Source organism: Mobula birostris, chromosome 11, assembly GCF_030028105.1.
Source record: "Mobula birostris isolate sMobBir1 chromosome 11, sMobBir1.hap1, whole genome shotgun sequence".
In the NCBI taxonomy this organism is placed as follows: Eukaryota; Metazoa; Chordata; class Chondrichthyes; order Myliobatiformes; family Myliobatidae; genus Mobula; species Mobula birostris.
The window spans coordinates 18,331,705-18,451,103 of NC_092380.1; the positions used below are offsets into that span (position 1 = coordinate 18,331,705).

Sequence of the window (119,399 nt, forward strand, 5' to 3'; positions counted from 1 at the left end):
ACCCAAACAGATACACCTCCTGTGCTCCTTGATGAGGGTTTCCACAGTACATCCTACTTGGCCGATAAATGCTGCTCCACATTCACAGGGATCGTGTAAACACCAGCTGACATGAGTCCCAGGTCATCTTTGACTCACATAAGCTGTGATTTGAGCTGACTTACAGATTTGTGGTTGGTATTAATCCAATATTTCCTCAGGATCCTGGTGACCCTTCCAGAAACCGTGGAAATACAGGGAAGACAGATGATAGCGACAGGTTCCTCCTCCTCCTTAGGTTTCCTGGTTTTTCCATCGACCCTTTTAGGGGCCCGATTGATTTCTTTCACCTTTTGTAGCCATTCTGTAGGAATGTCGTGCGTAATCATCTTCTTACTAACTCACACAGACTTGTACTTCAACAATAACAGCCACCATCATGCCTCTTAACGTTCTTTCTGATTTGATTAACTGTCGAAAACTATTTTGTACCCGGACAGGAAATAAGATGATGATGGGGAGAGATTTGCCTGTGATGGACTGAGCCATATCCACTTGCTTTTCCATTCAAGGGTATTGGTGTTTCCATACCAGGCTGTGATGCAAACAGTCAGTATACTCTCCACTACACATCTACAGAAACTTGTCAAAGTTTTAGGTGCCATGCCAAATCTTTATAAACTTCTAAGGAAGTAGAAGTGCTGTTCTGCTTTCTTCATAATTGCACTTCTATACTGGGTTTGGGACAGATCCTCTGATATGATGACACCAAGGAAATTAAGTGTTGCTGATCCTCACCACCTCTGATCCCCTGGATGAGGACTGGCTCATGGTCCTCCGGTTTTCTCCTCCTGAAGTTAACAGTCTGCTCTTCGGTCCTACTGACATTGAGAGAGAGGTTGTCGTGGCCCCACTCAACCAGCCTCGTGGTGCACCTGTGCTGATGGAGATTGCGGAGATGTCATTGCCAATCCAAACTCACTGGGATCTGCAAGTGAGGAAATCAAGGATCCAGTTGTACAAGGGGGTATTGAGGACAAGGTCTTGGAGCTTATTGATTAGTTTTGAGGGGTGGATGGTAGTGAACGTGGAGGTGTAGTCAATAAAGAGCATCCTGATGAATGCAGCTTCACTGTCTCGGTGTTCCAGGGTTGAGTGAAGAGCCAATGAGAGGAGCTGTCGCTCCAGTTGGCAAATTAAGCAGATCTAAATACTGTAGCTTATCAGGCAGGTGTTGACATGTTTCATCACTGACCGCTTATCACAGTATAAGCTCTGGCATTCCTTCTTCATGACTGCATCTGTGTACTGGGCCCAGAACAGGTTATCCGAGGTATTAAATCAGGTGAGGTGCTGATCCTCAAGTTTGTTTATAAGCATTGCGGGAACAAGATAGGCTGAAGGCAGAGAGGTGAGAATGGGAGTGAGATGGAGAATTAAGCTTTGGAGCTTTGTAAAGCAGTCGCCAATCTATGCTTGGTTCCTCCATTGAAGAGGAGATCATGAGGATGGATGGCAATGTACTAAGTGTGAAAGAAGTGTAGGTGAATTACTACGTCACTTGGAAGGATGGTTTGGGTCCCTGGATTGTGGAAAGCATAGAGGCACAAGGACAGTGTGAGCTTAAGGAGCAGAATTACAAACAATCTGCAGGAAGAACTCGGCCAGTCAAGCAGCAAATGTAGGAAGGAAAGGAACTGTTGATATTTCAGGTTGAGACCCTGCTTTGGGACTGAGAGTGGAAAAGCAAAGATAGCCAGTATAGAGAGGAGAAGGGGAGTGGAGAGACAGGAATATGAGACGATTGGTGGGCTGAGAAAGGTTCCAAGATGGAAGGAAGGTAACGGCAGGTAGAAGAGGTGGGCGGTGGTGGCGTTGGGAGACTGTGAGGTGAGTGATAGATGGAGGCAGGCGGAGAGGAAGATGGGGAAATAAAAGATGAACGCTGCTGGAGGGTTTGGGGGGAGGATTTTGCATTTGTCAGTGTGCCCCTCAGAGTGTACTCCTGCAGCTTCGCCTGTGCCACAACAACTCACTGGGAACTTGGCACCATCCAAGACAAAGCCTTCCACTTAAACGCTGACTCATCAACCATCATAACGCCGATTGTTTATTCCTGTCCATAGACGCTGCCTGACCTGCTGAGTTCCTCCAGCACTTTGTGTTTGTTGCTTTGGATTTCTAGCATCTGGAGAATCTATTGTGTTTACTCATTAACCATAAAAAAATTCATTCCACCACCACTGGACAAAATGACTGCAATGTGCACTGCTTAGAAATTGTATCCAGTTACTTGTCTGGGCTGCTCAGAAAGCTCCTCCAAGAAAACGAGCTTTGACCAGCGGCCAATCCAGACATCAGAAGATTTGCGAGGAGGGGACTTCAATCAGCTCCATCGCCTGAGTACGAAAGGCAGCAGCGGGTTGCTACAGCAAAAAAGAGTTTTGATCACTGATCGTTCGGCATTTGGGATTGATCGGCAGAGCAAAGTAAAGGAAGGCAGGGGCAAGCGGCTGTCATCTGAGTGGACAGACTCAGAGTGGTGATCTTGAGGCTTTAGCTTTTCCAGGCTTCATCAAAGAGAGGCTTCAGTCAGAGAAAGCAAAAAAAAAGCTCTAGATTAAGTTTTTGTTGTTTCCTTCACTTCTTTATTTCTGCTCAGCTAGGGTAACAGAGATACCGTGCAGGATAGTGGAATGCTCCTCTTGCAGAATGTGGGAAGGCAGGGAGACTCCAGTGACCCCGACAACTACAACTGTGAGAAGTGCATCCAGCTGCAGCTTCTAACAAACCACGTTAAGTATTTGGAGCTGGAACTGGATGAACTCTGGATCATTTGGGAGGCTGAGGGGGTGATAGGACATAGGGAGAGGTAGTTACACACAAGGTGCAGGACACAGGAAACTGGGTGACAGTCGTGAGGGGGAAAGGGGTTAAAGAGCCAGTGCAGAGTACCCCTGTGGCCATCCCCCTCGACAACAGGTATATCATTTTGGATACTGTTGGGGGGAATGACCTAACAGAGGAAAATCACGGTGGTTGGATCTCTGAGAAGGTAAGGGGGGAGAAGTGTTGATAGGGGATTCACAGGCAAGAATGAGATTCCCGGAGAGTGTGTTGTCACCCAGGTGCCAGGGTCCGGGATATTTCCACCTTCCCTACGATACTTCTTGCATTGAGATATATGCTCAGACCACTTGTCACATCATGCTCAACCTTTTGATTCCTAACTTTTTACTCCAGTCCTGTAGAAGGGTCTGGTTTGCAATGTGAAGTGACTTCAAATGCAAGACAATGGGGGTTATGTCACCTTGCACATCGAACATGGTTGCAGGTTGGGATGTTTGTGTACTCTGAGGGTCAGCCCTCACAGCATTAATTGTGGGTGCTTGGGATCTCTGTCACCAAATGCTTTTAAGACCATCTGTGTGAGTAACTTTGTCCTAGCAAAAGTAACCAGAAAATATCACATGCAATGATGTTATCTATTAGAAAATAGCAAAACTATCAGAAACATTGGAGGTTGTTAGAAAAGCCAAAGAAAATGACAGATGGGGTAACAGAAAAAAAAACTAGAATTCATTTCTCAACCTTCGGTTTCTGAGATGGATGACTCATTTGTCTGCTACTTGTTGGTACTGTACATTCTTCTAGTTAGTAAGCTTTGTACCTGTGTTTGGAAATCCCATGTAGTTTATAAATCTTATGTAATTCAAAAATCTAATCCTCTGTGAGTGTTACATATGTGTTAAGAGCTGGTTGTCAAAATTTAAACATGTATCATTAAAAATAAAATAAACTGTGTTTAAACTACTTTATTAGCTGAAGTATCTCCTTGGTAAGGACAGGGTCCATCTACACAAGCAGTGAGTATTGGCAGCTAGACCTCTGCATAGAGACGAGACAGGGATGTAAGCTAGTTCTTTAAGTGTATGTGGATACAGTATAACCTCCCTATGGTGAGGGTATCCATAGATGCGATAAATCTGAGAGGGCTTTTGAGTTTAGGGCTTTGCAGACTGGGAACCCAATACCATCACAGAAATACTCACACAGTCAGTTATTGCCAAGACAGGGCTGGAAACAGCAGGTCATCACTAAATTGTTTAATTATGAATCACCAAAGGTACACAGTGGGCAACAGCGGGCCGCAGGAAGCTTCTTCAACTTTCATGTCCGTCATCATCCATGCCTGGTGCCATTTCTGCACCTGTGTGGCTCCTGGTTCCAACGAGGTTCAGAGGGAACAGTGTGAAGGAAAGGTATCACTTAGATTTCAACGACTTTGAAAAATAAAGACAAATAGGATGAAGTCTTCGTCTCACCTCCCACAAAACAAATGTTACATAGCCCCACACTCACCAAGCCCTGCTGATCAAACCCAAATATTCTTCGGGTGCCCTCTAAACCTCCTATACTTCAACTTCAATGTTTCTTGCTTTCTACCCTCTCTGTGCCTGTCATGATTTTGTATACCTCTATCAGCCTCCACCATTTGAAGGAAGGAAAACAAATCCAACATATCTGGTCAGCGCCCATCCCTGGCACTGTTCTGGTGAATCGCCTTTGCACCTAGTTGGATGAGATGGACTCTTAACCTCACAATCTACCTCACTGTGGCCTTGCAACCTACCGTCTGCCCCCACTTCCTCTGCAACTCTTTATTCTGCACCCTGGTACTGCTTTCCTTTTGTACTACCTCAATACGCTGATGCAATGAACTGACCTGTATGGATGGCATGCAAAGGGAGTGTTTCACTGTACCTCAGTGTGTAACAATATAAATCCATTTACCATTGACATCACATTTTCCCTACGGCGCGGAAACCGGAACTGTTCACAAAACTCCAGTTGCAGCAGAAGTGGTTGAGGCAGGTTCGATGTTGTCATTTAAAGTTAAACTGGACAGCTATACGGACAGGAAAGGAATGGAGAGTCATGGGCTGAGTGCAGGTTGGTGGGTCTAGATGAGAGTAAGAGTTTGGCATGGACTAGAAGGGCCGAGATGGCCTGTTTCTGTGCTGTAATTGTTACATGGTTATAAGTTGTGACACTGAACTCACAACGCCATGCTGATAGGTTCCACGATCCGGCTAATTAAGGTAAGTATCCAGAATGAAGAGAAGTATCTGTCTGGACTTCTCACTGCCTCAGCAAAACAGTCAGCATAATCAAAGACCATCAGGCAGAAGATACAAAACCCTGTAAACACATACCACCAGGCTCAAGGACAGCTTCTACCCGACTATTATAGAACAATTGAATGGTTCCCTCGTGCAATAAGATAGCCTCTTGACCACACAATCTACCTCATGAGCTTGCACCTTATTGTTTACCTACACCATGCTTTCTCTGCAGCTGTTACACATTATTCTGCATTGTTTTTGTTTCACTTTGTTCTTCCTGAGTGACTGAGTAATGAACAGATCTGTGTGCAAGAATCAGACACAAAATGCTGGTGGAACTCTGCAGGTCAGGCAGCATCCATGGAAATGAACAGTCGAAGTTTTCGGCCGAGACCCTTCTTCAGGACTGGAAAGGAAAGGGGAAGATGCCAGAATAAAAAGGTGGGGCGGGGGGTGGAACAAGGGTAAGGTGATAGGTGAAGCCAGGTGGGAAGGAAAGTGCTGGAGAGGAAGGAATCTAATAGGAGAGGAGAGTAGACTTAGGAGAAAGGGAAGGAGGAGGGATACCAGGGAGAGGTGATGGACAGGCAGAGAGCAGGTAAGAAGCCACAGTGGGGAATAGAAAAAGAAGGAAGCGGGGGAGGGAAAGTTTCTTTTACTGGAAGGAGAAATCAATATTGATGCAATCAGGTTGGAGGCTACCCGGATGGAATATAAGGTGTTGCTTCTCCACCCTGAGGGTGGCCTCATTATGGCAGAAGAAGAGGCCATGGACTGACATGTTGGAATGGTAATAAGAATAAATAAGAATGGGCCACTGCGATGTTCCACTTTTGGCAGATGGAGTGGAGGGGGTATAAAAGTATGCAAGACAAGCTTCTCGCTGTATCTCGGTACAGGTGACAATAATAAACGAATAGGAATACCTTCAGCCCGTAAAGTCCATTCTGATTACCGGCCACCTACTTACATGAATCCTATATTAATCCCGTTTTCCTCTTCTCTCAACATAGTCATAAACTCCTCCCCAATTCTACCACTCAGCCACACACTTGGAGTCAACTCACAATGGCCGCAGCTAACCCGCAGCTTTTTGGCATGTGGGAGGAGGCCTGTGCCGTCCAACTCCACACAGACAGCGTCAGAAGTCAGGATTGAACCCAGGTCCCTGCCGCTGTGATGCGGCGGCTTGACCCGCCTGTGGCACTGTGCCACCCTCAGGCCATCACGGTGAGCTTGTGCTGCCGGGGTTTCGGCTGATAACCCGTGATAATTTGAATGCTGGTCCTTCTTCCGATGGTTTCAGCTGAGAACCAGCTGAACTGCCATGGGTGATTCTGGGGACGGCAGACAAACACAGGCTCCATGGGGAGCGAGAACGAGAGCAGAGTTTTGGAAGAATGCGTCTATAGACACCATTAGCTGCTCCTGCATCTACGCAGGCCTCAGAACAACAACCTGGACTAATCCCATTTGGCCTGCAGACTTGTAAGTTCCTGCACTTCAGTTATTTCTCTGTGTATTTGAAATGTGTTGAAGGCCACAATACCATCCTTTCAGGCAGTGTGTTCAATGTCACCAGAATTTGTGTAGTAAAGCCATTTCTCAACCCAGCCATAATTCTTCCATCTGTTACCCAAGCCCTGGGAAACCCTGTACATCAGCCATTCAATGACTGACACTGTTTGACAATTATCTTATGCTTCTTTCCATTAAAACAGCTGTGGACCTGCCTTACCATTTTCCCTTACGTTAACCTTAGTTATTAACCTTACAGATGAGTCTGCATGTGGGACAGGGCTGGGTGTGTCTGCACCCGCACCAACCCAACCCCCCACCACCCCATCCCAGCACACCTTCTCTGCCACCTGTCCCACACCCCTCCTGGGGCGCTCCTCCCTCGGCAGTCCCAACATCCTTTGCTACCGGCAGGTTGACAAACCCGTTCTCCGCTTCATTTCATCAGGTGTAACATTCTGTAATCCAGTGCAGGCTGTGTGACCTTGATAGACGCGTGCCTTTCTCAATGTTGATTTGTAACTCCAGTCTATATTTTTCCAACAATTTTCTCATTAGCAGTGGTGAGGCAACCAGCAATTACTTGCCCTGTCGCCCAGCCTCCCTTTTAAGAAGTACAAACATTCAAACATATGAATTATGAGCAGGGTTTGGCACCTCAGGCCTGGTCTGACATTTAATAAGGTCATGAGTGGTAGCATCTGCATTCCAGTTTTACTGTGGTAATTCTCTCTCCATTCATCAGGAACTTATCTACTTCTGCCATAAAAATACTCAAAGACTCTTTCCGCCGTCTTGTGAGGTAGAGAGTTCCAAAGACTCATGACTCTCAGTACAAAAATGTTGCCTCAGTAAGAGTTTAGTAAGGCCACACCTTGTCACATTCAATTCTGATAGCCACCATTACAGGAAAGATGTGCAGTCTTTAGAGAGAGTGCAGAAGGGATCTACCCAGGAATACGGTGCTTGTGCTACAAGGTGAGGTTGGACAAAATTGGGTTGTTTTCTCTGGAGTGGCAGAGTCTGAAGGGAGATCTGATGAGGTTTATAAGATTATGAGAGGAATAGATAGACAGCCAGAATCTTTCCCCAGGGTCGAAATGTTCAATACCAGAGGGTATGCATTTAAGGTGAGAGGGGATAAATTTAAAGGAGATGTGAGAGACAAGTTTTTTTTTACCCAGAAAGTGGTGAGTACCTGGAATGTGCCAGCAGGTAGAGTGATGGGTACCCAGAATGTGCCAGCAGGGGAGTGACGGGTGACTGGAATGTGCCAACAGGGAGGTGGTGTGTTACTGGAATGTGCCAGCAGGAGAGTGACAGGTACCTGGAATATGCCAGCAGGGAGAGTCATGGGTACCTGGATTGTGCCAGCAGGGAGAGTCATGGGTACCTGGAATGTGCCAGTAGGGAGAGTGACAGGTACCTGGAATGTGCCAGCAGGGAGAGTAGAGGAGGGGAATACAGTTAAAACATTCATGAGGCTCGAGGATGGCCAGGATCAAAATCAGAATCAAATTTATTATCACTGACATAGTGTACGAAGTGAAATTTGTTGTCTTGTAGCAGGAGTACAGTGCACAGACCTAAAAAAGCTATAAACTACAAAATAGATAGTGCACTGTAAAGGAGTAGAGGTAGCCTTCACGGGTTCACATCAAAACCCTGCGTTGGGATTGGTACCTCTGCAGAGAACGTCTGACCTGCTGAATTCCTCTGGCAGTTTTTACACCTCTGTAACTCACAGCTCTGCAGCCGCTCAATGTTTAGATAATACAGTATGTTTCCTTGTTCCCTGCCCATACCATACTCCATTTGCTATATAAGACCATAAGACATAGGAGCAGAATTAGGCCATTCAGCCCATTGAGCCTGATCCCAGATCCCACTCAACCCCATACACCTGCCTTCTCGCTATATCTTTGCCTACTCTCCCTTAACCACTCTCCCACTCAGCCAACACACTTTTTGTCCCTCTTCCCTCTGGGGAAAGGCTCAGGAGCTTGAAGACTCGTATGGCCAGATTTGGGAACAGCTTCTTTCCAACTGTGATAAGACTGCTGAACGGATCCTGACCCGGATCTGCGCCAGACCTGCCTCAGCCATTTCTGAGATGTTGGTAAATTGGTTTATTATTGTCACATGTACTGAGGTAGTAAGGTTTTTGCACTACCTTACTTTCCCTTTTCTATTTTCTATTTATGATTTATAATTTAAATTTTTAATATTTGCTATCGATTTGTACTCCAGGGAGCGCAAAGTGCAGAATCAAATATCGCTGTGATGATTGTATGTTCTAGTATCAATTGTTTGGCGACAATAAAATATAAAGTATTAACTTAACTATATCTCCCTGGAACCTCATGTCCTCTTCACAACTTGTTTTCTGACATCAATTTAGTGTGAGAGAGGAAAGATTTAAAAAGGACCTTCTGTCCAACTTCTTCACTCAGAGGGGAGTGCGTAAATGCAACAAGCTGTCAGAGAAAGTGGTTGAGGCAGATACAATAGCAGCATTTAAAAATGTCTGGACAGGTAAATGGATATGAAGGGTTCAGAGGCATATGGAGAAATGCCATTCGCTTAAGTGGGCATCTTGGCCAGAATGGACGAGTTGGGCTGAAGGGTCTGTTTTCACGCTGTATGTCTCTATCCTTGCATCATGAACACATTTAGCAACCATAATTGAATTATAAATAAAATACATATCTATTTATAAAATTTAAAGCACTAATCCCATTACACAACACTCATTACATTTTGCCAAGCAATAAAATAGGATGCCACGGTAGCGTAGCGGTTGGCTCGGGGTGCCGGAATTCGGGAGGTCAATCCTAGTGTCCTCTCTAAAGGATCTGTACTTCCTTCCTGCGGAATGCGTGGCTCTTCTCCAGGTGCAATTAATCAGGTGGGTTACTTGCCCTGCGATTAGTTTAGGGTTGAACCAAGGCTGTTGGGGGTTGCTGGGTGCTGTGACTCGGAACAGTCTGCTCAGCACTGTATCTCTAGGTAAATTTTAAAAATCTGTTTTGTCTACTGTTTCTAGAAAGCCAGACAATCTTCCATCACATCATGAACTTCGTTTTCCACAATGAACTTCATTCAATGAACCTTTTACCCACAGAATGCGTTTCTTTTTCAAGGAACTCTAATAACCTGAACAAACGTGTAACCAATGTCAGGATGCAACCAATCTAATGAAATGGATTAAAACCAACACATCAACCATCTCACTGGCTACTTTTAAGACCTTCAGAAGATACTTCAGCCTGAATTTGTCCTATTGATTGTAATGTTCCTGAAATCAGAATCAGGTTTATTGTCACCAGCATGTGATGTGAAATTTGTTAACTTAGCAGCAGCAGTTCAATGCAATACATAATCTATCAGAGAGAGAAAAAAATAAATAAAACATAATTATAAATAAACAAGTAAATCAATTACGTATATTGAATAGATTATTTAAAAATGTGCAAAAACAGAAATACTGCACAGTATATTAAAAAAAGTGAGGTAGTGTCCAAAGCTTCAAAGTCCTTTTAGGAGTCGGATGGCAGAGGGGAAGAAGCTGTTCCTGAATTGCTGAGTGTGTGCCTTCAGGCCCCTGTACCTCCTTCCTGATGGTAACAGTGAGAAAAGGGCATGCCCTGGGTGCTGGAGGTCCTTAATAATGGACGCTGCCTTTCTGAGACACCGCTCCCTAAAGATGTCCTGGGTACTTTGTAGGCGAGTGTCTAAGATCGAGCTGACTAGATTTGTAATCTCTCTCCCAAATTTAGATTTGCAGCCATTTCTGAGATGTTGGTAAATTGGTTTATTATTGTCACATGTCCTGAGGTAGAATAAAAAATCATTCTATTGCATGCCATTCATATGGATTGTTTCATTACAACTGTACTGAGGCGGTCCGGGTTAAAGCAATAGCGGAATGCAGAATAGTGTGTTACAGGTTCAGAGGAGAGCACAGGAGCAGAATTAGGCCATTCGGACCATTGAATCCCCTCTGCTATTTGATCATGGATGATTTATTTTCCCTCTCATCTTCATTTTCCTGCCTTCTCCCCATAAACTTTTATGCCCTTCCTAATCAAGAACCTATCACGCTTTGCTTTAAATATGCACAATGAGTTGACCTCAGCAGCTGTCTGTGGCAAAATTTCCACAGATTCACCAGCCTCTGGCTACAGAAATTCCTCCTCAGCTCCACTGTAAAAGGAACGTCCTTCTATTCTGAGGCTATTGCTTCTGGTCCTAAATGCTCCCACTGTTGGAAACATGCCCTCTACATCCACTCTATCTAGGCCTTTCAATATTCGTAGTTTCAATGAGATCCCCTCCTCCATTTTTTCTAAACTCCAGTGAGAGCAGGCCCAGAGCCATCAAATGCTCCTCAGCATTAACCCTTTCATTCTCAGGACTCCCAGGAAAGTGCAGTGGAACCAGACATAAGGTGTAAGGCCATAACAAGGTAGACTGTGATGTCAATAGTCAATCTTATCGTAGTATGGAACCATTCAATGGTCTTAAAACAGTGGAATAGAAGCTGTCCTTGAGCCTAGTAGTATGTGATTTGTGTCTTCTGCCTGATGGGAGGGAAGAGGAGGGAGAATGTCCGGGATGGGTGAGGTCTATGTTTATGCTGGTTGCTTTACTGAGGCAGTGAGGGGTCCTTGGAGGGGAGGCTGGTTTCCGTGATTTGCTGTGCTGTGTTCACAACTCTGCAGTTTCTATTCCCTGCAGTGAAGCCTGGTGCAAAATACTTTGAATTCATCTGCTATCTCCTAGTCTTCCATGATGAATTCCCTCGGCTCATTTTCTAAAGGCTCACTCTGTTAATTTCTCTTTATAAAAATATTTATAGGAATGTTTCCCAAATGTACTCATACTTCCAGGCAGCTTTCTCTCAGACCCCCATTTTTCCTTGCATAATAATCACTTAGCCGTTCTTCGCTCTTTAAAAATTCCATCTAGTCTTCTGATCCACTGCCACATTTGTTCAAAATATGCTTTTTTAATTTAAGATCATCTGTTTAAGTTAATCACAGATAATTTATAATGGAACTTTATTTCTCACTGTAGTTTTACTATTACGTCTGTATGCTCTGTTCCTTCCTGACACCATTTTACTATCTCACTTTTTCCTTTTCTTCAGCCCTCACCAGAAACCTTGAACCCCATCCCAGCCCTAAACTACTTGGTTTGACGAATATTATCTTTGTGGTTTTCTTTTAAACTTGGACTCCTTCAGTAAAACATCCCTCTTTGTCCTATTTACATTGAGCCCCACCCCAAAGCCCTCTTTGGCTCTAAGTAGTCCTTAACCCAAGCACTGGGTGGGCAAGGAGGCCTTTAGGATAACAATTACCTTCAGTCCTCAATGCTTATTGTAATATTTATCCAATGCCCTGCACTCTGTCCATAACATTTTCCCAGAATGCTGGTTATTCCAGAGCAAAGCCTTACTCACCCTGGTGGAACAGGAGCCTGCCCTGGTGTTTATTTTGTCCATCCCAGATGTTGTTTCCTGGAAGAAAAAGTAGAAATTACTTTCAAGGTAGGTGAGACATTTTGGCATTGGGGACACACACTGCAAGAGTTGTAGACACAGCTCGTTAATCATGGAACTCAAGGACTCTGTCTACACTTTTCACTGCCTCAGTAATGCAGCTGGCATAATCATACACCCCCACCCGCCCCAGATATTCTCCCTTCTCCCATCAGGCAGAAGACACCGCTGCTCCTCCACTCAGGGGAAGGCCTTAGAAAGGAGAAAAGTCAACAGGAGATCAGAAAGCAACTGAAAATGAATGAGCAACGTGGGGGTTCTGTGACCGGAACTGAGTTACAACACAGCTCACATCACTTTGAGGCCATTTGGCCAGCCATGCCAATCCTAGCTCTCCAAAAGAAGAGATCAATATCGTCCCTCTGCACAGCTCTCCCCCTATCATCTGGAAAATTTGAGTTTTCAAATACGTCCAAATGCTTTCTGAGACCTCCTATGGAATATATCCCACATGCTTCCCGACCATGACCACACATCTGTGTGAATTAATCTATTGAGTCTGGGGTGTTAGTACCAGTGACCTGGGCTCAATTCACGCTGTTGTAAGAATCTCCCCATCACTGCGTGGGTTTCCTCGGGGCACTCCAGTTTACTCCCACAGTCCAAGGACGTGCTGGTTGGTAGGTTAATTGGTCGTTGTAAATTGTCCTGTGATTAGGCTAGGATTAAATCAGGGGTTGCTGTGCAGTGCAACTTGAAGGACTGGAAGAGTCTATTCTGAGTGTATCTCAATAAATAAATAAATTTCCCACCTGATTTATTGCTACTGATTTTAGATTTGGTGGCCAAACTACTTCGGGTGACACCATTTTTGCCCTACTTGCTGCAACCTCTCTTGCATGATGCTTCTCCCTTTAGCCACCCAGGCTCTGTGAATCAGAGTCGAGGTGCCGGGGCTCGTGCCTGAGAGCGAGGAACGAGCCGATTTTTGACTGATTTAAGCACCAGGCTGTATTGGGAAGGTCGGGTATGAGCTGAATCCAGGCGGCAGGGCCCAGGCCCGAGAGCATATTGAAGTGGCAGGGCCTGGGTCTGAGATTGAGGAACAAGCTGATTTTTGACCGATTTAAGCACCGGGCCATATTGGGAAGGTTGGGTATGGACTGAATCCAGGCGGCAGGGCCCAGGCCCGAGAGCATATTGAAGTGGCAGGGCCAGTGTGTGAGATTGAGGAACAAGCTGAGGTTTGTCTGATTTAGGCGCAGGACAAGATTGAAGAGGTCATGGTTTTGGGGCCGGTGGAGAGGGATGGGTTGGAGTTCAGCTCACTGCTTGGCGAGGTTTACTCATTTTGGCTCTGAACTGAGGCTGTGGCCTGCAACTAACAGGCTCCTGGATCAGCTGTAACTGGCTTCATGGTTGTGAATTTACTTCTGTGAAATTTAGTTCTTAACATTATTTGCTTACTTTTTATTGTTTGCACGACTTTTTTCTTGCACACTTGGTGTTTGGCGGTCTCCTTTTTAATGGGTTCTATTGGGATTCTTTGTTTTGTGGCCGTGTATCCAGAGAGCCGTGCCTGTCACGGCTCAGCACTGCCCTCTACCTGGTCGGAAGGCACACTACATCCCAGTCAACATTTCACCCCTCCCAACTAATCAATGCACACATAACCATTGGCCACCTTAACTGAATTAACCCATCTAACACCAAGCCGTTTGCCCCACGGTAAATCACGTGGGCTGAACCCTCCAGCCCCCTGACCTATAAATGATGCTACATGTGCTTGGCTCACTCTCTTTTTTGCTATCTCCGAGGGACCACCCTGCTGTTGGTGAGTTGTGCATTGAATAGGGTTTTGGGAGCGTTTATTGTTGTCCCTGTAGCAGAGAGCCGTGCCTGCCCACAGTCAAGGGAGGCAGGTATCGTAGTTACTCTTCCCTTGCTTGTATATGTCCCTGTACTCTGTCCCCACACCGTTTTCCGTGTATTGTACCGCCGACCCGACTTTTCCCATGCTCATCTATTCTAAGCACATTTGTGTGAATATCGTAGCCGCTTGTGTTGTCCCCAAGCTCTTCTCCCCTTGTAAATAAACTCCTTATTGTTAAAACTGTGTGTCCAGAATCCGTGCCTTGAGACCCAAAGAATCTGTTTCATTTCCATCACAACAGGCTGCCTGTAAGGAGATGAATCACAAGGTTGTATAATGTATACATACTTCAATAATAAATGCACTTTGAACTTTGGTGCCACCAATATCTCATCACTGGCCGTGATTGAGAATCTCCTTCTATCCACCCACTCCACATCCTTGACATCCATCGTCAGGGTGGGCTGAGGAATGGTTGCGTGCAGCACCGTTTGTAAAAACAGTTATAACCGGAGTGGAGCGTAATTGTAACAATTTCTGGAATGAATTCTGCCTTTGATACCACAGGGCTTGTTGTGAAATGCAACTGCGACAATGAAAAGAGATTCCTGTGTCAGATCACAAGGGGCAATGCCCTGTCCGTGCTCCCCTCCTTGGAGTGTTGTCCAGCAAAATGACTCTGCTCACCCAGGCCCGTATCTGGGTGTGCGCTTCTCCCTGCACGAATGGATGTCCAGTTTGTGGCATCCAGAAACGGAGACAACGTTCCAGCCCAGACCCAGCAGAATGCGCGAAACTTTGTACTTTCAGTGACCTTCAAGTATTTGTGTACGTTTTCTCAAGTTTGCTTCTGTATCTCTCAGATTAGAATCGTGAAGGTGGAACTCTCTGTCACATTGCTCGGCTTGAAGTACATCACATGGGCACTTTAACACTTTAAATTAGATCCCCCACGTGGCTGCACAGCTCACACTTAGAGACACAGGAGGTTCTGCAGATGCAACAAACACACGCTGGAGGAACTCAGCAAGTCAGGCACCATCGATGCAAGGAAATAAGCAGTTGACATGGTGGGCCAAAACACTTCAATTGGACTGGAAAAGAAGGTGGCAGAAGGCAGAATGAGAAGGTGAAGGGGAAGGGAAGGCAGGCAAGCTGGCAGGTTATAGGTAACACAACACACACACACACACACACACAAATTGCTGGAGGAACTCAGCAGGCCAGGCAGCACCTATGGAAGAGAGTACAGTTGTCGTTTCGGGCCAAGACCCTTCGGCAGGACTGGAGAAAAAAAGATGAGGAGTCAGAGTGAGAAGGTGGGGGGAGGGGAGGAAGAAACACAAGGAGACAGGTGAAACCTGGAAGGAGAGGGGTGAAGTAAAGAGCTGGGAAGCTGATTGGTGAGAGAGATACAGGGCTGGAGAAGGGGGAAATCTAATAGGAGAGGACTGAGGGCCATGGAGGAAAGAAAAAGAGGGAGGAGCACCAGAGGGAGGTGATGGGTAAGATAGGTGAAAGAGGGAAAGGGGATGGGGAATAGAGAAGGAGGGTGGGGCCATTACCGGATGTTCGAGAAGTCAATGTTCATGCCATCAGGTTGGAGGCTACCCAGACGGAGTATAAGGCGTTGCTTCTCCAACTTGAGTGCGGCCTCATCACGACAGTAGAGGAGGCCATGGATGGACATGTTGAATGGAAACGGGAAGTGGAATTAAGATGGATGTGCACTGGGAGATCCCGTTTTTTCTGATAGGTAAGGCTGGGTGAGGGGAAAATTGTGTGGGTGGGGGAGGGGGTAAGAAAGAAGCTGGGAGGTGATAGGTGGAAGAGGTACAGGGCTGCAGGGGGAGGAAAGGGAAGAGAGGAGTAATTTCACACTCAGTCTGCTCGCTGTTGCCTGTAGGACTCAGTCTCAAAATTAGTTGGATCAGTTATTGCCTCAAATCTCCGGTGAATCAGATTCAGTCTTGCCCTCCAATGCCTTGTGGAGTTTGCATGTCTTCCTTGTGACCAGGTGGTGCCCCATTCTCCTCCCAAACCCAAGTGGGTTAGCCGCTATACATTGCCCTGGTTGCGTACATGAGTGCTGGAATCACGAGAGTTGACAGGAATGTGGGGGAGACCAATAACAAACTGGGATTAGTGATTTCTCAGAGTGGTCTCAGTGCACCAGTTAAATCAGTCATCAATTGTCTAACTAATCTTTTCTGCCTAGGAATGTCCATATGCTTCAATTTTCCCTCACATTCATCTGCCTATCTAAACACCCCTTAAAAGTCTCTACTACGTCTGCCTCTGCCACCACACCAGGCAGCACAGTCCAGGAACCTACCACTCTGTGTAAAAAAAAAACTGCCCCTTGCGTCTCCTTTGAACTTACGCCCTCTCACCTGGCTAAATAAATTTCTCTCCATCTCTGTTTTAAATGGACACCCCTCTATCCTGAGGCTGTGCCCTCTTGTCCTAGACTCCCCCACCATGGGAAACATCCTTTCCACATCTGCTCTGTCTAGGCCCTTTCAACATTCAAAAGGTTTCAATAAGATCTCCCCCATCATTCTAAATGCCAGCAGGTGCAGGCCCAGAGCCATCATATGTTCCTCCTATGATCGCCCAGAATCATCTTTGTGAACCTCCTCTGAACCCTCTCCAATGCCAGCACATCTTTTCTTAGACGAGGAGCCCGAAACTGTTCACAATTACTCTGTTAGCAACAAGCCTAGCCGAAAGTGCCAAGGCTGTCCTCGGATTAGCCCCTGGGCTGAGTGTGTTACTTCACTAACTTCTTGTGTTGCCGCAGCAGTTTCTTCTTCTTCTCCCTCAGCTTCAACAAGTTCTGATATCCCGCGTCAATCGCGTCACGATACGTGGGAGCATCATCTGTAAATCCAGCGTTAAGAGAAAAAGCAGGGAGGATGGCATTTCAAATGATTGATTTTGACATAGCAAGGCTGTCTCTCCAGCCAGGAGAATAGTGCAGAGATAATAAGCTTGTTTTTAGTAAATGGCCTGATTCTTTACTGTCCCTAATGGGCTGGATTTCAAAATCAATTGTCAAGTCAATAGGTCAAGAGTGGCTCAAACCAGCCCAGGGGAAAAGGATTGTGGAAGGGAGAGAGACACTGTGTAGGGTTACTGATCAAAGTAGCTCCGGAAAAGAGGTCAGCTCATGGGCAAGACACATTTATTATCAGCACAGTATGTGGAGAAGTCGTAATATCAGTTATTGGAGAGTACATCTTGTTCTAGCACAAATCCTCTCTCAACAGCAGGGCTCAATAACAGATGATGGTGGGGGGGGTGGTAAATTGGTTTTAGCCTGAAGTTACCTCCAAATATATCAGCTTCTGCAAGGGTATGAAAGGATAGTACAATATTTATTCAGAGTGAGAATATAGAACAAAGGACATAGTCTCTGACTAAGGGGCCAGCAAAGGAGAACTGAGATGAGAAGAATTACCGTGGGGCGCCACAGCAACATAGCGGTTGGCGTGAAGCGATTACAGCTCGGGGCGTTCTTGAGTTCAATTCCGACGCCGTCTGTAAGGAGCTTGTTCTCTGCATGATCATGTGGGTTTCCTCCGGGTGCTCCGGTCCCACCCCCCCACAGTCCAAAGACATACCGGTTAGTAGGTGAATTAGTCATTGTAAGTTGTCCCGTGATTAGGCTTGGGTTAAATAGACGGGCTGCTGGATGGCATGGACCGTTGGGACGAAAGGGCCCATTCAGCACTGTATCTCTAAATAAGTAATTTTCTATTGTCACAGTTGTTGAGTGTATCCTAGGCTGAGACTGACAGGTCAGTGGGCGCTGAAGGAATGGGGATTACACAGCAAAGAAAAGGCACAGGACCAGCCAGTGTCTCACTGGATGCCTGCTCTGGTGTGTGAGGTCCGAAGCGCAATTCCTCTTTGTTACATGCTTATGATCATAAGTCCCATTTTCAATGGTCAAAAACTCAAGACTGGATGGTGCGTTAATGGCAGTGTGGGTTGTTCTCCCTCTCTCTCTCTCTCAATGTAAGAAAGGATGAGGCCACCCTCAGGGTGGAGGAGCAACACTTTGTATTCCATCTGGGCCCCCTTCAACATGGTAGCATGAGTATTGATTTCTGCTTCCGGTGAACAGATCCTCCCCCCTCCTCTATTCCCCTTTTCCCTTTTTCTCACTTGCCTATTACACTATTACTACCCCTGGTCCCCTCCTCCTTCCCTTTCTCCTGTTGTCCGCTTTCCTCCCCATCATATTCTTTCTCCTGCCCTTGACCTTTCCCACCCACCTGACTTCACCTCTCACCTTTCAGCTAGCCTCCTTCCCCACCTCCCACCTTCTTATTCAGGCACCTTCCCCCTTCCTTTCCAGTCCTGAAGAAGAGACTCGGCCCGAACTGCCGTCTGTTTGTTCATTTCCATGGATGCTGCCTGACCTGCTGAGTTCCTCCAGCATTTTGTGTGTGTCACACAAGAAAGAAGCTCACTTGGCTCAAACCTTGGGATTGTAGAACCCCAAATACCCACCCTGTTCACCAACAGCTCCAGAGGTTGCCAGAACACATTCACGTCAGTGGTTAAGATAGCAGCACAGGCAGTGCAGGAACACCCACCACCCTCAGACATCATCAGGCATGGCAGCGGTCCTCCCCTCTTCGCTTCATTGTAAGGGAATTGGCCTTTTCTGGGAAAGGACACCATCAGGCAGCAGTGCCACTGTTCTGTGTTTCAATGAGATGGATACCTGATGGTATGTCCTCAACAGTATAGCTCATTCCATCCTACTTCACAATTTAATCCAAAAGAGAGTACTTGAGCTGCTTTCTAAATATATAGATAAGTACCCCAAGCCAGGATATTATGATGAATTAATCTTACAGCAGCATTTTACAGTGCTCTCCCTACGTCTTCTGGAATTATGTATTGAAATGAACCCAGTTTGTTTCTCTCCTTTCAGCTCAATGTACAGCTTGGATTCCCCTGTGTATGGACTGCTGTGTGAAGGCTTGATCTCATCTACACATGGTGACTCTGAGCCTGCCTCAGAACACAGGGGAGGGAAACCACAGCTACACAAGTCCCCTGTAGTGACGCACGTCAACCACAGCCAGAGTAAGAGCAAAATGATCAGGTACCAACGTGATTGTTGAGGAAAGAAAACAGTAAAAGGATATGGCGGAAGACGCTGGATCTCAGTTCTTGTCACAAAGATGTTTTCTCCAGCTCTTGGTTCCAGATTCAGACATTGAAGGAAGTTCAGAACGAGAGGACTGAGGCCATACAAATTGAATAAATTCCTAACGAAGTTTGGCCCTTGTCTGGCTACCGGAGGCTGTGGGACAGAAGAGAAGAAAACACCATGGATCTGGCAATGTTCTCAATCCCATTTTCTGGCCCATTCAGTGTTCCCGGTCCCATCTCTGGAACAGTACACATAAATGACTTGAGAAGAGGCTGTAAAGTTGATGAGTTGAATGAGAATGTAGGATTGATAAGATTACAGACACCATGAAGTGTTGGCAGTTGGTAGATAGAGTCCAAAGTTTGAGAATTTGGATAAATATTAAAAAAATTTATTGATTCGAATTGAATTTTTTTGTAAAGATAACTACATGTATCAAAGAGGGCAGCAGAATCGATGTAGTTTACATGGACCTCAGTAAGGGTCCACGTAGGCTGATGCTTTTGCTGCTGGAAGCGGGGTGGGCTTTGGGTTCTGATATTTCTATCATTCATTCTTTGGGGTTTTTTTCTGTCTCGTGGATGTCCGTGAAGAATAAAAATTTCAGGTTGCATACTGTGTACATTCTCTCGTATTAACTTGAATGATCAAACATAGGTAACTGATCCAAAGGTTCGAGGACATGGGACTCAAAGTAGGAGTCAGAAGGTGGAGATAGAGGGTTGCTTTGGCAATTGGAAGACCGCGGTAAGAGGTGTACCACATGGATCATTACTGAAACCCCACGGTTTGTCATGTATATGAGCAATTTGAATATGAATGTAGGAGGTAGTTTGCAGTCAATACAAAAATGGTGTTGACGTTGTTAGTCATAATTTACAAGATTATTTTGATTCGTTGGTGGGGTGAGCTGAGAAGTGGAGAATGGAAATTAATCCTGATAAGTGCAAGGTGGTGCACTTTGAGAGAGTTAATCAGAATAGAATATACAGGATGAATGTTCGGTCTATAGAGAGTACTGAGGAACAGAGGGATCTCAGTGTACAATTCTAAGGATCCCTGAAGATGGCTAAGCAGGTAGATAAGGTGGTGAATAAGTCATACGAGATACTTGCCTTCAATAGCCAGAGCACAGAATACAAATGCAGGGAGGGCATCATATAACTCTATAAAGTTTTGTTTTGGCCACAGATGGAGTACTGTGCACAATTCTGGTCACCACACAAGAGGAAGGATAGGATTATGCTGGAGACGGTACAGTGGACGTTCATGGGATGTTTCATAGAATAGAGGGTTTAGTTATGGGGAGAGATTGGATTGTTTTCCTTGGAGCAAAGGAGAAGGAGAGAGAAGAACCGAAAGAGGTTCGCAAACTTGAACGGCATAGATTTCCCCTTAACAGAGCTATCTGAAACAAGAGGGCAGGGGTTAAGCTGAGGTGTAAAAGGTTTTGACAGGATCCATAGAACAATCTTTTCACCCAGGTAGCTGAATAGCTGAGTTCCGGAACGGAATGCCTAATGTGTAGTGGAGGCAGAGATTCTCACAACAGCTAAGAAGTAGAAGATGAGTACGTGATTTGCCATGGCAGAGACGGCTATGGATCAAGTGCTGTCAAATGGATTTAGATCAGATTGGTACTTGGTGTTCAACATGTCATGGTGGGCTGAAGAGCTTGTTTTTGTGCTGTATGGCTCTTTGACTCTAATAGAATTGAGGGATGAGCTGAAAAAGCACGATTGTGGTACATGATAGGAAGATTGAAAAATGGTATCACAGATGGGAGAAGATAGGATGGAAGGAAACTGTAAGAAAGTATGTTATGTGGTGTTGGAATCGGCTGTTTTTTATGCCTTTAGTAAGCTTTTAGCAAGAGTAAAATTGTTGTTTTACTAACATATAACATGCAGTTTTCATTTTCATTTTAAAATCTTTTTTATCAGTTATTATTGAAGACCAACAAAAAATACATGAAAGTAATCAAGTCAACGTGTCAATATGTACAATGAGAAATTAAATTATCAAATAACTGATTAACAAAGCTAAACAAGATATCAATAATAATAAAAAAAAATAAAATGTTAAAACTATTTATTTTGAAAAAAAAAGGAAAAAGAACCCATACTAACTAAAACAAAAAAACCCTATTAACAAAAAAAAAGAAAAAAAAGCCCATTGGGAGCGCAACCCCGGAGCGCAACCCCGGAGCGCAACCCCGGAGCGCAACCCCGGAGCGCAACCCCGGAGCGCAACCCCGGAGCGCAACCCCGGAGCCGCGCAACAACCCCGGAGCCGCGCAACAACCCCGGAGCGCAACCCCGGAGCGCAACCCCGGAGCGCAACCCCGGAGCCGCGCAACAACCCCGGAGCGCAACCCCGGAGCGCAACCCCGGAGCGCAACCCCGGAGCCGCGCAACAACCCCGGAGCCGCGCAACAACCCCGGAGCGCAACCCCGGAGCGCAACCCCGGAGCGCAACCCCGGAGCCGCGCAACAACCCCGGAGCGCAACCCCGGAGCGCAACCCCGGAGCGCAACCCCGGAGCGCAACCCCGGAGCCGCACAACAACCCCGGAGCGCAACCCCGGAGCGCAACCCCGGAGCGCAACCCCGGAGCCGCGCAACAACCCCGGAGCGCAACCCCGGAGCGCAACCCCGGAGCCGCACAACAACCCCGGAGCGCAACCCCGGAGCCGCGCAACAACCCCGGAGCCGCGCAACAACCCCGGAGCCGCGCAACCCCGGAGCCGCACAACAACCCCGGAGCGCAACCCCGGAGCCGCGCAACAACCCCGGAGCCGCACAACAACCCCGGAGCCGCGCAACCCCGGAGCCGCACAACAACCCCGGAGCGCAACCCCGGAGCCGCGCAACAACCCCGGAGCCGCACAACAACCCCGGAGCCGCGCAACCCCGGAGCCGCACAACAACCCCGGAGCGCAACCCCGGAGCCGCGCAACAACCCCGGAGCCGCGCAACAACCCCGGAGCCGCGCAACAACCCCGGAGCCGCGCAACAACCCCGGAGCCGCACAACCCCGGAGCCGCACAACAACCCCGGAGCGCAACCCCGGAGCCGCGCAACAACCCCGGAGCCGCGCAACCCCGGAGCCGCACAACAACCCCGGAGCGCAACCCCGGAGCCGCGCAACAACCCCGGAGCCGCACAACAACCCCGGAGCCGCGCAACCCCGGAGCCGCACAACAACCCCGGAGCGCAACCCCGGAGCCGCGCAACAACCCCGGAGCCGCGCAACAACCCCGGAGCCGCGCAACAACCCCGGAGCCGCGCAACAACCCCGGAGCCGCGCAACAACCCCGGAGCACAACCCCGGAGCCGCACAACAACCCCGGAGCCGCACAACCCCGGAGCCGCACAACAACCCCGGAGCCGCACAACAACCCCGGAGCCGCACAACAACCCCGGAGCCGCACAACAACCCCGGAGCCGCACAACAACCCCGGAGCCGCACAACCCCGGAGCCGCAAAACAACCCCGGAGCACAACCCCGGAGCCGCACAACAACCCCGGAGCCGCACAACAACCCCGGAGCCGCACAACAACCCCGGAGCCGCACAACAACCCCGGAGCCGCACAACAACCCCGGAGCCGCACAACAACCCCGGAGCACAACCCCGGAGCCGCACAACAACCCCGGAGCACAACCCCGGAGCCGCACAACAACCCCGGAGCCGCACAACAACCCCGGAGCCGCACAACAACCCCGGAGCCGCACAACCCCGGAGCCGCACAACAACCCCGGAGCCGCACAACAACCCCGGAGCCGCACAACAACCCCGGAGCACAACCCCGGAGCCGCACAACAACCCCGGAGCACAACCCCGGAGCCGCACAACCCCGGAGCCGCACAACAACCCCGGAGCCGCACAACCCCGGAGCACAACCCCGGAGCCGCACAACAACCCCGGAGCCGCACAACAACCCCGGAGCCGCACAACAACCCCGGAGCCGCACAACAACCCCGGAGCCGCACAACCACCCCGGAGCCGCACAACAACCCCGGAGCCGCACAACAACCCCGGAGCCGCACAACAACCCCGGAGCCGCACAACAACCCCGGAGCACAACCCCGGAGCCGCACAACAACCCCGGAGCCGCACAACAACCCCGGAGCCGCACAACCACCCCGGAGCCGCACAACCACCCCGGAGCCGCACAACAACCCCGGAGCCGCACAACCCCGGAGCGCAACCCCGGAGCCGCACAACCCCGGAGCGCAACCCCGGAGCCGCACAACCCCGGAGCACAACCCCGGAGCGCAACCCCGGAGCCGTACGCCATACAAACTTCCATAAAAGAAAAATATCAATCCACCAACTCAAATCCATTTAAACAAGAATCAGAGGGAACCATCTTAATTAACTCAGATCAAATGATAGTGCAGGCAAAATGACCCCACCTTTTCTCAAAAATCAAATCGAGGACCAAAAATTCAACTTCTGATTTTCTCCAAACTAAGACATAACATCACCTGAGAGAACCATTGCATCAAAGTGGGAGCAGAGGCATCTGTCCATTTCAATAAAATAGCCCTTCTGGCCAATAATGTAACAAATGCTGTTGGTCTGATGTAGAAATACCATGAATATATTGAGGAATTATACTGAACAAAACTGTCAAGTTACTAGGTTGTAAATTAGTTTTTAAAGCTTTAGAAATTGTAGAGAAAATAGGTTTCCAAAACTGTTTCAATACAGAACACAACCAAAACATATGTGTCAATGTAGCTGTCTCAGTTTTACATCTATCACACTGACTATCAACATTAGGAAATATTTTAGACAGTCTCTCCTTTGTCAAATAGTAACGATGTACAATTTTAAATTGAATTAAAGAGTGACTGGCACAAATCGAAGAAGAGTTAACCAATTTCAAAATTCGCAACCAATCCTCTGTTATCAAGGTCATGTTAAGCTCTCTTTCCCAATTTAGCTTAATCTTAAGTAAAGGATAATTGTACTGTTGTAATAGTAAATTATAAATTTTCCCAATAAAACCTTCACTTAAGGATTCATTTTTAAAATAATGTCTAACAGGTCAGAATCTTGTATATATGGAAAATTACTTAAATATTCTTGTAAGAAACGTCTGACCTGAAGATATTGCAAGAAATGTGAGTACGAGAGAGAGTATTTAGTTACTAATTTCTCAAAGGACATCAATCAGCCTTCTTGAAACAGATCCATGAAGGAAGAGACTCCTTTATTCCTCCAAAGAAAAAGGTAGGATCACTTGGTGAAGGTTTAAATAAATAATTTCGATAAATTAAATTAAGAAGGTTAAATTTTTTGAGATTAAAAAAATTATGAAACTGGTACCAAATTCATAATGACTGCTTAATCATAGGATATAAATTTAGATTAGAAATTTTGGCCAGTTGTACAGGTAAAGAAGCTCCTAATAACGAAGTTAAGTAAAACTGTTTCACAGCTTTCAATTCCAATCAACCCAAGGTGGTCGTTCATTTTTATCAGTCCAATATAACCAAGAACATACATAACGTATATTAACAGCCCAATAATACATTCTTAAATTAGGCAGAGCAAGACCTCCATCCTTTTTTAATTTTTGTAAATGATATTTTCCATTTCTTGGTCTTTCATTATTCCAAACAAAAGGTGAAATAATAGAATCAACCTGATCAAAAACTTCATAGTTTAAAAAATAGGAATATTTTGAAATACATATAAAATTTTTGGTAAAATTATCATTTTAACTGCATGAATTCGGCCAGCTAACGAAAGTGTAAGTGGATTCCATCTATAAAATAATTGCTTCATAAAATCCACTAAAGGAACCAGATTAGCTCTATAAAGGTCTCTGTAATTTTTAGTGATGATAATACCTAAATATTTAAAAGAGTCCGTAACTTTAAAAGGAATGTCATCATATATAGAAGCAGAATCATTTAGAGGAAATAATTCACTTTTATAAAGGTTTAGTTTATATCCCGAAAACTTTCCAAATTCATTTAATAATTTCAATAAACTAGGAATGGATTCTCCAGGATTTGAAACATAAGCTAAGAGATCATCAGCATAAAGGGAGATCTTATGAATAGTCCCATTTATGAAAATTCCACGGATATCTTTAGCTTCACTAAGTGCAATGGCCAAGGGTTCCAACACCAAATTAAATAACAGGGGACTTAATGGACATCCTTGTCTCGTACCTCGCGAAAGTTGAAAAAAAGATCTGCAATTATTAGTAATAACAGTAGCAACAGGGCTTTTATATATCATTCTAATCCACTTATTAAAATTAGTACCAAAGTTGAATTTCTCTAAAACGTTAAATAAGTATTTCCATTCAACTCTATCAAACGCCTTTTCAGCATCAAGAGAAACAACACATTGGGGAGTCTTAGAAAGGGATGAGTATACAACATTTAACAGTCTCCAAGTATTAGGGAAGGAATAACGGCCTTTTATAAAACCTGTTGGGTCTTGAGAAATAATTTTAGCTAGAATATTCTCCAGTCAATTAGCCATTATTTTTGAAAGAATTTTAGCATCCACATTTAATAATGAAATAGATCTATATGAAACACAATCTGTAGGGTCTTTATCTTTCTTAAGAATTAAAGAAACAGAAGCTTCATAAAATGTGGGAGGTAACTCTCCTAACAAAAAAAGAATCTTTAAGTGTTTCTAACATACATGGAGAAAGCAATTTTTCAAATTTTTTATAAAATCCTACAGAAAAACCATCCAATCCAGGAGCTTTACCAGATTGCATTGGAAGAATAGCTTTCTGAATTTCTTTTTCAGTAATAGGAGTATCAAGAGTTTGTTGATCTAGGAGAATCAATCTTTTGTAAAAAGGCATTCATTTTAGAAGGATCAGCTGGAAACTGAGATTTATAAAGTTCACTGTAAAAGTCTTGAAAAATTTTATTAATGTCTTCATAATTACAAGCTAAACTACCGTCTGCCTTATGAATTTTTAAAATTTGTCTTTTAGCTCTAGCTGCCTTTAATTGGGATAATAATAGCTTATTGCTTTTATCTCCAAACACATAAAATTGACTTTTCAATTTAAGCAAATTTGTTTCAATAGGATAAGTTAATAGTAAATTATATTGTGATTGAAGTTCAACCCTTTGTTTAAATAAATCAATGTTAGGAGAGATTGCATAAATATTATCCAAGTCTTTAATTTGTTTTGAAATCTTATCTAACTCTATTTTCTGTCTGTTTCTTAAGCTTAGCTAAATAGATTATCTGATCTCACAAATATGCTTTAAATGCAGACATCCCACCCTACAAAAACTCATTTCAGGGAAGTAGCAGCCCCGCCTCCCGCAACCCCATATCCCCCCCACCCCACCCCGTCGACCTCCAAGGGCGTATGTAATACTTTGTTTAGTGATTTTGTCTAATCTGTAAACCAAGTTCGGTATATGCAGAAAATGTGACATTAAAATATGTACATATATTATTTTGTTTATTCTGTTACAACTTTAAGCAAGTCTACAGGGAGTTTGGCGTCATCACATAGGACATCAATAGAGTAGCTCCTTAGCAGCTAGACAGCTAGTTTAAATAACGTTTGCTATGCTAATGAATGAATGACACCTGTTAAACTCACCTCAACATGTCTTTTACATTTTAACCCACCATGGGCAATAGAAAAGTCACTGCTGCAAACAGTGCAGCGAGCAACACTGTCATTATTTTTGAGGTCGACTGTAAAGCCCGCTCACAGAGAAAACTGATAGGTCTACCTAGCACGGAGAGAGACCAATCAGGATGCTCGCTCTCCCTCTCTCTCAAAAAAATCGATTTGTGAGATATTGTATATAATTTCCGGGCATCGGGAGCCACTATCAATATGCAGGAGACTCCCGGAACTTCTGGGAGAGGTGGGATGTCTGTAAATGTATCTCATATAATCAATTTCAACGCATCTCCCGTATTGTTAAAAAGAAAAAAAATCTTTTATCTGAGTCTCAATAAATTTGACAAAGTCCGAACTTTGTAATAAATTTTCTGGAAAACGCCAAGGCAATTCAAAAGCTAAGCTTAAAGGAGCATGATCCGAAACAACGATAGCGTCATGTTCACATTTCTGGACTTTGGATGAAAATCGGAAATCAGCTATAAAATAATCGGTTCTCGAATATCTTTTGTGAACATGAGAATAAAAGGAATAATCTTTGTCATTAGGATGTAGATGTCTCCAGATTTTGATCAAACCATAATCAATTATGGAGCTTTTAACTTGGACACACGAGGAAATCTGCAGATGCTGGAAATCCAAGCAACACACACAAAATACTGGTGGAACGCAGCAGGCCAGACAGCATCCATAGGAAGAAGCACAGTCAATGTTTCGGGCCGAGACCCTTCGTCAGGCCTAACTGATAGAAGAGATAGTAAGAGATTTGAAAGTGGGAGGGGGAGGGGGAGGGGGAGATCCGAAATGATAGGAGAAGACAGGAGGGGGAGGGATGGAGCTAAGAGCTGGAAAGTTGATTGGTAAAAGGAATACGAGGCTGAAGAAGGGAGAGGATCATGCGATGGGAGGCCCAGGGAGAAAGAAAGGGGGATGGGAGTGCCAGAGGAAGATGGAGGGCAGGCAAGGAGTAATTGTGAGAGGGACACAGAGAGAAAAAAGAGAGAGAGAGAAAAAGGAAAAAATAAAAAATAATAAAAAAAAGGGATGGGGAAAGAACAGGAGGAGGGGCATTAACGGAAGTTAGAGAAGTCAATGTTCATGCCATCAGGTTTGAGGCTACTCAGACAGAATATAAGGTGTTGTTCCTCCAACCTGAGTGTGGCTTCATCTTGACAGTACAGGAGGCCATGGATAGACATATCAGAATGGGAATGGGACGTGGAATTAAAATGTGTGGCCACTGGGAGATCCTGCTTTCTCTGGTGGACAGAGCGTAGGTGTTCAGCAAAGCGGTCTCCCAGTCTGCGTCGGGTCTCGCCAATGTATAGAAGGCTACATCGGGAGCACCGGACACAGTATATCACCCCAGCTGACTCACAGGTGAAGTGTTGCCTCACCTGGAAGGACTGTCTGGGGCCCTGAATGGTGGTGAGGGAGGAAGTGTAAGGGCATGTGTGGCACTTGTTCCGCTTACAAGGATAAGTGCCAGGAGGGAGATCGGTGGGAAGGGATGGTGGGGGGAACGAATGGACAAGGGAGTCGCGTAGGGAGCGATCCCTGCGGAAAGAAGGGGGGGGGGTGTTGTAAGGTGTGCTTCTTCCTATGGATGCTGTCTGGCCTGCTGTGTTCCATCAGTATTTTGTGTGTGTAGTTTTAACTTGTATTTTTCACAATAACTGGTGTTAGACTCCACCTATTGGTGGCAATGCAATATAACAGTTACATAACAGTTTATCATCTTTTATTTTTCATTGGCTAAAGTGTTTTAATTAGCCCTTCACTGTCTTAATAATTAGCCCTTCACTGTCTTAAAAATGTGGCTTCAGCTCAGTATAGAAGTGCCAGTTTCTGCAAAATTTGCCATCTTGTCTTTGTTCTTGTTTTAGTATCTTGTTTTTGTCTTTTTATCAGGTTCTTTCCTTAGTTTCATAATGATTTATCATCTTTCATTCTCCTCATTGGCTCTTCACTTATCTCAGGAATGTGGCTTTATCTCAGTATGAAAATGTCAGATACTGCAAATATCATCTTGTCTTTGTCTTTTCATTATGTTCTTTCCTTTAGCTTCAAACTTCAAATAAACAATCGTAAAGCAACAGGTTTTCGACTCATCCTTGGACTCCTAAAAGAGCCCGCGGATTGAAAAATCCCCAGACCTGATAGTGGAGATATTTGGGGGTGGAGGGAAGATTGAGAGGAATGGGAGAGGGAGAAGTCAGAGCTATGGTGAGGCAGGGGTGGGTGGGAGATTAGCCTGATGGATAGGTAAGGAGTAGGATAAAGATCATGATAAAAGGATACTGTGGAGAGATGGAAAAACAGATTGAAGGTATGAAAAGAATTGAGAGATAAAGGGCTAGGTTTGGTGGAATGTTATTTAGTAGCTGGTTTGGTAGTGTTACTAGATATAATGAGATGAACTTGTGTGGCTGAGGGCTTTGATGGTCACTGTTCAGGGTTAACTCACACAATGACAGGATACAGAACTGAGCGATTTGGGGAGTAGGTAGATAGATAAACTTGAGGCATGTCATCAGCTGCAGGATTAGCAGGTTTCATTGTTGGGGTGAATTTAACAGATTAGTTATTGTGGTGGATTGGTTTGGGCAACATGGTGAAGGGTGACGGAGACACAAGAAAATCTGAAGATGCTGGAAATCTGAAGCAATACACACAGATGCTGGAGTCTGTCAGCGAGCCAGGCAGCATCTATGGAAAAGAGTAAACAGTCGACGTCTTGGGCCGAGACCCTTCATCAGGCGAAAGGTGATTAGCTTGATTTAAGGAATGATCTGAGAAGGTGGACTGGTGGCATTGAGTGATATGGTGAATAGTGGGGTTGTGTGTTTGAGATCTATGGGAGGAATGGAAATGTGTAGGTAAGCTTGATTGGTGAGATGGTAGGTTTGAGGGATATGGAGAGACGATGGGAGACCGGGATTGAGAGCTGGATTTGAGTCATAGCAAGAGAGCATGAAGAGTGGGACTGGAAGACCATAAGGTTGGAAGAGTAGATGGTTGAAAAACTCTGGGATGTGGTAAGAGGATAAGTAAATGGTGAAGGAATGGCTTGTTGGATGTTCAGATGTTCATAACATCTTCTCAGTTTTGCACTTCCAGTCTGGCTGGGACAGGAACATGAAAATGCTTCTGGTGTGGTGTGGTGGGCTGGTAGTGGGAACGTATGCACGTGGCTCACCTCTTTCTGAAGGGGGATGTGGCTGATTCCGGAGTTTCTCACAATCACTCTGCTTACCGATGGCTCAGAGTCTACAAGGATTGAATCACAGAATTGTAGAGCGGTCACAGCACAGCAGGAAGCCATTCAGCCCACGCTAACCTTCTACTATCACAAGCCCCTCTTCCACAGCATTGTAAACATTTCTGCACCATATACGCTCAGTAGCCACTTTATTAGGTACACCTGTGCACCTGCTCGTTAATGCAAATATCTAATCGTCCAATCATGTGGCAGCAACTTAATGCAAAAAAAGCATGCAGACATGGTCAAGAGGTTCAGTTGTTCAGACCAAAGAAGAGAATGGGGAAGAAATGTGATCTAAGTGATTTTGACTGTGGAATGATTGTTGGTGCTAGATGAGATGGTTTGTGTATTGCACAAATAGCTGATCTCCTGGCATATTTTATGCTCAACTGTCTCTAGAGTTTAAAGAATAGTATGAACAACAAAAAAAGCATGGCAGATCTGTGGATGAAAACACCTTGATAATGAGAGAGGTCAGAGGAGAATGGCCAGACTGATTCAAGTTGATAGGGAGGTGATAATAACTCAAATAAGCACGCGTTACAACAGTGTGTGCAATAGAGCGTCTCTGAACACATAGCACATTGACCCTGGAAGCAGATGGGCCACAACAGCAGATACGTACATACACACACTCAGGAGGTACCTAATAAAGTGGCCAAAGTTAGATATACAACAGTATAATGCTAATGGCATTTCCATTAATAATGCGTACTAGGTGTTAGAAGGGTGCTCAGAAGTTTCACAGTCTGGGGAAAATCGCTGTTACCCAGTGTAGTAGTCCTTGTTCTTCTACTGTGATACCTTCTGCCAGATGGTTGGGGATCGAAGAGACTGTGGGGCTGATGGAAGGGGTCCTTGACAATGCTGAGGGCTCTGCAAACACTGGTATATTGGGGTGGGGTGAGGTGGGGTGGGGAAGAGAGACCCCAGTCAGTGGGATGTCACAATCTGTTTCAGGCCCTTGCAGTCAGATGCCTTGCAATTTCATTAGCAGATGGTGACATAGCTGGTCAGGACACTCTCAATGGTACTTTGGTAGAATGGAGGCAGGAAGCCTTGTTTGCCTCAATCTCCTCAAGAAATGGAGGCGCTGCTGTGCTTTCTTGACTAAAGAGGTGGTGTTGAAGGACCAAGTGAGATCAACCGTGATGAGCATGCCAAGAAACTTGATGCTCCTGGCTCTCTCCATAGAGGAGCAGTTGATGTGCGATAGGGAGTGATTCGCTTGCGACTTCCTGAGGTCCACAATGATCTGTTTGGTCTTGTCCATGTTGAGACTCAAGTTGTTGTGTTCGCATCAGTCCACAAGTTGTTCTACCTCCTCTCTGGATATCGACTCACCATTGTTGCTTATGAGGCCATCCACTGTTGTGTCATCGGTGAACTTAATGATGTGGTTAGAGATGGATCTAGCAGTACAGTCATTTGCGAGGTTCAAGCTGATCTAATTGTTGTGAGATCACCTATCTCTGTCAATTATTGTCCTGATTTCAGCTTCACTTTCAGAGCTCATTTTCACAGACTCAGTACTGCTCCTGGTCTTCTGTGCTTCCCATAGGCTCTGGTTTGATATGATGGTTGAACAAGGATATGCCAGGCACAAGGTTATAAAATGTTGTGGTGTACATTTCTGCTGCTGCGGATGGTGCACAGATTCTAATGAGCGCCTAGTTCTGAGCTGTCTTTTATGTTGGTGATCAATCCCATTGAAAATATCAGTGGAAAATGTCTCCAGCTGAGCCACTTTTAAGCACTGGTTTTGCGGAGTTTGCAAGGGTTAAATTACAAGGATAGCATATTTTTGGAAGTGGTCATCTGGCATTTTAAGGAAAGACATTCAGAGAAGAAGTAGGTGACATCCAGGTAGAGGATGGGAGGCAGGCAGGGACTGCATCTCACTCTAAAACTGTTACACCAAGCTGGAAAAAGGTTGAGTGAGTTGTATCGCTGAGGATTTGATAGTGAGGGTAATAGATGGGTACTTTGGTGCTATGGCACAAATCCAGAATGATGAGTTACTTCCCTTGTATTAAGGTCAATGATAGCACAAAATAGATACAGTTCACTCTGAAGGGGAAAATGAAGATGTTATGGTCTACAATGGTACAGTGGCAAAGCTAAAAAGTGGTTGAGGTCCCTGCAACACAAATTTAGGGAGATTATATAGGCATCCATTAGTCTTGCGATACCATGGATTTGCGCCTTGGAAGGTTTCCAGGGCGCAGGCCTGGGCAAGGTTGTATGGAAGACCGGCAGTTGCCCATGCTGCAAGTCTCCCCTCTCTACGCCACCGATGTTGTCCAAGGGAAGGGCATTAGGACCTAAACAGCTTGGCACCGGTGTTGTCGCAGAGCAATGTGTGGTTATGTGCCTTGCCTAAGGACACAACACACTGCCTCAACCAAGGCTCAAACTAGCGACCTTCAGATCACTAGACGAACACCTTAACCACTTGGCCACTTGGGAGATAGGTAGTAGGTTGAAGAATGGGATATTAAAGTCGTAATCTCTGGATTAGTTCCAATATCAATGCTTCTGAAAGAATTATAGGTCAGATATATAGCTAGAGGGAAGGGTTTAGATATCTAGATCCCTGGGGTTGTCTTTGGGGAAGGTGGAACCTGTACAAGTTGGAAAGGTTGCATCAGACCTGGAATGATCCAATTTCCTTGCACAGAGGTTCACTTTCACTGTTAGGGACGGTTTAAACTTGGAGTATTGTGAGCAGTTTTGGGCTCCTTATCTAAGAACACACTACATGTGCTAGCAGTGGAGAAGATCCAGAGGAAGTTCACGAGAATGATCCTGGAAGTGGAAGGGTTAATGTATGAGAAGCGTTTGATGGCTCTGGGCATCTACTCACTGGAGTTTCAAAGAATGGGGGTGGGGGGGAGGGGAAACTTATTGAAACCTATCAAATATTGAACGGCCTAGACAGAGTGTTCGTGGAGAGGATGTTCGTGGAGTGAGGACAAATTTCTTTAGCCAGATGGTGAATCTGTGGAATTCATTGCCATAGATGGCTGTGGAGGACAAATCGCTGGATATATTTAAAGTGGGGGTTGATAAGTTCTTGATTAGTAAGGGCATCAAAGGTTAGAGGGAGAAGGCATGAGAATGGGGGTTGAGAGGGATAGTAAATCAGCCAAGATGGAATAGAAGAGCAGACTCAATGGGCCGAGTGGCCTCATTCTGCTCCAATATCTGGTGGTCTAGTCTAACAACAGGGGATGGGGCACAAAATATGTGTCCCTTTGTGGGATGGATACATTGAAATAAAGAAAGGAGGCAGTTCAATGTACAAAGCAGATGGAGGTGTAATAAATCACACGGGAGCAACGGAAGGTGAAATTGCATCTATTTTAATGCAAGGGTCTGACTGGTAAAAATGTTAAACTGAGAGCCCTGATCAGCACATGGAATATGATACTTTTCCTGCCACAGAGGTATGATTGAAAGAAACGCAGGACTGGTAACCCAATATTCTAAGATTTAGAATGTCCAAGTAAACGAGGACCAGGGAATTGTGAGTGAGGAGCTGGTATCACAATACAAGTCGGTGATGAGTAGATGCACAAACAAATTACTGGGAGGTATATGAGTATTTGAATTAAAATATCAAGGACTTCTAACTGCCTCAATATTAACTGACATGGCCAAACTCTAAAAGGTTTAAAGGGAATATTCACTGGAGCCTTTTGGAGATAGTCCGATGGAGAAGGGGCAATAGTAGAGGGAAAGTAACCAGGCAAGTGATTGAAGTGTGAGAGCGAGAGCATTTTGAAATAGTGACCATAACTCTGTAAGTTTCAAGGACTGTGTAACCTGGCATCTGTGCTGGAACCCTCTCTGCTTACTATACGCATATATAATAACAATTTGGATATGAATGTCGAAAGTAAGATTAATATTCTTGCTGATGACACAGAAGGTGGTGGTGTTGTTAATGGTGAGGAAGATTGCAGGCTACAGATCAATCGAATGAAGATTGTTGTTGAGTGCCGTTGACTCATTGCGACCCTATGGTTACTGAAGTTGTCTGTGGGGTTTTTCATGACACAGAGTAAATTGCCAGGATTTTCTTCTGACCTGGCTGGATTTGAACTCAGGACCAGCCACCTCAAAGTCCAGTGCTGATGTCACTCCACCAGCGGCCAGTCAATGAAGATTAGTCTTCTACAATTATCACACTGCTCTTTTATACCTGATACCATGAGACTGCATTTACTCTCTTTCACACGCAGAGGACGTTTGTGCTTTTGTGCATGGGGTTTTTCCACACATGCACACAGAGCACCAATGCAACCCAATCTCACCCCGATGGAAAGCACACTCGATGCATTCCTTTTTGCAACATGAACCACCCTCAGAACGAAATGCAAATACAGTGGATTCCGGTTAATTGGACCATTGGTTAGTCGGGGAAGCTGCCTATTTGGGACAACTCTTAAAAGACAAAAACAAATCGAAAAAATAGCTGGGGGGGGGGATTCCCTTCATTTATTTGGGACACAATGCCACTTAATTGGGGCAGGAGACTTGCCGAACAGTTTCTAACTAGTGTCAATCATGTGCACTTGTGTGACCATTAGACACTACATCATGCTTGGACTGAAATGTCTTTAAATATCATCAGCTGCATGTGTTTGTGTTTTAAAAACAGTAATTTTTGTTATAGAGTCATGGAATCATAGAAAAGCACAGTGCAGAAACACTTTGGCACGTCTAGTCCGTGCCAAACCATTTAAACTGCCTACTCCCATTGATTTGCACCCAGATCATAGCCCTCCATACCCCTACCATCACTGATAGTTGGTGAGAAATAAGCAGTAAGGAAATTCAGACAACACACACAAAATGCTGGAGGAACTCAACAGGCCAGGCAGCATCTAGCGAAAAGAGTAAATTGTCGATGTTTTGGGCCAGGCTTTTGGCCTGAAACGTCAACTGTACTTTTTTCCATAGATGCTTCCTGGCCTGCCGAGTTCCTCCAGCACTTAGTGTGTGTTTCTTAGATTTCCAGCATCTGCAGATTTTCTCTTGTTTGCAAAAGGAAATTCTAAACCGTTTTGTTCACTGCAGTTTCAAGCATTCATGCTTGGAGGTGCTAGAGACAGCCGGGGGTGAAAGTGAATCAACTTCACTACTTCAACAAGTGGAACTATGAAGAATTTGAAGGTATCAACAATCATCCTGAATGTTACAATGAAAATGAGGATTTGGAGGATGCAGTTGTCTAAAACATTGTATGAAGGCAGTCCATTATCTGCACTAGGTGTTTGTGCTGATTGTGTTCATTTGCAGACAATCAAAATAACACAGCACCATATACTAGATGAATTCCTCCATCAATAACTATTAGGAACTAATACACAGTTTTATAGTACTGTAGTAGCAAAGGTAGTGTTCTAACTTGTCCTGTATTTCATTTAAAGACACAACATGTTACTCAGTTAAATGATAATTCGTCTTTTTCGATAAAAAAAGGGTAGCCTCCAACCTGATGGCATGAACATTGACTTTTCTAACTTCCGTTGATGCCCCACCTCCCCCTCGTACCCCATCCATTATTTATTATATATCTCTTTTTCTCTCTCTCCTTTTTCTCCCTCTGTCCCTCTCACTATACTCCTTGCCCATCCTCTGGGCTTCTCTCCTCCCCCTTTCTTTCTCCCTGGGCCTCCTGTCCCATGATCCTCTCATATCCCTTTTGCCAATCACCTGTCCAGCTCTTGGCTCCATCCCTCCCCCTCCTGTCTTCTCCTATCATTTTGGATCTCCCCTTGCCCCTCCCACTTTCAAAGCTTTTACTAGCTCTTCTTTCAGTTAGTCCTGACGAAGGGTCTCAGCCCCAAATGTCGACTGTACCTCTTCCTAGAGATGCTGCCTGGCCTGCTGCGTTCACCAGCAACTTTTATGTGTGTTGTTCATCTTTTTTATACCTTTTTGACTATTTCCATGAATATTCAGCTATTTAGGGCAACTGCTTAATTGGCCCAAAACGTACTGGTCCCATTGGTGTTCTAATTCACAGGAATCCACTGAATTTCATTCACAGCATTTGATAATGTTTTGCTCATCATTCATACACATGGCTCCATTCTCACCAGGGGACCTGGCTGGCTCTTCGTCCTTTTGGCAGGTCTCGGTTTCCAGCAGATCTGTAATGGATTCCTGTTGGCTTTCTAAACTCTTCAGTTTGGATGGTGAATCTGGTGGCAGTCTTGATAAGGTGTTTTCTTTCCTTTCTGTAGAAAGCTGAAAGCAGAAAATCAGCATTAGTTGTTAAGTGGAATTGAAAGCAATATTCAAAACGTAACTAGTTTTGCCCTGATCCCTTCACCCTCAAACATCCTCTTTAAATGAAATGTTTCTACCTTGAGCATCCAGTCCAAAGGATCCCAAAGCACCCCACTCTTCTGTCTCTTGTAATATATTCAAACTTAATGTGGAGGTGAGATACCAGGAAAGCTTGTAGTTGCAGAGAACCACAAGGGTGTCAGTAGAGAGAGACCATTCCCTTCGCAAAGCCGTCAACCTCCAAAGCTCTTTCACTTCCAGCAAACACAACCCTTCTCATGGCACTTTTCATGCAATTGCAGAAGATACAATAACTGCCCTTTTACATCCCCACCTTTCAGGGACCCTGTTCAAAGTAAATTTATTACCAAAGTACATACTGTGTATGTCACCATGTACAACCCTGAGATTCATTTTCTTGTGAGCAATCACAGTAAATACAAGAAATATAATAGAATCGAGGAAAGACCGCACTCAGTAGGATGGAGTACGGCCAATATGCAAGAACAAAAGATCAAACTGTGCAAATACATAAAGAAAGAGGGAAAAAAGAAATAATAATAATAAATTGAAAGACTATAGAACATGAACAGGGTTTACAGTGTCCCAATCGTAATATCTACAGCTGTTATCATCTCAAAAACACTACACAATAGTATTAAACAATTAGGGCTACACGGCAATATCTATGTAAATCTTCAGAAGCTGCAATACTAAACACCATTAGAATAGTCCAAAAGTTCCTAGCAGTTGAGAAATGCGTGTGTGCTTGGCTATGCCCGTACTTCAGGTTTTACCAGCTTGAACTGAGAAAAAAAAAATTGAGAACATGAGACGAAGAGTCCTTGAAGGTGAGTTAATAGGTTATGGGAACAGTTCAGCAATGGGGCAAGTGAAGATATCACCTCTGGTTGAAGAGCCTGATAGTTGAGGAGTAATAACTATTTGTGAACCTGATGGCAGACACGAGGAAATGTGCAAGATGCTGGAAATTCAAGCAACGCACACAAAAAAGGCATAGATAGGGTAGATAATGAGAAAATTTCCCTCATGCACTGTCTAAAACCAGAGGGCACAGGTCCAAGATGACTAGTTAGAGCATTTGGGGCGGGGGGGGGGCGGGTGCAGAATCTGCAGAAAATATTTTTCATGCAGACCGTGTTTAGAATCTGCGACACTCTATCTGAGAAGATGCAGCAAACAACCTGCTGGAGGAACCCAGTGTGTTGAGCAGCATCTGTCGGGGGAGGAGGAATGCTTAATATTTTGGGTCGAAACCCCGTGAGTGGATTGGGTGTAGAGAGGGAAGATAGCCAGTTTAAAGAGGAGAGGGACCAAGGAAGGGTGAAGGATTGAATCAGGAAGGGGGGAGGATATTGCTGGGAGACAGGTGGGGAGGGGAGAAGGTGGGAGTGGAGACAGCAAAGAGGGTGATATTAAAACTTCAGTGTACCAAGCTCCTCATTACTTACATTTTTACACATAGCTAGGTTTCAACTTAGAACATAAATCATAAACAGGGATAGGAATAAACCACTTGACCCCTTCAGCATTTAATGTAATTTTCCTGTGTCCTTAGATTCCCTGAATACCCAAATATTTATCGATCTGCGACCCAAATATACTCCGACAACTGGTCCTCCACAGCTCTCTAGTGTAGAGAATTCCAAAGAGTCATCATCTTCTAGGAGATGAAATTACTTCTACCTTTTCCCGAAACGTTCGACCTCTTGTGTTGAGACAGTGGCTCTTATTTTCCCAAGCCAGGAGAGACATCATCCAATATACACTCAATGGTCATTTTATTGGGTATAGTAGGTACCCGGTAAAGTGGACACTGAGTGTATGTTCGTGGTGTTCTGCTGCTGCAGCTCACCCACTTCAAGACTGAATACGTGCATCCAGAGATGCTATTCTGCACACCACTGTTGTAACGTGTGGATATTTGAGTTATTGTCGCCTTCCTGTCAGCTGGCCATTCTCCTTTGATCCACTAACAAGACATTTTCACCCACAGGTGTTTTTTTTTGTTGTTTTCTGCACCAGTCTCTGTAAACTCTAGAGACCGTTGTGCATGGAAACCTCAGGAGATCAGCAGTTTCTGAGATCCACAAGCCATAGCGGTTTATGTATCTCAGAAACTGCTGATCTGGAACCAACAATTATTCCACGGTCAAAGTCACTTCGCCCACAATTTTTACCCGTTCTGATATTTGATCTGAACAACAACTGAACCTCTTGACCATGGCTGCATGGTTGTATGTATTGAGTTGCTGCCACATGATTGGCTGATTAGATATTTGCATTCACGAGGTGTACAGGTGTATCTAATAAAGTGGCCACTGAGTGCATGTCCTATAGTGTATGTTTCAATGAGATCATCTGCCATTCTTCTAAATTCTGAAACATCTAGGCTCAGTGTGCACCCAGCACCTGCTCTCTTCACATTGCTACCATCAGGAAGGAAGTACAGGAGCCTGAAGGCACACACTCAGCGATTCAGGAACAGCTTCTTCCCGTCTGACATCCGATTTTTGAATGGATATTGAACCCATGAACGCTATCTCACTACTTTTTTATTTCCTATTTTTGCATTACTTAGTTAATTTAATTATTGAAATATATAAACATATACTGTAACTCACAGTCTTCTTTTTCTCTGTTATCATGCATAGCATTGCAGTGATGTCACAAAGTTAACAAATTTCACGACATATGCCGGTGATATTAAACCTGATTCTGATTTCTCCTTGTGTGACAAACCCACCATCTTTCGAACTGACATGGTAAATTCCCCCTGCTGTCTTGTTATCAGACACAAATCCTCCCTGGGGTAGGGTGGCCAGACCCGCACACAATATCTGCCCTGATATGTCGACTGTTTATTCGCTTCCATTGATGCTGCCCGGCCTGCTGAGTTCCTCCAGTGTTTTGTGTGTGGTGCCTACACTATTGCAGATGCAGTCACACCAAGGACCTGTGCACTTTCAGCAAGGCCCCTTTACTCTAGCACTCAAATCCTCTTGCAATAAAGACCAAATATACCATTTGCATTACTAATTATTTGCTCTAGCTTTGCATTTGCTTTCAATGTACAAGGTCACCCAGGTCTCTCTGAACATCCAAGTCTCTCAGCTTCTCACTATTTAGAGAACACTTTGCCTTTTTAGTTCTGTTACCAGAATGAAGGACTTCGCATTTTCCACATTATTGCTAACAACTCGGCGAAACCCTTTAGAATGTATTTCAATGTCAAGCCGTCGTTCTCTGCTCTTTACTCACCTTGTTGCTTCTTGACATGGATGCGGCCCTCTTAGATTTTGAGGTTGCTGTGAGTGGGCTTGGTCCAGAGGATTGATTTAAGTTGAAAGGGAATTTTTTTATCCCTACGAAATAGATAAATCCATTCACTGAAACTACTGTGTCTCTCTCCGGATGACCCACGTACCGTACACCCACACCAGTTCAAACAGCCCAACCATACAACCTGGTATTAAAGAAGTAGGGGGTAGAAAAGCAACCCAAAATTCGTACAAGACACTTCATATTGGGATTTCACCCAGTCTTCCATTCGCTCTGTTATAACTTCCTGTTGACTGTATGGTACACACCCAACCACGCCAGCCTCTGGGGTTCAGACACTCCGATCCCCTGGAGTAAGGATAGCTGGCGTAGTCCCTTCAAAGATTCTGGCCCACTCTGCTAAATGGCGGCCATGTTTCGGTGCCAAGATTTGGATATTTTAAGAGCACCTGAACTCAGGTTTGGTGCTGAATCGTCAGCTCAGCGTTGGTCGGGCTGCGATTGCGTTTAGGATTTCTGTCTCATTTGGATTCTCGTCTAGCATCTGGTCGAGTACCTTGTTCTCATCTTAGTCTTGGATTTGTGTCTCGGGTACTCCAGTACTTAGGTCCTTACCATCCTGGCCCAAGTTTCTTGTCACAGTCCCGTTCCCACACCAATGCTCTGTTGAACCCCCCCACCCTGAAAACTGCCTGCACACACCACCTCATCATACTCCTTCTCATCACTTTCTCCCCACTCTGCCCCTCCTCTCCACTCCACCCTCTCTCCTTACTACAGCCTTCTCCATCTCCTCGCTGCCGCTTGCCATTACCCGCTGCTTCTCCCCGTCAAGTTAATACTCCATTACCTAAGAATTAATCTTAACACTGAATTTCATTCTCAGAAAGTGTGACGTGAATTGGAACAACATCAAGTGAATCCCTTTCCTAGGCTGAAGGTCAAGCCAAGAGACAGGCAAGTGCTAGCAAGTGACAGCGAAGGGTGGCGGTGTGGGGTGGGGAGGAGGGGATAGATAAGTGACTCAGAGAGCTGTGGTTTGGATGAAGTATAGAGGGTGAATAAAGCACTTACCTTTGTGGTGCTCAGGATTGGGGTTGCTCTACACTCAGGGCAATGACTGAATAGATGACACCATTGCTCTTCAATACTCGGCAAGGTGAGTGCTGATGGATTCAGTTTAGGCAACGATGAGGAATTAGTGGTGAGTGAAACAATAATGAATAAACAAGGTTAAGACGAGGACTGCCTGTACTCACAGCAGCGATGACCATGCTATGACTCATAGTCATTTAAAAACCTTTCTGGTTAATTAAAAGCCTATCGAGCAAGGAAGTCTGCCAACCTTAGCCAGTCTGGTCCATATGGATATTTTGTTTTGAACACAATTGACAAGGGCAGGATGACGGGCATCTGAAAACACAGAACAGCAAACACACTACAGGCCCTTTGGCCCACAATATTGTGTCGACATGTTAACCGATTCCAAGATCAATCTAACACTCCCCTCCCACGTGGGCCTCCATTTTTCCTTTCATCCATGTGCCTATCTAAAAGTCTCCTAAATCCCCCTAATGTATCAGCCTCTACCACCAGCCCAGGCAGTGTATTCCACACACTTACCACTCTCTGTGTAAAATAACCTACCTCCGATACACCCCTAGACTTTCTCCTCATCACTGTTGGATCTCCATTTATTTTCTGATCCTTAGGGTTGTTCTCGGAGTCAGGAATGATGAGTCTTAATTCCACGATTTCAGTTTAGAGTACAAACAAATATGCAAACACTAAGCAACTTAAATAAAGAGCCAAGAAACGACGCTAAGAGGTATATGGACGTGAAGACAAAGGAACAACGAAGCCAAAATGGTGCCTCTGAAAAATCCTTCACTTTTATAGATAAAATAAGGGAGATTCCTTAGATAGAGAATAAACTAGTTAACAGACTATATAATTAAAACAGTTACACCACATGGGCAACGTGCTGGTAATTAGCCAATGAAAAATGAGAAAGGTGAAAAACCGTTAGTTTAGCTGCTATACCATTTTCTGCCAGTGAGTGGGGATGAACCACTACATACAGTGAAAAACACATGAGTTTGTTAAAAAGTACCAATCTTATAAAAAGGATTACTAAAAAAAAAATGGCTTCCAATATCATCTTAAAAATATGCCCTCTTGCATTAGCCATTTCTCCCTTCGGATTAAGGTGTCTGCTATCCACTCTATTGATCTTGTACATCTATATCAAGTCTCCTCACATCCTTCTTCACTCCAAAGAGAAAAGCCCTTGCTTGGTTTCTATCTGGACTGAGCAAGGTCTTTGACAAGGTCCCAGATGGAAGGCAAGTCTGGAAGGTGAAACAGTACGGGATCCAGGAGGAGCTACGTGGCTAAGTGGATACAAATGGGCTTTATGGTCAGAAGCAGAAGGTGATGGTTTAATGTATGGTGACGGAGATCACGCTGGCAACAACACCAGCAATACCTAAAAATGATGAGCTGCGAGCCCAGTGATGCTGTAACATGCAAGTGCTGAACAGAGATCACAATGTGAGGTAGCACAAGCTAGAGGATTCCACAACCAAAAGCTCTGCAGTCCTACTTCAACCAGAGGTGAAAGGTGGTGGACAATTAAACTGCTCATGGGACAAATAAGCTCCAAACGTCTCCATCCTCATTCCTGGTGGGGCAAATCATGTTCTCAACAACGAAAATCAAACAAAAAAAAAACCTGCTGATGCTGGATATCTGAAATAAAAACAGAAAACATTGGAATCACTCAGCAGGTCAGGCAGTATCTAGCGAAAAGAGACAGTGGACGTTTCAAGTCCTGCACCCTTCTTCAGAATTCGGAAGAGATAAAATTTCTGCAACAGTGTGGGTGGGGGAGAGTTGTGTAGAGCAAAGGGAACTCCTCAGATCAGTCCAAATGACAAAATGTGGCAGTTTATGGTCCTTTGTTTATGGATTGTGTAAGGATAAATAGTGGGATTTTCCCAGCAGACCAGATGATACGAATAAAAAATAAAATGATGACATGCAGAAATGACTAGTTCTGATCCAGAAAGAAAGAGTTATCTGAAGTTGGTGAATTTGAGACCGAATTCTGCATGTGATACTGCAGGTGCAGTACTGAAGGTCTGCACCCTAGAGCTTACCATGTCTCTGGTCAAAATGTTCCAGTACAAGTACTCACTGGCAAACAGGGTCTTGGTTATGATAAGAACTTTGTCAAGGAGAAGTCTTCAATGAAGCCAGAAACAAAAAATAGAAAAATGCTGTATATACTCAGCAGATGACAAGGATGGTTAGGACCCAGATGCTGGAGTATCCAAAGCAAGGATTGAGACACGGTATCAAATTGGATCGAGAACTGAGCACAAAACAAATGCTAGACAATATCACTAGTAGGCTTACAATTGAGCACCAAACCTCAGTTCAGGTGCTCTTTAAATACTCAGTTCCTGGTGCCCAAAACACGACTGCCAATTTGTGGGACCATCCTGAGCCCTTGAAGGGGCTATGCCAGATATCCATACTCTGGAGAGTTAGACCGTCTGAATCCCAGAAGCAGGCGTGGTTGGGAGCACCTCATAACAGAGGAACCAGGTTAACATTGCAGATTAATGATCATGCCCTCTACACAAACCTCTTATCATGTTAAACATGAAAGATACCATGGTGTTTGAGGTAAGTAATGAAAATGGACAGAAGATTAGCTGACCAGCAGAAGGCAGAGAGTGGGGATAAGGGGGTCCTTTTGTGAGTACAGTGACTAGTGGGACTCACAACACGCTGGAGGAACTCAGCAGGTCAGGCAGCATCCGTGGAAACGATCAGTCAACGTTTCGGGCCGGAACCCTTCGTCAGGACTGTAGAGGGAAGGGGCAGAGGCCCTATAAAGAAGGTGAGGGGAGTGGGAAGAAGGCTGGTAGGTTCCAGGTGAAAAACCAGTAAGGTTCCCCTCCCCACCCCTTTATCTTTCCCCTTACTGGTTTTTCACCTGGAACCTACCAGCCTTCTCCTTCCCACCCTCCCCCACCTTCTTTATAGGGCCTCTGCCCCTTCCCTCTACAGTCCTGACGAAGGGTTCTGGCCTAAAACGTTGACTGATCGTTTCCACGGATGCTGTCCAACCTGCTGAGTTCCTCCAGAGTGTTGTGAGTGTTGCTTTGACCCCAGCATCTGCACAGTATTTTGTGCAGTGACTAGTGGGATTCTGTATGGGTCAGTTTTGGGACCACAACATTTAACTTTATACATTAATGATTTGGATCATGGAACTGATGGTAATGTGGCTGTGTCTGCAAACCATACCAAGATACTGGTAGTGTTGTGGAGGTAGGACGTCTGCAGAAGGACTTGGACAGGTTAGGCGAGTGGGCAATGAAGTGGAAGATGGAATACAGTCCGGGGAAGTATGGCGTGATGCACTTTTGTAGGAAGTATACAAAAGTAGACTATTTTCTAAATGGGGAGCGAATTCAGATTTCAGTGGTGCAAAGGGACTTGAGAGTCCTAGTCTGCGATTTCCTCAAGATTAGCTTACATGCTAAGTCGGTAGTAAAGAACGCAAATGCAACATTAGCGTTCATTTCAAGAGGAATAAGAAGGTAAAAACCATGATGCACCGCTGAGGCTTTAAAAGACGTTGGAATGAGCTCATTTGGGATATTGTGAGCAACTAAGGAAGAATATGCTGGTTCTGGAGAGGAATGAGGGGAAGTTCACAGGAATGATCCCGGGAATGAAAGGCTTGGTAAGAGGAGAGTTTGATACTTCCAAGCCTATAGTTGATGGAGTTCAGAAGGATGGGGCAGGGGGAGGGGGTGACTCTCACTGAAACCTGCTGGACACTGAAAGGCCCGGATAGAATGGATGTGGAGAAGATGTCTCCATTACCAGGAGCGTCTTGGATCTAAGGGCACAGTCTCAGAATAAAGGGACGACCCTTTAAAACTGAAATGAGGGATTCCAAAAGCTAAGAGAGTGGTGAAACTGTGGAATGTGTTGCCAAGGGGACTATGGAGGCCAACTGGGTGTATTTAAGGCAGAGATGAGCAGATTCTTCATTGGTAAGGGAGTTAAGGGTACTGGAGAGAAGGAGGGAGAATCCAGTTGAAAAAAACCAGAGCTGACTTGATGTGCTGTATGAGCATACAACATTCAAATATACAGCATATTACAGGCCCTTTGGCCCACAATGCTGTGCTGACCATGTAACCTACTCCAGAAACTGCCTAGAATTTTCCTACCGCATTGCCCTCTATTTTTCGAAGCTCCATGTACCTATCTGTGTGGGCACGTGGCCAAGTGGTTAAGGCATTGGACTAGTGATCTGAAGGTTGTGAGTTCAATCCGCAGCTGAGGCAGTGTGTTGTGTCCTTGAGCAAGGCACTTAACCACACATTGCTCTGCGACGACACTGTATCGGCCCTTGCTCTTCCCTTGGACAACATCGGTGTCGTGGAGAGGGGAGACTTGCAGCATGGGCAACTGCCGGTCTTCCATACAACCTTGTCCAGGCCTGCGCCCTGGAGAGTGAAGACTTTCCAGGCGCAGATCGATGGTCTCGCAAGTCTAACGGATGCCTTTATGTACCTACCTAAGAGTCTCATAAAAGACCCTCTACCACTATCACTGACAGTGCATTCCATGCACCCACCACTCTGTGTGAAAAACGTACCTCTGACATCCCCCTGTACCTACTTCCAAGTATTTTAAAACTATGCTGCTCGTGTTAGCCATGCCAGACCTATATGCTCAAATTCTGCTCGCACCTTATGATCTGCATGAGTCTGGTTCTCTTTCTATGCAGCCAAACCTGCTGAGTATTTCCAGTTTTCAAGTATTGCAAGTTTTATTTAACAGTGGAGGTAATTCCCTATTCCTTCTGTGCAATACATTAAGCATGCAATTAATCATGTTGAAATTAAAAAGGAGGCATTTAATGTCTTTATAGGCATCAAGGTAGCTGAATCCTTGGGGTCTGAAAAGATGCATCCCCAACTGCAAAAGCAGGAAGAGAGGAGGTTACTGGGGCCTTGACAGAGATAATTAAATCTTTGTTGGTCACAGATGAGGTGCTAGATGACTGGAAGACAACAAATGTGCTACCTTTATTCAAGGACAAAAGTGATAAGCTGAGTAATATTAAGATACAGTAGAATATTAGTGGCATGGAAATTTGTTGATAAAGTTGTGAAGGGTAGGATTAGTCTGCATTTGGAAAGGTGGGGATTCATCAGGGATATCAACAAGGAATCTGTTGGTGAGAGATCCTCTGAATAACCTCGCCGGCCTTATTTAAGGCGCTTTACATATATTGATGAAGACAATGTAATTTACATATCCCATATTTTCTCCTCCCATTCATCCCTCCGATTGCTGCTAACCTTTCCCATTTCTCCACCCCTCCTCTTCCATTTACCCCCTCTCCACCCATCACCATTACCTACTCCCCAACGTCCCTCTGCCAATTTCCCTCCCCGTCATTCACTCCCTCTTCAACTTCTTCCCTTTCCTTAACACGCTCCCTCCCTCCACCTAACTCACCCCTCTTACCCTTCCCTTCCTGTCCTTTCCTTCCTCCTTTCAATCATTCAAACCTTCCTGTCCAGTTTACACCTACTATGCACCATGTCACTATTCCATTCACTATGGACCCCCTCCCTCTTGTTCCTTCTCCTATCAATCCTCTTTCCTTCACCCCATCAATCTCCAACCCTCTTCCATTAATTCTCTCCCCTGTATTAATCCCACCCAACCCCTGCACCAACTTTTCTCAACAGCCCTACATTTCTTTCCACCTCCCCTTTTAACTCCACCCCACTGTCTTCCCAACATCCTCTCCCCCTCCCAACCAGAACCCTCTCTCTCTCCCCCCAGTAAGGTCTCTTCCCCTGCCAATTACCTTTCTTATTTTGCTCTCCATCGTGCGCTGTGCGTGACATTGCATCTTTAACTTTCTGCGACAGTAAAGCATCACAGTTCCAGTTCTTAAATATTTTTGGAGCTGGACGAATGCCTGGAAGGAAGGAACGAGATCTAGCATGGCACGAACACAAGAGAGTATGCAGACGCTGGAAATCCAGTGTAACACATACAAACTTCAATGGGACTCCTACCACCAAACACATCTTTACCTCCACTCCCACCCTCTGCTTTCCACAGGGACTGCACTCTCTGTGATTCCTTTGTCCATCTGTCGTCCCCCACTAATCTCCCTCCTGGCACTTACCCCTGTAAGTGGAAGAAGTGCAACACCTGCCATTCACCTCCTCCCTCACCTCCATCCAGGGACTCAAACAGTCCTTCCAGGTGAGATAACACTTTACCTGCGAGTGTTTTGGGGGTACTCCTGATGCAGTCTCCTCTACACTGGTGACAGACAACATAAATTAGGGACAACTTTGTCAAGTATCTTCGCTCCATCTACAACAAGCAAGATTTCCAGGTGGCCAATCATTTTACTGTAATTCTAATCCCCACACCGGGTCAGATATATACGTTTGTGTGTTGATAGTCTGCATGCAGGGGTGGGAGCCCTTCTGCTCTGAGGTCCCTCAGTTCCATTACACTTCGTAGTGTCCTGCCATTCATAGTAAGTCTTATGCTGGTTTGACTTTCCAAAATGCATCACTTCATACTTATCTGTTTTGAAATTGATTTGCCATTCCTCAGCCCACTTCCCTATTTGATCAAGATCTCCTTGTAATCTACAATAATCAGTTTCACTATCAACGACACCTCCTAATTTTGTGTCATCCCCAATCCTGGACATTGGGCATAGGGTATAGCATCAAAACAAAGAATTATTTAGTTTTCTGGTAAGGGGTTCACGAGCCTCTAACGGATTGGAGGAGTGCAGTTGAGGATGGGAAACCCAGGCCCAGGAGTTAGTGTTGAAGCAGCATTGTCAGTCATTCTGATGCTATCTGTGAAATTCATAGAATTGAAGGAGGCCATTCAGCCCGTTAGGTCTGTACTGGAGCTATCAAAGGGTTATTCATCATGTAAAAAAGGATCTTCAGCTCACCTTGTCCATGATGACCAACGTGCCTTCCTGAGCTGGTTCCATTTGCCTGCATTTGGCCTGTAGACCTCGAAAACTTTCCAATCCATGAATTTGTTAAAACGTCTTTTAAATATTGTAATTGTACCCACCTCTACCAGTTCCCTTGACAGCTCCTTCCATGTAATCACCACTCACTGTATGAAAACTTTTCCCTTTAAACCTTTCCTCAATCAACTTAACCTTGCACTCTCTAGTTTTAGATTCTGCTATCCTGGGAAAGTGACCATGTCTATCCATCTTATCCCTGAAGCCTTTTGATGATTTCCTACGCAGGAGGTTAGTTGGCAAGATTAGAGCACATCAGAGTGCATTAGGAGGTAATATACTGGACTGAGGATTGGTTATCTGACAGAAAGAGGAGTCAGGAGATGAACTGTGACCTGCGGGGTACCATAGGAATTGGTATTTGGTATTTGCAACCGAACCTTTTTGCCAAGAGGACAAGATTCTACTTTTCTGAGTTTGCTGGTGATGTTGTGAGGAAGAAGACAGATATAAAGAGCCTTCACTGAAATACAGAGAGGCTGAGTGAATGAATTCATGGCAAATGGAATATAATGTGGAAAAAAACACAGAAAAGCAGCGTTTGTGTTAAAGTGTGAGAGATTAGGGAGTATTGATGTTAAAGAGTGTTAGGTGTCCTTATAAACTCTACTCTACCAACACAGCAAGCAATTAATGCAGTAAATCATACATTGGTCTTTGTTAGTCTAGGACTTAAAGACAGGAGCAAAGATATCTTAGTGTAAATATGTGGGGTATTGGCATCTTGCGCAATTTTCATTTATTTAAGCAAAATGAACCTACTGACCAGAGAACGCACAACACAGGTTCCTATTACGACAGGAAGAGAGATGAGACTGACTTATCCTTAACTTTTTAAAGTTTAGAAAAACTGAGAAGTGATCTCATTGAAACCCACAAATTCTTTTACAGGTCTTGAAAGGCTAGGTTCAGGAGGAGATTTCTACTGGTTTAGGAATCTTGGACCAGGGGACACAGTCTCTGAGTAAGGGAGCAAGTTTAGTAAGTCTGAGATGTGGAGAAATGTCTTCACTGGCGAATCTTTAGCATTCTCTAACCCAAAGGCTCTGGACGCTCATTCATGGAGTTCATCCAGAACAGGGATTAGTAGATTTCTAGATATTAAGGAATGCTGTATAGTGATTGTGCAGGAAGGTGACACTGAGATATAAGTTTTGCTGTGGTTTCAATAAATGGCAGAGCTGGCTTAAAAGCTTAAATGTTCTGCTCTTGCTTCTATTGCTTTTTGCCTCACTCTCTTAGATGAGGAGGGAGATATCTGAGTTGGGAAGGAGTGCTTAGAGAGAAATGAACTGAGAACAAAAAGTGCAGTTTGAAAAAAGAATTCTCTGTTGCTGGCTTGTCTATCACAGTATGAAAGATATTACACACTACAGGAACAACATTCCTGTAAGCTCAAGTCTCATACACTTGTTTTAAAGTTCAAAATGAATTGATTACTGAGGTACATATATGTCACCACGTACAATCTTGATATTCAATTTCTTGTGGGCATACTCAGTAAATCTAAGAACCATAACAGAATCAAGGAAAGACAACAAACTGCATATACAAAAGAGGGAAAAAAAGCAATAAATATTCAGCACGAGATGAAAGTGAGTCCATAGGATGTGGGAACAGTTCAGTGATAGGGCAAGTGAAGTTAGCCCCACTGGTTCAACAGCCTGATGGTTGTGGGGTGATAATTGTTCCTGAGCCTGGTAGTATGTGTCCTGAGCCCTCCCCCTGCCCCCGGTACTTTGTTCCTGCCGGCAGCAGTGAAGAGACAGCATGTCCTGGGTGGTGGGAGGTCCTAGTGATGGATGCTACTTTCCTGTGACAGCGTTTCATGTAGATGTGCTCAATGGTGGGGGAGTGTTATACCCGTGATGGACTGGGCTGTATTCACTCCTGTTTTTAATATCTCGTTTCCATATCAGGCTGTGAATCAAACAGTCAATACACTTTTCACCACACATCTATAGAAGTTTGTTAAAGTATTAGATATCATGCTAAATCTTCGCAAACTTCTATGGAAGTAGAGGTGCTGCCGTGCTTTCTTTGTATTTGCATTTATGTGCCAGGACAGGTCCTCTGAGGTGATAACACTGAGAAATTTAACATTGCTGACCCTCTCCACCTCTGATCCCCCGATGAGGACTGACTCACGGACCCCCAGTTTTCTCCTCCTGAAGTCAATAATCAGCTCCTTCATCTCACTGACATTGAGGGACAGGTTGTTGTTGTGGCACCACTCAACTAGATTTTCAGTCTCCCTCCTATATGCTGATCTGTGACCACCTTTGATTTGGCCAACGATAGAGGTGTTGTCAGCAAACTTAAATATGGCATTGGAACGGTGTTTAGCCACACAATCATAAATGTAAGGCAAGCAGAGCAGGGAGACTACGCACGCAACCTTGTGGTGTACCTGTGTTGATGGAGATTGTGGAGGAGATGTTGTTGCCAATCCAAACTGACTGGGGTCAGTTATTTACAAAATTTTAGTTACAAAACTTTATTTACAAAATTATAATGGTCACACCTCCTTCTTGCGACCATCTATCACTGATCTTTCGCTCTTCTCCACTTCCAGTTCATCAGTAGTTCGACTGTACACAGGCCACCTATTCTTCTGCAAATCAGTGAACTACCCCGTTGACTATTATCTGTGTACACGTACTGTATCATAAAACAGTCACTCCAGCTATCATATAATGGCTAATGGTTCACAGTGCTACAATCTCTTGTCTACTCTTGACTGAAATCCATACTCCACCAACTACCTGAAGATTTCTACCACCTTTCTCTCTACACTGTGCTGTTCTTACACAGCCGGAACCCCCTGTTTACCACAATCCCACCTCCCCACAAGTCCATACCATCAGCACCAAATCCAACTCTCCTCCCCACCCATCCTGGACCCCATCTTACTCTCTGTCTGTATCAAACCTTGTGCAGATCCATTTGCATTGTATTACTCAGAGTCCTTTACCTCCAAACCAACGGTAGACAATGTCGCACACTTTAGCTTTGAAATCATTGTTGTGGAACTGAATCCAGGACTGGGGGAAACTGCAGCAGAAACTGGTGTACACAGCTTGACTGAGAGTGCTGGAAAACTCCTGGGGGAAATGAGGGCAACAGTGAGAAGCACAACAGTAATACTGAGGTCTGGCAGCACATTCCTCCCACAAGCAACGAACCAGCACAAGCAGTCCCAATGAAGGGTCCCAGCTCAAAACATCGACTGTTTACTCCCCTCCATAGATGCTGCCCGACTTGCTGAGTTCCTCCAGCATTTCGTGTGTGTTGCTCAAAATCTGCAGAATCCCTTGTGTTTAGAATCAGCAAAAGGTTCTTTTGAATCCATCAGCCACAAGCAAGGGGGTGGATCATCCAGCTATTATTTATCCTTTCTGATGCAGCACGTCACCACTTTCCTATCCTATCTCCACCAGCCTGAAGGGATTGTGGGGCAGGTTGATATACTGTACACCTGTGGGAAAAAATGCAGATGCCGAAAACCGGAAATAAAAACAAAATGCTAGGAACACTCAGCAGGTCAGGCAGCATCTGAGAAAAGGAAACAGTTAAAGTTTCGTGTCTCCAATCTGCTAAATGCTTCAAGTACTTTCAGAATTACATACCTAACGCATTATCAGATGCCATACTTGTGGCAGGCTTGGGCGTTCTACAGACAGGCTTAGGAGAAAAATATACCCTGAAAGCATTTATGTGCAGGAATGGCTGATGACAGGACATCAATTATTTAAGCATTCAATGGCTTTTGTGTGCTAAAACACCCTAAAGCATTTCACAGAACTGCTATCAAACAAATTTAGACATGCAGTTGTATCATGGCAGATGACCAAAAGCTTGGTCAAAGATGTAGTTTCTCATGAGCAATTTGAAGAAGGATGTGATGCTTAAGAAAATAAATGCTAAAGCTTAGGGCTGTGGAGGTTGTTGGCGCAGCTGCCAATGGTAGAGGAATGAAATTTGGAGATGGGCAGACAGGCTACTGGAATTAGCAGGGATAGGAGGGGAAATGAAAACAAGCCTGCACATCTTAAAATGGAGGCATGATTAACTGGCAGGCAGATGTAGACTGGCAAACAATTTATGAATAGGACTTTGACTGCATATTTATGGAGGGCAAATAAAGCTGTTTGGTCAAAGGTGCAAAGACATAATTAAACCAGACAGAATAAGGGCAAGGGCTTCAGTGTCAGGGGAGAAGAGCTGGTGGAGCTGGACAACGTTACACATTTGGGAGTCTTGGAGGTGGTACAGATGTGATGACCTCAGGCAAAATAATGACATGGAGGCTGTAATCAGTCTCGTTCCATTTTGGATGGGCGTCTGAAGCAGGATGGATTCAGTAACTGAGGACAGAGACAATGGCTTTGTGTCTTCCTGATGCTTAGAGAAAAACTCTGTTCATCCAATACCATCAATTTAGAGACCATGAAGGGGGTGACTGGTTAGTGGGGATGTAGAGATGCGAGTTGCCTGTGTATGTATGATAAATGATGCCTGTGCTTTCAGATTAAATATAGAAGTGGCTGCAGGGAAAGCAGATATGCAATGGATGTAAATCCTCACAAAGGTGAGCAACTATACCCTTGGAGCAGAAGGCTCAGACAACAGTGAAATCATCTCATGTTCCTTTTAAAGTGAAGGGCAAGGTTGAGGCTTAAGGAACCCTGGTTGATGAGGGATACTGAAGCCCTAATTGGGAAAATGGAGACAGTATATGTCAGCTAGGGCTACTGGAATCGATATTATGAAAGAGGAAGTGTAGATGGTCTTGAGATGCAAAAAGGTGGATAAATCCCCTGGGCCTGACCAAGTGTATTCCACTACATTGTGGGAACTAAGAGAAGAAATTGCTGGGGCCTTGGCAGAAGTACTTACATCATTATTGGCCAAGGGTGAGGTACTGGAATATTGTAAGGTGGTTCATGTGCCTTTATTTAAGAAGGAGCAAGAACAAGCCAGGGAACCCCAGACCAATGAGCCTAACATTAGTGGTGGGAAAGTCACTGAAGAGGGTACTGAGAGACAGATTAATTAATTAATCAAGACAGCTAGATTAAGCATAGTCAAAATGATATTCTGTGAGGGAAGTTGTGTCTCATGAACCTCATTGAGAACTTTGAAGAGGTGATCAAGAAGATTGATGAAGGCAGGATGAAAAGCATTGTCTCCATTGACTTTAGCAAAGCTTTTGACAAGATGAAATATAGTAGGCTGGTCCGGAAGGCAAGATCACATGGAACTCAGGGTGAGCTAGCCAATTGAGTAAAAAATTAGCTTGGTGGAAGGAGTCAGAGGTGGTAACAAGAAGTTGTTTTTCCAGATTGGTGATCCACAGCCAGAGGTGTGCCGCAGGGATTGAGGCTGGTCCACTGTTGTTTGTCATGTATATTATGGATTTGATTGAGAACACAGATGGCATGACTAGTGGTGTGCCTCAGGGGTTGGTGCCGGGCCCATTGTTGCTTGTCATCCATATCAACAACTTTGATGAGAATGTACAAGGCATGGTTAACAGGTTTGCAGATGACACCAACATTGTTCGTGTGCGAACAGTGAAGAACAGTGTCTCAAGTTATAACAGGATCTGGATCAACTGGGAATCTGGGCAAACAAATGACAGGTGGAATTTAACTCAGACATGTGCAAAGTGATGTATTTTGGGATGTTAAACCAGGGCAGGATGTACACTGTGCCCCTGGGGAATGTTATAGAACGCAGATACCTTGATGTGCAAGTACATAGTTCCTGAAAGTGGTGGCAAAAGTAGACTAGATGGTGAAGGTAGATGACAGACTTGTCTTTGTTGTGATGAACACTGAGTATAAAAATTGAGGCTTCATGTTACAACTTTACAAAAAGTTGGTGAAATCATACTAGAACATTGTACTCAATTCTGGTTGTCATACTGTAGATCGATCCTTGTTCTTCTCCGAGGATCTTCACCTAATCATGGTAGAGAGGGTTTTGAGTTCCTGAGATCCTGTAAATTCAAGGGGAGGCTCGAGACTGAGAGTGATTTAACCAAGACATCAATGGTAGAGCTTGCCGGCTGGTGGCGTAGTGGCATCAGCACCCGACTTCGGAGCGAAGGCTCCCAAGTTCGAATCCAGCCGGCTCCCTTGCACGCTTTCCATCCGTGCTGGGTTGAGCGTTGAGCTAGCAACTCGGCCTCATAAAAATAAGAAAGCCTGCTTAAAAAACGCCGTCATGATGACGTCCCGATGACTCCACTTGGAGTTAAGGGCTTTCTTCTTCATCTTCTTCTTCATCATCAATGGTAGAGCTGGCAAAAGGTGATGCCACATCACTTCGGAAATAAAAGCAGGAGGCGGCTGCAGCAGTGAAGGGTCTCCACGTCTTGGACTCTGACCTCGACTTGTCAAGGACGGTGTGGTGGCTGACCGCGCATCAGCCTCCCAATGTTAAACAAAGTCACGTTCAGGCATTAAGGGAATGCACCCTAGCACCCAGTTACGCAGATCCCAGCTCGGCCCCTGCAGCCACCGGAGGACCCATCAATAGACAATCCTTTTGGAGAACATCATACATGACTTGAGTGATTGCTATCCTACCATAGGGAAGATATGATTAAGCTGGAGAGGGTGTGGAAATGTTTCACATGAATATTGATGGGATTGGAGGGCTTGAATTATAAAGAGAGACTAGGTAGTCATAGGGTACTGTAGCACAGGAACAGGCCCTTCTGCCCATCTAGTTTGTGCCAACCTGTTTTCCTGCCTCACCCCATCTATCCACACCTGGACCATACCCCTGCCATTCAGCCTTTTTCTCTAGGGAATAAATTCCTAAACCATTCAACCTTTCTCTATAATTCAGATCCTCAAGTCCTGGCAATGTCCTGTTGTACTCTTTCAATCTTATTGATATCTTTCCTGTAGGTAGGTGACTAAAACTGTAGCAAATACTCCAAATTTGGCCTCACTGACATCTTCCACATAACATGCTAGCCCTTGTAGTCAGTGCTCTGATTTATGAAGGCCTATGTGCCAAAAACTCTCTTTATGAGAGCTGGTACTTTGAAGAAATTATGGATCTGTATTTCCAAATCTGGGTGGCAGGGTGGAGATATGTCTCTACCAAAGGAAGTGTAAAGTGCTCCTTCCCTCCGCTAGCCTGCAGGTCACCCTTGGGCAAGGTGTAGCACTTGCTTAGCCCCCGATCGGGGTCATGTGAAGCCATCGGAACAGGTGGTGGATGGTCGTACGAGCAGCTGGTGCATATCACAAGTCCTGGTTATGCGACCACTGACGCCAGGCGGACAATCTCTGAAGAGTATTGATAATGACTGGGGTCACTCATCGTGTAAAGACACTGTCCGGAAGAAGACAATGCAAACCACTTCTGCGGGAAAATTTGCCAAGAACAGTCATGGTCGAGACCATGACTGCCCACGTCATATCACATGGCACGCAATGAATGAATTAATTCCAAAATCCCTTTGTTCTAACAGACACTTCAATGCCCTACCATTCACTGTGTAAGTCCTACCCTGGTTTGTCCTTCCAAAATGCAGCACCTTACATTTGTCTGCATTAAATTCCATCTGCCATTTTTTAGCCATTTTTTTTTCAAATGGGCCAGATATTGCTACAGGCTTTCATAGCCTTCCTCATTGTCCACTACACTCCAATCTTAGATTAGATTAGGTTATGAGAACACTCAGTCCTCTTTTATTGTCATTTAGAAATGCATACATGCATTAAGAAATGATACAATGTTTCTCCAGAGTGATATCACAGAAAACAGGTCAGACCAAAGACTAACACTGATAGAACCACATAATTATAACATATAGTTACAGCAGTGCAAAACAATACCATAATTTGATGAAGAACAAACCATGGGCATGGTAGATAAAGTCTCAGAAGTCCCGAGTCGATCGACTCCCGAGTCCCCGATAGCAGGCGGCAAAAGGGAGAAACTCCCTGCCATAAACCTCCAGGCACCGTCAACTTGCCGATGCCTTGGAAGCAGCCGACCACAGCCGAGACTGAATCCATCCGTCCGAAAACTTCGATCTTCCGACCAGCCCCTCCAATACAGCCTCCCGAGCGCCATCCTCTGCCGAGCGCCTTCGACCTAGCCCCGGCCGCTGAAACAAGCAAAGCCGAGGATTCGGGGCCTTCTGCTCCGGAGATTCCAGTTACCACACAGTAGCAGCTGCAGCGAAGTGGGCATTTCAGAAATTTTCCAGATGTTCCTTCGTGCCCTCGCGTCTATCTCCATCAAATCAGAATTGTGCATGGTCCCCTACTTGACAGATTACAGATATCATCACTGAAGTGGCCACGCACGCTGCCGTCGCGCCACCATCTTCTCCCCCCTCCCGGGTGTCATCCGTAAATTTTCTGATCCAGTTTACCACGTCCTTATTTAAATCATTAACTTAGATGATCAACAATGGAGCCAGCACCGATCCCTGCGACACACCACTCGTCACAGACCTCCAATCAGAGACAAGATCAACTGCTCTGTCTTCTCCCACTCGGCCAATGCCGAAGCCAGTTTCCTACTTTATCCCGAACGCCAAGTGACTGAACCTTCTGGACCCTGCCCCCCTTGCACAACTTTGTCAAAGGCCTTGCTAAAGTCCATGTAAACAACATCCACTACCTTTCCCTCACCAGCCTTCATTTTGATCTCAGGAGAGCTCTAGGACATCGGTGAGACAAGCACAAAGGCATGCTGACTATCCCAGACTCAGGCGGATAAGTCTGTGACTGCTTTCCTTGGAGCGAAGGAGGCTGACAGGTAATGTTGAAGAGGTTTATAAAATCACCAGAACCAGGATACAGTCTTTTTTTCCCAAGGCAGGGAAATCTAAAATTACAGGGCATCAAAGACAACCTGAGGGTCAAGTTTTTCACACAGATGGTGACAGGTATGTGGAATGAGTTGCCAGAAGAAGTGGTAAAGGCAGGTACAATTACAATGCATACAAGACATTTGGACATGTTCTTGGATAGGAAGATTTAGAGGGATATAGGCCTTGTACAAGCAAGCCAGGTTCAATATGACAGGCATATGTTGTGAAAATTGTTAATTTGCAGCAGCAGTACAGTGCTGTACAGAATAAAGAAAACTATAAATTACAATAGTACGGGTATATACACACACACATATAAAATATAGATTAGATTCAACTTTATTGTCATTGTGCCGAGTACAGATACAAAGCCAAAGAAATGCAGTTAGCATCTGACCAGAAGTGCAAAAGAATAGTATTATTTACAAAATAACTGCGAATAAAAAGTAAGTGCTATAGCATACAAATATAAAAGTACTGAGACAGTCCAATATGGGTGCAATACTGCTTAGCACTGTGATGTGAGGGTCACAGCCTCAGGGAAGAAGCTCTTCTCGAGCCTGCTGGTGCGGGACCGGAGGCTCCTGTAGCGCCTATCGGATGGGAGGAGAGTAAAATTAAATAATTAGAGCAAAAAAGGGAGCAATAAAAAATAGTGCGGTAGTGAGACGATGGCATTAGCTCAGGTAGGTGCCATGAATGAGTTGGGCCAAAAGGCCTTTTCCCATGATCGATAACCTTATGATTCTATGACTCAATGGAAGTTCCCGGATAAGTAACTGATGAACTGCCTCTGACCGCTAGACCATCTGAGTATTTTTAGTAACACACAGAGTGCATCCAATGGCTCCTTTTAGCAACTTCACTAGAATTGGTTATGATTGTGGGCCTGTAATATTCTGGTTCTGTTTTTATGTTAGCTTGCTTAAGCTCCCCTCCATCCGAAGGGTCAAATCCAGATTCCAGCAACCTGTCAGTTATAAAATCAATTAGTTGAGCCTCACCATTGTTCCTTTGAGCATCCTCAAGGGAGGCTGTTTAGAGCCTCAGATCAATCTACTTCAGACTCTCCAAATGACAACATCACCGTTGGCAACTGTGCCTGCAACAGAATTGATGATTCTCCAGGTCTGGAAGGACAGCACCAGGGAGCAGATAGATGGTGGCAGACTGTGCTCTCTGGGTTGGGATAGTGGGTTTCAGAGAGCAGGATGGATGGTGGCAGACTGTGGGATGGACGATGAAGGTGGGACAGAGCAGTTGGTGCTTTGGGGTGAACGGGCAGAGTGATGGTTGAAGCATATGGTGCACACAGACTAGACTGACAGTGGAAGAAGTCAACATTATCTAGTCTAGTCACTACAAGTGCCAGTCTCACAGCTAAACTCTGTGGGAATTATTGCCTGTTACAGCTATCTAAGACCTTAGTTAGACCCTACTTGGAGAACTGTGTTCAGATCTGGTCACCTCACTACAGGAAGGATGTGGATACTATATAGAGAGTGCAGAGGAGATTTACAAGGATGTTGCCTGGATTGGGGAGCATGCCTTATGAAAATAGGTTGCGTGAACTTGGCCTTTTCTCTTTGGAGCGACGGAGGATGAGAGGTGACCTGATAGAGGTGTATAAGATGATGAGGGTCATTGATCCTGTGGATAGCCAGAGGCTTTTTCCCAGGGCTGAAATGGCTAACATGAGGGGGCATAGATTTAAGGTGCTTGGAAGTAGGTACAATGGGGATGACAGAGGTAAGCTTTTCACACAGAGACTGGTGGGTGTGTGGAATGCACTGCCGGTGGCGGTAGTGGAAGCAGATACAATAGGATCTTTTATGAGACCCTTAGATAGGTACATGGAGCTTAAAAAAATAGAGGGCTATGCAGTCGGGAAATTCTAGGCAGACTGTAGAGTAGGTTACGTCGTCTGGACAACATTGTGGGCCGAAGGGCCGGTAATGTGCTGTAGATTTCTATGTTTTATGTTCTATGACCCCAGGACTCAATGCAGATTAGAGAGGAGTTAGGGAGGCACATGGAATCAGGTGTGGAACTGTGGAAAAGTGAAAGAAAGGGTTTGTGGAGGGCATGCGGGTGTGGGGCACACAGTCTGCAGCCTCTTCGGCAGTGAAGGGTGATTCTAACTCTATCCCATCCACCACACACTAGTGGAAATTGTGGAGAGCGGCAGATAGGTTAGTGTATGAACAGGAAACTGATAATGGACACAGCTCATGGCGGAGGGCTGTCCGAACTAACCTGAAGGAAACGGTCACCGAAGGACCAGCTCCAGCCTTCCATGATCAGCTGCACGTAATTCTTGGATATCCGATCAAACAGTCGGCACTGCACAGAACTGTGCGTCTGAAAGGGAATGAGATTCATGAGGTCCAATGTTGCAGGAATCCAACACACTGGTGACAGAGCGTCACTCATCGCACTAGTCTCAGAGAGTTATCACCTCACAATCACTTGTGGTCACAATTTTCAGTGAGTGGCAGCCCTTGAATTACACTCACCATTCAATGAATGAGACCATGATCTGTGCTCAACGTGTGTGGAAAAACCTGTTCATTATTCACAATAATTGGCAGATCATGACTTGTACTCACGAGTGACACACTATCACTCCTGCTCACTATTCATCAAGACCTGCAAACCATCACTCCTCATAGTGAGTGACAGATCTCAATTTTCAATCACTATTCCCAGGATGGGGGGACCACTCACCATGATTTCATTTTCCACTTATGTATCCAATATACACAGGTCACACGGTTAAGCAGAAATGCCTTTAAGCACTGAAGAAGATCAATTGCCTCCTGGTTTCATAGTATCCTGTGATGTTTGATCAGAAATAATCTTGAATTCAGAGCCAGTTTACTAATCAGAATCAAGATGCAAGGCTTTAAGCAACAGTAAGGTGGATATTGGCGGATTAGACGATATTTCTTGTCTGTAATCTGAAATACAACTTCATGGACTTCCATGGGGTTGCATTTCATGGCAAATGGATGGTGGTTTTCATTGTTCATGCTGTGTGACAGACCCCACTCATATACTTCACTCTCAGAGAGCGATGGCCTTACTTACTACCTACTGCCCACTACGCCGCTGGCGTTTACGGCAGCAATGGAGGTCCTCCATCTCTGGTGATGTTCAGGGCTTCCTTCGTCGTGTCAGTAGCCTCCTCTCGGTTTTCACTCCTGTCAGTCATGCAAGCCCCAGGAGGAATCTCAGGAATACCGTCGCACTCAGATGTAGAAGGATTCTTCACTGTTGTTTTCGTAACAATTTTGTTTTACCTGAGCTGAACCCCGAAACCTGGAGGACTGGTGGACCACTCTTAGTCTGGCCTCTGTCCTTTGACCTGTTTGGCACAGGTGACCTTACTAAGAGCCAAAGCACAAGGTCCTGACTCCAGCCAACACAGCTCTCTGGGTCATTGAGGCACGCAAGCCTCCAAACTAAATGACAAGTTTGTGGTCCTTTTGGAGGAGAGTGATGGCCTATCTGTGATTAATCCTTCTTTTCTGAATGTAAACTAGTCCTGTCTATCAGAAATTTCCTAAAAAAAAAACTACCCCAGCACTGACCTTTGTAAATCTGGCAGGAGCAAAGGACATTAGGAATGGTGAGGGTGGAGCGCTGTGGGAGGGGTGCGGACTAGGTGGCAGAGAAGGAATGTCGGGGGTGGGGACAGTGCTGGTGCAGACACGCCCAGTCCTGAGACACCAAGGAAAGGTCATTTGATTCCAAACAATTGGTTTCCTGCACATTACAGAATGCCTCTCTGGTGCTTCCCACTCCTTCCTGTCTCCCTTCCCCTTTTTCCCAACCATGATTCCCCTCTCCCTGCCCCCTTCCCACTCTCAGTCCACAACAGAGACCCGTATCAGAATCAGGTTCATCATCACTCACATGTCATGTAATTTGTTTTTTTTTGCAGCAGTGCAGTGCAATACATGAAACTACTACAGTACTGTGCAAAAACCTTTGGCACCATAGCTATATAAATGTGCCCAGGACTTTTGCACTGTACTATACATCACATCAGACCTTCAGGGTTTATCCATCTTTAAGCCCACTAATCTTTCTTCCTTTTTATCTGTAACTTGTTCTATAATTTCACTGGCCCTTAATTCTCCAACAACACTCAGTGGCCATTTTAGTAGAAACACCTGTACACCTGCCTGTTAATACAAATATCTAATCAGCCAATCATGTGGCAGCAACTCAAAGCATAAAAGCAAGAGGTTTTGTTATTGTAGATTTAGTTAAGTATTGTCCAGATCAAACATCAGAATTGGGAAGAAATGTGATCCAAGTTACTTTGACAGGGGAATGATTGCTGGTGCCAGATGGGGTGGATTGAGTATCTCAGAAACTGCTGATCTCCTGGGATTTTCACACACAACAGTATCTGGAGTTTACAGAGAATGGTGTGAGAAACAAAAAAAAATCCAGTGAGCGGCTTTCTGTGGGTGAAAATGCTTTGTTAACGAGAAAGGCCAGAAGAGAATGGCATGACTGGTTCAAGCTGACAGGAAAACAACAGTAACTCAAATAACTGTGCATTACAACCGTGGTGTCTAGAAGAGCTTTGGTGAATGCAGAACACGTTGAACTTTGAAGGAGATGGGCTACAGCAGCAGAAGACCACATAAAGCAGAAGGCCACTTTATGAGACCACTCCTGCTCCTGTGCCTAATATAGTGGCCACTGTGTGTATACTTGCAGGGTCTGATACTTCTGAAAGTGGGTTCGGATGAAATGCACCCCAGACCCTGAGGAAAATTCACAGGCTCTCACTACCATTCCAATGTTTGTTGGCACTGGACGACTAAGAGTTTGCTGGTAAGAAATCAGTGAAAGAGATTGTCAGGGTACAGACCAATCTGAGAGTGGTGGTGGTGGGTGGTGGGAGGACAATTGTTGGAGTCATCCTGAAGGGATCAGAAATCCACATTTAGGGGCAGAGGTCACTCAAGGGCACTCAGCACAGAGAAGGCCGAATCTTATGAGTAAGTGAATTTTAAAGACAAAACCAGGAAACTCTGTGAGGGTACAACATGATGACACATAGCAGCAGGCTGGTCGAAAAGTTAAAAGGATGTGGGGCTCAGAGGAAAGGGGAATTATGGAATAAAATTTGGTGCAGTGGCAAAAGATAATGACACAAGAGATTCTGCAGATGCTGGAAATCCAGAGTAACACACAAAATGCTGGAGGAACTCAGCAAGACAGGCTGCATCTATGGAAAAGAGTAAACAGTAGACGTTTCAGGCCGAGAACCTTTCAGTCCTGATGAAATGCGTGTCACTTTTTGTACATGCAATCAATGTACATAAGCTATCTTATGTATTTGTAGCTATAGTGCTTTTCTAATTATTGAGTTCTTTATCTTATTGTGCTTCATCAGATCTGGAGTACAATTATTTTATTCTCTTTTACACTTGTGTACTGAGAATGACATAAAAAACAATCCTGAATCTGTTGCATTGCATCAGAGAAACAGCATAGTCAGGTTCCCTGCAGCATTGTGTAAAACCTTCACAGTAACTACGGATATGTAGTAACTAGATATATAGATAGATAGAGATAGCTAGGGTGCCTAAGACTTTTCCATAGTACTGTTGTAATTTTATGTTTTGTTTTGCACTGTACTGCTCCGCAAAAAAACAATTTCATGACATCTGTGAGTGATGATAAATCAGATTCTGATATGGGTCTCGATTGTGGACTGAGAGTGGGAAGGGGGCAGGGAGAGGGGAATCATGGTTGGGAAAAGGGGAAGGGAGAGGGAAGCAATATAGAGACATTCTGTAATGATCAATAAACCGATTGTTTGGAATTAAATGACCTTGCCTGGTGTCTCAGGACTGGGTGTGACTACACCAGCGCCACACCCCGCCCCTGGCACTCCTTCTCTGCCACCTGCTCAAACACCCCTCCCCCGGTGCTCTACCCTTGCCACTCCCAACATCCTTTGCTCCCACCAGATTTACAAACTTACTCTCTGTTCCATGTTGACAAATACAGTACTGTGCAAAAGTCTTAGGCACCCCAGCTATATATGTACCTTGTGCACCGTACTGTATGGATGGATGGTGTGAGCAGCACGCAGTGTAAAAAAAATAACCCAACGTTCGCTACAGCACAATCTCACCTTCTGCTCATGCAGGAAAAACCACCAAAAGCTGTCTAGAAGGATGTCCTGCACCACTGGGGAGCTGAGCATCTGCTGAAACTCAGCAATGTAGCCGGTCTGTATTGGAGACAACAGTTGGTGTTAGCCAGAGTGAGTTTAAGAATTAAGCATCGGGGGAAACCAGTCAGGGAATTGGGGCAGGCAGCAAGAAAAGTGCAGGCAAGGGCTAATATTAATGGAAAACAGAATGCAGTTTTAACCATCCACATCTGACAGATGAATAGGAAAGATTACTATAAAATTCAAGTGTGCTAATGCAGGATATCATTTACTTTCTGAACCCTCGTGATTCCTGGCCCGATGTCCTCTTCACTTGTCCTGCTTCAAGGAGGCAAACTGAGCTCAGTTACATCAGAACTGCAATTTAAGTCTCGCTTTCACAGTGGGTTCAATCTGGAGCCCAGACCCTGGTCCTACAACCCAATTCTGACTCTGACCTGGAACCCTAGCCTGGGTCTGACCAGTGTCGGAGCCCATAGTGAATCCCAGACATGGTCAGAGCCTCATGAACATCAGTATCTTTGTTAGCTGGAGGTGTTATTGGCCCTCTCTCCTGCCATATTTCACATTTGCCTGTGAGTAACTCAGACAGATTGCTGGGGGCAGGGGGAGACAGTGGGGCTGAAACCAGAATCCACAAGAGGTTAGGATTATAAGCATCCAGAAGCACCCACGGGAGGGCAAATGGAGGCATAGCTGGAGTAGTTGGAACCCTGGGGTGTGGGAAGTCATTGTGGGTAGCCGCAGAGGGCAGTATTAATAGGACCTTTGAGGCATGTAGGAATACAGAGAAGAAGGATTAACATGGTGAGTACAGGAACTCATGGAGGAAGGTTGTGGGGAAGTGCATCCAGATTCATGTCATTCCCTCTCCTCTAGGCCCAAGACTCTCCCAAAGAAACAAACAAAAACTATAGTTGCCGGAAACCCGAAATAAAGACAGGATACACCCATCGGGGGAAACTGACAGAAGAGGACAGAAGGCCACGGAAGAAAGAAAAGGGGGGGGTTCCCCTTGTATCCAGCCTTGTATCTCTCTCACCAATTAACTTCCCAGCGTCACCCCCCCTCGCAGTTTCACCTTTCACCTCGCAAACACGAGGAAATCCGCAAATGCTGGAATTTCAAGCAACACACATAAAAGTTGCTGGTGAACACAGCAGGCCAGGCAGCATCTCTAGGAAGAGGTACAGTCGACGTTTCAGGCCGAGACCCTTCATCAGGACTAACTGAAAGAAGAGCTAGTAAGAGATTAGAAAGGGGGAGGGGGAGGGGGAGGGGGAGGGGGAGAGGGAGATCCAAAATGATAGGAGAAGACAGGAGGGGTAGGTATAGAGCCAAGAGCTGGACAGGTGATTGGCAAAAGGGATATGAGAGGATCACGGGACGGGAGGCCTAGGGAGAAAGAACGGGGGAGGGGGGAAGCCCAGAGGATGGGCAAGGAGTATAGTGAGAGAGGGACAGAGGGAGAAAAAGGAGAGAGAGAAAAAGAGTATATATATAATAAATAAACAACGGATGGGGTACAAAGGGGAGGTGGGGCATTAACAGAAGTTAGAGAAGTCAATGTTCATGCCATCAGGTTGAAGGCTACCCAGACGGAATATAAGGTGTTGTTCCTCCAACCTGAGTGTGGCTTCATCTTGACAGTACAGGAGGCCGTGGATAGACATATCAGAATGGGAATGGGACGTGGAGTTAAAATGTGTGGCCACTGGGAGATCCTGCTTTCTCTGGCGGACAGAGCCTTGTGGTTTTTCCACCCCTCCCCCCACCTTCTCACTCTGACTTCTCATCGTTTTTCTCCAGTCCTGATGAAGGGTCTCGGACTGAAATGTTGATTGTACTCTTTTCCATAGATGCTGCCTGGCCTGCTGAGTTCCTCCAGCATTTTGTGTGTGTTGCTCGGATTTCCAGCGTCTGCAAATTTTCTCTTGTTTGTTCTTTCAATCCCTCCATCTTTGTTCCCTCCTTTACTATATCTTTCAAACACACAGTAGCTTTAACCAATCTGAATAATCTGGAATACTAACTTTAGAAAGATGTTAGACTTCGGAAAGAGAACAGGGATAGATTGAAACTTCACTATGGATATTAGAAGTTAGTCATGTGGAGGGGCTGGAGAGTTTGGGCTTGATCTCCTTAGAGAATAAAACATTAAAGGGGAGATATACTGGAGACTTTCAGAAACATTAATGTATTGATAGATTCTATACAGGCAGGCTATTCAAACTTCAAAGTATATTTATTATCAAAGTACACAGTCACCATATACAAACCTGAGATTCATTTTCTTGCAGGCATACTCAATAAATCCATAGAATAACAACCATAAGGGAATCAATGAAAGACCACGCCAACTTGGGCATTCAAATTGTGTGCAAAAGACACCAAACTGTGCAAATACAAGAAAGAATGAAAAATAATAATTGATAAATAAGCAATAAATATCGAGAAAATGAGATGAAGCGTCCTTGAAAGTGAGTCCATTGGTTGTGGGAACATCTTAATGACTGGTTAAGTGAAGTTGAGTGAAGTTATCCCCTCTGCTTCAAGACCCTGATGGCTGAGGGGTAATAACTGTTTTTGAACCTGGTGGCGTGAGTCCTGAGGCTCTGTACCCTCTTCCTGATGGCAGCAGCAAGAAGACAGCATATCCATGTGGTGGGGGTCCCTGATGATGGATGCTGCTTTCCTGTGACAGTGTTTCATGTAGATATGCTCAATGCTGGGGATGGCTTTACATGTGATGGACAGGACCGTATCCATTACTTTGATAACTAGAAGACACACATCTTCACATGATTTTCTCATTCACACTCTTAGGCATGTCCATCTGATGCTGGATACCAATGTCTCCACATTCCACTGCTGCTTAAATCCTCCACTACAACTTTCAGTCTCAAGTTCTTCAACATGACCTTTCCAATGCTAACCAGTTCAATTGACTAGACTCTAGCACATCTCCCCTTGATGCTTTGGAGATCACCCCAACCTTTTAAGCTCTCCACAACCCTGACCTCTAGTTCCCATACTGAAGTTTCAGTCTAATCCCACGCTCTCGCTTTCTAAAGCCTAGCATCCTTCCCAAAGTTGGTGTTCATGTTCAATTGAACAGTCCCTGATTAAATCTGACTCACTATTGTTCCTGGTACCCCTCCCTTTACCCTCCTTTGTTCTGTGCCAGCTCTCCAATAATAATTTTGAGTTCATTCTTCCGTTTAATCAGTATAATAGAGAGATTTCTGGAAATAGGTCCTTCGACCCATTGAGTCCAAGGTTACCATCAACCACACATTTTCATTAATCCTACATTGAAACCATTTTTTCCATCCTATATTTCCCCAAACTTCTCCAGATTCTACTATTTACTTACAGTGACCAATTAACCCACGAAGCCACGGCTTTGGGTTGTGGGAGGAACCTGGATCACTCAGGATAAACTCACGAGGTCACAGGAAAAAGATGCAAACTCCATTCATGCAGCACAGTTCACAAAAGCAACTTCTTTCATTTTTTTTAATGTCTTTTATTTTCAAATGTGGTTCCGCTGCTGTTGGAGCCTGTGACCTACACTTTGATGGTGTGTTATCAGGCCAATTGCTTTCTATCTCTGAGAGGACTCGGGAAGGTTTTGAGCACAGTGAGTGGCCCCGAGGCTAAGAAGCCTGGAGGTGGGGGTGCGTGAGCCCGTGATCGACACCATTTCTCGCCGATCTCAGCGTCGAGGGCAAGAGCGGAAGGCGGGTGTGTGTTCAGTGCCGTCTACCTGCGTTCGAATGGTTTCTCTCTCTCTCTCGCTCGCGGCTCCTGGAGAAAGTTGTCTGCGTTTGTCCGGTCTCTCTGACCCTCTCGTATGCTGCTCTCGGAGGAAGCTCCCCGTGTTCAAATGGTTTCTCTCTCCCTCTCGGCAGGGAGAAAGTGCGGGAGTCTGGGTCCTGGACAAGTTTTAATAGATGCATTTGTGGACTGGACTCTGTAGTTCATGTTATGATGTGTTTCTGGTTTCTGGTCACTCCTCTTTTGGTGCTTTTTTGCGTGATATTGATTGGGGCGGCTGGACCTGTGGCTTGAAGTTAATGAGTGACACAGCGCTAGATTGAACTGAACTGAGCTGAACTGAATATGCCTGGACTCCTTTGATGAATTTGTGAACTGGTGTTTTGTATTCTGTGTTTTTCACTCTTTTTTTTGCCATTTGCATGTGGGGGCTTTTGATATTTTTCTCTGAATGGGTCCCGTGGTTTTCTTTGTTTCGTGGCTTTCTGTGGGAAGACAAATCTCAGGGCTGTATACTGCATCCATACCTTGATAATAAATGTACTTAGAACCTTTGAAGCTGAGGTCAGTATTGAACCTGAGTCTCTGGCCCTGTGAGGCAAAAGCTCTACTAGTTGTGGGCACGGCGTTGCCCCACAATCATCCTCCTCCACTGCAGGAGGGTAGAGCCTTCAAATCCCCGCTCTTTCACTAAACTTTGTTGCCTTGCCTCAACTTCCACACTTTAATCAACCCAACTATAACTAGAACCCGGTTCTGGCCCATGTAGACCAGAATGCATGTGACCTGCTTGAGGAGGAATTGTTGAGCGAGATAACACTGACCTGTTTCTTCAAATGACCACGAGCTTTCAGCACATTATCCAGGATCTGGTCCAGTGAAGTCTCATTGGGCAGAGGGGTGGGCTGCAATGCGCTGAACCCTGGGTAATGTTGAAGTTCCAGCAATTTGGGCTCCTCATCTGAATGCTGAAATGAGAGAGAAACAACAGTTAAAGCAGATACCGACAATAGATGCCTCTCGTGCCTGTTAGGGAATTGTCAGATATGGGCCACCGCAAATAAGAACCAAGCAGTTTTCAAAAATAAGCTGCTGAAATGTTAAGTAAAAACACTAACGGATTTTGAACTGAAAAGGTACCTACAGAGCACAGGCTGTTCGCCCTTTGCAATGCTCTAGCTGCTCAAGATATGGTTTGTAAAGAGACGTGAACACTAGCCATCTTTGTCTGCAGCAGCCAAACATAAGGCAATGGGTCTATGTTAATTGGCCTGCATCCAGCAAGGCACCTACAGCTAAATTATTTTGCACTCATCTTTCAGCGATCGAGGAGGGATGCCAGACCAGAATACATTTTGTCCCTCTGCATACCAAACATGGTCATAGGTATATTTGATCTATCAATAATTGGAACGTAATCTTGACAACTGGGTTCTCTGTCCTCAAGCCTTTAGATCGTCTGTGTGAATTAGCTCATTCCAGCAAAATTGTTTGAACCTCCTTAAGTACCTTGTCAGTTATAATGTGCTCCCACTGTAAATATGTAATTCAATGTGTGACAAGAATACACCTAGATAAGATGTTAGCTGTCCTGTGCTGGCACCAGTGGGATCAGCAGTTGGTCTGCCACCTGTCTTCAGGAGAGAGAGAGAGATAAGGAAAACAGTGGAGCAGCATTTGGAGATGTGTAATGAAGGGGAAGGAGAGCTGTCAAGAGCAGCTCCCCCTTTGAACCCTGAACTGTTTGAAGTGATGGACAAGCGATACCCCAGCAGGGGGATAAAAAGGGACAGGTTCGCTAAGGCAGGACACACGACACCCGAGGTAACGAGACCCTGGAAGCGGTGCGCCTCTCACAAGTCGGTGGGAAGCTCTTGGACGGCTGATCGCGGGATCAGCCTTAGACGCTCAGGGTGGAAAGGCACGATCGGCGGGAACCTGGTGTGTGTCCACCCTTGCCTGGGTGCCAGGTTCAGCACAGAGAAACGGTCGTATCTGGAAATGGAGGGGTCATGGTCGGTGACCTCAGATGACATCACAAAGGGCTTGCCCGAAAGCTGACTGCGAAGGTCTGTGTGGAAGCTGTGTTGAATATTTATTCGTTTTGCTCTCTCTCCTCCCCCCCACTGTCCATCGCCATAGTAACGATTACTGCGAACTGAACTAAATTGAACTGGACTTTGTGTCACTTTGAAACTGGTCATTTACCCCTAGACAACGATAGAGCTTGATTAATCTTGTTATCTTAATTCTGTGTACATGTGTGTTTATCATTGCTGAACTGTTGCATTTATTATCCTTTTTTGATTAGAGTACTGTGTTGCTTGTTTCTTTAATAAAACTTTCTTAGTTCTAGTAATCCAGACTCCAACTGAATGATCCATTCCTGCTGGTTTGGCAACCCAGTTACGGGGTACGTAACAAATGTCACAAAATATTAAAGTAAATGATGTCATTGTAATTACTGAAATTGTATTGAGTCACTGACTGTTAACATTTATTTTAATAGATAAAAACCTGATGAATTTTGAGTTTGGGAGTCTCTGCTAAAACGGTTAGAGTGTCTGCTTCGAGTGATGACTAGACTTTCATATCCACTAGTTTTTCCAGTGACTTGGTGATATCACTGGTGACATTCTTCAATACACATTGAGGGAAAGGTCAGAGAACATGAGGAATTATTACATTGAAGAAAAGGTCAGTGAATGTGGAGGAAATTATGGGAACACTGATAGAATGCAGAGTGATCATGTTTTTAGAACATAAGGATGTTGTATTCATTATCGAGGGACACCAGCATGCATGATACTCAAATGAACTTTCTTGATAACCCTGCTTGTCAGCTCCTTTTGTCGGGAAGCGGCTAACTGAGTGGCATAGGAATGACACCATTAATTACCACTACATCCCCCCTTCTTGAAAAAAAGAAAAACTAGGCATGTACCTCTTGTCTATAGAGCTGCTTTGAAATTGTAGTCACTGAAATGGAGCGATTCAGTTCACTTTACTCAGAGCATGCAGCTTATGCTTCTTACATAAACATAAAAAAGAACTGCCAACAGTATAACTGGTTTTCTCTTTGTTTTTAATGTCTCTTTCTTTGTTTTCCTCCTATATCCAATCAGTTCTTTTTTAAAAAAAAAGAACAGTCTCGTTTTGTGAAATGTTTTCTGCATTACAGCCCTTTTTAAAAAGCAGTGGATCTAATGGAGGTCAGGGTCGACTACCTGAATACCCCGGCAAAGTGAGAAGATTATTCTGCCCCTTTCGTCACTTGCCCTAAGCTACTAGGCTGTGGGGTATATCACTGTGGTGGGACAGATAAGCAACCCGATCTGGTATAGGTTCTGAAAGTGTTAGAGTGGATGGATATCCACTCTATTATTATTTATTGTACTGCCCTGCACTGTTTTGTGCACTTTATGTAGTCCTGTGCAGGTCTGTAGTCTAGTGTAGTTTTTGTGTTGTCTTACGTAGTCTAGTGTAGCCTTGTGTTGTCTCACTTAGTCTAGTGGAATTTTGTGTTGTTTCATGTCACACCATGGCCCTGGAGGAATGTTGTTTCGTTTTTACTGTGTACTGTACCAGCAGTTTATGGTTGAAATGACAATAAAAAGCGACTTGACTTGATATCCTCGTACAGGTACGTCCATCCAGGTAGGTGATCCTCATCATAAGGACCAGGCCACTCTATTTCTTTCTCTACCTTTCATGGATGTTGAAGGCAGACTAGCACAGGCCTGTTCTGCCTGATTTCATCTTGTGATGATCACAAACGATCGTGGTGCACACTGCCGGACTATTGTTCCTTTGGTGTGTTGGTCTGAAACCCAAATATCTTCACCACTCCTGAGCTGTGACAAAGATTTTGCTTTGTGTCTGAGATCATGAATGCTGTTTGTTTTCTCATGCTGTCTCAAAGTTTCTCACTTTGTCTAAGTCTGGTAAGTGAGGTTGGAGAAGGGAAGGAGGAATGGGCAGGCTTGTTCTCAGTCTCCGGCCTATTGACTGCTCTGCTCATTCGCAAGAGGTGTGGAGCAATAAGCTAGCAGTGCTTTGTAGGGATCTTTTGACTTCAGTAGGCGACTCTCAACAGTTGCAGTGCTCTTTCCATTTCTCCATTTGCTTGTGGGTACTGTGGACTGCTTGTCTGGTGTTCGAATTCTGAGCAGCTGAATTGTGGACCTGCCGAAGGGTTTCAGTCGACTTACTTTTTTCCATGGATGCTGCCTGGCCTGCTGGGTTCCTCCAGCATTTTGTGTGTGTTGTTCAGATTTCCAGCATCTGCAGATTTTCTCGTTTGTGAATTGTGGATCGTTGTCTGACACAAGTGTCTCTGGTATTCCACTGCAAGCGATACAGTTTTCAGATGCTATATAACTGCTGCTGAGGATGCAGAGGATAGCTTGGACATCTCAACATTCTGTAAGTAGTAATCCACAGTGAGAAGGTATTTGTCTCTTTTCAGCTGGAAAATGTCCGCTTCTGCAATTTGCCATGGAAAGTCTGGGAATTCTGTGGGACAGAGAGGTTCAGCATGATTTTTATGCAGTTTTCTGCATGCTTCACATTGCTTTATATGATCTCCCAGCTGTGTGCTCAGACCAGGCCACCAACCACATGGATTGCCTTGTTCTTAGATGACTTTTCGATGCCTTGATGTCCCTGGTGGATTTGACTGATGATTTTGGTGTGCATAGAAGCAGGAATGATGAGTCTGGAGCCCTTTACCAGCAAACCATCACGAGTTTGTGAGCTCCTTTTGGAACAGCTGGCCATCCATGCTCATAGTATTGCTGCAGATTTGGTCCTTTTTCAACTCAGTGTGAATTTTGTCCAGTTTACTCTGTGATGCAGGAAAGCTTTCATGTACCTGAGCTACATAGGTGTTGGTATCTTCCATGAGGGCGGAGTCAGCTTCTGTCCACTCACTTCTGCATGGCATCCTCGATAGAGTGTCTGGTGTTGTCAAAGAATTGCTGGGGACGTGTTCAAGGTCATAACAGTATCACATAAGCCTTATTCTGAATCTTTGCAGACATGAAGGTAAGTCATTCAAGTGTTTCGAGCTGAGGATGCTGACATGTGGCTTGTGGTCTGTTTCAAGTAGGAATTTAGTGCCTATCAAGTAACAGCTGAAGCATTCACAAGTCCACACGAGAGCCAGCATCTCCTTTTTGACTTGGGCATAACGTAGGAGCCAGTGCTCTTGATGCATATGCCACCAGTTTCCATCCACCACTGCAGTTTTGTATGACACTTCCTCTAGGCCAAAGGAAGAGGCAGCAGCTGAGATCTTGGTTGTTTTGTTCGGATCAAAGATGGCCAATGTTGGTGGAGAGATAAGCTCTGCTTTAAGTGGTGAGGATGACTTCTCCCGTGGTGTATCCCCGGTGCAAACATTTCTCTGAGTGAGGAGGTCTCCTAGTGGCTTTGTTTTCTCTGCCAAATCTGGAACGAACTTTCCCAGCTGGTTTGCCACACCCAAGGAAGTCGTTCCATGTTCTGAACTCCTGTCACTTTGTCTGATTCTGGTTGCACTCCCTCTGAGGACAGTTGGTGGCTGAAAAGTTCACCTCCAACTTTGCAAATTTACATTTTTGTTTTGTTCAGGGTGATTCCGGCCTGTTTCAGTTTCTCTACGGCAGCAACCGCTCTTTGATCATGTTCCTCACTTGAACCTCCGAAGATGAGTAGATCATCCACGTGGCAAACTGCTCCTTCCAGCCTCTCCAAAACTTCGTTCCTCCCCATCTGAAAGAGTTCAGGGGCTGATGAGATGTCTAAAGGGAGTCTTTTGAAGGCATAGAGTCAACAATATAGTGTGAGAAAGGTTGTGAGCTTCTGTGACTCAGGAGCTAAATGGATCTGCCAGAACCCTGAGTTTGCATCTAGTTTGATGAAGAACTTTGCTCCACCCAGCATATCTAATGTGTGCTCAGAGGGCAGAGTAAACTTTTCCCTGTATTATTTAATTTTGTTAGATCAACACAAGTCCTCCCTGTGCCATCTGGTTTGGGAACAGGAACAACGCCCACACACCAGTCAGAAGGTCCATTCACTCCGGTTATGATGCCAAGCGCCTCCATTTTCTCATAGAAACATAGAAAATAGGTGCAGGAGTAGGCCATTCGGCCCTTCGAGCCTACACCGCCATTCCGTATGATCATGGCTGATCATCCAACTCAGAACCCTGTACCTGCCTTCTCTCCATACCCCCTGATCCCTTTAGCCACAAGGGCCATATCTAACTCCCTGTTAAATATAGCCAATCAACTGGTCTCAACTGTTTCCTGTGGCAGAGAACTCAACAGATTCACCACTCTCTGTGTGAAGAAGTTTTTCCTCATCTCGGTCCTAAAATGTTTCCCTTTATCCTCAAACTGTGACCCCTCGTTCTGGACTTCCCCAAAATCGGGAACAATCTTCCTGCATCTAGCCTGTCCAATCCCTTTAGGATTTTATACGTTTCAATGAGATCCCCCCTCAATCTTCTAAATTCCAACGAGTATAAGCCTAGTCGATCCAGTCTTTCATCATATGAAAGTCCTGCCATCCCAGGAATCAAGTCCAGCTTTGACTTTGTTCATCAATGGGACTGGTCTACACCTCGCTGTGGTCAAAGAGTAGGATGTCACTCCTGGACTCAGTTGGAGAAGGTACTCTTCTTTCAGCACCCCCAGGCCTGTGAACAACTCTGGGTATTTCTCCTGTCACTAAACATTGTTTAGCAAGTCCAATCTTGCAATGAGGTTCAACTTCTCGATGGCATGTCAGTGGTGAGAAGAGATTCTGAACAATATACTGTAGATATCCTCTTTTACCTGTTTCTCATTTCGACGGATGGAAGTCGTGAACGTTCCCTTCACACTGAGTTTATGTTTCCCTGGCCCCATGAGCACTGTCTTTGTTGGGTTTAGCGTAATACCTGTTTTCTTCGCTAGTTTTGCTGGTCAGAGCTCTTTGATATGGAATGGAGACTAGCCACATCTCCTGCAGTTGGACATTTTACCTGCTCGTTGTTTTGCTTGTCTGTTTTGAGTTGAGCTCCACTGTCACCTCTTTCTGTAGTCAGCCTGACTGGATCTTGTTTCTACCTTTCTTGTTTTACCTCAGTATTGCTTCCATGACTGAATTCTGCCTGTTACTGACAAATGTTCTCACTCTGCCTGACCATTGACATGATTTAGAGGCTTGCGTGCCTCAATGACCCAGAGAGCTATGTTGTCTGGAGTCAGGGCTTTATGCTTTGGCTCTTGGTAGGGTTACACATGCCAAACAGGTCAAAGAGTAGAAGACAGACTAAGTTGACCCAACGGCCCTCCAGGTTTGAGGGTTCAGCTCAGGGCTAGCACCCTTGACTGGTAAAACAAAATTGTTACTGAAACAGCAATGAAGAATCCTTCTACATCTGAGTGTGGCCATATTCCTGAGTCTCCACCTGGGACTTGGATGACTGACAGGAGTGAAAACCGAGAGGAAGCTACTGGCACGATGAAGGAAGCCCTGAACACCGCCACAGATGGAGGACTTTCATTGCTGTCCTAAATGCCAACAGCATAAGTAAGGAAGTGGAATATCTTGCTGAAGTGTTTAATTAGAGGGGAATTACTGGTAACCACGCTTCTTAAAATAAACTTTAATTTTTGGTTAGATTTGTTCTAATGTTTTGAAACGTAGGCAAATATGGTGAAAATATACCAACCTTGCTCTTTGTCTTTTTCTCTTCTTGATTCCCAAGAAAATCCTGCACAGTCTCTGGGGGAAAAGGTATAGAAAGGGCAACATTGGTTCCTGCTGTGAAAAAGCCTCACATCCCACTCCAATGCAATGAATCAGAATACAGTTGCTGATTCACTACAGCTGATCTGATCACTAACCTCATGCTCAATCCCTCTAAACTTTGATTTCCTACAATGAATGACTACCGGCCTTGCACATATTTATAGACTCCATCTCTACACTGCCGAGATAGAGAATTCCAAGGATTCACAATCCTCAGAGTAAATGTTACCTCAGTGTTATGAAGAGCCTGCAGATGCTGAAATCTAGGACAAAAACAGAACATTGGAGGATCCCGGCAGGCCAAGCAGCATCTGTGGAGGCAAAACTTGTACGTTGACATTTCAGGACTAAAGGGGAAGAGGAAAGATTTAATACTTCCTCAGTTCAGGGGAAGTTAGGGATGGGCAATAAATGTTAGTATTGCCAGCAATGCCCACACTTCGTCTATAATAAGCTTTTTAAAATGCATTTGAGGGCAAGAAAAACACAATAAATGGTTGGGTAAAGTGTAGAGAAAACGAAGGAGCACAGACCCCTATCCATAGCAAGATGGTTAAAGACGATGGGTTGTACCTGAAATGGAACTGCTCCAATATCCTGGAGACAGAGGGACTGCAGATGCTGGAATGTGAAGCAGCAAAGAATCTGCTGAGGAATCTCAGCAGGTCAAGCAACACCTGGAGGAGGAGAGGAACTGTCGATGTCCCGGGTTGAAACCCTGCATCAGGACTGAGAGTGGAAAGGCAAGATGGCCAGTATAGAGGAGGGGAGTGGTGAGAAAGGAGTATGAAATGATTGGTAGACTGGGGAAGGGTGTAGATTGGGGTACTGACCAGCCTTGTTGAGCACCAGCCTTAGATTGATTCTGTTATTTGACATGTTGGTTAGCATTATGCTTGGGTTGAGCTGTCTCCAATCTTGGCAATCCATTTGCAAACATTTCATCACCATACGAGGAGACATCATCAGTGCGCTGTTTATTTGTGGTTTGTCCTCTGAATGTTTGCCCTTTATATACTTATCAATCAGTTGACTGGTTATCATTATGGAAACTCAGTTGTGACATACGAAGGGGGTCGCTGATTGGTTGCACAGCGGACTCTATGTACTGTGGTCTGGAATTTTGCCCGCATTGGCTCACAAATAGGATCAAGGTCCACATGTCGCTTAACATAATTGTTTGTGGAAAACCATCCTTCTAGGAATTCTCTTGTGTGCCATGTGTTTGCTTGCGCCATGACTTTCACTGATGCCCAGTCAAATTGTGCCCCTCTTGATCTTCATGGGTAGAGACTCGGGAGAGTTGGTCATGAGGCTTCACAGCCAGTTGTTGCTCATGGGTCCTTGTGGTTAGTATCATAGCATGCATACTGTCAGAAAATGCAAACAAGTTTGTGTGTGTGGCAGCCAAACTGAAAAGCATTGAATAGAGTTGAATATTGTGCAATTCCATTTCTGACTTTATAATGAAAAAAGGGTTATTTATAAAGCAGCTGAAAACCACTGGGGCCAAGGACACTGTTCTGAGGAACTCCTGTAGTGATGTCCTCAGGCTGGGATGACCAGACTCCCAAAAGTACAACCATCTTTCTTTGTGCAAGGGGCATTTCCCACCATTGGAACATTTTCCCCTTGATGCCCATTGACTTTAGTTTCATCAGAGCACCTTGATGCCAGAATCAGTCAAATGCATCTTTGGTGTAAAGAGCAGATACTCTCACCTCACCTCTGGTCCACGTTTGCATCAAAAATGCAAAGAGGTGCGGAGGCAAGTGGACCTGGATAACGACTCTAAAAGGACTTGACGAGGTGAGACACGGTTTCTTTTGGCTGATTGGTCAGGAACGAGGAGGCATGGTCTCAGCAGAAGTGGTGAGCCATTCACGATTGAAGGGAAACTCCTTTACAGTGAATTGCAAGTTAAGGGTATGGATGATCTACCCTTAAGTTTTTGACCCAAAGGTAGGGAATCAAAGTACAAGAGAAAAAGCAAGAGGTGCAGGAATACAATCCACATATCGAATAGTAATGCAGGCTTGCCGCCTTATTTCTACTTTGGATTTGTTTAAAAGCAACACCAACTTTACGGAGACAAAGATACCTGGAGCAATGTGAGTGATCTAGTCACCATAACCCGCACTGGCATGTAACCTAGTAGTGCCAGTGGTATAATAACTAGCACTAATTACAAAGCAGCCATAATTAGTATCTGCACTTCAGACATTGCAGTCATGGTCCATATCAACACAATTGACGGTTAGTGTCTAAATTGTTATTTTTCTTCTGTTTAACTTTCTTTGTGCTTGCTTATATGCTTGCATAATCACCTGTTTCTCTGTAAATATTCAGTGGATTTTCAGTACAGTCGCTCTGTATGTCAGATGTTTCTTTGTTTGTGAGCCAAAGATGTCAAGGTAGTGTAAATGAAAACTGTCCTTGTCTCGGAATCAGAATCAGAAGCAGGTTTAATATCACTGGAATATGTTGTGAGATTTGTTGTTTTGCGGCAGCAGGACAATACATTATAATAAAACTGTGAAGTAAAGCAAATATATATATCTATAAAATAGTTGAATTGAGTAAGTAGTACAAAAAAGTAGTGAGGTAGTGTTCACTGATGGCAGAGGGGAAGAAGCTATTCCTGAATCATTGAGTGGATGCCTTCAGGCTTCTGTATCGCCTGGTAGTAATGAGAAAGGAGGCACGTCTTGGGTGATGAGAGTCCTTAATAATGGATGCCACCTTTCTGAGGCATTGGTCCTTGAAAATGTTCTGGATGCTATGGAGGCTAGTGCTTTTGATGGAGTTGACCGAGTTTACAACTTTCTTCAGCTTCTTTCAATCCTGTGCAGTAGTCCCCACCTCCCACATCAGACAGTGATGCAGCCAATTAGAATGTAGAAATCCGCAAGTGACTTTGGCGAAATACCAAATGTTCTTAGACCCCTAATGAAATAGAGCTGTTGTCATGCCTTCTTTATAGTTGCATCGATATGTTGGTCACGGGCTGTTCTTATCAGAGAATTCCCTTACCTGTCCAGATTGAACCATGAGGCAGGTTCTTTGTTAAGAGTTGGTTGCAGTTAGAGTTAGAGTTACCTGCTGCTGTGATTTACTATTCTTAGAGTGAGTTGGTTAGTTAGAGTCAGTTACCTGCTGTTGTGATTTACTGTTGTTAGAGTTAGTTGGTTACTTAGAGTTAGTTACCTGCTGCTGTGATTTATTGTTGTTAGAGTGAGTTAGTCAGTTAGGGTTAGTTACTTGCTGTTGTGATTTACTGTTGTTAGAGTGAGTTGGTCACAGTTAGAGTTAGTTACCTGCTGTTGTGATTTACTGTTGTTAGAGTGAGTTGGTCACAGTTTGAGTTAATTACCTGCTGCTGTACTTTATTATTTATTTGTTTTCAAAACAGCTGCAACCACATCAATTGCAGCTTGTCTCGACTTCCAAAGAACCTTCAAGACAATATCATCTCCAGATCAAACATTAGACACACGGTAACTTGTCAGTTCCAGAACTATTAAAATAGTTATGGCTGAATTTACCGTTTATGGTCATGTCCAGCACACAGGATCTATTGAAGGCTCCTTCCTCTTACCTTTGCTCAGGTATTACTTTGCCATTTCCTGGTGATACTTACTTTCTGCCTGTATCCTGGGTGGAAGTGCACCATCTCTGCCTCGAGTCTCAAACAACTGTAGAGATCAAAGATACACACTGTTACAGAGAAGTACAACCTGGGCAGTTGCTCATCGGCTGTGTGTGTTGACTGTGCTCATGAACATTGTCACTTCATCTGACTAACCCAGATGGAGACTCGACTGTAAACTCAGCCATCACGGACACGAGCCTCCCGAGCATCGACGAGATCTTCAAAGGTCGCTGCCTCAAAACAGCGGCATCCATAATTAAGGACCCGCACATCACCCAGGATATGCCCTCTTCCCATTGCTACATCAAGGAGGTGGTACAGAAGCCTGAAGAGACACACACTCAATGTTTCAAGAACAGCTTCTTCTCCTCCACCATCTGATTTCTGAATGGACAATAAACCCATGTACATTACCTCTTACTATCTCTTCCTTCAGTTAGTCCTGACGAAGGGTCTCGGCCCGAAACATCGACTGTACCTCTTCCTAGAGACGCTGCCTGGCCTGCTGCGTTCACCAGCAACTTTTGTGTGTGTTACATTACCTCACTACTTTTTTCTTTTGCACTACTTACTTAATTACTTAATTTGATTTTAATATGTATTTCTTACTGTAATTTATGGTTTATTTTATTATTATGAATTGCAATGTACTGCTGGTGCAAAACTACAAATTTCATGAATATGCCAGTAATATTAAACATGATTCTGTATCTGAGCTAGTCACTTGCTTCTGACTGAGGGCACATATTTAGTCACAAAATAGCAACTAAAATTTGCTTTTGTATCACAGTTTTCATGTTATAAAATGTCTCGTGGTATTTCACGGGATAGTCATCAAGTAAAATTTGATACCATTCAGGGAGATCTAACGACATGTGAACAAATGCTGAGTCAAAGAAGCGTGCTTTGAGGAATACCTTAATGGGGAAAGGGGAGGTTGAGAACCAGAATTCCAGAGTTTCAACTTTGGTTGCTCTATGTCACATGCAGTACTAGTGGGCTAAAGGCAATCATTGCTGACCAGATTAACCATCATCTTATTGAATGGTGGAGCAGGCTCGATGGGCCAGATGGCCGACTCCTGCTCCTATTTCTTATGTTCTAATGTCTTTGAATTCACAGTAGAAGCAGTGAGGATTTCTCAGAGGTGAATGACTGCTTATGGAGATAAAATTGGAAGGTTTAAAAACTGAGGTGTTGTTAGACTCAGAGTCAACGCAGTTGGGGCAGCACTGCTGACAATCTATACCAGTCATTTACATGTGGAGAGCACGTCGGATATATCCAAGCTTACTGATGATATGAAGTCGGTGGCAGAGTGGATTGGGCGAAAGATGGAAATGCATGTTAAGTGAACGGGCTAGGACAGATGGAGTATCATGTAAGATCATTGATTTTGGTTGAAAAAGAACCAGAAATGTGGAGTGTTTTAGAAATAGTGAGAATTCGAAATGCGTTGATATTCAGTTGGACCTGGGTATCCCTGTACACAAAGTACTAAAGATTAATATGTAGATAGAGCAAGAAATTAATGGACAGGGTTAATATCACTAGGAGGAAAACTGATTCTTCAGAGAAAGCCAGCACAAATTCAAAAATTCAAATTTAAGGAATAATTGTCTTTAACCACTTTGTTAGAATTTATTTTTACAATTAAAGTTGGTTAGAGTAATATAATCAATGCATGTATGTGGACTTCCCAAAATATTTTTGATAAGATGCCACATTTTGGGACATAGGTATAAAGCGAAGATCAGAAATAATACGACACAAAGACATTTTCTTCCCCACAGTGTAAGGTTACAATATAGAATTTACTACCTTTAGATGCAGTGGAGACAGATTCTGTTGTGGCATCCAAGAGGGAATTGGACAAATATCGGGGAAAAATATTAAAAGGCTATCAAGAAAGGACTGGGGCGGAAATAGAGAGATGTGCTGCTTGTTATCCAGTGCAAGCATCATCAGCCAGGTGGTCTTCTGTCCTATAATCATTCTGTGATACTATATTTAGCAAATCAAACTATATGTTAACCTTTCCTGCAAAAGGCTTTGAATAGAACCATCTGACTGCATTGTAGAGGTCTCTGGAGAAAATGCACCTGGAATATTGTGCACCAGATTAGTTTCTCTACACAAGAAGGGTATATGTGCTAGAGAGCAAAAGCAATGAAGGTTTATCATATTGATTTCTGGAATGGGGGTTTGTCCCTTGAGAAGAGAATAAATAGACTGGGCATACTGTATAGTCTCTTGAATATAGAAGAAATAGAGACAATTTTACTGAAACATACAACATTTTTTAGGGGCTTGAGAGTGTTGATCTAGGGACCCCATTGTCAAAATAAGAAGCTGACTATGCGCAACATACATTAGAAGAAACTTTTTATCCCAAGGACAGTGTGTCTTTAGGGTGGCAGGGTGGAGATACGTCTCTACCTAAGGAGGTGTAGGGCACTCCTTCCCTCCACTAGCCTGCAGGTCACCCTTGGACAAAGTGGAACACCCGTGTAGCCCTCCGATCAGGGTCACACGAGCAGGAGGTGATGGCCGTGTGAGCAGCCGGTGCAGATCACAAGTCCTGATTATGCAACCACTGACGCCAGGTAGACAACCTCTGAAGAGTATTAATAATGGCTGGGGTCACCCGTCTTGTAAAAATGCAGCCCAGAAGAAGGCAATGGCAGACTACTTCTGCAGAAAAAATTGTCATGAACAATGACGGTCATGGAAAGACCACGATGGCCTACATCATACAACACAGCACATAATTTACGAGTGTGTCTTTGAGAATTATATCCTAAGTGGGCCACAGTGGCTCCCCACCGGAATTATTTAAGAAAATGATCAGTAGATCTTTAGATATTAGAAGGGTGCAGCATTATGGGGTGAGTGCTGGAAAGGGCCAATGAGGAGCATCCACCAGTCACAACAGCAGGGCCATCTCCTGTTTCCATTTCTTATGCTCTTACGAGAGAAGTCAGTAGAACTTTGTGTGAGTTTGGTTACAGCTAGCTAGTTTGGAATGAACAAATTTCCAGCGAGGTCAACTGTGGGAAGACGAATGTTAAGAGTTTGATCATACTTTGATCATAAATGTACTTTGAAACTTTGAGACAGTGTCCATTGGGAAACAAGCAAAAGTCACTGGAAGTAAAAAGAAATAGCAGAAGGTGGTTGATGCAACTTCAGTCTAACTAGAGAGTATTGGCAATGGAGAGAATACAACACTGAAAGCTCAGCTCTGGATCAAAGGGGACACCAATGCTCTCAACTGTCAGACTCAGATAGTAACAAGACAGTGATTCTATAGTTAGTATCTTATCACATAGTCACTTATGGTTGACTTAACACAAGATCAAATGTAGATTGGAAGACCACTTTGACGAGCCAGAAAAAGCGGGATCTCCTGGTAGCCACCCATTTAATTTTACTTCCCATTCCCATTCCTATATTCCTCTACTGTCGCGATGAGGCCACACTCAGGTTTGAGGAGGAACACCTTGCATTCCGTCTGGATAGGCTCCAACCGGATGGCATGAACATCAATTTATCTAACTGCAGGAAATTGCACTCCCCCCCGCCCCCCCCCCCACCATTCGCCATTCCTGTCTCCCTCTCCCACCTTATCTCCTCATCTGCCCATCATATCCCTCTGGAGCTCCTCCTCCTTCCTTTTCTTCCACAGTCTGCTGTCTTCTCCTATCAGATTCCCCCTTCTCCAGCCTTTTATCTCTTTCAACAATCAACTTCCCAACTCTCTAGTTCATCCCCTCCCCCTCTCCCGGTTTCACCTATCACCTACCACCTTGTACTTCTTCCTCCCTTCCCCTCCCCTCACCTTCTTACTCTGACCTCCTCTTTCTTTATAGTCCCCATGAAGGGTCTTGGCCTGAAATGTCGACTGCTTACGCTTTTCTATAGCTGCTGCCTGGCCTGCTGAGCTCCTCCAGCATTTTGTGTGTGTCGTTGTGATTGACTAAAGTCATCCCGTCAACTATCTCTGCTTTCGTCTACAACAGAGCGAAAGTGCCACCCACAGCCCCCAAACCCGCACCACACCACCTTGTCCTCACTCCTCCACTCACTCTTCCCTATCCTGACTGTTCCTACACCCCCACACCTCCTACACCCCATCCCTACTTCCTCCGTACCCCCACCTTCCCCCCCAACACCACCTCCACCTAATCCGATCCCCTCCGAACTGCCACGGGACGGGCACCCCTCCCCACCCGAGAAGGTCACTGGGTCAGGAGTGTTTGACTCACCAGAGCAGCAGGGTGTGCCAGGAACGTTCCACTCAAATGCTGCAGCTTCTCGTTCACCTGGTTAATTGAGCCAACCACAAAAGCTGAATCAGTCAAGTCAAAGAATTTGGCGAGGTTTGACGCAAAGTTTTCAGTGTCAGTCTGGCCCAACCAACACATCATCACGTTATACTGGCCGTCCGCCCTCTACTCTGCCAGTCCAGGTGAAGGGTCTAGACCCGAAATATTGACTGTCCATTTCCCTCCGCAGGTGCTGCCTGATTCGCCGAGTTCCTCTGTTTTTTTTCCTGTTGCTCCACATTCTAGCAACTGCAGTCTCTTGTGTCTCCAAGCCACTAGGATACAGTTCTTTGGGGTGTGGGTGGAGACCAGAACATGCAGAGAGATGCAAACTGCGTACAGAGAGCATCGGAGGTCAGGACTGAACAGGAGTCAATGGAGCTGGAAGATAGCAGCTCTAAGTGGCTGGGTTGCTGTGCCTATACCTGTTGAGAGCTGAACCAGCACATAAAGTCATACAGCACAGGAAAAGGCCCTTTGGCATACCACGTCCATAGTGATCATAATTTGCCTTCTAGGCTTTGACAAATCAAATGCTTGCTTAGCTATTCAAACGTTGTAGGGGTCTCTCCCTCCACACCTCTTTCAGGCAAAACACATCCACATTACAACATTCTCCCTTCAAACTATTCTCTTCTAATATTTCTAACCCATACATCAAAAACTATGCCCTCAAGTTTTAGACTACTTGGAAGTTTCTTAATTACAGACTTAGCTACACTTTTCAAAATTTTGTATATATTTATCATGTACCCAAAAACTCAACTACCTCTGCACATGGAAACAAACCCAGCCTTTCCAGTCTCCACTCATCTCTGAAAGCCTCTCCTCAGGCAGATCTTTATGGTAAAGCATTATGGACAATCCTTCTCACCCCCTCCATGACATACTGGACAAAAGACAAGCATCTTTAGTAACGGGCTGATTCCAGAGGTACGCCACTGAACACCACAGGAGATTCTTTCTCCAAACATCTGCAGGCATTCTGACCTCTGGAAGGGACTGGCAGCTGTTGGTGGACCTCGAAGGGCAGCTGAAGTTTCCCAACCATATCACAGCCACCACCCTGCGACCAGACATTGTCCTAGTGTCTGAGTCGACTAAGCAAGTGGTGCTGCTGGAGCTGACAGTTCCATGGGAAGATAGCTTGGAAGAGGCCTTTGAAAGGAAGCTCTCCAAGTACGCAGGACTGGTCAGCAACTGTCAGCAGGCTGGATGGAGAGCGAGGTGTCTCCCAGTGGAGGTTGGTCGTAGGGGATTCGTAGCCTGTTCTTTAGTTAGAGCCTTCAGCATTTTGGGCATCGAGGGAGAGAGGAAGAGGAGAGCCATCCGCAGTACCACCGATGCGGCAGAGAGGGCCTCAAGATGGCTGTGGCTCAAAAGAGGGGAGCCATGGAGTCATAAGTAGCTAGCCATCTGGACACAAGCTGGGGTCTGATCAGCCCTGGCTGGGTCACCTGGAGGAGGTTGTATGACGTTGAAAGACCCGAAACACCCGATGATTCCAGGAACATCACTGAAGATGTGTCCAGAAGCATCAATAGATGTATGTACACAGCAGTTTCTCCCTGTGGCTATAAGACTCTACAACACCTCCTCCTCCTCCTCAAGTATACAAGTATATGGTTTCATTGCACATTGGTATCTTAAACTATAACTTTTTAATGCACATTTTGTATTTTTTTCATACCTCAATGTTTCCATTTTGTATTTTAAAGTATATGTTTCTGACTGAGCACCCTTGCAACAATAACTTCCTTCAGGATAAATAATGTTTTATCTTATCTTTTCTTACACTGTTCCAGTGCAATCACATCCTCTTGATAACGTGGCAATCAGAACTGCACAGAGTACCTAGCTGTCGCCTAACTTACATTTTGTATCACTATGATAACTCCTTATTCTCGCACTTTGTGCCCCAGCTTCTGTAGGCAAGAATCCCATGTTTCTTTTTCACACCTTGTCTACTCATTCTGCCATCTCAGGGGTCTTTTTCCTTTGGTGGGGGAGTCTAAGACCGGAGGACGCAGCCTCAGAATAGAGGGACATCCATTTTGAACGGGCATGAGGGGAAATTTCTTTAGCCAGAGAATGGTGAATCTGTGGAATTGCCACGGGGGGCTGTGGCGGTCAAGTCGTTAGGTATATTTAAAGCAGAGCTTGATAGATTCTTGATTGGTCGGGGGGGCACGAAGTATTATGGGGAGAAGGCAGGACATTGAGCCTGAAAGGAAATTGAATGAGCCATGATTAAATCAGCAGAGCAGACTTAATGGGCCAAATGGCCTAATTCTGCTCCTATATCTAATGATCTAATGATCTGTAGATGTACACCAAGGTCCATCTGTTCCTCAATACTCCTGAGGACTCCTAACTTTCTCGTCTTATTCAGTCCAACCAAAGTGCTTCTGCTTGCATTTGTCAAGATTTAACTCCATCTACCATTGCTCTGCCCGTTTTACAACTGATCACTGTTGGTATTGGCCTGTAGCTCCTGATTATCCTCACTGTCAAAAACAGATTTTATTTTGCTATCTCTTATTTTATCGTGTTTATACCCCATGTTGGGTGGCAGGATGGCGATACGTCTTTACCAATTTCGGTGTAAGGTGCTCCTTCCCTCTGCTATCCTGCAGGCCACCCTTGGGCAAGGTGTAGCACCTGCTTAGCCCCCCGATCAGGGTCACATGAAGCTGTGGGAGCGGTTGGTGGATGGTCCTATGAGCCGCTGGTGCATATCACAAGTCCTGGTTATGTGATACTGACGCCGAGGCAGACGATCTCTGAAGATAATGGCTGGGGTCTTCTGTCTTGTCTTGTGAAGATATTGCCCAGAAGACAACAAATGGCAAACCTGCTTCTGTAGAAAAATTTGCCAAGAACAATCATGGTCATGAGACCATGATCGCCCACGTCATACGACACCGCACATGATGATGATGTCATATGACACCACACAAAATGGTGATGCCACACACCACACAAAATGATGATGCCATACGACACCTCACATGATGATGATGTCATCTGAATGGCACATGATGATGATGTCATATGACATGGCACATAATGATGACGACGATAACGACGACGCCACCATATATTTTCTTAATGCATTGGAAGCTGTTTGGCCCATCAAGTCTATACCAATTCTGACAGCAATACCATCAGTCCCGTTACCCTTTACCAATTTATTTCTCAGCTCTTCATCCCCTCCCCCTTCAGGTTTCACCTATCACCTTGTGTTTCTCTCTCTCCCTCCCCCCACCTTTTAAATCTACTTCTCAGCTTTTTCTTCTCCGAAGGGTTTTGGCTCAAAACGTCGACTGTTTACTCTTTTCCATAGATGTCCCCTGGCCTGCTGAGCTCCTCCAGCATTTTGTGTGTGTTGCTCGGATTTCCAGCATCTGCAGATTTTCTCCTGTTTGTGAGTCCCTTTACTGTAGTAATTTCACTGTCACCTTCCTCATGCCCATCTGCCTCCCATGGATTATCCTACATAGTACTCCCACTGGGAGCAACTTACAGTGGCCAGGGAGCTTACCGATCACCATGTCTGGACAATAGTCTGAAACCTGAAATACAGTCAATGGGCACTTTATTAGGCACACCTGCCGATAAATGCAAATATCTAATCAATCAATCACACAACAACTCAATCCATAAGAGCACGCAGACATGGTCGAGCAGTTCAGTTCTTGTTCAGACCAAACATGAGCATGGGGAAGAAATGAGATCTAAGTGACTGACCATGGAACGGTTGTTGGCGCCAGATGGTGTGGTTTGAGTGAAGGGTTATACTTTCTACATTATTGTCGCCAAACAATTGATACTAGAATGTACAATTATCACAGCGATATTTGATTCTGCGCTTCACGCTTCCTGGAGTACAAATCAATAGTAAATATTAAAAATTTAAATTATAAATCATAAATAGAAAGTAGAAAAGGGAAAGTAAGGTAGTGCAAAAAAACCGAGAGGCAGGTCCAGATATTTGGAGGGTACGGCCCAGATCCGGGTCAGGATCCGTTCAGCAGTCTTATCACAGTTGGAAAGAAGCTGTTCCCAAATCTGGCTGTATGAGTCTTCAAGCTCCTGAACCTTCTCCCTGAGGGAAGAGGGATGAAAAGTGTGTTGGCTGGGTGGGTGGTGTCCTTGATTATCCTGGCAGCACGACTCCAACAGCGTGCAGTGTAAAGTGAGTCCCAGGACAGGTTAGCACAATGCTTTATGGTACAGGCGACCCAGGTTCAATTCCCACTGCTGCCTGTAAGGAGTTTGTATGATCTTCCTGTGACCGTGTGGGTTTCCTCCGGGTGCCCCGGTTTCCTCCCACATTCCAAACGAGGTACAGGTGGTTAGGTTGATTGGTCACTGTAAATTGACCCATAATTAGGCCAGGATGAAATCGGGGGATTGCTAAGTGGTGTGGCTCGAAGGGCTGGAATGGTGTCTCCTGCATTGTATCTCAACAAATAAATGAGTAAAATCTCAGAAACTGCTGATCACCTAGGATTTTCATGTACAACAGTCTCTAGAGTTTACAGAGAATGGTGTGGAAACCAAAATAAAAACAATCCAGCGAGCTGCAGTTGCCTGGGTGAAAACTTTGTTATTGAGCGAGGTGAGAGGAGAAAAGCCAGACTGTTTCAAGCTGACAGGAAGGCGGTGACAGAAAATCAAATAACCAAGCGTTACAGCAGGTGGTGTGCAGAGAGCATCTCTAAACACCCATCAAACCTTACAGCATCAGGAGACCACGTACGTACACGCAGAGGCCACTTTGCTAGATACAAGAGGTATCAATAAAGTTGCCATGCAGTGTATTAAAAGTTTCTCTCTCCATAGGCACTACTTGACCTTCTGACTGTTTTCAGCATTTTCTGTGTTAATTTATGTAACACAGGCTCCTCATAGTCAAAGGAGGATGCTCAGCACAGAACTGCTCCCTCAGTGCCCTGCCAAACTGTGACAAGCTACAAACACACCCTGAACAGGCAGTGAGCAACTTGCCCCTTGTTCTGCACAGCCCCTTTCCCCTCCAAAAGCCCTCCCCTATCTGTAACCAATCGAAGGATACATGCAGGCACCCTCTCCAGATTCCTCCGCAGAGTTTGCTTCTGCTTGGCGGCCACTTCCAGAGGTACATTCAAATCTTCCTCGAAGATTTCCAGATGCGTGAGGCGACAGTTAATCTCCACCATCGTGCCTCTGCTCCCTAACATTTTTAAGAGGGGAACAGAGGCTTGTTGAGACCCAGCAAATCACCTTCAGTGGAGTGTGTGCGTGTGTTGGACTACGTGAAGCCTGAGGGAGTGGGGTAAGGTTTTAGGGACTGGAATCTGAGGGGCAAGATGGGAATGTATTTGCCACTCCACTCCCTCCCTTATCCTCCTCATTCCACCTCCATCACTAATACACTTAGATCCGCACTCTACCTGTGTCATCCACCACATCACTATCTTGCCTCATTCCCCCATTCTTTCTCTCCTCCTTCCAAGCAACCCTCTCTCCCTCCCTTTCTGCCCCACCTACATTCCCACATCTCCATTCCCCTCTCCTCCCTGCCCATCCCTCTCTCCACTCCCCTACATTCCCACACCACCCTGCCATCTCTTCTCCCAGTCCCCATTTCTCCTTCTCCTCACTTCTCGCTCCCCAAATACTCTTCCTCATCCATATCTACTTTCCAGCTCAGTGTCCCCCTCCATCACTCACTACCCCCGTCCCTCAGCTCTCTCCCTACCCGCTCCCGTCTCTCTCACCCTCTCGCCTGCGCCCTGCCAGTCACGTGGCCCACTGTTGACGGTTGCCATGGTGACCCGGCGCGTCCGTGTGACGCGGCAGCGGAAGGGGGCGCCTGCGGCCTAACCCATCTTCGAGCCCGTGCGGAGTGCGGCTGGTGGTACACTCGGAGCCGCAGGAGTGTGGGAGGTGAAGGGGGAAGGAAAGGGAAAAGGGGTGGGGTGGGCTGTAGGGGATTGAGAGGCAGTGAGGTGGGGGTAGATATGTAGGGGGATGTGAGTTGAGGGGAGAGTGATGTGAGTTGTGGGGAGAGGCGGAGTGAATTGGGGTGGAGGGGCATGAGGTGGGGGAGGGATGTGGGGGGGTGACACCAGTTGGGAGAGGGGGGGAGTATGAATTGGGGGAGAGGGTGGTCAGGGGAGTGAGGTGGGGGGAGATATGTAGGAGGATGTGAGTTGAGGGGAGGGATCGGAGGGGGATGTGAGTTGTGGGGTGAGGCAGAGTGAATTGGGGCGGAGGGGCATGAGGTGGGGGAGGGATGTGGGGGGGTGACACCAGTTGTGGGGAGAGAGGCTGAGGGGGAGTGTGAGTTGGGGAGAGGGTGGACAGGGGAGTGAGGTGGCAGGGGGTATTAGTAAACAGAAATTCCTGGCAGAAAGGTCAACCTCAATCGAGAGGGCAGTAGAAAGGGTGAGATGGAATCACGTTAATATATTGGGATTTTCAGCCGAAATTCATAGGAGTTGGAAACAAATAGAATGGATAGCAAACTGGCCCAAACCTGAAACCAATGGGTTTTAAAGGGGGCAGAGGACAACATCGAAGGAGGTGTTAAATGGGGATTGTTCTGGAACCACTGTGCTCTATTTACGTCAATAGTATGGGGTTAGGAATTGAAACTACAATCCAAAATCTGAGGGTGGCACCTAAATCAAGTTTGGTGGATGATGCAGTTGTCACTGAGAATGACACAAGAAGTGGGAAGACATTACAGGAACCTAAGTAAAATATAACGTATGTGGGGTAATCCGTTACTGTAGGTGGGCAGTGTGGGACCTGCAGACTCCGCGGACCAACGCGGCAGGAAGTGCTTATGGATTGGGTGGGTCATGTGGGAGGTGATCTGCTCCTTTGGCTGTCTGTGCTGTATGTTTCTGGTGCATGGACTTGAGGTTCTCAATACCATCTCCAATGCTGCTGCTTTGCCTGTAGTGATTGTGGGCCAGGGATTCCCATTTGTCCAGGTGCACCATAAAATTTCAGTGAGATGTTTTTTTTTCCCCCTGCTCAGATCGTCTTGCAGTTAAGGCTAATGTACAGTCAGGCTTCTGAAGCAGACTAGAGGGACAACACCTTAGATTCTGCCTGGGTAATGTGCAACATTAAAGTCTCCAATTTCAGGTAAGTGGCTCTCCCTCTGTCCCTTTCCTCTCCTCTCCTCTCCTCTCCTGATTGAAACATATAAGATTATTAAGCGATTGGACACGCTGGAGGCAGGAAGCATGTTCCCGCTGATGGGTGAGTTCAGAACCAGAGGCCACAGTTTAAGAATAAGGGGTAGGCCATTTAGAACGGAGTTGAGGAAAAACTTTTTCACCCAGAGAGTGGTGGATATGTGGAATGCTCTGCCCCAGAAGGCAGTGGAGGCCAAGTCTCTGGATGTTTTCAAGAAAGAGATGGATAGAGCTCTTAAAGATGGCAGAATCAAAGGTTATGGGGATAAGACAGGAACTTAATACTGATAGTGGATGATCAGCCATGATCACAGTGAATGGCGGTGCTGGCTCGAAGGGCTGAATGGCCTACTCCTGCACCTATTGTCTATTGTCCTGATCTTAATTTTTCCTAGAGTTACTCCATATGCTCCCCATACTCTTTCCACTGTTTCTCCTCCCACCCCCAGCTGTTGCCAAGAATCTCTCCCCACCGCCCACCGTCACATTTCCTACGCTTCACCTTCACTCCTATGAGATTTCATCATCTGCAGCCCTCTGTTGTTTCTACCTATCACTATTTTCACTCTCCCCCTCCTCTATTACGGCCCCTTACCTGGATCCACCCATAGCTTCAAACACGAGAAAATCTGTAGATGCTGGAAATCCAAGCAACACACACACACAAAATGCTGGAGGAAAAGAGTAAGCAGTCGATGTTCCGGGCCGAGACCCTTCAGCAGGACTGGAAAAAAAGAGATGAGAAGCCAGGCTAGAAGGTGGGGAGAGGGTAGGAAGAGGTACAAGGTGGTAGGTGATAGGTGAAACTGGGAGAGGGGGTGAAGTAAAGAGCTGGGAAGTTGGTGAAAGAGATGAGGGGCTGGAGAAGGAGGAATCTGATAGGTGAGGGCAGAAGACCATGGAAGAAAGGGAAGAGGGAGGAGCACCAGAGGGAAGTGATGGGAAGGAGATAAGGTGAGAGAGGGAGATAGAAATGGGGAATGGTGAAGTGGGGGGGGGGCAATTACTGGAAGTTTGAGAGATCGATGTTCATGCCATCAGGTTGGAGGCTACCCAGGCAGAATATAAGATGTTGTTCCACCAACCTGAGTGTGGCCTTATTGCGGCAGAAGAGGAGGCCATGGATTGACATGTCAGAGTCTGACCTATCTTTTTTTCCCAGTCCTGATGAAGGGTCTCGGCCCGAAACATCGACTGCTTACTATAGCTTGCTAGCTTTTGCTCTACTTCTTCTGCTGATCTTTTTATAATGTCTCCCTTCTATCTTTCAGTCCAAATGAAGGGACTCAACCCAAAACATTGACTGCCCATTCCCTTCCACAGATTCTGCCTGACTGACTGAGTTCTCCCAGCATCTTGTTTGTTGTTCCAGAATCCAGGGTCTGCAGTCTCTTTGTCTTCAAGTCTTCAGACTTGTTTGCTGTACTTATCCAATAACTTTAGAAGGTCCCTCTGAACACCAACACCTTTCAATTTTCACCATTTAATAAAAACTCTACCATTCTATTTCTACCAAAGTAATTATCTCATTCTAATCCATCAGCCATACCCCTGTCCATTCATTTAGCTTGCCCATATTCTCTGGAAGCTTCTCTGCATCCTCCTGTCAGTCCACACTAACACCCTGCTTTATATCATTTACAGGCGCAAATTGATCGCTCCCCTCATCCACATCATTAATGTCGATATCGGAACTACGCTGGTTTCAAAGATTCCAAACCCAAAAATGACCTGTCTATTCCTGCTCTCTGGATTCTCTCAGTTTAACAACCTTCAATTCACATCACCATGTTACTTCCAGTTTCCACATGGTCCCATTTTGTTTAAATTGCCGCCTGTTAAACTTTATTGACGTCCTTCTGAAATTACAGATCACCATACCCACTAATTCTGCATGGATACAACCTCAAGAACTCTTATAGAGCTGTAGCACATGATTGCACTTTTCTAAATGCACATTGACCATGCTCAGTCTTACTATTTTTAAGTGTCCATTAATCATTTCCTTAATAATAAACTTCAGCATCTCCTCTATTACTGATGTGTAGTTCCCTACATTCTTCTCTTTAAAGTTGTGGAGTTATATTTGATGCTTTCCAATACGTAGGAACAATTCTGAAGTTCGTGGAAGTTTGGGGAATAGGAAGTTCATTTCCAGTGATGTTATGGGGATGAAACTGGACCCTCTCACGGTGGTGTCTGAAAAGAGGATGCTGTCCAAGTTGCATGCCATCTTGGACAATGTCTCCCATCCACTACATAATGTACTGGTTGGGCACAGGAGTACATTCAGCCAGAGACTCATTCCACCGACATGCAGCACAGAGCGTCATAGGAAGTCATTCCTGCCTGTGGCCATCAAACTTTACAACTCCTCCCTTGGAGGGTCAGACACCCTGAGCCATTAGGCTGGCCCTGGACTTATTTCCTGGCATAATTTACATATTACTATTTAACTATTTATGGTTCTATTAATATTTAATTATTTATGGTGCAACTGTAACAAAGAACAATTTCCCCCTTTATCAATAAAGTATGACTATGACTATTTGATCACTTGATTAGATGGGGCATGAACAGGTGCGTGGAGCTGACTGACTCTGCTGTAAATGATATGTTGTATTTTGCCTCTGTCCTTTCTTTAGTCTCATTCTTTCCAAAATGTACACCTTGCTCTTTTGTCGATTTTGATCCTCTCTGTTAGACCTTTGCCTCCTGGGATGGGGGAGGCAGAAGATCTGGCTTCTTCCTGTTGCCGTCTATCCGGTGGGTGTGGCTGTGTTTTGATTTGCCTTGGCTGATTATCTTATTTACCCACTGACAGATAACAGGGTCTGAAGCGGAGCCATGCCTCTGTTCGGCAATGTCTTTAGTCCGAAGAAAACACCGCCCAGAAAGTCAGCTTCTCTTTCCAGTTTACATACGGTACGCTGCGATTTGGGGGGGTTCTGCTTGTTCATCTCCTGAAAAATCCTATTAAAGAACTGTCATTCAGAGAAACATTTAACATTTGTAGATCTATATCTTTGTTTAGGGAGAGTCATTTCTATTGCCAGATGTAATGATCGATAATAGGAAGACCTGACGATTGCACTTGCAATCTGTTTTTCTGAGCCATAGGCTGAAGCGATGCCCCTTTGGGGACGATGTGGGGTGAGGGAGCTGGCTGATAGTTTTCCTGCATGAGGAATTGTCACTTGTGTTGCCCTTCTGAGCGTCTGGTGACTGTTGTCTTCTACAGCTGGATCGTGTGACCCGGGAGGTTGAACTGGGACTGGATCACGGTGCTCCTGTGATGAATATTGGAGGACAGAGCCTGAAGTTTGACAATGGGCAGTGGATATCAGGTTAGTTCGGCTAGTTCTTAAACATTAGCAGAATACAATTGCAGCAATACTCTTGCCAATGAACATGAGAATCTTCATTCAGTTTTAATTTTTTTATTACTTTGTTTTCCCTCGATCATGAACCTTCCTCAGTTGTGTGCTCACTGTATCCATTATAGTTACAAAGCATGGAAACCGGCACCTTAGCCCACCGAGAGCACCCATTTTACACAACCGAATGGTCAAAATTAAGCCTAATAACAAGGGTCTAAAAATACTAACTGGTCCTTTATAATTACCACTGAGAATAGGATTGTTCACCATTAGTTGAACACGGTCGCGCAGTGGTTAGTGATTTACAGTCCCAGCGACCCGGGTTCAATTGCCGCCACTGCCTGTAAGGAGTTTGTATGTTCTCCCCGTGACCATGTGGCTTTGCTCCGGGTGCTCTGGTTTCCTCCAAAGACATACTGGTCAGTAGGTTAATTGGGCATTGTAAATTGTTCCGTGATTAGGCCAAGGTTAAATCAGGGTTGCTTGGCCACATGACTTGAAGGGCAGGAAATGTTTACTCCATGCTGTATCTCAATAAATAAATAAAATTTGATCCAGACTGGGGAGACCCACATACCCAGATACAAAAGAGATCACTGAAAACTATACAAAGTAGGGAAGCTATGACTTATTTAAACTTAGATACAGCCTTGTGTCCCACCCTGCCAGGTCACCCTCTCTCTCTAACCTTAAGCTCCACGCCCCTCACTTCTCCATCTCCCATACCTACCCTTAAGCCTGAGCTCCTCACCCCTCTCTCCTCCAGCCTCTCATCTACATCCGTCCACCCTTCCCCTAACCAATTGCCCTCATCCCCACAAAATCCCTTTTTATTGTCCTGGCGTTCCAATCAGCCTTCCCCAGATTCCACCACTCGCCTGCATTAGAGGAACTTTACAATAACCTACCAATCTGCACATTTTCGGTATGTGGGAAGAAGTGGTAGCATCTGTGGGGAAAGTGCGAAAATACCACACTACACCAGACAGCACTCGAGTTTGGGAACTGCGAGACAACAGTTCTTGTAGCTATCCCACCCCTTGGCCCTTCTTTTCACCCCCCCCAGACACAAATAAGTCAGGATTCCCCTTCCCCTCACCTCCCTCTCAAAACACCAATAACTTGGAGTGATGTCATGCCCAAATTTCACCCCCTCCTGTTTCGGTGTTAATAGAATTATAGCAAATTACATGGTGCAAGGCAGCCATTCATTCAGTGTCAATGTGTGTGTTGGCTGAAGAAGAGAAATACTAAACGCATTGCCACCCTCCTGCACCAGCTTCGTGGTTCTTAAGAGATTACCTCCAAATTCTCTTAAAATGTTATGGGGGTTTCAATTTTATGAAAGTCTATTCCTCTTAAGGTACAGATTTCCACCACCCTTCAGAAAACTCTTTTCCTCATCTTCTCGCCTATTCATAGAACATAGAATAGCACAGCACAGTATTGGCCCTTTGGCCCATAATATTCTGCTGACCTGTTTCTACCGATTCCTTCATACGTGTATCCCTTCATTAATGGTGTCCTTGGTATAGGGGCGTTCTCTTTGGAATGCCATGATTCAGTACCTTGTCTTCACCATGATTCTCAATCACACCTTGCATGAAGTTTACCAATGATTTCACATTGTCCTTCTCCCTCAGCCTACCTGCCCCTCTATCTCAGCCTCTCTCCTTTGAAGGAGTGAGAGGACTGCAAAGGTTGGGTCGGAACGTTGGGAGGGAGCAGTGTCAATTTGAAAGGGGTTGAGTCAGAGTGCAAACCTCTCCCCTCTTGTCTCCCATTCTGACTCTCTTGCCTGCCCATCGCCCCTCTTTGGGGCTCCTCCCCGCTCTTCTTTCTTCCATGGCCTTCTATCCTCACCTATCAGAACCCCCCCCCCCCCACCTTCTCCAGCTCTGTACCTCTTTCACTACTCAACTTCCCAGCTCTTTATGTCATCCCTCTCTCTCCCGGTTTCATCTATCACCTTGTGTTTCTCCCTCCCCTTCCCCCACCTTTTAAAGTTACCCTCATCTTTTCTTTCTCCAGTCCTGCCGAAGCTCTTGGCCTGAAACGGCGACTGTACTTTGCCGCCTGGCCTGCTGAGTTCCTCCAACATTTTGTTTGTGTTGCTTGCATTTCCAGCATCTGCAGATTTTCTCTTGTTTCTGGCTCTCTTATTTCTGCTTTTTTCCCCACTGCTTCTAGATCTCCCCGATCTCTCTGTCTCTTCAGTCCCACTGCCTCTAGATCTCCCTGATCTCTGTCTCTTCAGTCCCACTGCCTCCAGATGTCCCCGATCTCTCTGTCTTTTCAGTTCCATTAATCAGGGCTTTGACATTGAATTTCTCAAAATAGTGTGTAGAGCCTTGCAGCATAGAACGAGCCCTTTGCCCCTTTGTGCTTCTGCCAGTCTACAGCAACCAATCCATACTAATTCTATTTGTCTGCATTTAGCTTTCAATGGCATAGGGTTTTGCTGCTAAATGGTTTCTAAATGTTGTGAGAATACTTGCTTCCTACGCTTCTTCAGGCAGCATCTCCTCTGCACCCTCTCCACTGCAATCACAACTTTCCTATTGTGTGGCGACCAGAACAGTGCACCTTACTCCGGTTCTGGCCTAATCTATCTTGGAACTCCCTGCTCCAACATCTCTGGAAAATAGAGACAAGTACGCTATATTTCGTCTTAACCACCTTGCTTTCCTGTGTTGTTGAATTCAAGGATCCTTGGATGTGTATACCAAAGTCCTTGTGTTCTTCTTAATCTGAGGGGGTCTTTCCCTTCATTGTGTAAATCCTGGCCTTCTGAATCCATAAAACTACATCACCTCACATTTTTCTTATTTTTTTATTTTTTTATTTTTTTTTATTATAATTTTATTTTTATTTGGATAAGGAATTCACAAATATCATGTACTTTTTTCACACATATAACCTTTTCCATTTTTTTATATGTATAAAACTACAATTATTTATACATTCTTAAGTACACATTGAGATGATATAAAAGGAAAATAAACATTTAAATAGATAATTATGTACTGTGGTAAATCTAACCTATTAGGCTAAGTAATGGAATTAGTTGTTAAGAAAAATGGTAATAATAGTTTCCATATAACCCTTCTGGACCATTTCCACTGGTCCAAAATGTTGTAAACAAGCCTATGTATCAACCATTGTAGGTATTTATATCCTAATTTGTTCATGCTTGCTCCTGCCCGCAGACATAATTATCCAATCCCTATGTACTTATTTACTTAATTTTTTCATTTTTTTATCCCTTTCCCAAATCTTTCCCTTTACTTGTGTTAATTCTCTATTTTCCAAAAGAAAACAAAAAAAAACAAACATTTAGACTAGGGGTGCTTACGTTAGCAATATTATTGTGTTGATGAGAAGAGCAGTATAAATCATTAGGAGAGTCACCTAAAGTCTGCTCGCATTGGGGTTATATATTCAATCCATTTATTCCAGATTTGATAAAATTTTTCTTTTTGAGTTCTCAGGGAGTAAGTCAACTTTTCCATTTTAAATATTTCCAAGATAATTTCGTACCAATCTTCTAATGTAGGTGGTATTGGATTTAGCCATTTTCTAGTGATTGATTTCTTACTTGCCGCTAAGAGGGCCTGAAGCAACTTTATATCTTCCTTCTGTTCAAGAAACAATACATGCCCCAAATAGAGCGTCTCAAAGTTCAGAGGTATCTGGGACCTAAGTACCTTAACTAATGTTCTATGAATACCTTCCCAAAATAGACTTAATTTAGGGCAATCCCAAAAAATATGAAAATGATTTGCCTCCTTGGAGCCGCACCTTCTCCAACACATCACATTTGTATCTTTATATTTTTCCTGATATGGGGTCTTGAAGTATCTTATAATGTTTTTCCAACAATGTTCTCTCCAAGTCAAAGAATTAGTCGAGGACCATTGAAAGCTGCAGATTTTCTCCCAAGCCTCCTCTGAAAGTACCAACCCCGCTTCTTTCTCCCACTTCTCTTTAATATACAGTGTATTTACATTTTTAGCATGGGAGAGTGCATTATATAATCAAGAAACTGATTTACTAGGTATTGAACTGCAAGCCGAATTCAGAATCTTGAAAAATTCTAATTCTACTGTTGATAGGTCTGTATATCTACAACTCTGGTTAACGTAGTTTCGTACTTGAAGGTACCTAAAAAAGTCATTATGTTCTAGGCCATGTTTGTCCTGCAGGATTTGGAAACTTTGTAATACTCTTTTATCTATAAATGAGAGGTAGGTTGTAAGACCTTTCTTTATCCATAGCTCAAATCTTTTATCTCCTCTGTTGGGAAGGAATTCGGTATCATATGCACACCATCTAAAGAGTTTTAACATGTAATTAATTCCACATGAATTAACCACCTTCTGCCATACTTTTAATGTAAGATTTATCCAAGCGTTTTTAAATTTTTCCAACTGGGCCATCAATCCTTTGTCAGCTATTGAGGCCTGAAGAGGAAAACTGTCAACTAATCCAAATTCTATTTCCTTCCATCTAGCCTTATATTCCCTATTACACCAATATAACAGAGGGGTTATCTGTGAGGCATAAAAATAATTTCTCAGGCAAGGAAGAACCATACTTCCTCCTTCCTTCCCTAACTGTAAGGTGTTATATCGAATTCTAGGTTTCTTTCCTTGCCAAATGAAGCAGGAAATCCATTTGTCCCATTCCCTGAATTGATTATCATCCACCTCCCCTGGTAAAGTACGGAAAAGATACAATAACCGAGGAAGAATATTCATTTTTATAGTATTTATCCTTGAATTTAAACTTAAAAAGGGGATAAGATTCCATCTATGCATATCTGCTTTTATCTCTGAGATTAATGGCCCATAATTTACCTGTGACAGTGTTGAAAGATCCTTTGGCAGGGTTATTCCTAAATATTTTAATGATTTAGCTTCCCACTTAAGATCATATGTATCCTGCAATTTTTTGGATGGTGTATAATTTAGGGACATAACTTGCGTTTTCTTTACATTTATTTTATAACCTGATATTTTCCCAAAGTCATCCAACAGTGTAAACAATCCTATAAATGATTTTTGTGGTTCACTCAGATAGACCAAAACATCATCTGCGAATAACACCACTTTCTGTTCAATCCCTGCCACCTTGTTACATTTTACGATTTCGCTCTGTCTTATTAGTTGGGCAAGTGGTTCAATATATAGCGCAAAAAGGAGAGGAGAAATTGGGCATCCCTGTCTAGTGCCTCTCTCTAAGATGAAGGAGTCAGAGAGGTCCCCATTTATCTTAATTCGGGCTGTAGGGCTGTCATATAGAGTCTGAATTACTTTAATAAACTTTTCTTGAAAGCCGAATCTTCCTAACACTCTGTATAGGAATGCCCAACTAACCGAATCAAAAGCTTTCTCAGCGTCCAATCCTACTACCATTGTCTCTGTCTCGTTCTTATTAACCTGTTCTAATATGTGCAGAGTTCTCCTTATGTTGTCCTGTGTTTGCCTTTGTTGAATAAATCCAGTCTGGTCTAAGTGGATTAGGCCAGGTAAAAGCTTTTCCAATCTGCGTGCTAATATAGATGTAAATAGTTTGTAATCTAAGTTAAGAACACTAATTGGCCGATAATTGCCACATTCTAGTTTATCTTTACCCTCTTTAGGAATAACTGAAATAATCGCTTATCTCCAGGAAGGTGGAGTTTCTCCTCTCTGCAAGATCCAATTAAAGGTGTTAAGTAGTAATGGGGCTAACTGTGTCTTCAGGGACTTGTACCACTCTGAGGTAAACCCATCAGAACCCGGGGACTTTCCAGCCTTTAACCTAGAGATGGCCACGTTCAGTTCTTTGACAGTTACTGGTTCTAATAAACTTTCATTTTGTAAATCTGTAAGTTTAGGTAGATCTAAAAAATTCAATACACTGTCTATATAGGGCTCATTGGGGGGCCTGGGGTTGGGAGTACAGCTCTCGATAATATGTTTCAAAACTCTCTTGAATTTTCCCTATTGTACTCTCCACAAGCTTTGTCTTTGGATTCTTTATTTTATGAATTGTATTGTCTGCTTGTTGTTTTCGTAATTTATATGCTAATAATCTAGTTGATTTACCTCCTACTTCATAATTCTTTTGTCTCAGGTAAAGAAAATTTCTTTGAGTTTCCAACGTATAAATATCCTCAATTTCACTTTGCAATTTCCTAATTTCCTGTTTTCGATTTGAATTACTTTTGTTGCTATCTACAACTTGAAGTTGTTTTAATTTTCCTTGAAGGTCTGCTAATTTTTGTGCATTGATTTTTTTCATGTGAGTGGTAATGTAAATAATTTTCCCTCTCAGTACAGCTTTCAATGTATCCCATAAGATCACTGGTGATGTTTCTCCCGTGTCATTAAGGTCTAGATATTCTTTGATTTCTCCCCTTAATCTCTCCATTACTTTCGGGTTATTGAGTATATGTGAGTTTAGCCTCCATAGTGTTTTCCTCATTTTCCTTTCCAGGATTAGAGACATAGAGACTGGGCTATGATCCGATAGATCAATTGTTGCAATATTACAGTTTTTTATCCTGAGTCTATCTGTATTAAAGATAAAGAAATAGTCTATCCTTGAATAGGCTGAATGAGGGAAAGAGTAATATGTATAATCTTTACTAGTAGGGTGTAATTCCCTCCAGACATCTATAATTCCCAACTCCTCCATCAATGAATTCACTTTCCGAGTCAGAGGTTTATTCTGAGTAACTATTCTTGAAGAATCTAATATAGGATTTAATCTAATATTAAAATCCCCTCCACAAATTACTACCGCTTGAGAACTGACCATTAGGTCAAAAATGTGTCTATAAAATGACCATTCACAACCTGGAGGAGCATAAACATTCAGCAATGTTATTTCTGTACCTTCTATTCTTCCTGTGATTTTTACAAACCGTCCTTCTTTGTCTCTAGTCTCTGAAATATGTTCATAATTAAGAGTACTTGATATTAAAGTAGCTACCCCTCTTTTGTGACTCAATTTATATGATGAATAAAATACATGCTTAAAGCCCGTTCTTTTTAATTTTCCATGTTCAGATTGGCTCATATGTGTCTCCTGGAGGAAAGCTATTTGTGCCCTCTCTTTTTTTCAATTTAGACATAATCTTATTTCTTTTAATTGGATTCAAAACCCCATTAACCTTATAGGAAATTATTTTTACCAATTCAGTTTGCATTTTTCTCTAGTAGAAAAAAAACACTCTCCTTTTCTAACCAAACAGTAAGCAATCCCTTCTCAACAGTAAACCAAGACATATAACCACATCCTAGACATTTTTGAACGTGCAACATTTGAAAATTTTTCCCGACTTCCCACAGTGAGGCCTGAGCACCGACCCGCCTCAGTTCAGAGGGATAACCTCTATCTTCACCCTGTGTTAGAGGGCCCTCAACAGTTTGAATAATCATAGAGAATTTTCTCCTATTTATGTCTCGACCATATTGCTATCATTCAAGTTATTCCGTCTAGTTTATTTTCAGTTACCAGTTTTTATTTTACCTTTAAGTCCGATTTACTCTTTTCAGTCATTTCTCTTAATTAATCTGTGTTCTCTGTACATTCGCGTCTGAATATTTGCAGCTTTTCCTTGTAGTTTGACACTCTGGTTCGTGTGGAGCGTCCTCGCCGCACTAACTGCCACGACTTCTGCCGAATCCTCTCCAGTAGCGACTCCGGTTGGGTGATAACTTTAATAGGTAGTCCCCGGTCCGCCAGGTCCAATGTTGCCTCCTCCACCGTAGCGTAAGTTTTTGTCCCTTCGTCGTAAAAGACTCTCAGCCGAGCTGGATACAGGGTCTGGAACCTGATGTTGTTTTCCTTCAGGACTCTCCGTGTTTCCGTATATTCCTTCCGTCTGGCAAGAATCCCCGGTGCGTAGTCGTGGTCTAAACTGATTTTACAGTTGTTCCACATGAAACCTTTCTTTTGCCATGCCTTTTTAAGCACCTCTTCCTTCGTTCTGTAACTGAGAAATCTGACCAGAATTGACCTGGGCTGGGCGCCTGCTGGAGGCTGTGGTGCCAACGCGCGGTGAGCTCTTTCTATCTGTAGGTCTTTTGCGGCCGGTATATCAAGGTTCTCTCTAAGTAGCTTCTCCACGAAGGGAATCATCAATCCGGGTTTACCTTCAGTTCCTTCGGGAACTCCGTAAATCCTCACATTTTCCCTTCTCGAGCGGCCTTCTTGATCTATTAGTTTCCACTGGAGCTGGTCTTGCAGCTTCAGCATTTCTGCTATCACCTCCTCTGCGTTTTGTAGCTTCTCTTCAATTCCAACAATCCTCGCTTCGGCTTCATCTATCCACGAGTTAGTTTTTACTATTTCTCCTTTAATATCTTCCAGCTGTTTGCTGTTACCTTGTCGGAACTCGCGAATCTCTCCGAGAATCAAGGACAGAGTCATCGATTCCCCCTCATTATCTCCGTCCTGGCTTGCCGTGGGGGAGCTAGGCCCGTTGCCTTGCTGCGTCTCTTTATGTTTATCAGCCTTCGGAGCGGACTTTTTAATCTTGTTCTTAGACATCATCCTTGCCCCTTTTATTAATATGGTTATACAATATTAAGTATTTGTCTAAATTCGATTATGGGGCAGTTTACCTTCTTTTTTGTCGAGAGACCTTTTCCTTACGCCACCATTCCCTTGATGACCCGGAAGTCCTCGCTCATCACCTCACATTTTTCAAGATTAAATTCCCTGTGTCATTGTGATCTCAGACTGTCTTCTCACATCAGCGACTTTAATGCCCTCTGTAAACTTCCACGTTCCTCTTTGTTCCCATCCTCATCACTATCGTATCCAACACGAACCTTTCTCTATCCCGTGGTCTTGCTGTGCTTCAGAGTCTGTGCGTGATGGTGGGCCGCACAAGGAGGTTCAGCGCCTGCGGAAGCGTAATCAGCAGCTGGAGGAGGAGAACAATCTTCTGCGGCTGAAGATTGACATCCTGCTGGACATGGCGAGTACCTGCGAGACATGGCGAGTGGGGTTGGCGCACAGGACCGATGGTCTGGGTCTGTTGGGAGAAGGGGAAGAGTGTGGCGTTGGCATGGGGTGAGCTGAGAGTGTGGGGCTGGGGAGGGGGGGAAGGCTAAGCGTGTGGGACTAGCCAGCGGTAGAGTGTGGGGTTGTGGTGGGGCAAGGTGAGGGTACAGGGAAGGGCAAGGGTATGGGAGGGGGAGGTGGGGAGTGGGAAGGGGATTTGTGAGGGTGGGGTTGGACTTGAGGAGTAAGCCCCGCAAGCCTGCTCCATCATTCAGTGTGCCTTTTCTTGACTGGTTCCTGTAGCCCTCAACCCCAGGATCTTTCATGGACATCAGCTTTCTCTTTAACACCCCCAATGATCAAGACTTCATAACCCTCCAGGATAGAGAATTAAGAGATTTGCCACCATCTGCAAAAAGTTCCTGCAAACCCCAGTTTTAAATGATCTGTAACCATGTCCACTTGTTCAAGATCCTCCCATTGGTGGAAACGTCTTGAGATATACCCTCGAAAACCCACTTCTGATCTCTTGTATCGCAACAAGATTGCCCCTCATTCTTACAAACTCCAAAGCGTTCAGGTCTCATTTCTTTAGCTGCTTGTGACAGGACAATCCTCTTATCCCAGGAATCAGCCTACTCAGTCTCTTTTGGACCATCTCTAATGCAATTATACCTTTTAAATAAGGAGATTAAAACTGCATAGTACTGCAGGTGCAATGTCACCAATATCCAGTACAATTGTGCAAGATCACCCTGTATCTAAATCCAGCTCTCTTACAGCAAAAGCGATTTTATTAACCAGTTATGTAATGCTGAGGCTTTATAAAGTGTTGGTCAGACTGCATTTGGAGTATTGTGATCAGTTTTGGGCCCCTGATCTAAGAAAGGATGTGCTGGCACTGGAGAAGCTCCAGGGGAGGTTCACGAGAATGATCCCAGAAACGAAAGGGTTAACATATAAGGAGCGTTTAATGGCTCTGGGCCTGCACTCACTGGGGTTTAGAAGAACAAGGGGGAGAATTTCATTGAAACCTATTAAATATTGAAAGGCCTAGGTAGAATGGATTAGGGGACGTTTCCTCTAATTGAGTCTAGGATTAGAGGGCACAGCCTCAGAATAGAGGGATGTCCATTTAGAGCCGAGATGAGGAGGAATTTCTTTAGCCAGAAGGTAATGAATCTCTGGAACTCATTGCTGTGGAGGCCAAATCATTGGGTATATTTAAATCGGGGGTTGATAGGCTTTTGATTAGTCAAGACATCAAAGGTTAATGGGAGAAGGCAGGAGAATGAGCTTAAGAAGGGGTAGTAAATCGGTCATGATGGAACGGCAGAGCAGACTCTGTGGGCTGAAGGCAGTAACTCTGCTCCTAAGTCTTATGGTCTCATTGCAGCTGCCTGCTGGATTTTTGCACAAGAACATTAAGATCCCTCAGTATTTTGGCTTATCAGCAATCTCTCTTCATTCAGGTGCTGTGGCTCGGATAGGGTGTTATGGAGTGAGGATGGGGTCAGGGAGGGGGATGTGGTCCAGAACGGCCTTATGTGGGAACAGAGACCCCGAGTCCATTAACACTACATAGAATGAGGGAACTGCAGCTGAAGCAAGGCTCACTAGAATTGGCGATTGATGGGGTAGTTAGTTTTCAAGATGGTAGAATGCTTGGAGAGCTCTGGGTGATAATTTTTTTCTTACAGCTCTCTGAAACCACGGCAGAATCACACCTGATGGAGAAGGAGCTGGAGGAACTGAAAACTCACAACCGCAAGAGGAAATGAGGGGAGCTGCAATGAGGCTGCAGACCGAATGACAGAAGCACTTTGTCTGGGGAGAGGGCCGAGGAGGGACTGCTCGTCAGCACTAGGAATGGGTTGCCGTGTATGCCACTGCATCTGAGTGTCCCCACACAAGGCCCATCACATTGTATCTCCAGTCAGTCTCTCAAAGTGGCACCATTGTCCAATAGCCAAATCCTTCACCCAATGGGGCAGAGTGAGACTTTGAGAACATCAGCAACATTCAGTTTCACAGGCGTCCTTCATTGTCAGAAACCTCCAGTGGTGTGTGCTTCAGGCACAGGGTACCCCACACAATTGTCGTTCGACCATTATTGGCCTTCAAGCCGATTTCATTAACGACATCTCTGCTCTAATTAACGGTGAATCCATGTGTAGAGACACACACAGACTCACCTTTGCAGACATGCACTCACCTTACACTCCAGTGTCTGTCTAGGGAGGTTGTCCATTGCTATTTGCCTGAAGTTACAATGCATCCATTCCTGAATCTCTTCTTGTAAAAGGGATTGCTGATCCAGTCCTGTTTATATCAGTTAATCTTCACCCTCAAAGCAGCCCCTCTCAATTTTCCCCTTAATGATATACTTTCTATTTTTTTATCTATTGATTTCATAATTTTCTGCATCAGACTTTGTGAGCCTTATTTTGGGCCAGCCAGTCCTTCCCATCCACTTGTGGGGTTTATACAGCGGTGATGGCAAATAGCTGCCCCGAGTACAAATGGTGCCTTATGCCTTGCTGCTGCTCTGTGCTAAATGTTGGAGTGTACTGTACGTTTATGTTCCTTTGCCCCGCTGGGGTGAAGCATCTCGCAGTCATTACATTCACCTCTTCGCTTTCCCAGTTGAATTTCTGTAACAACGAACAAACTTGCTGCTGAAAAGAGCAGCATTGTCTTTTTTTCTGTTTACTTTCTTTTGTGATTTCTCTGTTTTACTCCTTTATTGGTGCAGAAGGCATTAACTATTGCTTTTTTTTAACTTTTGAGTTAAGGTTGAAGCAATACATGTGTTTTTAAACCAAAGCCTTATTTCCATGTGATTGTATTTATTTCAGATTTGAATTAAAATATTCCCAAATGCTTAAAGTCCCAGAGTTGCCACTTCCACCACAGTTTTGTTACTCTGGAGTCGACAACACTGCTGTGGACAGGTGATGAAGCTGAGATTCTGCAACAGGTTGTGAACCATCCAGCAAAAGCCATGGGGCAATTGAGCAGATTTTGGTGGAAGTGGCTCAGGTTGAAAGTTCAGGTTCAGGCCAGAACATGGAGAACTCCTCACTCAACAGCCGTGTCCGGGGACCTCTAACAGTCACAGAGGACTGCAGCTTTGCATCTTGCACAAGTCCTGGGTTGAGGGTTAACTCAGCTAGAGCAGGGGCTCCCAACCTGGGGTTCACAGACTCCTCAGTTAATGGCAGGGTCCGTGGTATAAAAAAGATTGGGAACCCTTGGGCTAGAGTATTCCCAGTTCAGTAAATAACAGCTGAATGTCAAGATGGTATCCAAAGGAACCATCCTGGAATTGTGGAACAGTACAAAAGTCATTTCAGTCCGTAGTGCAGAGACACAAGACTGCAGATGCTGGAATCTGGAGCAACAAACAACCTGCAGTTGTGATACAGGATTTCAAACTAAAATGTTGGTAATTTCTTCCCCTTTTTCCACTACCCCCCAGAGATACTACTTAACCCGCTAAGCTTCCCCAACAGATTGTTGCTTTGGTCCATAGTACCTCTGCCAATTTGGAACTGTAAAACATTAAATAGTTGAAATCTATGTATTGCATAATTGCACAGGAAAGTCTAGATTTAGTCAGCATTAATAGAAACCCGACTAACCGGGCAGGAATGAAGACTGAACTTTTAAAGATATATGTAGGAGGAATAGAAAGATAAGAAAGGAGTCAGAGAACAATGATGGTTGTAGAAGGGGTGATATAGCAAGGGAGGAGAAGTCAATATAGTTGGAGTTTTAAGATAAAATTCGTGTGTTCCAATGATTAAGTGTGTTTATCAGAAATTTCCAGATTTCAGGAAGAAAATGGAGTAGTGTGATTAGAGACATGAAGTAACAGAATTATTGTTCTGGTGGATTTTAATTGTCTACATGTGGATTAGGACATGAAAAGAAAAGAAAATGGAATTTTGAATCAATACAGGGCAAAGGTTCTGCTTGTGGTGAACTCCATCAGGTAACTAAATATGACTCTGAGAGGACTGAGCCAATTTAAGATTACAGATCAAAATAGAAAAAGAATTTTCAACTAGACCAGGGCTTCCCAACCTGGTGTCCACGGACCACTTGCTTAATGGTGTTGGTCCGTGGCACGAAAAAGGTTGGTATCCCTTGATCTAGACTGAGATCAGTGAATTGTTGACAGTAGACAATGAGTGTGCTAGGTGGGGTGATGTGCAAGGAGGAAATGATGCAAAGGTTTGGAGGAGATACCTTGGTATGTCCCAAAGCAGCTGGCAGAATCATAGTGCTTCTTGAAGTGTAGTTATGTCTGAAACACAGTTGTTTTGCATAGCAAGGTCCAAAATTAGCAAGGTTTATAATGCACAGCTTGCAGTTATACAGAATAAGGTTGTTTCCTCAGGAAGGAAACTTGGCAAATTTGGAAAGCCAGGAATAAATAGTTAGAATCCAAAAAAAAGTTTATAGGTCTGTGAGAACAATAAATTAATCAAAATAGTATGTAGGATGTCAAAAATGAGTCAGGAGTAGGATAAGGGAAGCCAGGCAGTTCTGGGTAAAATAATTCAGAAATCAGTGAATGTACAGATGGTCGGTGTAAGTTCAGATGGGAAACCTGATGGGAGGAGAATGCACTTATGAAAGATATTCATGGTAGAGTTTCTAACTAATATAGACTGGTGAAGCTGGCTAGGTCAGGCCATAGAATAAAAGTTGGGATGTAATGTTGCAACCTTTCAAGACACTGGTTAGGCTGTCCTTGGAATGCTGTGTGCAGTTCTGGGGTGAGGGAGGGATGTGATAGTGCAGCAGTGAATGCAGAGGTGATTTATTATGACCTGAAGAGTCCTGAAGATGGGTCTCGGCCCAAAATGTCCACTGTTTATTCAGCTGCCTGACCTGCTGAATTCCTGCAGCATTTTGGGTGTGTTGCTGTGGATTTCCAGCATCTGCAGACTACATATTTATCACCAGGATCTTGCCTGGATTGGGAGAGATTGGGTAGGTGTTGGTTTGTCCTGGAGTGGAGGAGGCTGATGAGTGATCTGATGGAGGTATGTAACATTCTAAGAGACACTAAATAGTAGATAGTACTGAATCTCCATGGTGAGGGTATTAGAAACAGGACATAGGTTTAAAGTGAGAGGAAGGGGATTTAAGGATGTACTTTATACTTTATCTCTGCAGTCGAGGTGGTGGAGTCAGAAAGAATGCCTCTTTAATAGACTTTGGACAGGAACTGTAACAGGACAAGTGGGGTTAATGTTAATGGGCAAATTGATCTGTGTGAGCATGTGTGCAAAGCCTCATTCTGCTCTGTGTGATTATATGACTGACTCTTGGAGGGGTGAGTAAGGTAAGTGATATTCTTTTGGATTTTCTGGGTAAATTGAGGGAAGGTGCAACATCCCAAAGAAGATAACTTCTGGAAGGAAGAAATAACTGACGGCTAAAGATTTTAGTTCAGGGTTTACCGAATCAGAGAGAGAGAGAGCAAGAGAGCACAAAAAGGGCTGTGGCCCACTGAGTCTGTGCCAACTATTAACCGTCGTTTTACACTGATCCTATATAATCCCATATTTTTATTCTCCCCCTCACCCTTCTCGACTTCTCCCCAGGTTCTACCACTCGCTTGCGTTCTAAGGTAAATTGCAGTCACCGATGAGCCTTCCAGCTTGCGTGTTTTTAGAACGTGTGAAGGGAACCCGAGGGGGGAGCTTCTTCACTCGGAGGGAGATGAGAGTGTGGAACGAGCTGCCAGTGGAAGTGATTGTGGCATTTAGGAGAAGTTTGGATAAGGGCATGAGTGGGAGGGCGATGGTTCAGGTGTGGATCAGTAAGGCTAAGCACAATAACAGTTCTGCATAGAATGGGCTGAAGGCTCTATGGTCCTGTGAACCTAGAACAGCTGAAGGGAACCCATGTGGTCATAAGGAGACAAAGCAAACTCCACACAGACTGCATCCAATGTCAGGACTAACCCTGAGGCAGCAGCACTGCTGGCTCTACCATTGTGCTGTCCATGCAAGAGTATCTATTTATAAAAAAGGAGCCCAAACTAGCCCAGGCAAATTGTAGGGCAGCCCTGCTGTCTATGTTACCGAGATTTCATTAAGACATTACCATTTAATGATATAAAGTTACTGGGTTCCTCTGTGTGCAATGAGGAGTAACCCTAGGAGCAGTGAGCCAAGGGTCCAGAGGCACTTCACATTCTGCCCCTCAGCTGTATGCCAGCAACAGCTGGCTCATCTGGAATGATTCCTTTGACCAGAATGTGGTCATGGACCTTCATGAAAGGTAAATTTGACTAACTTATGATATTTCTTGTTTTAATTATATATTTGTTAATCCTTAAAATTGTCATAGTCGGGGATGGTAGTGGGAATAAGCTCCCATTACCTATTAAATTTTCCCAATGAGTGTGTCTCAAATAGCCTCTGACAACTCATGCCTTCTCATGTGGCTTAGCTACTGAGCCCAACAGAAACATTTCTACTGACAGGAGAGGGGACAAAGGTGAGTGTTGTGGTAGTTAATGGGTTATTATGCCATTCAGCCGCTCCCACATGGGAAGAGTTCACATACTGTACAAGCAGAGTTATGAAAGTTCAGTTGAATATCCTGCAAGGCTGGTCTGGTGTGCTCTGCACTATCCGTCAATATCGAACAAACATGGTGTCAGAAGTGGTTGATCCATCAATGAACTGGTGCTACAGACCAAGTGAGATCCCCAACAAAAAAGAGTTTACATTAAGACTGTTCTTGTTTGTATATATCTATGAAAATAGCCAGAGACTAAGCAACTTAAATTGCCTTTGCTAGTTACTGATTGTATGCACTGCACGAGCTGAAAACTAGCTTCAGGCTGCACCTAAAAGTAATAATCTGTGAGTGACTAGCCTAGGGAAGTGCACAGAGACACAGACACAGCAGAGAAGTCAGTCAAACTCTCAAAGAGAGAAAAAAGGACGTATTCCAAATAAATAAAATAATAAATAAACAAACAAACAAACAGGAAAATGGAGCCTGCAGTATGTGCATCAACCTGATTTCACCTTGTGATGTTCTGATCACAAACAAACATGGTGCACGCTGCCGGACTATTGTTCCCTTGGTGAATTGATCTGAAACCCAAGCACCTTCACCACTCCTGAGTGGCAACAAAGATTTTGCTCTGAGATCATGCATGCTCTTTGTTTTCTCACTCTGTGTTGTCTCAAAATTTCTCATTTTGTCTAAATCCAGTAGGTAAGGTTGGAGAAGGAAAGGAAGAACAGGCAGCTTGTTCTCAATCTCCAGCCAATTGACAGCTCTGATGGACTGTAGCCATTCACAACAAGTGTGGAGTGATAAGCTAGCAATGCATTGTAGGGGTCTTTAGCCTTCAGTGGGAGACTCTTAACAGTTTGCACTGCTCTTTCCACTTCCCCATTTGTCCGTGGATACTGTGAACTACTTGTCTGGTGTTTGAACTCATAATTCCTTGCAAAAGCTTTGAATTCGGAGCAGCTGAATTGTGGACCGTTGTCTGACACAAGTGTCTCTGGTATTCCACTGCAAGCGAATACAGTCTTCAGGTGCTGTACAACTGCTGCTAAGGGTGTAGAGGACAGCCTGGACACCTCATTATCCCATGAGTATTAATCCATAGTGGAGATATTTGCCTCTGTTCCGCTCAAAAATGTCTGTGCCCGCAAATTGCTGTGGAAAGTCTGGGAATTCTGTGGGACAGAGAGGTTCAGCATGATTTTTGTGCAGTTTTCCGCATGCTTCACATTGCTTTACATAGTCTCCCAGCTGTGTGCTCAGACCAGGCCACCACACAGATTGCCTTGCTCCTAGGTGACAATTTTCAATGCCTTGATGTCCTTGGTGGATTTGATTGGTAATTTTGCATCCACAGAAGCCGGAATGATGAGTCTGAAGCCCTTTAGCAGCAAATCATCAAGAATGGTGAGTGTGTCCCTTTCAAGCCAGCACGTTCTGAGTTTGTGATCTCCTTTTGGAACAGCTGGCCATCCATGCTCACAGTATCGCATGGGCTTGCTGCAGATTTGGTTCTTTTTCAACTCAGCGCGAGTTTCATCCCATTTGCTCGGTGATGCAGGAAAGCTTCCGTGAGGGCGGAGTCAGCTTCCATCCGCTCACGTTTGCGTGGCATCCTCGACACAGCTTGCTCTCCGTATCGTACAGCCCTGGCTTGTGAATCACGTAGACAGCTGGGACACAACATCCACGGTTAACCCCGACCAACCGAGGGCCTTATTTCCTCATTGTTAATCAACAACATAGTACTTTAACTACACATTTTAATATGTTTTGAATGATTTTAATACATTTTAACTTTTCAAAGTCTTTGAATAACAGAGAAGTTTTGATGCAGGCTTTTGACTGCAGTGCTTTTGGCTCAGTGCTGGGCTTGGGGGCTCATGTTCCGCTCTGTGAGGCCTTGAGGCCTCTCTAAGCCTGCTTGTGGAAGGGCCAAGGAGGCCAATTCAATCCAACCTAAGGGCACCATGGCCAGCTGGAGTATTCATATGGGAATAATGCTTGTGTCAGATAAGGAGGTTCAAATTTATTGTCATGGGTGTACGTACCCAGGAAAGAAATGCTGTGAAAATTAGCTATTTGTAGCAGCAGCACAGCAATGACTCACACAAACAAAAATAAATTAACATGAATTATGCATAACCTATGTGACCTAAAGAAAGATAATGACATTAATGCAAGTTGAGGGAAAATAAAGTAGTGTTAGGGTTTTTCAGTTTGGTCCAAACAACCTGATGGCAGTGGGGAAGAAACACTTGTTTAACATTGAGGTGCAGATCGTCAGAGGGTGACAAGATGGCATAGCCAGAATGTGGGACACCCCCCCCCCCACCAGTAATAGATGTTGCTTTCCTCAATAGTCCTGACGAACGGTCTCAGCTCAAAACATGGACTGTTTTCTCTGTTTCATAGATGCTGCCTGGCCTGCTGAGTTCCTCCAGCATTTTGTGTGTGTTGTCAGGAGCACTTATTACCCCTCAACCATCAGGCTCTTGAACCAAAGGGGATAACTTCACTTGCCCCATCACTGAAATGTTCCCACAACCAATGGACTCATTTTCAAGGACTCTCCATCTTGATATTTATTGCTTACTTATTATTATTTTTTTCTTTTTGTATTTGCACAGTTTGTTGTCTTCTGCACTCTGGTTGAACGGCCAAGCTGGGTGGTTATTCATTGATTCTGTTATAGTTATTATTCTATAGATTTATTGAGTATTCCCACAGAAAGATGAATTTCAGGGTTGTAAATGATGACCTATATATACTTTGATAATAAAATTTACTTTGATTAAACTTCCTGCTCACATTTGGATTATTGGTGAGGAATGCCCTTTTGCCATTTGTGAATCTACATCAAACTAATTAGGAAGGTATCACTATTGGACCAGGTGAGCATCCATGGCTCCTTTACACCTCTACATTTGTTTTCTCATCAAAAAGGGAGAAAAAGAAGAAAAAATTCTAAGGTAGGGTTCATGGGTTCATTGTCCATTCAGAAATCTGATGGCGGAGGGGGAGAAGTTGTCCCTAAAACGCTGAATGTGAGTCCTCAGGCTCCTGTACCACCTCCTTGGTAGTAACAATGAGAAGAGGGCAGGTCCTGGGTGATGCAGGTCTTTGATGGTGGATGCTGCCGTTTTGAGGCATTGCCTTATGAAGGTGTCCTCTGTGCTGGGGAGACTAGTGCCTATAATGGAGCTGGCTCTGTTCTCAACTTTCTGTAGCTTATTCCAAACCAGTGCAGTGGTTCGTCGGTACGAGTGTATGATCCCTCAACTTCCCTTTGTGAACTCCAAAATGCTGTGAGAGGTACAAGAATTTTTCAAACTTGACCAGCTGGCCTGCAAACAAACTGCAAGAGCTGTTATGCTGACCCAGTGAACACAGGACACCACCTCTTCTGCAATCAGTCTCCTTTCCAGAAGCCGTATTTGTAGGTAGCAGACTGTTGGCAGGTTTTTTGGTCTGTGACTGACTCATCGCTTCCTGCCATAATGATCTGCCTCACCACCCCCATCCCTACCTCCTCCTCTCCCCGACTTTCACCTATCCCCCATGAATATTCCCCATAATAGTTCTGATCAGAACCAGCATTCCCGACTCAGCTGGATTTCAGCCAAGATCCAGCACAATAGTCATACTTTTGAACTCTGCTTTTCGAATCGATTAATATATAACTGACTGTCAGGGGAGTGCATACTGACTCTCAAAGGCCTAAGCTGTCACACGTAAAAATGTGGAATTCAGAAATAATTATTTGACCTTTCATGCCTGCTCCACTCGTGCCATATGTTGCCTTTGATCTCACCACTCATTTCCTGTACTCACTCAATATATCCCGATTCCCTCTAATATCCACAAACCTGATAACCACGTTCAGCGGCTGAACATCCACAACTCTTGTGGTTTCAATGATATGTTACATTATGGGTAAAGAAATCTCTTTTTCTATGTATGTCCTGTGTGGCTAACCCCTTAGTTTGATTCTGTGACACCCCCCCCCCCCAGTTTATAGGCACCCCAACCACTGGGAACATCATCTGTTCTGTCCTGTATGTTTCAATAAAATGATCTCTCATTCTTCTACGCTCACATGAGAAGCCATTTCGGAAATCAGACTGATGGAACCTCACACAGAATGCTGGAAGAACTCAGCAGGCCAGTCAGCACCTATGGAAGAGAGAAAACTGTCGACGTTTCGGACAGAGACCCTTCAGGATCCAAAGCAACGCACACAAAATGCTGGAGGAACTCTGCAGCCCGGTCAGCATCTACGTTTTCCATAGATGCTGACCGGCCCGCTGAGTTCCTCCGGCATTGTGTGTGTGTGTGTGTGTGAGAGTGTGAGTTGCTTTGGATTTCCAGCCTCTGCAGATTTTCTTGTGCTCCTGATGAAACTTCACTCCACTTTATCGACTGTAAGTGCATCTTTATTAGTTTAGGAGAGCAGATCGGTTCACAATGTCCTGATAATACACAGTTCCGTTGCCAAGAAGGCCATACAAATTGCTGTACATGTATGTGATCTATGTACAAGGTCAGACAGGGCTATCTGAATGCCAACTCTTCTCAATCTCTTATCGTGTAAAAGATGCAAAGTGCATGATCTCGCGTTTCCATGTTACCTTCTGTACATTGCGCCCTTGCCCGTTCCCTAACCTATTTCCCCATTTCCCCAGAAGTTTCCCAGCATCCTCCTCACAGCTGACTCTGATAACCCTGCTTTGTGTCATCAGCAAACTTCACTGAAAATGAGGAGGATATTCCTGCAGTGTTATTTAGTCCCGTCAACCTGTTTATAAGTTTCTGGTTATACTTTATGTCTTGCACTGTACTCTTGCTGCAAAACAACAATTTTCACAACATACGTCGGTGATAATAAACCTGATTCTAAAGTTCAAAGTTCGTTTATTATCAAAGTATGTGTACATTATAAAACCTTGAGATTTGTCTCCTTACAGGCAGCCACAAAACAAGAAACCCAATAGAACCCATTAAAAAAGACCAACAACCAGGTAATGTGCATAGAGAGAGAGAGATTTAAAAAAAACACAAACCGTACACACAACAAAAGCAAGCAGCAACATTCAGAATGAAAGTGAGTCCACAGAGATGAAACCCGGAGCAGGTCCACAGCATCGGCCTCGGTGGAGGCGATGTTGTGGATCAGAGTGCAGAATCAGCCCGACCCTCACCTCCAGTCCTGACACCCTGCCTTTTCAATCCATCTGGCCTGGTGTATAAGTTGTCCAGCATCAGGTCGGTCTTTGCTCCAAGACTCAAGGCACTCTGGGCCCAGACCCTGCCACCACGTTTCGGCCCGGAGCTTAGACCGATCAAACCTCGCTCTCGGTTTAGGGCGGCCGGGCTCCGAAACTCCTCCGTTCCAGCTTTTCTCCACTTTACACGCCCCGACTCCATCTCGACCTCACCCCAACCTTTCCTCCTAAACATGACCTAACCTCATTCCGGTTTTGCATCGCACGTGCACGCCTCGAGCCTCGAGCCTGCCTCGCCTTCGCTTGCGTCGTCACTGTTTGTGGCGATCACTTACCACAATTTTCTACAGAAGAAGTGTTATTAATAAAGTATTTTGCTGTATTTCTTGCTTTGGGAATGCCAGTAATTATCACCAGTCTTCAAAAGCGCCACCTATTCTGCTTCTGATTAAATGGTTTGAAGCTTTCAGTGGTAATTGCCTGGCTGTCCTCTGCAGCACTAGTACAGTAACTGGTTCTCACTCTAATCAGCAGCAGTTATTTTGTTTACATCGAGGGAAAATGATTTTTAAAAAACCCTGAACTTTTCAATAACTTAAGTCCAGAGCTTAATTGAACTTTCTCTGTTCTCGGGCTCTTTCCAGCACACCATTCACATTTACATTGGTAGAAAGATAGTTATTCTTTGGTGCCAAAAGGTGAGGAAAACTTGCTTTAAAATCTTTCCCAATCCAGCAAGATTTCACCTATTCATAAACAGAACAGTTTCCTATTTTTATTGTTTCAATTCAGGGCTAGTTCTTTTAGCATCAAGCAATTTATGTCTAGATAACCAACACATGATTTCTAATTGTTGGCTTCCTTTTTTATGAGACAGGGTGAACAGAACTTTCTTTGTATCTAGTATGTGCTGTACCACCCTATAGATGTTGAGGTGGCATTTGTTCTTCACCACGTCTGTGCTGTAGCAATCCTAAAGTGTCAGGTAGAACACCACAAAATCAACTGTTCTTGGTGTCGATCCTCAACCGTCCTGCACTGGAGTGTTTGAACTGAATTGACTTTATTACTTACATCCTTCATATACACGAGGAGTAAAAATCTTTATGTTATGTCTCCGTCCAAGTGTGCAATGTGCAATTTATAGTAATTTATAATAAATAGTGTGTAACTCTCAGTTCTGCTAGTGGCTTAATTTAGGGGTTGATAGCCCCCGGCCCGGCCAAACTTAAGAAATTTTGTTTGGGTGGATGCTGCGCGATGTGTCCCCTGTTACAAATCAGTACCCCGAAATAACAAACAGCATAAAATATGCGATTAAATGATTATGCTTTATAATTCTTACTTTGACTAAATGGTTAGTAAAGAAATGGAAAAAAAGGTCCCAATCTTATTAAACAGTCTGTTGCACAATGTTGGAACTCACTGATAAGCCGGTTGTCCACCATCGACCTCCTCCGATCGTCGCTGCCCTTCAGACCCTCGCTCCAAGTCCACCCCATCCGGCAGTCTACCCACTCTCTCCATTCGCATCTTCTCTCCTCTTCTCTCCCCGGCAAAAGACCGCGAAAATCTCTCTTCCTGACTCACGAGAAAGAACAACAGCATTCCAAAACCCCGTTATCTCTAGTCATAACCCAAACATTGCTGCTATAGAGAAACCATTACATTATCAGTGAACCCCTACAGCATGTTACAAGTGTGTACAACAGGATGGTCAATATAACATCTATCGTATCTGATGTGACTATCAGCTACTTGAACAAGAAATGCGAAGGGAATCGCAGAAATTAACAGTATACTGTAAAGTTGGGACAGAGCTCGCAACATGAGCTAGTACACACAAGTATAAATCAGCCTTTAGCCTGAGCCTAATCACGAGCTAATTTACAGTGACGAATTAACCTATTGGATCCGTCCTTGGCTTCAACCCCGACTCTTTTGAATTAGTGGTGGAGAGGAGGTCACTATACAAACTGTTATCCATTATGGATGATCTGGCACATCCTCTCCATGAGCTGCTGAATAAGTAGCGGAGCACCCTTTTGAACAGGCTCATTCAGCTCCACTGTCATAAGGATCGTTACAGAAAATCTTTCCTACTAAATGCAATAAGCATATACAACAGTTCATCTCTGTGCGATGGGAGAACACACATCATAGTACAATAGTCTGTTTCATTTTTCATAATTATTATTGCACATTAACAGAACTTATAGAAACTTATAGAGATATGAAAGGGATAGACATGATAGAGGCAGGAAAGCTGTTTCCACTGGTAGGTGAGACTAGAACTAGGAGACGTTGCCTCAAGATTCGGGGGAGTAGATTTAGGATGGAGATGAGGAGCAACTGCTTTTCCCAGAGAGTGGTGAATCTGTGAAATTCTTTGACCAATGAAGCAGTGGAGGCTACCTCAGTAAATATATTTAAGGCAAGGAAAGATTTTTGTATAGTAGGGGAATTAAGGTTTATGGGGAAAAGGCAGGTAGATGGAGATGAGTCTTTGGTCAGATCAGCCATGACCTTATTGAATGGTGGAGTAGGCTCGACAGGCCTGATGTCCTACTCCTGCTCCTATTTCTTATGTTCTTATATTATTGTACATTGGTACATTATTATTGTGTATATTATTATTCTGTACTTTATTATTAGTTAAGTCTGCACACTGCTCAGTGCGTTTTTCAATGTTGCTGCTGTAATGAAAGAATTCCCCACTCAGGATCAATAAAGTATTTTTTATTATTATTACTATTACTAAATGGTACATCTTTGGACTGTTGGAGGAAACCAGAGCACCCAGAGGAAACCCACACATTCCATAGGGAGGATGTTCAGATCCTTACAGAGAGAGCTGGAATTGAGCTCTGAACTCCAACACCCTGTGCTGTAATAGGGTCGCGCTAACTGCCACGCCGCGGGTGGTGACGAATGGTCCTTGGTGAGTTTGTGCCATTGAGAGCATCATCAGCATCTCCGACCGTCACCGTGCTGCTGACTGAGGGTAGGCTGATCAGGTTGTAGTGGAGGAGACGCGATTGGGCATCCTGAGGTTTATGAACAGCAACTGTATCCAGGGTTAGGGTGGGTGTCAATGTTGTAACTTCACTGGAACAGGCTGGCTGGAGGCACAGCTAGATCAGGAGTGAAGTTCCCTGGTACAAAAGCCGGGTGCCATTCGGTCCTGCTGTCTTTGCTGAAACCCGTGCCCTCACCATGTCCGGATGCCCTAGGAGTGAAGATAATTAGCTGAGACCATCTCTGTGGTGGGGTGTACGGGTTGTCCAGAGAGGAGTAGCATCTCTGGTGAAGGAGCTTGTTGTGTCCAGGGCTGCTCACTCACCTTTGGTCACCCCGCACACTCACCTCTCTCCTGTGACCCCCAGTAGCTGTGTACACGTGACAGCGGCCACACTTCGATATACCACTTCAACGGGTCAGCTAAACCAGCTGAGGGAGCCATTTGCCTCAGTGAGATAGGGACATGCCTGAACCAGCACGTTGAGTGATCTCCAGCGACCTGGGCGGATGAGACCTACAGTGGCATCCAACGGCTAGGAAGGAAGTACTACAATGCTCCGTGGAGAGCGAAGGGCACGACAAGGCACAGAAGACATCATGGTCATCCACTACCCCAAGGAAGACCCCAGTCTGTGGCATTTGTTCGTACCGCTGGACCCGGACTTCTGAGGTCGAGAGAGTGGACCTGCCCAGTGCAACAGCTTTTCCACTCTAAAGACTTTCCTGCACAGGTCTCCTGCCATCGTCAGACACGATGGACAACCACCATTTCTGTGTGATGAGGTTCTCAAGAGAAAGCTGAGACATATTACAAAGGACGATACATCTTTATACAGTGTTGCTTCCTCAGAATTTTTTTTGTTTATGATCGACCGCTTGAAGCTGAACACAAGTGTAATTTCAAACTACTTGTATTAGTATCACGTAGAACTTCAGAGAAACAAAGAAATTAACTTTTTATCGAATATAATGTGTTTAATTGCATAACAGTGCTGACACTTTGCAATAGTTTACTTAAGCCAAAATCATTTTGTTGATGATTTTCATTTGTACTCAGTGTCTAAGGCTTCTCACTTAGTGTCCAACAATAATCAACAAGTATTGATGGATTCCAGTTGCCCTGATACTGTTTCTTCATGACAACAATATCCTGATGAAATCTGTCACCATGCTTGTCACTTACAGCGCGAAAATTTGCAGGGATGAAGTCTAAATGGGAATGCAGAAAATGAACCTTTAGTGACATGTTGCACTTAATGGTTTTGTATGCTTGAAGCACGTTGTCAACCAGCCGCACGTAGTTTGGTCCTCTGTAGTTGCCAAGAAAACTTTGAACTACATCCTTGAATACCTTCCATGTGATTTTCTCCGGTCCCACTAGAAGTTCTTTGAATTACCTGTCATTGATGATCTGTTTGATTTGTGGACCGACAAAAATGCTTTCCTTAAACGTGAAGGGCCTGTAGTCACTAGAATTCAGGAGAATAAGGGCTGACCTAATTGAAACCTATCGAATGGCGAAAGGCCTTGGTAAAGTGGATGTGGAGAGGATGTTTTCAATAGTGGGAGAGTCTAAGACCAGAGGATACTGCCTCAAAATAGAGGGACGTTCGTTTAGAATGGAAATGAGGACGAATTTCTTTAGTCAGAGAGTGGTGAATCTGTGGAATTCGTTGCCACAGGCGGCTGTGGAGGCCAAGTCATTATGTATATTTAAGGCAGAGGTTGACAGATTCTTGATTGGTCCGAAAATGAAGGGATACGGGGAGAAGGGATGTTGGGAGATTGGAGCTGAGAGGAAAATTGGATCAGACTCAATAGGCCAAATGGCCCAATTCTGCTCCAATATCTTATGGTCTTAATCTTGGCATCAGTTATTCTGACTTGAATTATGAATTGTAATAACAAATATAGGGATTTCCAAAAATGGTGCGTGATAGGGATATTTCATGGTGATTGTCATGATCATCAGCCCAAAATCCGTAAGATACACCTAAAAGTATTCGGGAAACAAAATCTTTGTTGTTCAGTGTTATCGTATTTGCTAAGTAGAGGCCGAGCACAATCCTGATTTGATGGAGACAGCCGTGACAAGCACGGAGGAACATCTGGAGAAACTTCTGAAATACCTGCTTCGCTGCTGCTGCTACTGTGTGATCGAGAATCTCCGGAGGGGAAGGCCCCAAATCCTCGGCTTTGCCTATTGCCTGTTGCTGGGGCCGGGGTCGAAGCACTCGGCAGAGATGGTGCTCGGTGTCGGAGGGCTGGTCGGAGGCTCGAAGTTTTCGGACTGACTCAAGAGTCGGCTGTGGTCGGGTGCTTCCAGGGTGCTGCATCGGCAAGTTTGTGGCGCTGGAAGCTCAGGGCAGGGAGAGTTTTTTTTTCTTCCTTCTACCGTCTGCGTGAGATGATGGGACTTTTAAGAGACTTTGAGACTATTTTTTTTACTGTGCTCGTGGTCTGTCCTTTATCAAATTATGGTATTGCTTTGCACTGTTGTAACTATATGCTATAATTATGTGGGTTTTGTCAGTTTTTCAGTCTTGATTTGTCTTGTGTTTCTGTGATATCACACCGGAGGAACATTGTATCATTTCTTAAT

General features: G+C 44.6%; 2 protein-coding genes across 7 annotated transcripts; one reads left to right on the top strand and one right to left on the bottom strand.

Annotated features, from left to right (window-relative positions):
* Window positions 1-4,051: 4,051 nt before the first annotated feature.
* Window positions 4,052-88,218, bottom strand: LOC140204898 (protein FAM227A-like). Of its 4 annotated transcripts, XM_072271821.1 has the most exons (17): window positions 88,183-88,218; window positions 87,498-87,635; window positions 82,358-82,440; window positions 78,078-78,132; window positions 74,358-74,410; window positions 67,477-67,620; window positions 62,831-62,929; window positions 58,921-59,025; window positions 50,788-50,917; window positions 46,605-46,718; window positions 39,668-39,771; window positions 36,193-36,343; window positions 30,017-30,087; window positions 19,170-19,328; window positions 16,789-16,886; window positions 12,091-12,147; window positions 4,052-4,262 (listed from the first exon to the last, which is right to left on the bottom strand). In XM_072271821.1, the coding sequence occupies exons 2-16, from the start codon at window positions 87,619-87,621 to the stop codon at window positions 12,120-12,122; spliced, it is 1,518 nt and encodes a 505-aa protein (XP_072127922.1). In that variant the 5' UTR covers window positions 87,622-87,635; window positions 88,183-88,218; the 3' UTR covers window positions 4,052-4,262; window positions 12,091-12,119. The 4 variants fall into 4 exon arrangements, with proteins under 4 accessions (XP_072127922.1, XP_072127921.1, XP_072127920.1 ...); XM_072271820.1 differs by lacking the exon at window positions 88,183-88,218 and having other exon boundaries at window positions 4,052-4,200; window positions 87,498-87,924; XM_072271819.1 differs by lacking the exon at window positions 88,183-88,218 and having other exon boundaries at window positions 87,498-87,924.
* A 26-nt stretch (window positions 88,219-88,244) lies between these two features.
* Window positions 88,245-104,861, top strand: cby1 (chibby 1, beta catenin antagonist). Of its 3 annotated transcripts, none has more exons than XM_072271824.1 (6): window positions 88,245-88,351; window positions 89,454-89,563; window positions 92,441-92,541; window positions 92,858-92,963; window positions 101,858-101,973; window positions 103,700-104,861. In XM_072271824.1, exons 3-6 carry the CDS (start codon window positions 92,464-92,466, stop codon window positions 103,778-103,780), a joined length of 381 nt encoding a protein of 126 aa, XP_072127925.1. In that variant the 5' UTR covers window positions 88,245-88,351; window positions 89,454-89,563; window positions 92,441-92,463; the 3' UTR covers window positions 103,781-104,861. The 3 variants fall into 3 exon arrangements, with proteins under 3 accessions (XP_072127925.1, XP_072127926.1, XP_072127927.1); XM_072271825.1 differs by lacking the exon at window positions 88,245-88,351 and adding an exon at window positions 88,783-88,852; XM_072271826.1 differs by lacking the exon at window positions 88,245-88,351 and adding an exon at window positions 88,923-89,176.
* The last annotated feature ends 14,538 nt before the right edge of the window (window positions 104,862-119,399 follow it).

Bases quoted from the DNA above. Each gene is read 5' to 3' on its own strand.
- LOC140204898 (XM_072271820.1), bottom strand. From the start codon at position 87,642: ATGTTAGGGAGCAGAGGCACGATGGTGGAGATTAACTGTCGCCTCACG. The intron at 59,026-62,830 runs GTGAGATTGTGC...ATTCCCTTTCAG, and splicing joins TTTTCCTGCATGAGCAGAAG to ACGCACAGTTCTGTGCAGTG. The intron at 16,887-19,169 runs TATCCTTTTACT...GCTGGATTTACA, and splicing joins AGATCCAGCGTCTTCCGCCA to GATGATGCTCCCACGTATCG.
- cby1 (XM_072271824.1), top strand. From the start codon at position 92,464: ATGCCTCTGTTCGGCAATGTCTTTAGTCCGAAGAAAACACCGCCCAGA. The intron at 92,964-101,857 runs GTTAGTTCGGCT...GCTGTGCTTCAG, and splicing joins CAATGGGCAGTGGATATCAG to AGTCTGTGCGTGATGGTGGG. The intron at 101,974-103,699 runs GCGAGTACCTGC...TTTTTCTTACAG, and splicing joins TTGACATCCTGCTGGACATG to CTCTCTGAAACCACGGCAGA.